The 125,000-nt window shown below is 38.0% G+C and overlaps 14 protein-coding genes across 20 annotated transcripts in view; 6 read left to right on the top strand and 8 right to left on the bottom strand.

Annotated features, from left to right (window-relative positions):
- The first annotated feature begins 15,966 nt into the window (after positions 1-15,966).
- Positions 15,967-17,844, top strand: LOC135671503 (BAHD acyltransferase DCR-like). Its single transcript, XM_065179676.1, has one exon. It carries the CDS (start codon positions 16,219-16,221, stop codon positions 17,686-17,688), a length of 1,470 nt encoding a protein of 489 aa, XP_065035748.1. The 5' UTR covers positions 15,967-16,218; the 3' UTR covers positions 17,689-17,844.
- A 5,852-nt stretch (positions 17,845-23,696) lies between these two features.
- LOC135671504 (uncharacterized) lies at positions 23,697-25,625 on the top strand. The gene has a single exon (XM_065179677.1). The coding sequence runs from the start codon at positions 24,370-24,372 to the stop codon at positions 25,483-25,485; it is 1,116 nt and encodes a 371-aa protein (XP_065035749.1). The 5' UTR covers positions 23,697-24,369; the 3' UTR covers positions 25,486-25,625.
- A 1,436-nt stretch (positions 25,626-27,061) lies between these two features.
- Positions 27,062-32,603, top strand: LOC135671334 (ASC1-like protein 3). Its single transcript, XM_065179374.1, has 6 exons — positions 27,062-27,458; positions 28,072-28,280; positions 29,324-29,479; positions 31,325-31,510; positions 31,598-31,776; positions 32,213-32,603. Exons 1-6 carry the CDS (start codon positions 27,345-27,347, stop codon positions 32,230-32,232), a joined length of 864 nt encoding a protein of 287 aa, XP_065035446.1. The 5' UTR covers positions 27,062-27,344; the 3' UTR covers positions 32,233-32,603.
- A 216-nt stretch (positions 32,604-32,819) lies between these two features.
- Positions 32,820-37,623, top strand: LOC135671473 (non-specific phospholipase C1-like). The gene is made up of 3 exons (XM_065179622.1): positions 32,820-34,147; positions 36,361-36,537; positions 37,135-37,623. The coding sequence occupies exons 1-3, from the start codon at positions 32,992-32,994 to the stop codon at positions 37,443-37,445; spliced, it is 1,644 nt and encodes a 547-aa protein (XP_065035694.1). The 5' UTR covers positions 32,820-32,991; the 3' UTR covers positions 37,446-37,623.
- A 314-nt stretch (positions 37,624-37,937) lies between these two features.
- Positions 37,938-39,026, bottom strand: LOC135671345 (transcription factor bHLH147-like). Its single transcript, XM_065179393.1, has one exon. The coding sequence runs from the start codon at positions 38,701-38,703 to the stop codon at positions 38,167-38,169; it is 537 nt and encodes a 178-aa protein (XP_065035465.1). The 5' UTR covers positions 38,704-39,026; the 3' UTR covers positions 37,938-38,166.
- A 1,884-nt stretch (positions 39,027-40,910) lies between these two features.
- Positions 40,911-62,004, bottom strand: LOC135583305 (uncharacterized). 5 transcript variants are annotated; one of them, XM_065179683.1, is made up of 12 exons: positions 61,890-62,004; positions 61,092-61,414; positions 60,919-61,010; positions 60,659-60,825; positions 58,968-59,287; positions 56,711-56,861; positions 56,141-56,387; positions 46,357-46,428; positions 45,827-45,905; positions 44,820-44,937; positions 41,396-41,465; positions 40,911-41,251 (listed from the first exon to the last, which is right to left on the bottom strand). In XM_065179683.1, the coding sequence occupies exons 2-11, from the start codon at positions 61,360-61,362 to the stop codon at positions 41,438-41,440; spliced, it is 1,545 nt and encodes a 514-aa protein (XP_065035755.1). In that variant the 5' UTR covers positions 61,363-61,414; positions 61,890-62,004; the 3' UTR covers positions 40,911-41,251; positions 41,396-41,437. The 5 variants fall into 5 exon arrangements, with proteins under 5 accessions (XP_065035755.1, XP_065035754.1, XP_065035756.1 ...); XM_065179682.1 differs by having other exon boundaries at positions 61,092-61,486; positions 61,890-62,003; XM_065179684.1 differs by having other exon boundaries at positions 61,092-61,408; positions 61,890-61,992.
- An 883-nt stretch (positions 62,005-62,887) lies between these two features.
- Positions 62,888-77,154, bottom strand: LOC135671491 (homogentisate 1,2-dioxygenase-like). Its single transcript, XM_065179653.1, has 9 exons — positions 76,752-77,154; positions 76,076-76,306; positions 67,423-67,502; positions 64,823-64,990; positions 64,561-64,736; positions 63,884-63,953; positions 63,615-63,769; positions 63,452-63,535; positions 62,888-63,360 (listed from the first exon to the last, which is right to left on the bottom strand). Exons 1-9 carry the CDS (start codon positions 76,931-76,933, stop codon positions 63,112-63,114), a joined length of 1,395 nt encoding a protein of 464 aa, XP_065035725.1. The 5' UTR covers positions 76,934-77,154; the 3' UTR covers positions 62,888-63,111.
- A 698-nt stretch (positions 77,155-77,852) lies between these two features.
- On the bottom strand, positions 77,853-86,100 carry LOC135671492 (uncharacterized). Its single transcript, XM_065179654.1, has 4 exons — positions 85,721-86,100; positions 85,490-85,569; positions 85,349-85,407; positions 77,853-78,471 (listed from the first exon to the last, which is right to left on the bottom strand). The coding sequence occupies exons 1-4, from the start codon at positions 86,009-86,011 to the stop codon at positions 78,167-78,169; spliced, it is 735 nt and encodes a 244-aa protein (XP_065035726.1). The 5' UTR covers positions 86,012-86,100; the 3' UTR covers positions 77,853-78,166.
- Positions 86,101-89,882: 3,782 nt separating this feature from the next.
- On the top strand, positions 89,883-91,823 carry LOC135671421 (ras-related protein RABA1f-like). Its single transcript, XM_065179528.1, has 2 exons — positions 89,883-90,307; positions 91,158-91,823. The coding sequence occupies exons 1-2, from the start codon at positions 90,087-90,089 to the stop codon at positions 91,582-91,584; spliced, it is 648 nt and encodes a 215-aa protein (XP_065035600.1). The 5' UTR covers positions 89,883-90,086; the 3' UTR covers positions 91,585-91,823.
- A 4,674-nt stretch (positions 91,824-96,497) lies between these two features.
- LOC135671379 (D-amino-acid transaminase, chloroplastic-like) lies at positions 96,498-98,721 on the bottom strand. The gene is made up of 4 exons (XM_065179457.1): positions 98,507-98,721; positions 98,191-98,366; positions 96,807-97,480; positions 96,498-96,722 (listed from the first exon to the last, which is right to left on the bottom strand). The coding sequence occupies exons 1-4, from the start codon at positions 98,561-98,563 to the stop codon at positions 96,631-96,633; spliced, it is 999 nt and encodes a 332-aa protein (XP_065035529.1). The 5' UTR covers positions 98,564-98,721; the 3' UTR covers positions 96,498-96,630.
- Positions 98,722-99,243: 522 nt separating this feature from the next.
- LOC135671380 (signal recognition particle 19 kDa protein-like) lies at positions 99,244-102,129 on the top strand. The gene is made up of 4 exons (XM_065179458.1): positions 99,244-99,399; positions 99,649-99,847; positions 99,929-100,028; positions 101,732-102,129. The coding sequence occupies exons 2-4, from the start codon at positions 99,671-99,673 to the stop codon at positions 101,866-101,868; spliced, it is 414 nt and encodes a 137-aa protein (XP_065035530.1). The 5' UTR covers positions 99,244-99,399; positions 99,649-99,670; the 3' UTR covers positions 101,869-102,129.
- A 994-nt stretch (positions 102,130-103,123) lies between these two features.
- On the bottom strand, positions 103,124-106,347 carry LOC135671443 (uncharacterized). 2 transcript variants are annotated; one of them, XM_065179572.1, is made up of 4 exons: positions 106,204-106,347; positions 105,969-106,075; positions 104,816-104,850; positions 103,124-103,399 (listed from the first exon to the last, which is right to left on the bottom strand). In XM_065179572.1, the coding sequence occupies exons 1-4, from the start codon at positions 106,204-106,206 to the stop codon at positions 103,380-103,382; spliced, it is 165 nt and encodes a 54-aa protein (XP_065035644.1). In that variant the 5' UTR covers positions 106,207-106,347; the 3' UTR covers positions 103,124-103,379. The 2 variants fall into 2 exon arrangements, with proteins under 2 accessions (XP_065035644.1, XP_065035643.1); XM_065179571.1 differs by having other exon boundaries at positions 103,124-103,338.
- Positions 106,348-119,405: 13,058 nt separating this feature from the next.
- LOC135671422 (probable protein ABIL3) lies at positions 119,406-122,791 on the bottom strand. 2 transcript variants are annotated; one of them, XM_065179530.1, is made up of 10 exons: positions 122,408-122,791; positions 122,140-122,300; positions 121,303-121,385; positions 121,050-121,200; positions 120,863-120,962; positions 120,628-120,723; positions 120,514-120,550; positions 120,297-120,418; positions 120,094-120,188; positions 119,406-119,844 (listed from the first exon to the last, which is right to left on the bottom strand). In XM_065179530.1, exons 2-10 carry the CDS (start codon positions 122,248-122,250, stop codon positions 119,674-119,676), a joined length of 966 nt encoding a protein of 321 aa, XP_065035602.1. In that variant the 5' UTR covers positions 122,251-122,300; positions 122,408-122,791; the 3' UTR covers positions 119,406-119,673. The 2 variants fall into 2 exon arrangements, with proteins under 2 accessions (XP_065035602.1, XP_065035603.1); XM_065179531.1 differs by having other exon boundaries at positions 120,514-120,541.
- Positions 122,792-124,351: 1,560 nt separating this feature from the next.
- Positions 124,352-125,000, bottom strand: part of LOC135581836 (protein ELC-like) — a 1,347-nt gene continuing 698 nt past the window's right edge. Inside the window, exon 1 of the mRNA XM_065179529.1 lies at positions 124,352-125,000. This exon is cut by the window's right edge and continues 698 nt beyond it. Coding sequence (XP_065035601.1) covers positions 124,522-125,000 — 479 coding nt within the window. The 3' untranslated portion in view covers positions 124,352-124,521.

Here is a 125,000-nt window from a genome sequence, read left to right as displayed (position 1 = left end):
ATACACCGGAAGTACGCCGGAAGAGCTTGCCATAGAGTGTAAATTAGTACGCCGGAAGTACACCGGAAGTACGTCGGAAGAACCTAACTACATTTACACTCTAAGCTCATCGGAAGAGCTTGCCATATAAGCTCGTCGGAACTTGCCAAGAAGATCGTCGCAAAGTCTAGGAGCTTGCCGGGAGTCCGCCAGAGCATTACCTAGAGTTCATCGGATGTTCACCGGAAGTACGCCGGAAGCTCATCGGAAGAGCAATTGACGCACCAGAATAAAAAGTGCAGTAAACATGTCTTAATTATCGTAGTTAGAGTGTAAATTAGTTAGGTTCAAACCCATATATTTGGAGGTAATCCCACTAACTTAATTAGGGGCCAACTAGGCCCTAAGATGGGCTAGTTTGAGCCAGATTCAAGGCCTAATTAGGACCCTAAATTTCTGGCCGTTGGTGGCATCGCTAGGGCCGGTGGTGGCACTACCTGGGAGACTCAGTCTCCTAGGAATTCTGGGCGGTGGTACCGCCCCTGTTAGGCGGTAGTACTGCTCAGACTAAGCAATAGTACCACCTAGTGTTAGGTGTCAAGTGGTAGTACCGCCCAATAATGGCTGTAGTACTGCCAGGACCCCGAAAATTCAGAAATAGATATTTTTTTGCTCCATTTTTTAAGCCATTGGGGCCTATAAAAATCCCACCCTTTCTGCATGAAAGGAAATGAAACCTATTAGCAAATCTTGAGTTCTTGAGCCTTAAAGTGTTGTAAAAGTTAGAGTTCTCCTCCTTCATCTCTTAGCCTTGTAATTATCTAAGAAAGAGGAGTGAAACTTGTAAGGGTTGTCTCCTAAACCCGGCAAAAGGAGAAAAGCTATAAAAGGTGATTGGCCTTCACCTATTGAAGGAATGCATCTAGTGGATGCCAGTGACCTCGTCGGAGGAGGAAGCCGAAAGTGGATGTAGGTCACGTTGACCGAACCACTCTAAAACTCGGTTTGCATTTACTTTAAGCAACTTTCTTTTATAGCAAACTACCTCTCCTTGTTACTTTGCTTTAACTACATCTATATATGCTTTCACATAAATATCTTTCGAGATTGGCTTTAATCGTACGAAGACTTTACAAATCCGACGCTTTTCATTTGTGTAATTTATATTGCTACAAATCATCTTAGTCTTCTCTTATACTTTCATGAAAGATTTCAAGTTTAAATTCCTTCCGAAACGGATTGAATTGAAACCATTCTCGTTGGAATCGGTTTCAAGTTGTTTGGTTTAAAACCCAAGAGAGATGGCGTTTATCGGCAACCAAGGGGGTCATTCAATTATATATCCGCCCATTTTTAATGGAATATATTACACATATTGGAAGACTAGAATAAGGATCTTCCTAATTTCAATGAATTTTGAGCTTTGGAACATTGTCGAAAACGGTTTTCAAAAGTCTTCTCTTCCAATGAACGATTGGAATGAGTTAGAGAAGAAGACTTTCACTTTAAATGTCAAAGCTATGAATGCCTTGTTTTGTGCATTAGATAAAAACGAGTTTAATCGAGTGTCGATTTGTGAAACGACTTTTGATATTTGGCATACACTCGAAGTGACTCATAAAGGCACTAGTAGAGTAAATGAGTCAAAAATTAATCTTTTAGTTTATTCTTATGAGTTATTTCGAATAAAACCGAGTGAGACCATTGGAGACATGTACACCCGATTTAAGGATATCGTCAATGGTCTAAAAGGACTTGGTAAAGGTTTCTCAGATTTTAAACTCGTTAATAAAGTTTTAAGATCCCTTCCAAAGAGTTGGGACCCTAAAGTCACGGTCATTCAAGATGCCAAAGATTTAAATAATTTTCCTCTTGAAAAACTAATTGGGTCACTAATTATCTATGAAATGACATGCAAAGCTCATAAAGAGCTTGAGGACACCCTTGCAAAGAACAGGAAGGATATAGCACTGAGAACACAAGAAGACCACTTGAAAGAAAACTCAAGTGATAAGGACCTTGATGATGACTTGGCACTTTTAATAAGAAAATTTTAAAAATTTATTAAAAGGAATAAATTTAAAAATGATACTAAAAATAAGTTTGAACCTAAGAAAGATCAAGTAATATGCTACGAATGCAAAAAGCCGGGATATTACAAGAGTGAATGTCCCTAAGCCAAGAAGATGACACCAAAGAAGAAGGCTCTCAAAGCAATATGGGACGACTCAAGTACATCCAAAGAAGAGGAGCCAACCAACATCGAGCAAGTTGCTCACTATGTACTAATGGCCATTGGAGATGAGGTAGCAAGTTCATTAGACATAAATTTATCATTTCATGAACTATTAAATGCTTTTCATGATTAATTTGATAAATGTAAAATAATTAGTAAAAAATATAAATTATTAAAAAAGAAGCATGATTCTCTTATTAGTTATTTCGATAAATTAAAAATTGAGCATAATGATAGTTTAGCTCCATGTACGAAATGCCATGATTTAGAAATACTTCAAAAGGAAAACTTGCTACTTAAAGATATCTTGAAGAAATTTGAGGTTGATAGCAAATCCTTGAATATGATCCTTGCCAACAAGGGTCACATTCATAGAAAAGACGGAATCGGATTTGTGAGTAGCTCTCACCATAATCCAACCACCTTTGTTAAAGGCCCTACCTTGCATGTTTCACCCCAAAAGAAATGTAACTTTTGTTACAAACTTGGACATATAGCTTATCATTGTCCATTTAAAAAGTGTAGTCTACACAAATTGATCTAGGTTTTTGAAGGAACCGTAGAGAACTCAATGTAAAATGATAAATCAAGTCGATCGGTTTTTTAGGCACCCAAGGTCAAATGGGTACCTAAAAATCATCCTCTTTTATAGAAACGTATACCATCACAAGCTAGGAGCAAGAGATAGTATCTTGATAGTGGATGCTCAAGGTATATGACCAGAGATTCATCTCAATTCTCTAAGCTCACTAGCCTAGATGAAGGATATGTCACCTTCGGAGACAATAATAAGGGTAAAATCATTGGCAAAGGAACTATAGGTAACACATCCAACTTTTTTAGTAAAGATATATTGTTAGTTGATGATTTAAAGCGTAACCTTTTGAGTATTAGTCAATTATGTGATAAAGGATATATTGTTAGATTTGAATCTAATACTTGTATTATTGAAAAACCATACAAAAACACATCTATGATTGCACTAAAACAAAATAATGTATACACTATTGACATCAATGATCTTTGCAATGAAATATGTTTTTCGGTTTTAAATAACGATGCTGGCCTTAGCATAGGAGATTAGGTCATGCTAGCATGAAACTAATCTCTCAAATTTCATCTAAAGAACTTATAAGAGGAATTCCTCATATCGAGTTCGTCAAAGATAATATGTGTGATGCATGTCAACTAGGAAAATAAATAAAAGGTAGCTTCAAATCTAAGAACCAAATAAGCACCTCTAGGCCTTTGTAATTAATCCATATGGACTTGTTCGGACCAATTTCTACATCAAACCTAGGAGGTAGCAAATACGCATTTGTCATCGTAGATGATTATAGTAAATACACATGGACTTATTTTTTAACACACAAAAGTGAATGCTTTAGATATTTCTCCAAGTTTTGTAAACTTATTTAAAATGAAAAGGGTTTTATAATTTCGTCAATTCAAAGTGATCATGGTGGTGAATTTCAAAATCGTGATTTTCAAAAATTTTATGAATCTAATGGATACAACCATAACTTCTCTGCTCCAAGAAATCCTCAACAAAATGTAGTAGAAAGAAAGAATAGAAATTTACAAGAAATGACAAGAATCATGTTGAATGAACATAGCCTACCCAAATATTTTTGGGCCGAAGCCGTAAACATGGCATGCTATGTCATGAATAGAATTCTAGTAAGACCCTTACTCACCAAAACTCCTTATGAGTTATGGAATAACAAAAAATCTAATATTTTATATTTTAAAATTTTTGGGTGTAAATGTTTTATCTTGAATGAAAAAGATGTCTTAGGAAAATTTGGCTCTAAATCCGATGAAGGAATTTTTCTTGGCTATTCTTCTATTTCTAAAGCATTTCGTATCTTTAATAAAAGAACTTTGATTATAGAAGAATCCATTCATATTATTTTTAATGAGATTTCTAAAATTAAGAAAAATGATTTTGATGATGATGTTAATTTTGATGATTTGAATTTAAATTAAACCCTTTCTCCATCTAGCAACTTGGATACATCTACTTCCGAAACATCCTTACCCAAGGATTGGAAGTATATAGATGCTCATTCTAAGGAGCTAATCATAGGAGACACATCTAAAGGGGTTCAAACACATTATTCTCTTAAAAATTTTTTTGCCAACGCCGCTTTTCTCTCCCAAATTGAAACTAAATGTATTGAAGAATCCATGAAAGATGATTCATGGATTATCATAATGCAAGATGAGTTAAATCAATTTGAGAGAAATGAGGTGTGTCTGATATCATGGTTAGAAACAAGGCTAGATTAATAGCCAAAGGTTTCAACCAAGAAGAATGTATCGATTACGAAGAAACATTTGCTTCTGTGGCTCGATTAGAAGTCACAAGGATGCTCCTTGCCTATGCTAGTAGTAATAATTTTAAGTTGTTTCAAATGGATGTTAAAAGTACTTTTCTTAATGGTTTTATTTTCAAAAAAGTTTATGTTGAACAACCTCCCAGATTTGAGAATGATAGTCTCCCTAATCATATGTTTAAATTAACTAAAGCTCTCTATGATTTAAAACAAGCCTTAAGGGCTTGGTATGAGAGACTTAGTTCATTTCTTATTGAAAATAATTTCTCTAAAGGCAAGGTTGATACCACATTGTTTATTAAAAATTTTGAAAATAATTTTTTTATTGTTCAAATTTATGTTGATAATATCATTTTCGGTTCTACGAATGAATCTCTTTATGAATCATTTGCTAAAAGTATGAGTCTCGAATTTGAAATGAGTTTGATGGGGGAATTAACTTTCTTTTTGGGCTTACAAATCAAACAACTAAGTAATGGTATATTTCTTAGTCAAACAAAATATGCCTTAGATTTGCTAAAAAGGTTTAATATGGATAGCTCAAAGGCTATCAACACTCCTATGAGCACCTCCACCAAGCTAGAAATTGATGAAAGTGGAGAAAGCTTTGATCAAAAAGCTTATTGGGGTATGATAGGAAGTTTACTTTACCTCACCGCAACTAGACCGAATATCATGTTTAGTGTAGGACTTTGTGCTAGGTTTCAATCTAATCTTAAGATATCTCATCTTAAAGCAGTTAAAAGAATACTTAAATATCTTAAAGGAACCATAAATCTAGGATTATGGTATCCAAAATTTGAAAACTTTGAGCTAATTGCTTATGTTGTTACGGATTTTACTGGATGTAGATTAGATAGAAAAAACACTTCAGGAACATGTCAATTTTTAGGACACGCACTAGTTTCTTAGACTTCTAAGAAATAAAATTCGGTTGCACTATCTACAACCGAAGCCGAGTACATTGCACTTAGTGCATGCTATGCACAAGTTGTGTAGATGAAAAACACTTTAGAGGATTATAAGATTCATCTTAAAAATATCTCCATAAAATGTGATAACATAAGTGCAATATGTTTAACAAAGAATCTCATTCAACACTATAGAACAAAACATATTGACATTAAGCATCACTTTATATAAGATCATATCACTAATCATAATGTAATCCTATAGTTTATTGATACAAAACATCAATTAGTCGATATTTTTACAAAGCCTTTAAACGAAGAATAATTTGATTTTATTAGAAGAGAGTTAGAAATGTTAATATGTCCGAATACGTAAATTTGTTAAATTTCGAACTTTCTTAATTCTTTGATCACTCACTTAAATTATGTGCTGATAATTGTATGATGTGAATCTTACATAATGATAAGGTTGTGTGCTTCAATAACATGTTTACTTTGATGTTGGAAATTTTGTGCCTTGGCACTAAAAAGTTTTTGTGATGATGAGCATGTTATCATGATGCAAGTAGTGATGAAAAGCTATGACAAAATATTTTATAAATGCATGAAGTATTTATATGTTTGATTCATGGAAGTCATTGACAAATGCATATCTCGGATTTATCTCTTGTGAGTTTTTATTGAGAAATGATTTTGATGTGATGCTCCTCTCATTATGAAGATTAATTCTTGGAATTTTTTTTATCCTTCATATGATGATTCTTTTTTAATGAAGGAAGAATTTTTATGATTCTTTTTATGAGATGAACACTTGCAAGAATGAGGATTTGATTTCACGTGAATATTTTGATCATTGTGAAAATTGAAGCATGATTTAATGAAACTCTTTTATCATTTTTAACTTCATTCACAAATTTGGTTCTTAATGGACTTCCCCTCTACATGCAAAGTTTTTATGACAAAGAGGGAGAAATAATTTTTGATGGAATCTATCACTTTAAATGTTTATAACTCTAGATTGAGAACTTTTGAATGATACCATGTCATAAATGCTTGAAATATGATTGATATGAATTTTTTTGTGACATAAATTTTTACCACACTTGCATTGTTGAATTGTTCTCTTTTTTGTTGATGACAAAGGGGGAGAAATAATACCAAAATATGGTAAATTGATGACAAATGTATGCAATGTATTTCATCATATATACTTGAAATGTTTGCTTGATAAACTTTTCTTCATTATGATAAGATATCTAAAGCTTAACTTGTAATTTTACAAATTGATATCTTGCCATAGAATGATGAATTGCTATGTTTGTCATCCTTCATATTTGAAATATCATACTTAAAAATGGATGTCGTGCCTTGACATCATTTTGAGAATGTTAGATCATGATAGGAATCATGATGTGTGTTTTGATAAATTTAAATGAACTTAACCTATTAATTTATTTCTTGAATTCAAAGGCCTTGAATTCAAGAATATCTTTTCTCAAGTATGGCATATAGATAGGGAGAGCTAAGGTTAACTCTATCATAAATTGATTGTCATCATCAAAAAGGGGGAGATTGTTGAATCTCGAATTTTGATGATGAAGTCAATTGTAATTTGTTTGATCTAATCTATATATTGAGAAAAGTGTACAGGATTAACTACGATTGTAGTAAGACATAAAGTAGGTGTTGTGCCAGAGTCAAGATCGAGATCACATTGGGAGTTCGAGAGTTCGTTGAAAGTCCGGACATTCATCGAAAGGTCTGCGAGAACCAATCGAGAAGTCCAGGAGCTTGCCATAGAAGCTCATTGGAACTCGCCAAGAAGATCATCGCAAAGTCCAGGAGCTTGCTAGGAGTCCATCGGAGCATTATCGAGAGTTCGTCGGATGTTCGCCGGAAGTACACCGGAAGCTCGCTAGAAGAGCAATTGACGCACCGGAATAAGAAGTGCAGTAAACATGTCTTAATTGTCATAGTTAGAGTGTAAATTAAGTTAGGATTAGGAGGTAATCCCACTAACTTAATTATGGGCCAATTGGGCCCTAAGATAGGCTGGTTTGGGCCGGATTCAAGGCCCAACCAGGACCCTGAATTCCTAGCCGACGGTGGCACTGCTATGGTCGGCGGTGGCACCGCTTGGGAGACTCGATCTTCCAGGAATTCTGGGTGGTGGTACCACCAAAGCTCGGTCTCCGAGCTCTGTCAAGCGGTGGTACCGCCTAGACTGAGCGGTAGTACCGTCCAATGTCAAGTGTCATGCGGTAGTGCTGCCCAATAATGGTGGTGGTACCGCCAAGACCCCGAAAATCCGAGATTAGACACTTTTTGGCTTTATTTTTAAAGCCATTGGGGCCTATAAAAACCCCACCCTTTCCTGTAGGAAAGGGAATGAAACCTATTGGCAAATCTTGAGTTCGAGCCTTAAAGTATTGTAAAAGTTAGAGTTCTCCTCCTTCATCTCTTAGTCTTATAACCATACAAGAAAGAGGAGTGAAACTTGTAAGGGTTATCTCCTAAACCCGACAAAAGGAGAAAAGCTATAAAAGGTGGTTGACCTTCACCTATTAAAGGAAGGCCTCTAGTAGATGTTAGTGACCTCGTCGGAGGAGGAAGCTGAAAGTGGATGTAGGTCACGTTGGCCGAACCACTCTAAAACTCAGTTTGCATTTACTTTGAGCAACTTTCTTTTATGGCAAACTGCCTCTCCTCCTTACTTTGCTTTAACTATGTCTACATACACTTTCACATAAACATCTTTCGAGATCGGCTTTAATCGTACGAAGACTTTACGAAACTGACGCTTTTCATTTGTGTAATTTATATTGCTGCAAATCACCTTAGTCTTCTTCTCATTGGAATCAGTTTCAATCGAAATAAGTTTTTTGAAATAGAGAAAGTTTGCACTAATTCACCCCCCCCCCCCCCCCCCCTAGTGTCGCTCTTGATCCTAACAATATACACATCATCATATAGGGCTACTAGATAATAATAATAATAATAATAATAATAATAATAATAAAAAATTACTTTACAGAATTTTTGGGGTACCCACCCTAGGGTTCCCCATGCAACCAGAAACCTTGGCCTCTAGGGTTACCCCTACGGTCAGGAATCCCTGACCGCTTACTTGCCTCATGAGGCCAGGAATCCCTAGCCGTAGGGTCTCCTAAGTGATTAGGAAACCCTAGTCGCCAAGCTGCATGGGAATCCTCTGTCATGGCTGCTCTCGGCTTGCTGTAGGTGGCCAGGCCGAGAGTCTCTTCTAGGCCTCTCGACCAAGGTTGCAAGCAGCCTTTGGCCGATCAATAAGGCAACAATAGTTGCTGCCCTTTCTCCCCTTTTGGCATCAACATTTTTTACATAAAAAGGCCTTTCTAAAACACCTCTCAACAATGAGAAAGGGTACTATTTAGATATGAAAACTATGATAAAAATCACAGCAATCGCGTATAAAATAATTTTATGTAATTCATCAACACACATAGTTTAAAAATCAATCGTCACACAAAACAACTTGACTCTAATACCACTATTTGGAAATCTAATCAGAGCAGCACATGCATAGTAGAAGAATAGAAAAACAAAAATATAGATTTTATAGAAAAAGTATCTCGTCGTCATGTGAAGATTAGTGCTCAAAAATCACAAAACCAAAAAAACCATATGTATCAATTGAGATTTGTAACTTAGGAAGATCGCATATTCCTAAAAAATCCTAGATCTATAGGAGTGGATGAAGTAGGTCAACTATCCTTCTCTCTAGTAGTGATCCACAAAGTAGATGTGATGAAGACGCTCCTCAAATCACTGTACGATCTTCTTCTCCACGCGCACCACATGATCAAGAAGGGGCTAGCCCTTCTTCCTATCCACATGCTCCAAATTGGGAATGTCTGCTGAAGGGGAGAGGAGAGGGAGGAATATAGGAGGGGCAACCAAGAGGTGACTAGCCTATGCCACCTTTTGGCCCCTTCTATTTATAAACATTCCTACCACTTAACCCTAATAGATCCTACCCTATTGGATATTGGATCTCTATCTAATTACCCAAGCCTCTTAGATTAATGGATCTGTATATAATAATCTATATTTAGTCTTATTGGGTCTCACCCAAAATATCCAATAATTCATGGACTTACTGGATATCCAATAAGATAGGGGCTCCATCGAATATTTTATATCTGAACCTTTACTCGTCGTAACACCTACCATATGTGTGTGATGACCCTCTAGGCTCAATATTGAGTTAGTTGTGAGTCATATCTATCATAGCTCTTTTTGACTCGGTGAATTATTATCTCCATAATAATTCACTCGACTCATCGACTACGGACGTACTATGCTACTATGCCATAATCCCTAAACGATATAAGGGGATCTAATATATTAGACATGTTTGTCCTCAATTACCATATATTTATAGTTTTTTATCTATCTAATATCCTAAAGACTATATATCGGTCATAATGCTATCAGGCATATACGGTTTTTACTCAAGTCTTGCTCTAATCGGATTCTTCCTAAGAGAACTCTTTCTCTCTCAATCCAAATGACTCTAGCTAGGGATTTGTCTAAGCAAGAATACATAGGATATTCCTCTCATGATATCGAGAGTAGATGACCCTCTATCGATACTTAATTACTATCGTAAGGCTGGCTATCACTCTTGATGACTAGTTGTGCTAGATCTGAAACTTCTAGACCTATAAGTCTGGTATTAAATAGTGGAGTACTTATATAGGACATCCTTGATATCTCAAGTCTAAGGACTAGACACACAATCGAGACTACATAATCATTGTTTGACAATGAGGTATCATCAACTATTCAGCTTTCTATTAGCAGATCAATCAGTGAACTCATTTTCTAATGAGTACCTATATTGTATCCCTAGTGTCCCCACATGAGCAACTATGAGACCAGCCACCTCCGTCATATAAATGGATATACAATATATTAGTCTACTCGGTTATCTCGACGTCCCTCTCGAGTAACCTATAATTGAGATTATTTAGGGTCTGTGTTTAAAGGTGAATTGATCTTATTATCATGATCTCATCACGATCCAATTCTCATTGCATAGATCCATAGACATCACACTATATGCAATATGCAATATAAAATAAGAAAATACTAATAATAATAATAAGTAAAAAAACTATGCAATATATCACACGTGTCATCACTCACGTGATTAGCTTGCAGGGCACCTATGACTAGCAACAACTATACCTTTGCCTTCTCGTACAGAGCCTAGTATATTTAGCTTGACTCATTTTTAGCATCAACTGGCTTCATCAACTCCAAATCTGACACCTCATTATTTTTACAACAACAAAAAGGAAGTACTACATATCTACTAGCGTATGCGGATAATATTATTATTATAGGCAATAATCCTATGGAGATCAGGAATTTCTAAAGCTACTTTTTTAGAGTGGAAGTACGTCGCGTTGGTAGACTAATTCACCATCAAGGATCTAGAAATCTTAAGCTACTTTTTTAGAGTGGAAGTAACATTCACATCTTTTTGGAATTTTCCTATCTCAAATGAAGTACGTTCAAGATCTATTATCAAAGACGAATACGTAGAATGCAAAAGAAGTTGTCACTCCACTCTCTACTACTAAATCACTCAAATTATATGATGATAGCCCTACTACAGATCCCACACAGTACCGATAAGTACTTGGCTCCTTACAGTACTTATCTCTCACATATTTAGACATCTCATTTGCAATCAACAAATTATTACAATTCATACATCAGCCCTCCACTATGCATTGGTCTACAATAAAACAAGTCCCGCGATATCTAAAAGGGACTCTTAATCATGAATTTTTTCTTCGTGAACATTCATCACTTCATCTCCATACTTTCGTTGATGCTTATTGGGTAAGCAACTTTGATGATAGAACATTTACGTCTGCCAATATTGTCTTCCTTAGCGTAAATCCAATTAGTTAGAGTTTTAAAAAATAGAAAACAATAGCAAGGTCTACCACTGAAGTTGAATACCGAGTCATCGCCACCACTACTGCAGAACTTAACCGGGTCACCAATCTACTATAAGAACTTGACATCAACTCTAAATTCACTCCTATAATATACTGTGATAATGTCGCTGCTACTTAACTGTGTGCCAATCTAGTGTTCCACTCACGCATGAAACATATTGTCATCGACTTCTACTTCATTCGAGATCAAGTTGTCAGACATCAACTATATGTTTCTCATGTACATACTGTTGATTAACTAGCAAACTCCCTCGTAAAGCCTCTCATTCATAAAATATTTCAATTGTATCGGTCCAAGATTGGATAGAAACTCAATATTACGGAGGCATGATAGAAGATATAGAAAATCATGATAGAAGATCATGATAGACGCAATCTTAGATTTGAATAACTAATTTGATTACTCATGATAGTGAAAATCTCTTCCTCGAAACATGTATAAATACTTATCTCTTTAATTGATTTCAATGAATAAGATTCATCTCTTTCATAACATATTACTCGTTTTAACACAAATCATATCATTTTATTGTAATGGATTAGAGATAATGGCAAGGTTGATAAAGATAATATAGTTCTCTAAATCTAGGTTGGTAAAGCTAGGAAAGTGCTAGCTATTGAATTTCATATTTTGATGATGAATTTAATTGATAAAGTTATGATCTAATATGCGTTTAAGTGATGTAAGACTAACCACCATCATGGAAAGGTAAATCGATTGAAGTAGGAATAATTAGACGATGGGCCGGAGTGGATCATGTCAAAAGATTGGATGTTGGGCCGAAGGACTAGTCGACATGCCAAAAGGACTTCTTACCATGAGTTCGGGCATCGAGCCGAAGGATCAGATATTACGCCAAGGAGATCGAATGTTATGAAAGGTCAACATGCCAATTGGGCAAGAGAGGATGATACACTGAAGGATTGGACGAAGCGCTAAATGAACTAATGTCATACCGGACAACATAGTATTCTTGTGTTTGTAATTAATCATGTCTTGATTGAAGTAGGTTAGGTCGTAATTAAGTTATTTTTTAGTGAAACCATACCAACTTGATTAGGGGTCAATTATGCCTAAATCAGGGTTGAATTTGGCCTATTGAAAGCTCAATTCAAATTTCTAAAGCTGGCCCAAGTGATGGTACTGCCAGGTCAAGCAGTGAAACCGCTTGTTGTTGGGAAATTTATGGGCGACATCACATGCGTAACAGAAGAACAGAAAACAAAAATCTCCAAATTTCCCAATGATATGCTCGTTGTCGTTCAAAGATTAGTGTGCAAAATCTACAAAACCAAAAACTACGTATATGAAAAATTATATTTTACCTAAGGAGATCGTATATCCCTAAATCCTTGCAGATCTATATTAGAGAATGAAGGAGGTCAAGCACTCTGATCCACACAACAGAGCTGCAATGACGCTCCTCCAATCGCTGTCCAAAACTCCACACCTACTATTTGAGAAGGAGAATGGGAGAGGAGAATAAGAGGTGGCAACCAAAAATCTCTAGCCTATGGGTGTTTGGTTCCCTCCTATTTACAGTGGTCCCCTGTTAACTTAACCCTAATGGATCCTGATCCTACCATATTAGGTATTGGATCTCCATCCAACTACTCAAGCTACTTAGATTAGTGGATTTCTATCCAATAATCTCTCATTCGCTCTTATTAGATCTCATCCATAGGATCTAATAATTTATGGGCTTATTGAATATCCAATAAGATAGGGGCTCTGACGGATATCTCACATCTGAACCTTTGCTTGTTGCAATGCCTACCATATGTGTATGACCCTGTAGGCCCAATATCAAGCTGGCCGTGAGTCATACCTGTCAGAACTCCTTCTAACTCAATAAATTATTATCTTCATAATAATTCACTAACTCATCGATTACGGACATACTAGGCCACTATGTCGTAGTCCTCAGATAATACAGGAGAATATAATTCTTTGGACCTATCTATCCTCAATTACCATGTTTCTATAGTCCCTCATCCATCTAATATCCCAGAGACTATATACCGGGCATGGTACTGTCAGACGCATACGATTTCTACTCGAGTCTCGTTCTAATCGGATTCTCCTAGAGAACTCTTTCTCTCTCAATCCTAATGACCCTAGCCAGGAATTTGTCTAAGCAAGAACACATGGAATATTTCTACCATAACACCAAGAATGGATGATCCTCTATCGACACTCAATAGTCCTCGTAAGGTTGGCTGCCACTCCCGATGACCAGTTGTGCTAGATCTAGAACTTCTAGGCTTATAAGTCTTGTATCAAAAAGTGTAGTACTCATACAGGACATCCTTGGTGTCTCAAGTCTAAGGACCAAGTATACCATTAGGACAACGGAATCGTTGTCTGATAATGAGGTATCATTAACCATCTAGCATTCCGTGAGCGGATTAATCAATGAACTCATTCTCCAATTAGCACTTGTACTATAGCCCTAATGTCCCTACACGAGTAGCTATGAGACCAGCTACCTCTATTATATAGATGGGAATACAGCATACCAATCTGTCCGAATATCTCGATGTCCCTCTCGGGTAATCTATAACCAGGATTATTTAGAGTCTATGTTTAAAGTTGAATCGGTCTCATTATCATGATCACATCAGGATCCGATTCTCATTACATAGATCCATGGATATTATAATATATATGCATATATGCAACAAACAATATAAATTGATAAAATTTTAAAATATAATAAGCAAAAAGAATGTGTATCATGTCACACGTATTATCACTCACGTGATTGGCTTGTAGGGCACCTATGACCAGGACCTATGAGATAGTGTACGTCTTTGGGAAACTTGGGGGGTGGTATCACTAGTGTCAAGCGATAGTACCGCCCAAACATAGTCTCCCAAACTATGTGAGGCGATACCTGATAGTGGTACCACCCAGTATCAGTTTGACAAGTGATAGTACCACCAGTTGTCAATCTAGCGAATGGTGGTATCGCCCAATAATGGTGGTGGTATTGCTATGACTCAGGAAACCTAAGAAAAGACCTTTTTTGACTTTATTTTTTAAATTATTTGGGGCCTATAAATACCTCATACTTTCCTACTTGAAAAAACAAGAAAAAAGAACAAAAACTTATATTTTAGAGCATAAAAGCTCTATTAGAAAGCTGAGTCCTTCCTCCTTTAGCTTAGAGGTTATTCTAAGAGAGGTTGAGAGGTTTTTCTCTCCTAAGCTTATCAAAAGGAGAAAAAGTTATAAGAGAGTAGTTGGTCTTCGCCTATTGAAAGAATATCGTTAATGAACGTCGGTAGCTTCGACGGATGAGGAATCAGAAGTAGACGTAAGTCGCATCGACTTAACTACTATAAATTCGATTTGCATTTTTGTTTACGCTTTTCATTCATATTGCTTACTGATTTACCTGCTCACTACTTTTATGCACGTAGCAAGTTAAATATCTTTCAGGTTTAATCGAACGATATTTTTGAATCGACATAATTTTTACAAAAGTACTAATTCACCCCTCTTCTTAGTGTCATAATACTAACTAACTTAATTGGTACTTAACAGTATATTATAAGATCTTGAGCTTTTTAGATGAATCTTTAAGATATTCATATGGTAAAAATCTTTAGCTCATAAATAGTTTCAACTTTATAATATGAATCCTTAAGATATTCAATCAAAAAATATAATTTTTAACCATCTAATTTTTATTTTTTTATATTTATTTTATTTTTCTCTTTATTGAATAAATGTTGAAGTGTAATAATTTAGTACATATGTAAAATATCTATAAACTAATTAAATTTATTTTATTGATAAATTAACTAAATTGGTCCTCTAATATATATTTTCATTACGTAAGAACTTGCCCGTGTTCATATAATTAAAATAAGAATTAGCCTTGATGATAGAATGTGTTTACTAGATCAATCCCTCTATACCAAATGTGATATAGGATTTGAAGATTTTTTTTTTCTTGGGTAGTAGAGGAATATAAAGAGGGGATAGAAAGATTCAAAAAATAAAGAATAGCTACTATACTCGCTTTTGACCGGACAAAATTACTCTTACGATGAGAGTCGTACCACATGGATAATAAAATCATATTATCCAAAAGTATATATATATATATATCATATATTTGATTTGATAGAATTATAATTTTTTTATTCTATAATTTCCTTTTTATTCTTGTACTTGAACATAAACATTGTACCTCTTTTTTAAAATAAAAAATAAATATATACATAATTGATATATTAATAAATATGGTCTCCCACCACTTATCCATAACATATGAAAACCTTAATTTTCTGATTCATTTATAATTGATATATTATAATATTCAAACACCTTTTTATAAGCTCAAGTATAAGAATAAAAATAATAAAAAAATATAATCCTATCAAAGATATCATCTTTTAAGAAGTAAACTTTCTCTCTTAATCAATCTTTATTAGACTGTAACCTAACAAACTATTTATTATACTGTGCTGTGCCCTAAGAAACCAATTATTATACTGTGCTACACCCACTTCTCTTGATCTTTCCCTATGATGAGTCCCAAATCTTTTAAGTGTTTTTTCATTCAAACCAAGAGCTGTAGTGTCAGACCAGTCTAGCTGAGTCCAAATGCATGCACCAAACCTCCATCCCCGCTTTATAAGCCCTCCCCAGCTCCCGGCTTCTCTTCCATCCCAAGTGCTAGAAATCAGCTGCTGCGTTGAGCAAACCAGGAACGCATATCACCATGTCTCCAATCCTTTCCACCTTCCACCATCCTTCTCTTGCTGCTGCTTCTCTCATCAGTGGTGGTCTCAGTTCCATCTTCTCCTCCCCTGCTGCTGCTGTCTCCGTGGTGTCGAGATGCACAGTCTACCCTGACCGCAGGTCCGACCTCGGCGACCTCCCGCTCTCGGTGTCCGACCTCCCCATGCTGTCGTGCCACTACATCCAAAAGGGCCTCTTCTTCTCCTCTCCGCCAATACCCGTTGCCTCACTCCTCTCCCTCCTCACCTCCTCCCTCTCCCGCGCCCTTTCCATCTTCCCCGCCCTCGCTGGCCGCCTCTGCACCCTCCCTGACGGTCGCATCCTCGTCTCCTGCAACGACGCCGGCGCCGAGTTCTCCCATGCCACCGCCGCTTCCCTCTCCCTCCCTGACCTCCTCCCTCCCTCCGCAGATGTGCCGCCGGCAGTCAAGTCCCTCTTCCCTCTCGACGGATCCATCAGCTTCCACGGTCACACCCGCCCGCTGGCGGCTTTCCAGCTCACCGAGCTTGCCGATGGAGCTGTCTTCCTTGGCGCGGCCGTCAACCACGCCGTCGTCGATGGGACCTCCTTCTGGAACTTCCTCAACGCATGGGCGGAGCTCTGCCGCGGCGGTGACCCCGCAAAGCCCGACTTCCACCGCAACTACTTCGGCGGGTCCAAGGCGGTGCTGTGCTTCCCGGATGGCCGTGGCCCGGAGGTGACCTTTCCAGTGAATGCACCGCTTCGAGAACGGATCTTCCACTTCAGCCGGGAGGCCGTTCTCGAGCTAAAATCGAGGGCCAACCGCCGCACCAAAAACGTCGTCGCTGGAGACTCCAAGGACGCCGAGGTTTACGGCAAGCAAACCCACGACCCGAAGACGGTGGAAGTGAACGACGACGAGGAGATTTCGTCCTTCCAGTCACTGTGCGCCCACGTCTGGCGGTCGGTGACGCGGGCGCGAACGCGGCTGCCGGCTGAGGCCATAACCACGTTCCGTATTGCGGTGAATTGCCGGCACCGGGTGGTTCCCCCAGTGGCGGCGAACTACTTCGGGAACGCGATCCAGAGCATCCCGACGAAGGCGGTGGTGGGGGAGGTGGCGGGGCGGGACCTCCGCTGGGTGGCGGCGCTGCTGCACCGCAGCGTGGCGGGGCACGGGGACGAGGCGGTTCGGCGCGGGGTGGCGGAGTGGGAGGCAGCGCCACGGTGCTTCCCGCTGGGGAACCCGGACGGCGCGGGGTTGACCATGGGGAGCTCCCCCCGGTTCCCCATGTATGAAGGAAATGACTTCGGGTGGGGTCGGCCGGCGGCGGTGCGTAGTGGCCGGGCCAACAAGTTCGACGGGAAGATGTCGGCGTTCCCGGGGCATGAGGGTGGCGGGAGCGTGGAGCTGGAGGTGTGCCTGACGCCGGAGACCATGGCGGCTCTCCTCCGCGACGAGGAGTTCATGAGCTACGTATCCATGTAGAGAAGTGATGGCGGCTACCAAGCCTTACACCAACTGCCTTGTGAACTCGTTCCAGTCGTGGGATATGTTGCTCTACAGTGCACTGTGTTCGTTTCCTCGTCTCCAATGCCCAGTTGTATGTTTCAAGTTTAATGTAGATGTTTCTTTCTTTGTTCCCCTTTGTTGGTTGTTGAGATTCGAATCCTTTGGTGACTATTAAATTGGCTCCTTCTCGCAGCCCAAGAAAGATGCTGAATCGAACCTGCACAGATCCCAGCGCGAATCTTGGGCCATGACTTTAAAGTGCAAGATAGTAATCAAATTATTTTTAATTTTGATGTGTGAAATTAATCTACACCAATAAATACTGAACTGCCAACTAAAATCGACTCTCATCAAAATTCATCCTTAAATCTCCGGGAGAATATTAATTACAGTAAGACCTTCCTTTGTGTTACCCAATGTTTCAAGTTCAAACAACGCCCAGTACCTAAGTCGGAATAGCATGATTAATAAGCATGACTACCGAATGAATTCCTACATCAAAATAAACGAACACGTAGGATCTGATCAAAATTGTGCTTGTGCTTATTCGAAAAGTTGGAATCAGACGAAAGTTTTCCAGGGTCTTAATGACTTTAATTTCCCGTTCCACTGTACTCAAAAACTATGACGCGGGTGGGTTCTTTTGATTTCAGGTCGTTGGACCCTCCCCATCCACGTCAAGGTCGACGGTTCAGATAGAGGCATAGTTTACGCGAGCGCGTGCGATTGTAATCTTTGTAACCCTCGCATCAATTAATGTGTCGCCGATCAGTAACCATCGTAAATCCTGACTCGAGTTCACTCTTCTCGTTTGACATCATGAAGCTTGTAATTAGAGTACTCGATCTGTTAGACTCTCAATTCTTGGATCTTGGCAAGCGATCGCTTGCAACGCAATAATTCCATATGAATATGAAATCTCATGACAAAAATCAAGAAACCGCAGAAAGAGATTAGAAAGAAATGATTAGAACCCAAGCATGAAACCAACAAAGAACGAGAAAGACGGTGACGCGACCTCAAGAACGAGAGAAATCAGCCTTGCAGTAGTAGATCATGGATCACGGATCTTGTAACAAAAGAGTTCTTGATCTGTTACACTCTCGGTTCATGGATCTGGCAAGCGATCGCTTGCAACGCAAAATTTCCATATGAATACCAAGTCTCACGAAAAAATAATTAAGAAAAGCAAAAAGAGACCGGAAAGAAAGGATCAGAACCCAAGCGATCGGACAACAGCAACGAGAAACCCTAACAACAATAAAGGAGAAGAAAGACAAGACGAAATCCGAAAGAAAGGATCAGAGTACGCGGTGACGAACCCTCGAGAACGAGAGAAATCAGCTAAATATCAAAGAGGGTCGAAAATTTACCCACCCGTGAAGGAGGAGAAAGAAGACGGTTGGCCGATCCTCCTCCGCCCTACTTCTTGCGCCGGGAGGATTCGTTCAAAGATGAGAACGGAAACCGATCGATCATTCGGCGAAGAGGAATATATACCACCCAAAGTTGTCACGTGTACGTCACGTGGGCGCTTGGCCATCAAGAATACGAATGATCGTATCGAGCTTTAAGTGGCGAGAGTCGTGGCTCAAATCATTCCCCAAGTTGCGTCCCGAAGCATATATTTCCTTCTTCTGACAAAGGCTCCACCATCAGACTGTCATGTACACGCTAAACCCGGCCGGTTTTCTTCCTCCACTTTGGAGACTTCATGCCCAACCCCAACAACGTTAGGCCTGAAAGCATGCATGTCGTACGAAACATGAAGACCACGCGAGAGACCCAATCGAGTAAAAAGACCGGAGCAAGCCGGTCGTCCACGGACCGACGTCCCATGGGAAGACCACGCGAGCTTTGAAGTCGGTGCAGCCGAAGCCTACCTCAAAAGAAATGACGCGAGAGAGCTCCCGGTGGTGAAATGTTCCAACTGTGAGGTAGTATTACGTCCCTTTCTTTCACTTGCTTCCGAGATGATAAAGATTCTTCCACCATCGACCAAAGCGTGACGCCAAGCACATACCGGCCCAGTTAGTGTTCCACGACGACTTCCACTTTTACTCCATTGCTCTGCTGAGGCGCCGGGCTGCGATAAATGTCTGCGCCGTGCCGTGGCAACACCATGTCGAAGAAGTGCAACAGGAGCGCCGGCTGCGGTTTCGACGACATGAATGAGATGCCTACCATCTGTTCCACGTCCAGCGTCAGTTCTAGAGACTGCGAGGAGATCAAACATGAAGGCGGCGGCTTCTCTGCTGAACTGGCCAAGAATGTGCGATCCACAGCGCTCAAGTTCGTCCGCCTTCTCCGGAACAGAGCTTCCAAGGCCCTGCACTCCGTCTCCGGGAGAAGAAGACTGCCGCCGACCACGGTGCCTTCGAGCGTGAGTCTGCCGGGAGCCGCTGCACCCCCGGACTCTCACCTGTCCGAGGCCGTCGAAGACTGCATCAAATTCCTCCACTCCTCGTCAAGGAGATCGTGTTAGAGACTCTGCATGCAAGCATTGCACCATAGAACATTAATCCCATCTCTCTCCTCGACAAACAGTACTGCAACAATAGATTTCTAGGTTTTTTTCATGTTTCACCGATCTAGTCTTCCATTGTCTTCCGAGTTATGATCTCCCATTAACAATGCAGAAAGGAACTCTTTACTCCCTCTTGATATTTCCCTGTGGAAATGGAAGCATTTCAACTGTTAGAGATGAACCAAAACGATAATCTTAAGATCAAAAAGATCGAAGCATTTCGACACTAAATGGTTCAGCTGTGGCCAAGAACATTTGGCAATGTTGTCATGCTCTCTCTTGCAACCATTGAATTTACTTTTAACCACTCACGAAATTTGAAAGTTCATGCACCAGAATTGAAGGTGTAAGTGTGCCTCCAACTTACCATAGCAAAGCAGCTAGAGAATAACTAGCATGGCATAACATGATGATACGAAAAACAAATATCGAAATAAGTCCATAGATTGTACTAGTAAACGTTTTGTCTTAAAGAAATCTTTAGAATCCAACCTGAATTCCATTCGTATAAAAGTGGATAACTTAAGTTGCATAACAAAGTTATGGAAGGAGAAGAACGAAGTTGTCTAACTATTAAGAAGAACAAGATATCATAGCAAGATGGTTTTTACCACTTCTGCGGTTCGAACATTAGTGATGTCACCCTGCACTTGATTAACACCATCTATCAGATCCATGGAATGTAAACCAATTGCAACAGTAAGTGGAAGATCACCACACCTAGGAGAAAAAAGTCAATGCTTTAAGATGTCAGCTAAGCCAACAATACCAAAATAAATAAATAAAAATCGTAATAACACAGCCATATACAACTTGTAGATTCTATTTCCTTTTTAAATTGGTCTTATAGAAAATAGTGGGTTTTTTCGTTAGAATCCCTTCAATCAAAAATTACCCTGCATGACTTCCGTCTCAACTCAAATTATTCTATTAGTAAGTAGATGCAGAATTATAAGCTTCAACAACATAATCATGAACTAGAAAATAAAATGTATGCAGTAAATTCATCTCATAAAGGAATTACATATCATACATGTGACTGCAAAAGAAATCTACTTTAAAAAGATATTTAGCTTCAAACCCATATATTTTAGCAACATACACTTGAATATGAAAAGATATTTAATGCGTAAGGAGACCTCTCACCTAAAATCCAATGACAACTAGGCTGGCTGGGAGACACAGATTTTGACTCGAGATCTGCAGACATAAATCTATGATATTGACAATGATCAATGATTCTATGAGACTGTCCGCTCAACAAGCAAATCAAATCAGCTAATGATTTTCCCAATAGCAAATTGGTTTTAACGCTTTGAAGTAACTTTTATTCTTAACATTACTTAATATCCATCACACATCTACAAGACAGAAAAATATTATCTACATGACACTAGAAGTGGAACAGTAAGACATCAACAAACAATAGAGAGAGCTTAAACAGTGATCATAATTTTCGAAGAGCATTTTTGGGACCATATGGTTCACAGATCAAAAAGAACAAACTGGTTGACACTGGTGAACTTGGCAAAAGGTCTCTGCAGCACATGTATGCCAAATGGTAAGAGAATGATTTTTTTAAAATCACCGCAATAGAGGATGCCTTGCTATTAAAGCCCGAAATAATTATATCCATAATCCACAGATTTCCTAACTGTGGAATAAATAAAATTGTAAACAGAAACCCTTTAATGTAATGTTAAAGTTCTCGATGAGCTCTCATTAGCACACAATCAATATATCAAAATGAGCACAAAGGAAATTGTCCCTAAAACTTTTCAAACATTCTTTTCAGGAGAAAAATGTTTAATTGTTTACAAAACAAATTGCTACAGTTAAGAAGCACAGCAATTCATGGGAAGTTTAACATTATATCCACATAAAACATTTCTTTTCAGATTAAGTATCTGCAGTTCCAACAGAGATGCCTATCTCGTCGGTCTACATCCAGATTTATCAACTAGATGGTTTGGAGAAAAAAAACAAAGGTGACGCATCTTCGCAGACATTCCCCTGAGGCAAGTCCTTGCTTATTTGAAACATCAAGTACAAAAAGAACAAGCTAAAGTATTCAGAGAGAAGGCAATCATCAATTATCAAAATGTCAATTGACCATGGATTTCTCAACAAGTGAACATGTATTTGTGTATCTGAGGTCGGGTTCATAAGCAGAGAGGGACATAAAAATCAGGATTGAGACCAGACCTCACACATTACATGAACCTAATGCATGGTGAACCAAATGAGCAATATCAGATTCCAAAGATATGCATGTAATTCTTTTAAGGAATTTTTCTTTAAAAAAATACCATCTGTGTGATAAACCAAGAGTGTTCAAATGTTATGCAACAGGAGTCAGAACGACAAAGACACACACCAGTAAGCAGCTGAATGTTAAGAATGATAGCTCGAACAGATGTCACACCAGTCGAGAAATACTTTAATGTATATATTATAGTGCACTTTGCTGAGATTATCAGATGCAATGCGGTAAAAATCAGTCTCGATACACACCAACTCCAGCTGCCAGGAGCTGCACAGAGAACAACTACATGTTTTACTCTTGTGGATGTGTCATATAAGTCGCCCATTAGATGTAAAAGTTAACACTACAATCACAGTCTTTCAAGATACCTAAACGACTATCTGCAAGAACATAAATAAATATATATACTACTGCAGCCTAAAATGGTGCGAGGGGGAAAAAGAAAGGATGCTGAAAATTGATCATCAGCAGCCCTGTCAAACCTAAAAGAATGTTTCTTTCATCGTCATTCAGCATCGGACAGAGCTTATGCCAAGGGATCTAACTCTACCATTCGATTCCTTCAATGGGGCTACCCACAGACACCCTTCGTATCGTGAACGAAAGCGTTAAGCGAATCGAAACACGTTAGTCCAGGAAGAAATATTAGATAAGAGGATGATAGTCACCTTCCAAAATGTCGAATTCCTCGTCGATCTGAAGGAACTCGAGACCACTCCGTTCAGAAAGGAAACCCTACCGAGCAACGTGCAAAGAAACATCCAAATCCGATGGGAAGCGTTTGTACCCCATTTGTCCTTGAAAGCTTTTTTCCCGTGCCCTCTGCTCAATATCCGGTGGGTGGAATCCTCTCCTGGCTTCGATATCCGGTGGGGGAAGAGGATAAGGAGGAGCGCGACACGCCGGGGCAAGTCGGCCGATGGACGGTGACGACGTGTCCCAATCAACGAATCGAGAGGAGGATCTCTTCGGCCCAGAACGGGTCGGGTAGACCGATATAAAGTCCGACATGCGGATAGATCCTTTCACATCGCCTCTATGCTCAAATGATCTATGCATGGAGATGAACACGTCAAAAGACATCTTCTCTTCATTGTATTACTGCTAAAGTATCACTCTTATATTATTAGACAACTTGTAAGACAGCGTTAGGGGATTCATAGTTAATGAACCATCAATGCCTCGTCTTCTCTAGTAGAGTGAGTGGTCAACACGGATGCACCTCAACGATCTCCGGTGAATCCAATAATGCTCCCATCCTCTTAATGTTGGATCTCTCGATGTTTAACGTCCGATAGCTTAGCTGGAATCTCACACAAAAGTAACGCGTCGGTGCAGAGTTTAGTCTCACGTCGGACATGTCTAATCCTAATTAATTGATTCGGGCCATATGTCCGGTGGTTGGGGCTCTCGTCGCCTCTTCTTTGTTTTCCGTCGTGCACGTACCACCCCACCAAACCAGAAATCCATGGCGGCAGCAGCCTTCGGCGGATTCCACGTTGCGGCCCAGTGAAGAGTCGATCACGGAGGTCAAAAGCCGACGCCATTCCCCTTGCAGTCATCTTTGTCTGGTAAAGGAGAAGAGACCGAAGGACGTGGCCGTCGATGGAGGACTTAGTTTACTGGAATCTGGTCGTGTGACAGTGGGAGGACACTGAGGACTTCTCTTTGCAGATAACTCGGCCACTCTCTGCATGTGATCTGCACTCCGAAAGGGACACAGATTCTGATCTCTCGTGTTTTCTTTCTTTTGCAGAAAGCCATCTCGTCTCCTTCCTTTTATTAGTAGCTCGCCGGGTAAGACGGATTCTTCTTCATCACCCACCCAACCCACAGGTTTCCTCTTCTGTTGTCCCATGACGAGATGACGACCGAGGGATCCTGCTTCAGCAGCTTCCTCTCCCTCTTTGTTCTCCTCCTCCTCCACCTCGGCTGCTTCTTCTTCTCCTGCAGTAGCTCCGACGACCCACCTCCGCCGATTAAGAGGAGAAAGATCTCACCTTTCTTCCCTACCCTTCCGGGGCCCTCCGACCCCCGCACGAAGAAGCCCCTCTCCATCCGATCATATCTCAGCCGCCTCCTCTCCTTCCGCAAACCCAACAGCGAGAATCAAGAGCAACACCGGCGCTCTCCCATAGAGCTGATCTCCCTATCACCCGATGGTAGAGCTGACGGGCAAGCACGACTCTACGTGGCCGATCACCACTCGCTCTCCTACAAAGACGAAATCTACCCTTGTCCGGCGTGCGGCGAGGTCCTGAGCAAACCCCAGCTCCTCGACCTCCACCACGCCGCGAAGCACTCCTTTTCCGAGCTCCGCGACGCTGACTCCGGCTACAACATCGTCCGGATCATCTTCCGGTCGGGGTGGATCGGGGAGTCGTCGCTGGTCGTCCGCCGGATCCTCAAGATCCACAACACGACCCGGGCCCTCGCGCGGTACGAGGAGTACCGCGACGCGGTTCGGTCGAGAGCGGCGCGGTACGAGGCGAGCAACGGCGGCCGCGGCGACGGGCGCTGCATCGCGGACGGTAACGAGCGGCTGAGATTCTACTGCACCACGATCCTCTGCTCGCGGGAGGCGGAACGGAGAGGGGGCGCGGCGCCGGCGGGCGCGTGCGGGAGCCCCTACTGCTGCGCCTGCGCGATCGTGCGGCACGGCTTCACGGGGAAGCACGCGGACCTGGACGGGATCGCGACGTACGCCACCAGCTGGGGCGCGCACGCCTCGCTGCCGGAGGACCTGGAGCGCGAGTTCGCCTTCCTGGGAGCGCGCAGGGCGATGCTGGTGTGCCGCGTGGTGGCCGGGAGGGTGGCGCACGGACACGGCGAGGCAGCGGAGGAGGAGGAGAAGGGGGCAGGGTTCGACTCGGTGGTGCCCAACGGCGGCGGCGGCGGCGGCGCTGTCGGCGAGGACGAGCTGTTGGTGTACAGCCCGAGGGCTGTACTGCCGTGCTTCGTCGTCATATACACCGCGTGAGTGAGGACGTCTCGATTGTTCGATGGGCTCGTACGTTCCGTCTCCGCTACTGCTAATGCTGTCTCCTCTTTCCCTTCGTGTGTGTGAATAATGACTGCTTGCTACTGTACGCATACAATACAAAATTAACATCAGCATCACGACGCCCACCCAATGGTTGGTCGCTCATTGAGCGTTAGGCACGCAACTGATGCGTAAACAGAGACACCTATAAGTGACAGCTTCTGGTGAAGAGAAAAGCCATTAAATATGCCAGCTTCTGGTGACAGTGACTCCAAAATTAGCCGGCGCTACAACGTCTCTGTAGAACTAGATCTGGATCACAAAGTTAATTAGGTTAAGGATGCTATAAAGTTGTTTGATGTAGGTACATAATTCACACAATTAAAATATGTAGGTTGGCTTCAACCAAATTAGTACTGATAATGGATTGATCGAGGAGAATAAAACCACCCGTTCATAAGTTCGTCGGGTCTTTCCTATTTTATAGGTATCTTTTAGAGTTTACGAGCTCTGAAATGATAAAATCATACGGGTACATCTATCGTCCATGATCCCTTTATCAACCTTTATCAACATATTTGACATCTCATTTAATCATTTATCTTTTACAGGTTATATAGTATTAAAATGATTGATGTTTAATTTAATTTTTAGACAATCTTACCTCTACTACTTACCTCTATTACTTATTAAAAAGAACCAATCTAAAGAGGACAGTCAAGCCTAATATAAATCCCAAATGATGCTTATTCTTTTGGCTAACATTATTTTTCACCGATGCATTCGCCAAATCTTTGTTTCTTATGGATTAGGTTTGTGAGAGGGCTACATTAAAATGAGTGTTTTATTTTTTTCTTGAAATTTTTTGACGAGCGACTATTTTTGTTGGATAATGTTCCAAAAGTAACATAAAAATAAAAGTATAATTAATCCAAAAATCTAATAATAAAATGCTTTGATATTTATTTTTCACTAAGGATAATTTTTATTTAAAATCTCGATAATATCCTTGAATAGAATAGTTTCAACCTTACTAATCCATGAGTCAGTTCGATCTGATCGAGGTGTCTCGATCTGGGTTAGATCGATTCGAGTCAGCTCATGTTTTTGGTTGGTTCTATCAAATTAAATAACATAGGGGGAGAACCAATGAATTATATCGAAAGACTATATTTTTACTATAGGTGGTTGCGATGATTTATACTTATCGTGGCTTCATCGACGATAATTTCTCTTTAGTAAGTAATGATGTTACAATTAATAACAAGTTCTAGAAGGTAAGCAATATTATTTCCTTTTTTGATGAGTTCTCTTTAATAATCAATAAGTCCGTGTCTCCGATAACCCATGGTGAGACTATCTCCTGTCTCCAATAATCCTCCTCCAACGATGATATATTGTTGGGTATAGATCACTTATGGGCTTTTAATATACTCTTGCGGTGCTTTCTAATTACTTAAATTACTAAAATTTTAAGATTTAAAATAATCTAAATTCAAAATACTTATATGAGAGTAGGTTGTGAGATCAATCATGACAAGAGTCGTGGCCAAATTTGCAATTCGTGTGCTCTCTCTCTCTCTCTCTCTCTCTCTTCTTTCTGGTTCGGTCGCTCGACCTTTATTTTTAGACACCACCTAATAGAAATAGAACGCAGGGGGGCCAAAGCGAGCAGTAGTCTCGGCGATCCCCCTAACCTCATCGAGCCGCTCGCGCCCCATCTCCCATCTCCCGTCTCTCCGTCTCAGGCGCAGATACCGGCAGCAATTGACCAAGGCATCGTTCCGCTGCTTGGATCCATCGGTTGTGGCGGTGGTGGTTTGATCAGCGCTGGGTTTCTTTCGTCCTAAATCGACATGACCTTGGTTCGCGCCGGCGTTGGCCCGGAGCCGGCCAATTTCTTGCTTGTGCTATGTTTCGCATTCGGGTCATTCGTCGCCCGGCTCCTGCTCGACCGCTTCGTCTACAAGGTTTGGATCTTCCGTTCTCCTTTTCTTTTATCCTTCATTCCTTTTCTTTTCCTCGTTTGGAGCATTTCGTCGATGAGTTATCGTGCATCGTGTATAAAGTGGTCGCTGAGATCTCTGCTGCATCCCATCTTTTCTCTTTTGAATATAAAATAGAATGTCAAGATTCCTATGAAAGAGAATGAACGGAAAGCTAAGTGATTTTGTGGTGCTTAGAAAAGTTTGTTCTTGTTGAAGAATTAGATAATGTCGCGAGGCAGAAGAGTAACTCAAGCCCTAAAATTCAATGTGATTCAAGGTGTTGTCTATTTGAAAAATCATAGTGGCTTTCCCATTTGTGGCTAAAGGATTGACAAATCTTGCTGTTGATGGAATTTTTCTGTTACATAGACCAAGTTAAACTTTTCTAAACACATTAATGAATGTGCTGGCATACATCTTAATAGATCAACTTTTGCATTGGCAAATCTGTCATATACCCTTGATAGTTTCTTCTTTGCACTGCATATTTGGTTGTTGCTTAATCTTATATGTCGAACAAGGCTTTCTAAAATGCTACACTCATATGATTTCGATGTTCGTTGTGGAACTTATGAACTCATTTAATCCTTTTCAGCCTTTGGCTATGAAATTGTTGAGTTATAAAGCTGTTCCTATGATGAATGACGAGGCTAAATGGTCAAAAATTACAAAGTGTTCCGAGTCAATGTGGAAGCTGACATATTATGCTGCTGTTCAAATATGGGTTCTTTCAATTATTAAGCAGGAGACTTGGTCATTGGATACAAAAGAATACTTCAAAGGGTGGCCAAACCAAGAATTGAAGTGAGTCCAGAAATGATGGACATTCCTCCTTTTTATTGTAGAAAGTTTGTCTTACATGCGACATTTGGGTGCTCATGTTGATTTTAATGAGACTATACAAAACTATTGTTGCTTATGAAATGAAACAGTATTTGGTGCAAGCTGACTTAGGTTTCTTTAGTGAAAATTCTTCTATTCACATTAATGCTTAAAAGTTGGATTTTTGTTCCTTATCCAAAATAGTACTTTTAGGCATTATCACCAAGACAAACCACAGATTAATTCGACATCTTTTTTCCTAGCTAAAATATATCAACTACATAGGACACAGTTGCCTATGTATGTACAAGATTTTCTTTTAGCTGCCTTTAACCATTTGTTGGTATCATGTTATGGAAGTTTTTTTAATCAGGTACTGGCTTAACCGTCATAAGTTTTCCATGATTACTTTCTCTTGCTGTAGTTTCTTGCTGGGCCTTCCAGAAGCTGCAAATGGATTGAATGGCAGCAAGCATTGATTCTGTAGCTCGAATTCATGCAAGTGTCATCCTAAAGAAATTGAGCCATCTGACCTCTTTTCTTCCATGAATAGTACCAATCTAGTTATGGAGTGCAGAATGAAACATGATGTGATTCTGTTTTGAAAATGGCCTTCATGATTGGTATAACTATGGAATTTAGTTATGCCAATGGGTGTTCTTCATCGTGTCAACTTGAGATGTTCATATGTACCTGAGAGATATAAGTATATAAAAAAAGTTCAGTCATGATAATTTATAAACATGGCATTCTTCATCAATATAACAAAGCATAATGATACTCAACTGCTCTGCAGCTAAATCATGTGAATCCATTGAGCAAATTAAAATAATTGTTTTACCTGTTCCAGTCTTCTTTATTAAGTAACTAATAGCCATTATGATTTAATGTCTATGACTTTTAGATGTCTTAAGCATGTAGCTCACTCTGAGGTTAACATAATATCAATAGTGTAGCTCTCATATTTTCCTCATATCTTTTGTTCATACTAACTTTTTCTTTTTCCTCTTTTCCATTTTTGTTAGGTCTTCTTTGATCCTATTCTACATGTGTCAATGTGGATTTTACGTTTACAGTATTGGTGCTCTTGTTGCATGGGAAACTCGCAGAAAAGATTTTTCAATAATGATGTCTCATCACATAGTGACCTCAGTTCTGATTGGATTTTCCTACATTACCAGGTAACGTTGAAAAGTTAGACGACCTTGTTATTCCTCTGCATCTTCTAGACTCTTTTCTTGCTTTTATTTATAGTACTTCTGATGCCAAACTTAGTGGAGAAGTTATGTTTAATTTTCTTATGTAAAAGAGACTAAAGGATCTGATATTCAAAAGATCTATTACCTTGACATGTAAACTTCACCACAAGATGATTGATAATAAGGGAAGCAAGGTGAGGAAAAATCTCACTTAAAGACTCGAGGTATACCAACTGCCATTAAAAAACCCTGATCATGGACTTAAAGATGTTGCATGTCAAATCTGGCTGACCTTTTTGTTTTTCTTTTTTGTTTTTCTTTCTAATTTTTTGTAAAATTCTAGCTGAGCTGACTTGGGCTTTGGATCTTTGGTTAAATCATTAACTAGGCAATATTACTGGAATGCTGGTGTTTATTTTCCTAAATTGGCTTACATGTATATGTACATGATGTAACTGACCTCATGATTGGTGCCCTTGTTGTAGTGGCTCGTGGTTTTGCTATTTTATCTTTTAGTAGGTGTCATTTTGAGGGGTTCCTTCCACCCGCAAATATATAAGCAAACATTGGGAAGGAGCTAAGTTATAATATCTGGTAGAAGAACTCGCCCCTTGAGGACTTCAATTTTGTGGACAAGGGCTCTGTTGTTTTCTGATTGTCCTGGAACCGGCCGATATTTCACTACACCACATTACCTTTGCATTTTAGGAGATTATTGTCATATGGTGCTTGGATTGTATATGCCAAGGAATCGTATGGCGTATAACATGAAGATAGTGAATTAGCAACGAACACAGTTCTCTGTGTAGTGGTGTGTAAATGGCACTGGCATGAAATGATGCTTATGCCACATGCTGTTCCAGCAGGTCATTGACATGACTGCAATATTAAAAAAAAGAAAGTTAATTTGTCAATAGGATTATATAAGTGAAATGGTTAAGAACAGAGGCATATTCATCATATATCTCTGGAAGGGAAATCTGAGGAAATCTTACATAATGTGATAAGTCATCTTTCATGATTTATAAATAAGTATGATGTTTAAGCATGCTTGTAAGTGTACTAGAATGTTAAAATATACGAGGCCCTTTAATTTTGTTCTGACCTGTTATGTGGGGTCTAATTTGCACAAGTAGCTGAGTGATTCCTTTGAGGGGCCATCAGTAGTAAATGTCTATAAGAGAGAAAATAATAGTGTCTGGAAAGCAAGCTAATCAACCTGTTTTACATAATTTGGCATCTTTGCTTTCTTAAGTTTATGAAGTTGACATCCTCTTCTTTCTAACTATTACAGAAAGCAAGTTTCTGGTGATTAAACCCAAGACCAATGTGGCTTTTAAGGTTTTACAGGGTTGAGAATCTACTACATACAAAACTGGAAACCTTAAATCTCCATGTATTTTATAAATTTCACTTTGTCAACCATTGCAGATGATACTCGATCCTGATCTGCTTACTTTTGTAGCCCCCCTTTCGTCAGCAAACTTATGTGAAAGTAATGAAAAAGATTTATAATTTTTTTTGCCACTTTTATGTTGATTTGCTAATCCAAGACACTTTTTTCTTGATTAGCACATAATTGTAGTACTTAACTGTATCATATTGTCATGATAATCACAGTTCTTGCATCATCACCAGTTGTTTCCTGGAAAATTTACGTAGTTGAGACTGACAGTTATCTCCGTATTTAACTTTCTTTGTATATTAAACTTAAATTTTAATTTCAAATACATAAACCTGTATTAGTTATTGATGCATATGCTGGTGTTTTCCTGTGAGGTCTTTACCAAGTGTAGAAATAGGGAAATGATGAATTTTCTTATGCAGGTTTTTCCGTATTGGGACCATGATTCTTGCCCTTCATGATACAAGTGATGTATTTCTAGAATCAGCTAAATTGTTCAAATATTCAGAAAAGGAGATGGCAGCTAGCTTGTGCTTCGGACTTTTTGCTATATCATGGTTTCTACTGCGATTAGTTTACTTCCCCTTCTGGATAATTAAGGCCTCAAGGTTTTCTGCAGCCTCAAATGCTTTCTTTAAAAAAGCAAAAAACCTTCCTTTATATTTGTGCTGATTGATAAATGGTTCCATTTTCAGCTACGAGTGCGTCGAAGCCTTGTCGTGGATGGAAAATTTCCCGACCACTTTATATTATGTGTTCAACACAATGCTTCTTACACTGCTTGTCTTCCATGCCTACTGGTGGAAACTAATATTTGCAATGATAATGAAGCAAATGAGTAATAAAGGTCAAGTGGGAGAGGACATTCGATCAGGTAATTGTTTCCAAACAATCTTTACTTGTACACTTTTGCATGTTACAGAAGTTTTCTATCAAAAATCGAAATAGGCTGATCAGTTGCATATATTATTAATATGACTTGTCTGCTAGGAATACCTAGTAAGAGATTTTACTAAGAGATTTTCCAGGACCAGATTTTGCTATATTGATTTTGTCGTAGCATGTCTCAAACAATCATGGCACCTCAATATGTGGAGCATGCCAAAATATAATAGATCTATATGCAAATGTGAAGAACTTAACAGAAAATTTTCCTTGTGATTGATACTTACTATGTAGGATCTCCTCGAGTAACTTTTCTGAAAACCAGACATTTTCCTTGTGGAGGTTTCTTAACTTCTTTAATTCATGATATAAGTGCTTCAAGGTAATGTCTACTACTAGCTGATGTTCATCTAATTCAAGGACAGATTCTGAAGATGGAGAATGAACACCGCTGCTGTCCAGATATTGCAATGGGTGCAGATTTCGTTGTCCATCCTTCCATCTTTAACGTCAGGATCAAGCGCCGACAGATTCTTTCACCTGTCTACATCTTGATTTCCTGTTGTTATGACTCAAAAAAGGTCATAGCCCCAACTTTGGATGTTGAAAATAGGAGGAGGCAGAGTACAGGTTGTAATGAAGGTTTTGTTGGTTATCTTCCTAAACTTCCCCCTTTTATCTTTACCTTTTTCTTGGAACGGACATGAAATATCATCATGTAAGATTGTTTGCCATGATTGTGACAAAAGATGGATCAAGAGAATGTTATTATTATTTAAAACCCCCATTTCTTTATTGACTAATATTATCAGATCATTCATTTGGTAATTCAATTGCATATATATATATATATATATATATATATATATATATATATATATATATAAAATTAAGGAATCCTATTCGGCCAACACTGCGACGGAAGGCCTACCCGCATCGCCGTCCGATTCAAATCCAAGGGTAAAAGACAAGTAAACAAGGCCGTGACGTGTCCCTCGTTCTCTTTTAAGCTTGGTGTCTTTGGTGGTATGCCTCTTGCCCTCAGTGTCGGCCCCGCTCGTCGGTAGCCCCTTCTCCATTTGTTGCCCGAGTCGACGCACCAACCGCACTCGAGAAAACCTCCCCTTTCTTTCTCTTGTCTCTGAGCAAGGGAGGAGCTCTTTGGGACTCTTTCGTCCGGGCTCCTCCGTGGGGCGGCAGGGAGATGGATTTGGTGGCTCATGGCGGGCGGCGGGCGCGGCGGAGGCTCCTGGTGGTGGCCGTTTTCTTGCTCTACCTGGTGACCTCCGCCCACTGCCTGGACGCCGAGAGGGCGGTGTCGGGAAGGAGGAAGAAGAAGGCGAAGCACGAGATCAAGGGGCCGATCAAGACCCTGGTTGTGCTGGTGATGGAGAACCGGTCGTTCGACCACATGCTGGGTTGGCTCCGGACCAAGGGCGGCCGCCCGGACATCGACGGTCTCACCGGCCACGAGTACAACCGCCTTAACGCCTCCGACCCTTCCTCCCCGGAGGTCTTCGTCTCCGATGGCGCCGCCTACGTCGACTCTGACCCCGGCCACTCCTTCCAGGCCATCCGCGAGCAGATCTTCGGTTCCGAGGACACCGCCGCCGTGCCCGCCCCCATGAGCGGCTTCGCCCAGCAGGCTGAGAGCATGGGCGAGGGGATGGCCAGTACCGTCATGCGGGGCTTCGCCCCCGATGCCGTCCCCGTCTACTCCGCCCTCGCGGAGGAGTTCGCGGTGTTCGATCGGTGGTTCGCCTCCGTCCCGGCCTCCACCCAGCCCAACCGCTTCTACGTTCACTCCGCCACCTCCCACGGCGCCACCAGCAACGTGCGCCGGGACCTCGTTCATGGCTTTCCCCAGAAGACCATCTTCGACTCCCTCGACGAGGATGGCCTCAGCTTCGGCGTCTACTACCAGAACATCCCCGCCGTGCTCTTCTTCAAGAGCCTGCGTAAGCTCAAGCACCTCGTCAAGTTCCACAGCTACAAACTGGCCTTCAAGCTGGACGCCAAGCTGGGCCGGCTGCCCAACTACGTCGTCATCGAGCAGCACTACTTCGATGTGAAGCTCTCCCCGGCCAACGATGATCACCCCTCCCACGACATTGCCAGGGGTCAGAGGCTTGTGAAGGAGGTTTACGAGACGCTCCGGGCGAGCCCACAGTGGAACGAGACGGCCCTGCTCATCACCTATGACGAGCATGGTGGATTCTACGACCACGTGCCTACTCCTGTCACAGGGGTGCCCAACCCTGATGGCATAATCGGCCCCGACCCTTTCTACTTCAAGTTTGATAGGCTGGGGGTTCGTGTTCCCACCATCCTGATCTCCCCTTGGATCGAGAAGCGCACCGGTGAGTGTCTCTTTTGGATTTCTCCATTCTTTTTGTGACTCTTCCTAGGGTGAAACTGATACTGGCTTTTGAAATGCAGACTGCTAATTAAGATTTGTATTCTCAGTTCAATTGTTGTGATGTCTTTGCAATTTATTACCGTATAATTTATTCACCATTCTTGTCTTTGCAATTATTCTCTAGGGGAGGAGAACCTTTGGTAACCATTGCATGATTTCATTTCTTTATGGCAACTACTTGTTGTGCATGTAGACCTAGTTACAAGTATAAATTCTTGCTCATGAAACTTAGCTTTATATATGGTATGATTCGTACACAGAATCATATTATTAAGCAAGATCCATAATAGTTATAAACTTTTGTTTCCTAAAACTCTTCTAACAGCTTAACCAATTATGATATGTATAAGTTCTGAGTTTCCAATTAAAGAATCTGTGATGTGCCAAGCTTTTCTTTAGAGCCTTTTTAATGCGTACATCAACTATCTACATGTAGCTACCATGAACTACAGCTTCCTTTTCTTGCAATAAAGTCTTGATACATCTTCTTACAGTATAATTTCTCTACAGCTTCACTTTTTCTCACATAATGTTGGTCAATACAAGATGCACATTAAAAAATCTATCTGAATCCCTTGATGTCTGCCTCTGATTAGCTAGTCATTAGGCTCAAAGTGTTATTGGCTATTTTATTGAGTGTCCTTTGTGTAGTCTGATGAAGGATTGGATAGTTGATCGAATGTCTTCTTTTACTGAAATTTCCATTCTCTAATGTTCTCAAATCTCAATTTTGTTCTTATAGTTCTGTGCATAATTAATAAGTGGTTGATTCATTTTTGGATCTCATCCATACTTACTCTAGGGAGGTTCAGCCATTTAAGGGAGGTGACATAATTCTTACTGAATATATTTTGTTGGAAACAGGATGATATTGGCCAATTTTCAGACTTAACAAGAATTATGCGAAAATGTGTGGAAATGAAGCATCATAAGTGATTTAAATAATAAGTACTTATGATGTCCGCAAGAATATATGCTGTGGCCATAAAGAAATGAAATCATTAGAACTTTTCCCATGAAAATTGGTGGATTTGAGCATAACGAAGCAGAGCTTGGAAGACCAATGAATAGTTTTCTTTACAATCCCCATCAATTTGACATACCATATAGATTGCTTAATGTTTATGGAGGAAGGAGTGAGCTTTGAGATCAATATCTGTATAGTATTTGAAAGGTGGCAGAATACTGTAGTTGTGGAATTTTTATCCTAATGTTTTGGGGATAAAATTCTTTCAGGGAAGTGTTGCCTTTAGACACATGTATCTGATAAAATAGAATGTGTAGCTTTTGAGGCTGTCTTACTGCCATTCGGTTTGAGGGATAAGAGAAAGCGATGGGTCGGAGGCTACATGCAATGACGGAAGATCAATATGGTGCAGTTAGAGGTGCCATTCAATTTCTTTTCATCTCTAATATTAATAATCAAGAGATCAGTGTGAGGACATTGCCTGTGGAGCTAATTTGATATTTATTTGATGTTCACAAGCAAATGGTATTGGGATTTGAGATAGTTTACGAATGTGCTTTAAGCCTTTTCTTTTCTTAACGTCATGCATACCATGCTCAGAAATTTACCGGCAGAAAAGGAAACCCATGTAAATCTATTCTTACAAAGAGAGAAAAGAACAGACAAGATAGAGATGGAAGAGATTCGGAGTCGAAACTCGAAATGTGTATTCAATGCTTGATCAATAGTTCATAATGTATCTGGACCTACTTCTACCTTTGTGGAGGCTGTGGCAATTAGGTTGACCTTTGTTGTGCAACAAAGAATAGAAAAAAAGAAATTTCTTCAAGAGAATAAGGAAAAGTTTAATTTTCTGTTTTGCTGGTTGCACTTCTGAATAAGGCAGAAGTTACTATCGTGTCTATTTTGGTGGCTTGGCAATGCTCATATCACCATGGATGCTTGCCGATATTTTGCTGGCTTGACACACGCGTATTGGCATGGATCCAAGCTGATCGCCACATTGTTCCAGCTCATGTTCAGGGTTTTGCCAACAAATTCTGAAGGTTTTGCATTTCTGCCATGCGCAGTACATTGAAGTGATCCATGAGCTCAGCGACAAGAAATATATGGCTGTTTTTTAAATTCTTATGTTGTCATGTGGGATCTGATGTAGTTTTTTTGCATTATTTCCTTTGATCGTGCAGTGATCCATGAACCTAAAGGGCCAACTCCACATTCACAGTTTGAGCACTCTTCCATTCCAGCAACGGTAAGGAAATTATTTAACCTGAATTTGAATTTTCTCACAAAGAGAGATGCTTGGGCTGGGACGTTCGAGAGCCACTTATCCATCCGGAAGACACCACGGACTGATTGCCCAGGTATCCACTTTTATGTGTAATACATTTACAAGCACAAGCACGCATATCCATGTACGTTCCATGGAATAAGCACATGCATTAGTTCACTAGTGTTTAAGATGAGATCAATATGTTTGTTGAAAACAACCAAAAGACTAGTAATTGGAATAGTAAATGAATATCTAGGTTCTTTATTCAAGATTGGATATAACATTTAGATTGTTACACCAAACCAGGTGTCTCTGATTGCAGATTGAATAGTTTTTTCTTTCCCTCTGGAGGCTTTAATTTTGTGAATCTATACAATTCAGCAGCAATAGTAAGATGCTCAACACAAAAAGACAAACCTCATTCCTTTTGGAGACTGACTGAATCTAGTTTGTTGGACACACCGAGAAATAAGTTTTGATTTCAGATATCTGAGATATGTATAGGACTAATGTCATCATACATGAGCTTTAGACATCGTAGTCAGGCTAGGCAAGCTTGAACTGAAACCTTTTAACCTCAGCCCTGAAAATGAAAAAGTCCTTGTGTCATATCTTGATGCTTCAGTCATACACATTGGTGAACTGATTTTGTTACCGATAGCTAACCATTGACTGCTTGATCGATCAGAGAAACTCCCAAAGGTGAAGTCATTGAGGCCATTTGGACCAAGGGAAGACAAGGTGCTGTCGGAGTTTCAGGTGGAACTGATCCAACTCGCTTCTCAGCTCAATGGAGACCATGCGCTTAACACCTATCCGTACATTGGCGAGGGCATGACTGTGGGTCAAGCAAACAGGTATGCCGAGGATGCGGTCGCAAGGTTCCTGGAAGCTGGCAGGGCTGCACTGAGGGCCGGAGCAAATGAGTCCGCCATTGTCACGATGAGACCTGCTCTAACTAGCCGGATTAGTGGATGGTCTTCCGATGCCTCCGCCTAAAGCATTTAGTTCTAAACACATACCTCAATACTAGTAGGCGTTTTAGAGGTTTCAAGAGAAACAATGGAATGCTTGAACTGGTAAGGTAAAAAGGACTTCCCATGTAAATGATGTCCTCCTATAAACCATGAACGATTGGTGGATTCTTGTTATAAGAAGTGTGTTTCTTGGTTCCTTCCCTCCTATTTGCCAACATAGATTGCCTTTTTCTTATCTATGGTATCAGAATTATTTCACGCTGTTCAAACTAACGTCAATGTTCTTAGAATTTAAACTAATAAAACATATTCAAAAATTTATTATCTCAAATTTTAGACTTTTGATGACGACGATAAATAAAATTATATATATAATAATAAGATCACTGTTGTAGATGAGTGAATATGATATCTTATATATTAAACTTTAGTGGATGAAATTTCAATCCTCAAGCTTTAATTAGATAAATTTGATATCTCATCAGATAAATATTATAAATATATATATCAAATATAATAAGTATCAACGTAATTGTTATGCTATCAAATATAACCAAATCGGTTTAAGCCCGTGATTCGATCGCAGCATAGCAAATCATCAAAGCCGGTGTTGCATCAAGATTTGCGTCTACGAGCATCGAGATTCTACAAGCGTTACACCACATTCCCACCAATCGTCTTCACATCAATCCTATACGTTAATTATTGTCGTTCCATCGTATCACACAAGAAAGGAGACCCCATCAAACACCTCCTCGGCTTCCAGGCTCCGCCGCCGCTGGCGCCGGGGAGAGCGCATCCGCGAGCGCCCTCATCGCCTTCACTTGCATCTCCAGCGCCGCCACGTAGTCGGCCGCTTCCTCCAGAAGGCTCCCAGCCGACAGCGTCCGGCACCCAGGCACCAGTCGCCGAAGCACCCGCAGCCGGCCCCTCACCCTCTCCCCCGCTTCCGCGGCCCTCGCCCGCCTGCGGCCGCGGCGGATCTTGCTGCCGGTCCTGAGGAGGAGGCGCGCCCTGCGGCGGGGGCTGAGGAGGATGGCGCGGCTCCACCGGGACCGGCCGCGGGCGGTGAACGCGAGGGCGGAGTCCGCGGCCTCCTTGACGGCGCGCGGCCCGAGTTCGGCAGTGGCGCGGAGGGCCTCGAGGAGGCGTCGGCCGTATACCCGCTCCTGCGCCGCGGTCCGCCACTTGGTCCCCGGTTGGGCTTTTGGGCCACGCTTCATCATCTTCTTCCGAGAACCCGAGGAAGATGAAGCTGAGGAAGGAATCATTGTGAACATAGAGAGAGTAGCTGTGTGTCAAGGAGAGGAAGGGAAGAGAGAGAGAGTGTGTGTGAGAGGTACAGTGTAAGAGATAGAGAATCAATGTGTCAAGGAAAGGAAGAGGAGAGGTGTAGGAAGAGAGAGATGAATAGAAAGAGAGAGAAGAGGAGGCAGAGAGATCTATCTAAGAGAGAGAATGTGTCAAAGGACAGGTGAGGTGTAGGAAGAGAGAGATACATAGAAAGAGAGAGAAGAGGAGGGGGAGGAAGAGAGCTCTCTAGAGAGAGAATGCGTCAAGGACAGGAAGAGTTGTGGAAAGAGATATGTCGAGAGAGAGAGAGAGAGAGAGAGAGGGGGGGAGGGTTTAGTGGAGTTAGTTACAAATATGGTTGTGCCTTTTACTTCCAATTAAAAAAAATATTTTAAAAAGACTAAATAAAATTAAAAAATCTATGTAATTTTTTTTTTCAAAAAAAAAAGTATTACTTCATATATAAAATATATTATTTGTCTCAGCATATTATTATATACACAATAGACAATCATAGTTATCAATAATATGGATAATAATTAAAATTAAAAAGGTGATGTAGTAGTCTTGAGATGCACTCTTCAAGTAGATGCCATTTTCCATGATTAATATAATATATAAAATATAAAATATTATCCGAGGAAGAAAAAAACAAAAGGGTGATGCATTCTTCATATGCACTCTTGAATTAGATGCCCCATTTTTTTCTTTCTTCCCCACTTGTGTTTCTAAAGGCCATCTTTAATCTTCTTTTCACTATCATCATTGGAATTATCTATACAAGTCTATTAAAGTATGCAAATAAAGTAGTATTTAAATACAGAAAAAAAGAAGAAGAAGAAGAAGAAGAAGTGTATAGAACACAATGAAACATACACTTCATGCCACTCAACCAACTTGGAGTTCTTAATTAGGCTACAAGCAACAATGTGGGTTAAAATAAGGACATGCATCCGACAACGGGGATGTTAGTATATTCTCCTTTTCATAATTTCGATCGTAAAAGAGTAACCTTATCGTCGTACCAAAATTCATCTCCAACTATATATAATTTATTTTTTTAATCCTTGATAATAAATATAAAACTATTCATTTAGTTAATCTTCCTATCATTTATATTTATCTCATATATATAAATATATATTTTTATTTTTTCATAGATTAGAGATTATGATATCATATTTATTACCTTCAAAGAGAGTTTGATGCATCGAAGAAACGTACGGATGATGGGTGTTTGTCGGATGTCCCTAATATGACCGGCTTTATTAGGTGCTGATGGCCATGACATGAACTCTGCCGGCCCACTTAGATTCCTCTACCTGTCGTCGATCAAAGACAAACAAACACACAATAATTTTTGTGGTTAGTCATATATCATAATAGATGACGACGATCGACGTGGCATAATCATATTAAATAGCTTTTGTACTGTTAGTCAACAATGTAAACACGATATCCATACCATACTCAATAATAATAATGTAACTCATGCTGACGTTTTTAGTGTTTGCTTTTGTTGTAGTTTGGGCCCGTGTCTCTTCCTTCCTTCCTTCCTTCCTGGAGCGCGTGTGAGCTGCGCGTAGGATTCGTACGTGGTCATTGAAATCTTGTAATTGGCTTTGGTGACGGTTGAAAGATCACATCAGTGATTTGTCATTGATGATCTCCAATATCTCTCTCTCATCAGTGATTTGTCGATGATCTCCAATCTCTCTCTCTCTCTCTCTCTCTCACATCAGTGATTTGTCATTGATGTTCTCCAATCTCTCTCTCTCTCTCTCTCTTATGTGTGGATGACATTTCGGTACATGTTTTATTGGTGTGGGCTGCATAAGAATCAAGTTTGTTGGGGAGTATAATACCTCCACCTCATCAATTCCACAAAGAAAAATTCTTCAAAATAATAAGAAAAAATAATTTCCAGTTAAGCATTATGCTTAACTGTGTTCAAAGCGAAAGAGGAAGAGAAGAATAACTGTGCTAAAAAAGGAAGAAAAAGAAAAGATGAAGGCAGAAAAAAAAAAAAAACAAAGTGCAAGGAGGAAGACGAGAAGATGGAGACGGTCGGTCCGCGGGAAACAGAGTCCTATGACACCAAATATTAGAACTGGAACCCTAGACGTATTCATTGCGGATACATGTTAACCATTATGATATCTAATTGTAGACAGTAACAAAAATAACAGAGCAATTGCAAAGCCTCTTCCATCCTGTGGTATTTAGTGATGCAATGTAATCTTCTATTTCTTTGAAGATTGTACCTTTTAACTTACAGCAGACCCTATCATGTTCTAGTGGCATTACATTTGCAAAGATGGGAAGAAATGTTTACCCAGAGAATGTACCAGGAACATGTGTTCAGCAAAGCGAAATGATACCGTCAGTATTGATCCACACAAAAGGGGAGCCTGGTTTAAGTATAGGGCACCTGATGTTGCCATCATATTTGGGTTTAGATGATCGACGCTCAGCAGCGATGTCTATGAATTCTAAATGGTCTAAATGGCGGCTGCGGGAAGAAAAGGAAACTGGCTGCATATGACATGAGAACAAGTTAAATATATTGCATCAAGTGAGGCACAAAATTACAGCTTTATTGCAGATAGGCAGGTTAGAAATTACTCACAGAAACAATTTTCTGAATGTTAAAAGAGCTGAATTAGGTGATATAATTACCTCCATGTTATTTATACTCCAAAGAGCAGCAGGTTGAGCATGTCAATGAACATGTGCCGTAAGATCTGACCTGGAGCATATCCAAGTAATATTTGCTTAATTTCAATTTTGTTCTAGAAATTGCATGTTTAAGATATTAACAATTACTATAGCAAACACTGATGAGTGTGTGTGTGCAAGGAGTTTGAGATCACTTTTGAGTACATATAACAACAGCAGCAGCAATTGAAACACATTACCAACAACAACAACAAAAACAATAAAGCTGTAAGCTTCAATTATTTGAGATCGATTACATGAATCTTTTGCCGTCATTGAAATCTGTAAAAAGTCATATGCCTAACTATGTTTAGAATATTTAAAATTTTATTTATAATATTTATTAAAATATTTTTAGGTCTTCTTCTTCGTACCATTAACATTGATCATTTCATATTTTCTGATTACTGCATCTAGAGGTCTTAAGCATATGCCCATACCATCTTAAACAATTTTTTCTTATCTTATCCTCTAATGAAACGATACCTAATTATTCATGAATAAAAATATATTTTTTTTTATCCTTTCTAGTAATTTTACACATTCATCTCAACATTATTATGTCGATAACACAAACTTTTTTTTTATATATTATTTTTTAACTGGCCAACATTGACCTTTTTGTATATATTGAAACACATTATCAACAACGACATAAATAAAAAGTAAAAGAAAATAACAGTGACCTTGACTAACATTAATATGTTTTGACTTGTGTGGGTCTATCAAGGTCATGACCTCGATTAAACATTAATGTCCTTGTTGACTTCCAGGAAGACAACCATAGTCTATGGATTTTACTCTCTACTGCCGATTTTATTCAAATACATGTGTGAGTCCCTTAAAACTAAAAATCGATGAAAATACCCATCAATGGTAGACATAAGCAACTGACTGGTTCCCAACAACTAAAAGTGTAACTGAGAAAAGATCCCCAAGAATCAAGCAATTCCACCAAATTTTGGACATGGTGCTAGTTTTCCATATCCAAAGGTTTCATACACCAAAATTCAACTTCCAAGCAACATACAAATACTTTCAGTATAATTCGATAGAAGGGCCAAGATTTCAGTTTCCTACTGCCAAGCAAGGTATGCAGTTTTGAATAATACTATCCGTACTGGGCGATACGTACTGGTCCGTCAACTGACCAATACACGGACCGCCCGTTACCGAACGGTATATATATATATATATATATATATATATATATATATATATTTTTTTTTTTTTTTTTTTTTTTTTTTTTTTTTTTTTTTTTTTTTTTTTTGAGAGGCGACGTCACATCGCCTTGGCGACGTTGTCGAAAAAGGCGACGTCGCCCGAAGAAAGAAATATATATATACACTGAGTGGTATACCGAATGGTATACTGTACGGTACCGTACCGAGCGAATGTCGAAACGTCGGTACGGTACGATATTTCAAATCTTACTGTCAAGATTTATTGCATAAAGGCTCATGAAAAGAGATGAAAGCCATTAGAAAGTCTCAATTACTCGTTATGGATTCATAGGTTGGATCAGAGATACACGAATAACCAACAACTTCGTGTCAACTTCGTGTTTGTCTCTGTTTAACTTTTCTACTTCTCATCTTCGTCTTATGTCACTTTGTCATTTCACTTTTTGCTCTTCCACTTGTATTTGATGTCAAAAGAAGGAGAGACATTAATTAAAATTTAGATTTTCTAAAACCCCAACTAATGAAGTATTAATAACATAGACCATTTCAAAAACACCAATATGAAAAGGTGGTTTAGTCTAGTACTGAATATTTCGATGAATTATGAGAAATTTTATCAACAGATTGAAAAGGTTCAAGCAAGAACATTCTGATTCAAACAGATTCTCTTTGGCTTGAATAATAGCAACCAAAATAAAGAAATATGTGAAGAGGACTGTTGAAATAGAAACACTACAGCAACCAATCTCAAACCATCCACACGATAAGGCACCTAAAGTTGTAGACCTTCACCCCTTCCTTCTCTTTTCATCTATTTCATTTCTTCTCTTTTACCCTTTCTTTTACCAAGACCACGAGTTGAAAGACTCTATATAAAAGCCTGGGCCTGGGGCAATGCCCCCACCTTTGCACATTGGTACCTAGGGAATACATACAGGGCAGGGTTTAAGTTTTTCTAACCTAGGCAAGTCATCCTTCTTAACCCGATTAGCTGGGAAGGGGGATTTGATGAGGCAACCAGATGGTTCGTTGTGTCAGGAAAACTGTAATCCGATTTTGGTTGGCCTTTCACCCCTAGCCACAAGTCACCCCTGCCTGCCTTACCTAAACCATTGCTGATATAAGAGATCATATAAGCACCTTGGACATGGTCCTCTGCCTGTAGATGCCAACAAAATATAGGACTCTCCAGATAAAGTAGCTCCAGTATTGAAATGACCAGTTTCTATACATAAATACCTATCTTCAATTTCAATTACATAATTAGGTCTACCCTGGCTGGCAACGTTTAGCTGCTAATACCATCACAAACAAAACCTGTTTACTAGTTTCAGAATGCTAACAAAACCAAGTAGAAACCTTGATGATGGAATCAATATTTCTTAGTGACCTTACATTTTTCTGCTTCTCATTCAGTTAGTTTCAATCAAGGAAGCCCGGACCAGTATGAAACACTATGTACTGGTCTGCGTGTGACCTGGAACATGGACCGCTGCCAATTCAGATGGTCCAGTCCAGCCATATTTTAAAAAAATTGCATCTCCTCTCCTAATCATTTCTCCTCATGCTCTCACAGGACTCATCGAGAGAGGCTCCGATGCGCACCACCACACCGCTGAATGGTTATGTGCCTCTTTTCCTGCTCTTCCACCTCTTTCTCCACAGCCTCCTCTCCTTTCTCTTCCTCCTTCCTCCACTACCTCCTTTTCTTCCTTTCTCTTCCTCCATCCTCCACTGCCTACTCTGCCTCCTCTCCTTTCTCTTCCTTCTTCCTCCTCCACCACCTCCTCTTCTTCCTTCCTCCTCTACCTCCACCTTCATCTGTTCCTTCCTGTTCACCTTCTTCTTCTTCCTCTTTGAGTCACCGGCGTACCATGTATCAGTACCCCGGGACTGATCGGAACATACTAGTCCAGCAGGATGATACGATTCCGATACCCGAAATTGCATTCCTTGGTATTAACAAAAAAAAAAACAGTTTAACCACTTAATTTCTCTTACTACCAACTGAAAATTCACAATCCCACCTCTTATAAGGTTAATTGACATGTACAAAGATATCATGTGAACAGGAACAATAATGAATGATCTATATCCAATTGAAGGCAAGCAAAACTGATCATTTCAGTGTCTAATCTCAATATTATTTCTTCATTATTGAATGCAAGTTAATCTCTGTATCAACAAACATGTTTATTTACCTGCATGGGCAAAAGTTCTTGCATACTTTAGAGACAACTATACTGGTGGCAGATCGAATTTCACTCCAAGCATCATTTACAGTTGATTTCTCATCTAGTAGAATCTGTAGATTGTAGTCTAAAGAAGAAAGAAGCATAATAAGTCTTCTGAACTAGAAATATATTTAAGCATAGATTTCAAAGCCGTTTGTCATTAATCAAGAATTTGTAGTTCCCATTGGAAGTTGGTATTATACTGACATGCAATTTAGCAACATGCAATCATCAATAGCTGCATCAGTCACTGATATCAGATGAGTTTCTTTGTCAATTAGTTCGTTAGTTAATTCTCGCTTTCTTGACTCCAGAGTCCCAAATTACAACTGTTAGGTGGGGCCAAGTCCTTCCATGGATCAACATACAGTGTGTACTCTACAGAGAGAGGGACATCTCACAAGCCAGGCATCAGAGATTAACCCTTTGTATTGAACCAGAGCCAATTTTAATCCACGCCATAATGGTCAACAGAGATTAACCCTCTATATTTATGCTATAATGGTCAACAGGGCTTTGAAGTTTTTAGCTTCTCAAGGACCATTGGAAGTAAAACATGAGAACTTCCTCAAAAGCCACAACTGCACAAGATGCATACTTGAAGCCATGGGTTACCCACTCGAAGATCATTGGAAGTGCAAAAGGAGATCTCATTGTGTGTGTGTGTGTGTGTAATAAACATGCATATATATCCACACTTGTTAATTCATTTATCTGAAGCATTCATGTAATTCTATGACAATGTCTTTTTTTTCTGGACATCTAATATACATGAATTCAATTATATGAAACACTCATGTAATTCTGAGTCAAAAATACTCTATTCTGGGGAAAAAAAAGGTCCAAATTGTAGGCAGCAAAAAGTCATCCTTATCCAACCCAGAAGACCTTTTTGAAACATCAATGGATTATGTTCAACTGGACACACCTTGACAAAAAAAAAGGAATTCATAAGCTATGGTAATTGGAATTACCTTCTCCAAAAGTTGTCGCTGTTAAGAAGATATTTCCTTTGCCATTAACCACATGCATTAGAGCTCCACTTAGTTGAGACTATTAATAATAAAAAACATATTTCAGTCAAAATTAAGATGAAATCAAATCCTTATGGATAACTCATCCTAATTAACTTTGAAATAATTTGATTTACCTATGATGAACAAAAAATACTCCATGTTTGAAGAAAATTGTAACCTCATATATGTTAAACTGAATGCATGTGTCAAGTAACTATTCAGAGAGATGATGAGTCATGATACATGGAAGTGATCTCCATATGGAAATGGCATTAGTCTCAATCTTTTGTTCTAATTCAGAAATGATAGTTTGAGAATACTTGATGAAAAGATTACATGGCCACCAAGCACATAAAGGTAACGATTTTTTGCTTACACCTTGCTAAGCAAGAAGACAATGACATGAAAGTAAGCAAGTAAAATGAAAATTTGCTTAAAAGTATGCATAATGGAATGATGGTTACAGAGACTCTGCTGTAAACAATCACCTCCTTTACTCCACGTAATGGTGAACCTTTCAGACCAAATATAACAAGAGGAGTCTTGTTAAGAGAAGGTTCCTGCAGTTAAATTAAGAAAACTAATATCATGAAACAACAAATGTTCAACATCAGCGAAAAATAGGACAACAAACCGCAAATCTTTCTTTAAAGATGGAGGAAATATTAATTATTATGAAAAGAGTAGAGGGTACCCTATGTTTAAGAAAAACCAGTGGTCTCTTTTAGGCAAAGTATGTTCATTTGCTAGACTGGAGAAGCTGTAAATTTTCAAGAATGTAAACAGCTGATAGAGCCTGTTGGCTATGAATTACAATTATTTTCTACCACAATTTCTGCCATTTTTTCAGATAATTTTTGAGTACCTACATCATGACCCTCTCCAATAGACCTATTAACCAAAGATATTGGATATAATGGGTTTACAACCCTGTGATGAAGACTGCTTAAGCCCAAATCTAGTACTATATACCATCATAATCCTCTTCATATTTCCAAAATGGGATGAATTGAATGCCAATATCTTTCACCCAGCTTGATGTTCTCGTCAAGTCTGGAATGACTTGTTAGTATGTCGCATATGAGATCCATAGTGGAATGGTGGACCAACACTGTTATGCGTCTCTTGTACCACCCATTAGTAATCCTTTCTTACTTGGCTCCGTTCATTAGACATGCATAATCTAGATTTGCTTTAATACTGGCCATCATTAAAATTTCTGATAGGCCTAGCCTGGATTCATTCATTAGTAAGTGGCACATAAGATCCACAACGAAATAGTAGCCCAACAATATGATGTGCCTCTTATACCACCCATGGGTAGCCCTATTTTACTTGGTTGCACTCATCAGATATGCATAGTCCAGGTTTGCTCTAATAGGGATTATCATTAGTTGGTCTAATAGGCCTACTGTAATATCCTTCATTTTTGAATTGTTTATGATGTCCATGATTTTTTTATTATTTTAATATGAGGATTATTTAATAATTTCTTGCATTAAATGATTTTATATTGAAAGCTTATTGCTACGGAATAAATTGTGAATCCTATCCATTGAATGTGATTTACGAAAGATTCATATTAAATTAAGTCATATATGATGTTATGATATGATTGATGTCATGAAGAAATATCAATCTTGATTACCTTTCGGATTAGACATGAAGTTTATAAGACTAAACTTTTCATTTAGAGGGAAGGATGTAATGTTTTTATCCTTCTGAGGACCTATTTATAAATATAAATATAACGAGGACTAAATTACAAAAGATACAAAAAAAAGGTTTTCTTCCTACCGCCTCCCACATACCCTTATCCCTCTGCCTTATGCCCAAGGAAAATAGAGAATTGCTACATCGGTGGAAGAGAAGGGAGAAGAAGGAAAGGGGAGAAGAAAAGAGAGGGAGGAAAGGATGGGAAGGCTATGGCTGTGACATAGGAATAAGGGAAGAATAGAGAAGAAAAAGAGGAAGGGAAGGAGGAGGAATTGTAAGAAAAAGAAGAAGTTTTGCTTGGCTTGAGATTTTTGGATCAATTCCTCACCCTTGGGATCAAATTCTCCCATAACAAGTTTCTAACCCATCCTACAACAATCTTATCCTTGATTTTATCTTGATTATGAGTACTTTATAGAGTTTTGCCCATGTTATTGGTATCAACCTCACTTGAGCTATAAAGTTGTGAATTTAGAATTTTTTGATATTTCTGACTTAACTATCTTGTTTTAACTATAACATTTCGTATAGAATTCTGATTTGAGCAAAATTTAATTCTTTGAAAACTAAACTTGTATATCTTTCTTTTAGTATCTTGAAAAAATTGCAATGCAAATGTCTGCCTAAATATCTGTTTCAATTGGCCCTTCAAGAACAATAATGTCTTACCTTTTTATACCAAATTACTCATAACTTGCTGTTGGAAAACTCTAATTTTTACGAAACTTAATTCTTTAGAAACTAGACTCCTATATCCTTCTTTCAATATCCTACTTCAAAAACTTAGAATAAATATACCAGCCCAAACATTTATTTCAATTGATCCTTTGGATTATGCAAAGCAAGGATAATATTTTCTAACCTTTCTATACTAAATTGCTTGTAACTCCCTGTTCGAAACTCTAATTTGTATAAAACTCGATTCATCTAAAAGTAGGCTGATATATCTTTCAAATGATATCCTTCTTGAGTAAATTAAAGCATGATTGATTGTTCAAATGATTCGTGCAATATACCTCACAAATTCTGAAAGAACAAAATTATTGTTAATTTTACCTATTTTTGTTTCTATCAATTTGAATTTGAATTCAGCCAGAATTTTTCCCTCAATTGATATAGTTGCTTTGAACTCTAGTATATCTTGTCATTTATTTGTCATTTATTCTTATCATATCTGAATGCATTATGCAAAAGTTTATGTTACCTAATATTATTTCATATATGCACATGTATGTTTTTGTTGTTTCACATGTGCTTCCTACATGTTAAATTTCTTACACATAATATTTTTTTGTACCCATAATTCGTTTTTTAGTTGGCCTTGAGTTTCATGAATTATCGAGTGATATAATGTATGATTATAAATTGTACAAGTTTTATGGATGTGAATGATGTTTGAAGGTTTTCCAGTGTCCTTAAATATTATTTTGGATCTTAAGTTTGGGTTATGAACGAACTATAATATTCTTGATTTAAGATAGGTTCACATCTCTTGAATGCGTTAATTTAAGAGGTGTGACAGAGGTGACATCAAAGCATGATTTGAGAATCATTGAGATATTTGATATGTTAAATATGCAAATGTATATTAAGGTTTAGCAAATTATAGAGTGATTGATTAAATTTCTCTTTTGATATCTTTAGGAAACTAGGATAAGGAGGTCAAAGAGCAGAAAAAATACTTCCTAGATTGTATCAAAGAGCAAAAAAATTAGAGTTCTTAAATCTTATCTAAGAAAATTTGACAGTAGAAAAATATAAAGCTAAATTCGCTGAGCTTTCTAGATTTGCTACTCATATAATTGATGATGAATCTAGAAAAACAAAGAGATTTGAAAGGGGACTTAGGCCAATAATAAGAAGTCGGATATCAGCATTCATACGCTGATGTGGCAGACAGAGCTATGATAATCGAAAGAGACATGAAGAAGATTCAAGTGATCAGGGGCAAGAATAACAATGACAAGTTCACCAACAAGAATAATAGAGAAAATAAATTAGAAATTGATAATAAGAGAGTTAAGGCACTTAGATTTAGGAAACGGAAACCACCACAAAAGACTCAATCATGTGCAAAATGTGAGTTAAATCATGAACCAAGTCAATGTTTTCGAGTGACTGAAGCCTGTTTTTCCTGTGGGAAGTCGGATCATAAAGTAAAATATTATATTTAAACAAGAAAAAAGAGTCACTGCCTCCTTAATCATCAGCCAAAATGTATGTTATCACTGAACATGATTCCAAAACTTCTAAGTTAGTGGTCAAACGTATTATTCATGTTTATAATATTAATATAAAAGTTTTATTTGACTCTGATTTCAATCTATCTTTTGTTTCATAATATTTTGCGTATCACTTAGGTGTTTAATCTGGGCCACTGGATTATATGCTATATGTTACTACTGTTATTGGGGATTCTTTGATAATAAACTTGATCTATCCATCTTGTTTGATTTCTATTGAAGAACATGAACTCCTTGTTGATTTGATTCTCCTAAAGATTCGAGGTTTGGATATTATACTTAGTATGGATTAGTTATTTTCATATCATACTAGTATAAATTATTATACAAAAGTGATAACTTTTAGCATACCAAATCAGCCCATATTTCATTTTGAGGGTATTAGGCATGATTCATCTCCTTGTCTTATATTGGCACTTCAAGCTTATCGTCTTATACTGAAGGATTGTTTTTGCTATCTTTTATATGTAAAGGAGTGTTCATATCAAGAAACTAATCTAAACAGAATTCCTATGGTAAGAGAATTCCCTAAATATATTTCCATATGACTTTCCTGGATTTACTCCAGACAGAGAAGATGAATTTGCTATTGAGTTGGTCCTTGGGAGTGGAATTGAAGAAACAACAACAAAAACTATTTAATAAGAGTTTCATTCGATCTAGTGTCTCACTAATGAGATACTCCGATGCTATTTGTTAAGAAGAAGGATGGAACATTGAAGCTTTGTATTGATTATAGATAATTAAATTAGGTGACTATCAAAAACAAGTATCCTCTACCTAAAATTGATGATTTTTTTAATCAATTAATTGGCCATTAAACTTTTCCATGATTGATATGAGGTCTAATTACTACTAATTGAAGATTAAGGAGGATATCATAAAGACAGCTTTTAGAACTCGATATGGTCACACTATAAATTCTTTTGATAGGCTTGCAGATTTATATATCAATGAAATAGTAAGACTTCATGGTATTTCAAAGGAGATCTGTGACAGAGACTCCATATTTCTATCTAGATTATGAAGATTATAGGAATCTATAGGCAAAAAACCGATAGTCAATCAAATAGAACCATTCAAACTCTTGAAGATTTGTTTAGAACCTATATCATGGTGTGGAAAAGTGATTGGGATAAAGATATATCTCTTATTGAGTTCACTTAAAATAATAGTTACCATTCGAGCATTTATATGACTCCTTATGAAGTTTTGTATGGGCGAAAGTGTAGAATACCTATATGTTGGGAGGTAATTGGCGATAGGAAGTTGTTAGCACCAGACATAGTACAAGAGACTACTGAAAAGATTCAAGTTATAAGAAAAAGGTTAAAAATTACTCAGAGTCGCCAAAAGAGCTATACTGACAATAGAAGACGAGATATTGAGTTCCAAGTAGGGATTTAATATTCTTGAAGGTCTCCCCTTCCAAAGGCGTCGTAAGATTTGGGAATAAAGGAAAGTTAAACCCAAGATTTATTGGACCTTTTGAGGTCATTGAGAGGATTAGTTTTGCCGCTTACAAGATTGCCTTGCCACCATCGTTATGTCATATCCATGATATATTTCATATTTCAATGCTCAAAAAGTATACACTTGATCCCTCTCATATCATTAAATATAAGCCAATTATGATCGATAAAGACTTGTCTTATGTGGAAGAGCTCACTCAGATTATTGATAAGAAGAAAAAAATCACAAGGAATCGGGTCATCCCTCTAGTTAAAGTGATCTGGAGGCATCATTCTAGGGAGGAAACAATCTGGGAGCTAGAGGAGGAAATGAAGAAAGCTTATCCTCATCTTTTCATCGATAGAGGTATGATAAATTTAAAGGACAAATTTTCTTAACATCCCTCGTTTCTAAATTTTTGTATAAGGATCTAATTGTAATGTAAGTACCCATTTTGAATTCTATAGAAGAGCCTAAATATAAATCTGAGAACCTATTTATAAAATCTAAGGATCTATTTGTAAAAATCTGAAGACCTATTTATAAATTTTGAGGACCTAATCGTAAATATAAATAATACAAGGACTAAAGTGAAAAATATATAAAATAACAAATTCCACCGCCTAAACCTCTCTGCCTTCGTTCCTAAGGAACCTGAGAAGAGAGAAAGAAGAAAACAAAAAAGAAGAAGAAGAGAAGTTTGGGGCTTAGGGTTTTTTTGCTCAAATCATCTCATTTGGGATAAAAATTTATCAAAGGCAAGTGTTTTAACCCTATCCTACAGTAATTTTGATCTCCAATTTCATATCAATTTTGTAAAATTCAAAACATGTTGGCTTTATACTTGATATCTCTCTTGTTTAGGAATAAAACTATGAATCTGGAATTTTTTGAAATTCTAGCCTTATTGCTTTATTGTAGCCATAACTTTCTGCACCGAACTCTGATTTAAGCAAAACCAAATTCATCCGAAAATAGACTGATAGATCTTTCTTTTGATACCAAGATTGACAAATTTGAAGTATATATATACCTACCTAAACTTTTATTTCAATTGACACTATGAAATCTGTAAAACAAAGATTGTAAGTTTCGACCCTTTGGTACTTTTTTACTTATAACTCTCTGTTAAAGAATCAAATTATGGTAAACCCTGCTTGATGAGAAACTAGACTCATAGATCTTTTTTTTCATACCTAATATGAAAGATTGAAAATACAAAAGCCTATTGAAACATCTGTTCTAATTAACTCTATGAATTATGCAAAACAAAGATGACATTCTCTGACCTTTAGTTACTAAACTGTTTATAACTCCTTGCTAGAAATTTTAATTCGTACAAAACTTAATTTACCTGAAACTAGATTGATATATCTTTCAAATAATACATACTTTGAGCAAATTGGAGCATAATTAGTTATTCAAAGTATTCACGAAATGTGCCTCTCAAATTCTGCCAGAATTAAGTTTTTATCGATTTTACCTATTCTTGTTTCATTCCCTTTGAAAATTGATTTCAGCTAAAATTCTTCCTTCAATTAAGCTTTATATTAATACTTTGAATTCTTGTATGCTTTTGTTCTTAAATTATTTGTATACTTGAATATATTATGTAAAGTTTATGTTGTTTCGCATTGTTTCGTATAGGCACATGTATGTTCCGATGTTTTGCATGTGCTTCTGATATGTGTTAATCTTATTGTTCACAATGTCCTTTTGTGCTTTGGTGTTTGTGGGATAATTTGAACCTTTGCCAGAAATAGTAAAAGGAGTAATGCTTAGAGCTCGCGATGCTCTGTCGTCCTTCTATGACTACACTTAGACGTGGGTGGATGAATCTCCCAAACGTGGGAGACTTATGTTTGGTGGTCATCCAGAAATTGATAGACCATATTATGTGTGATCTCACTTTACCCTCTATGTTTTTGATATGATATACAAAGCATTGCTTATGTGTTTTGTAAAAGTTTAAAGGACCTCTCATGTTTAAGATTCTGGAATGTTAAGTTTAATTTGTATAATGATATGCAATATGATAATTTAAGAGTTATGACCCTATCTTAATTCAATAATATTAAAATTCATTAACAATCAAATCAGTGTCTGCCGTACCGAGCCGTACTGCCCGGTACGGGCGGTACGTATCGGTCCGACAGGTTGTCGGTACGCGGACCGCCCGGTACCGGTCCGCACTGTAGCAGTGCTACAGTGCTCAGTACACCTGGGTGTACCGCTCGGTACACCGTACCGTACCGGTACCGAGCCCAGGTCGAAATACCGGTACGGTACGGTATTGCGAACCTTGAATCAAATCTAGGATCCGAACTAACATTTGAGAATACTAAAAACATTCAAACATCAATCACATCCATAAAACTTATGCAGTTTATAATCATACACCACATCACTCGATGATTCATAAAATCCGAAGCTAACTCAACAAAACAATAACCACATCATAGATCTACAAGTGTGAGGATTTACACAGTCACAAAACCAACATTTACCATAAGTTCATATCATTATACAAATTAAACTTAACATTCCTGAATCCTAAACATGAGTAGTCCTTTAAACTTTTACAAAATATATAAGCAATGCTTTGGATATCATATAAAAAACATAGAAGGTGAAGTGGGATTATATATAATATGGTCCATCCATTTCTGGATGACCACCAAACATAAGTCTCCCACGTTTGGAAGCTCTATCCACCTATGTTTGAATGAAGTCATAAGGGGCCGGTAGAGCATCGTGAGCTCTAAGCATGACTCCCTTTACCATTTCTGGTAAAGATTCACATTATCCCATAAACACCAGAGTACAAAAGGACATTGTGAACAATAAGATTAGCATAAATCGGAAGCACCTGCGAAATAACGGAACATACATGTGCCTATACGAAATAATACGAACCAACAAAAACTTTACATAATTGATTCAAGTATGCAAATAGTTTAAGGACAAGAGCATACAAGAATTCAAAGCATTAATATAAAGATCAATTGAAGAAAGAATTTTAGCTGAAATCAATTTCCAAAGGGAATGAAACAAAAATAGACAAAATCGACAAAAACTCAATTCTGGAAGAATTTGAGAGGCACATTTCATGAATGATTTGAATAACTAATTATGCTCTAATTTGCTCAAAGTAAGTGTCATTTGAAAGATATATCAATCTAGTTTCAGATAAATTAAGTTTTGTATGAATTAAAATTTTCAATAATGAGTTATAAATAGTTTAGTAACCAAAGGTCAAAAAACGTCATCTCTGTTTTGTAGAATTTATAAAGTTGATTACAACAAATATTTCAATAAGCATTTGTACTTCAAATCTTTCATATTAAGTATAAAAAAAAATCTATGAGTCTAATTTCTCATAAAACATATTTTACTATAATTGGATTCTTTAACAGAGAGTTATAAGTAAAAGAGTACCAAAAGGTCGGAACTTACAGTCTTTGTTTTATAGATTCTATAGGGTCAATTAAAATAAAATTTTGGGTAATTATTTAGACTCCAAATTTGTCAATCTTGGTATCAAAAGAAAAATTCATGAGTCTATTTTCGGATGAATTTGGTTTTGCCTAAATCAGAGTTCGGTGCAAAAAATTATAGCTAGAATAAAATAGTAAGGTTAGAATCTCGAAAAATTTCAGATTCATAATTTTATTCCTAAATAAGAGAGATATCATATATAAAGCCAACATCTTTCAAATTTCACAGAATTGAGATGAAATCAGAGATCGAGATTACTATAAAATAGGGTTAGAACATTTGCCTTTGAGAATTTTTTATCCCAAATGAAAGGATTTGAGCAAAAAAAACCCCAACCCCAAATTTTCTTCTCTTCTTCTTCTTTTTATTCTTCTTTCTCTCTTCCTCTCTTCTCCAACATAAGTTGTCTTCTCAGGTTCGTTAGGAACAAAGGTAAAGAGGTTTAAGCAGTGAAATTTGTTATTTTGTGTATTTTACAGTTTAATCCTTGTATTATTTATATTTACAATTAGGTCATTAGATTTTTACAAATATGCCCTTAGATTTTATAAATAAGTTCTCAGATTTATATTTAGGCTCTTCTATAGAATTAAAAATGGGTACTTACATTACAATTAGATCCTTATACGAAAATTTAGAAACGAGGGATGTTACACCTACGCCTTAATATTAAGTTCGTATGAATTACCATCTCTTGCCATGGACATATTAGTCACTTACTGAGCTTTGTAGCTCACCCTGTTGTTATATAAAATTTTCATGTTAGCTTGTCACTCACTAAAATGTTAGGATTAGGCTTAGGCAATGGAAAGCTAGAAGATCTTAAGCAAGTCTTTGTTAGTTGATATGTTGTTGTTGCATAAATACACTTTGCTTGAAATAAAAAGTTATCAACAAATATGAATTAATGTATCTTGTAAAGATTAAAAAACCTCTCACGTTTGAAATTTTAGAATATTAAATTGTAGTTTTATGACAATATGAACTTGTAATAAATAGTTGGTTTTGTGATTGTATAAATTATAATATTCTTGATTTAAGATAGATTCACACCTCTTGAATGTATTAATTTATGGGGTATGACACTAACTAACAAAATAACTTATATATAATGGGTATGGAATCCATATTACTAAAATGCTTAATCCCAAGTTATTAATAGTGGCACATTTAACATTGTATAACACTATAACACCCTCCCACTTATGATGTGAGACTAATGAGAGTGTCACAAGCTAATTCTAAACAACACCACAACATCGGTTAGCATTTCCAACTATGCATAACAAGATGAACATGTCAAAGAATAAGGAACATAAGCAGTTTCAAGAGAAACCAGTTGTGGTAAAAAAAAAATTAATACCTTAAATCTATCATCACTTGCAACCATCGAAGCAAAGCTCTTGGCATGTTCTCTAAGGTTACCATATTCTGATGAGACCTTATTGTGAGGATCAGCAGATGCTGAAAGCTGTGAAATGATTGTTTGCAGTTCGGACTTATCAGTGCCTATAAGCACAATACATGATTTTGGAGAGCTTTCCCAAGGTTGTCCACTAATTGCTTCTACTCTTTTAAGACCACTCCATTGAAAAACAAAGCGGCTTTCTCTGCAAAAAAACCAGTACACCACTCATGAGACAAAAGCAACAACAACAACAATCAGTAATGTCCCTATTATCTGGGACTGGCTACATGGATCTTCTTTAGCCATTGAGTTCACTCATTAGACAAAAAATTGTGAAAATATATAAAAACAAAAAAGTGTAATACATTGCATTACTAAAAAAAGAAATAATGGGAACAAAAGAATGGAACTAAACTAATTGTTGCTGGGAATAAGAAGCTGGTAAACCAACACAGCCAATTTAGTACAAAAGATAATGGTGGTTGAAGCATGAACATTACAATAGTTACTGATGGGTTGCTTTACCTATCCTCAGCAAACCATATGATGCCTTTAGCTCTAATAAGGCTGCTTGCACACCTCATGCTTTTTAGAACTTTTGACTGAAACACCACCAAAGATAATGGAACTTCAGCTTCAAATGTAGCAGATGAAAATGATTCTCCATGAGGAAAGCCTGATAAAAAATAAATATATAAACAAAAAAGTGAAGACTGGCCCCAGAAAAGCAAAATCCCAAAGTTGTAGCAAAAGTATTCATGCCAATAATGTATAATTTAATAGCTACAGGACAACTAAACATCAGCCTGGTACTGATCAATTGACAAAATTTGCTTTACTATGGATTGCAGCATATATATTGTGCATGAAGTTGCACAAGCATTACATGACGAAGCAAGCCCACACTCGATTTTTATTATGTTTCAGAAAATTCTATATGAATAAGATGGTATGCAATTAAACCAACATTTTCCAGTGTTCAACAATTTAGTGTTATATATATATATATATATATATAGGCCATATCCAATGTTGAGCTGTTTGGGGTATCACAACATCCACACCAGAACACTCGCCATTCACAGCACACCCATCTATCTGCAAAAGATCTTCACTATGGGAGTTGGGATGCATGTCACTATTTTGGCAACCCCTAACATGCTCATACATTGTCCCATAATAGTCTTCTCCTACTTGGACAAAGAATTCACACATCTCTGTTCTTTAGTCTGTCCTAACACAATAACCATCATGACTCTATTGTAAAGGCACAGGCTATACTCCAAGATAGAGTACTTAAAAAGCGCTCTTTTTTGCTTGGGTAATGACTTGCCTATCACCACCACATGTCAAAGCCCACCTTTGGTGTCACTCTCTATGAACTAAAATGATGACATTGCGAGACTTTAGCTTTCAACAAAAAATTATAAATTTGGTCAGTGACACATCACCATCATCCTCCTAAATTAAGAACGTCAATCCATTGTTAACTTTTAACATCGAGATCAAGGTATGATACTTTGCCGTTGCTTATCCTATCAACTTCCGTCAACCATAACTACCCTCCCCTTAATTTAAAGGGAAAAAGAGAGAAGAGACAGAGAAAGAGAATAAAAAGGGACAAGATATTATGAAAGCTCAAATGTAGTGGATGAAGGCACTAAGAAAAAAAAAGGGGTAAGATTGAGTAAATTGAATATTTTCCATATTAGTCTTATGAAAAGCCACTGTTGATCTTACACTTTCTTTCCTTTTTGGAAAATTGGTCAATAAATAAATACGAAAATATCCATTGGAAAGGAGACAATATTCTTTTCACTAGAGGGTGTCATAGTGCATGAGGCATTAGCTAATGTACGGTCTGAGAATTACTAATATGTGAAACCTTATTCTCACAAACAAAGAGACTATGTTTGTGATCATACCTAAGAAGCAACCTTAGAGGCTGCTAAGATACACCACTTGCAAAAAAGGACATTCTTGAAAGAATGTTTTGAGGAACACATCCTTAGAAGAAATTATATATAATATTCATAGACTTAATTGCATTGTCTAAGATGAGTTACTTTGTCATCTTAACAAGGATGATATCTATTAGAAGAATGTGATCCTCCAATAACCATATTTAGAAGGTTGTTTACATTATATATGATATTAATAGAAATTTATGGATAATTAACCCCCAATGTGTTTTCCTAGGCGAATTATCTTTTTAATGGATAATTAATATATTATTAAGTTTGGTGCACATGAAAAGGACAGATAAAAATATTTTTCTATTGAAAAAAGTGAATATGAGGCATCACTCATTCTATTGAAAAAAAATGAAGCTAGATTTTATCCATGTTTTTAACTGATATACAGAAGATGGATCTGATAAAGGACCATACTTCCCACATATATGCCTAGTTATTAGAATTTTTTGTCGACAATATTAAAGCATATGTTATTTCATTCTTTTTCCCTTCCAGTCTTGGCTCTTCCTCCTAAAGCTCACCAAAAGTTGTCTGACACAGATACGTAAGATGGTACACAATCTCAAAGCAAAAGTGATTGACACAGGTACTTCATCATTAATTATCAGACTACTTACAAGAAGGTAACAGAGAAAAAATGAAAGGATTTGCAATCTAAGAGAAACTTTAAACTTTTCTCTTTGGTCATCTTTTAAGTTTCATGAGACATGCAGATTTGCAAATTTATAAAAATAACTTCTGCAAATACATCAAAGATGGATAGTCCAAAAAATCAACCAATAAAAACAGCATGACAAGTAACCTACCGGGATGTAAATCATCAGTTGATGATCTATCACCACCAACTGAAGGCTGGTTGCTGGTGTGACCAGAAGAAGAAAATTGCAATGGACTATTATCATATATATACCGTTGGAATGCCATCTTAGGCAATGATTCATGAGAAAGAACTCCTGGCATGCTTTCATCATTCTTTTCAATGTTTAGTGCTTGAAGTTTACTACAGTCAATAATGAGATCCACAGGAACCTTACAAAACTGGGACCGGACAACCTTTGCACCAGCTGTCAATTCTTCTAAAATATCTTCTGCATTGGATATCTGACTTAGTGTAGCCAAATCACATCTGCAAGAGATAACTGCACATGAACTTAATTGCATCGTCACATTCAGCAGAAGTTAATACAGATTGTTAAGAACTCATTTAATTAGGGCCAAAATAAAACCAATGGGAACATGTATTCCGACACATACACTTAAAGCTTACATAAAAACTAATTCCATTATCTAACTTCAATTAATCTGTATGCTGCAAGTATTGCAAATCATTAAAAAGGTTTATTACTAATGGTGAATGCTAGAATTTAAAATCTCATTTTAAGAAGAAGAATGACAGAAAGTCAATATAATATATAATATTCAATTCAGATTGAGCTGAGCCTTTTTTTAGAACTCCAAACAGAACCAAACTGCAAACTGTTTAATTTTTTTTAATTTCTATGATGCAGCAATGAGTCTTTTTCCACCATTGAGCTAACATCCATAGTTAAATTACCAGTATTCCAATCTCTTTCTACTGTTCTCTGGATCAAACCGAAACGATGAATCTAATAAACTGAACCAAAATATATATTTTAGTTAGGTTTGTTTTCAATTAGACCTATTTTTTTGCACACCTCTACCCACCACTCAGTTGTACCAGTTAATCTTGACCTGCAGAAATTGTGATATTTATTGTAGTCAGACCCCAGTACCAGTATTAGCCCAGCTGCAACCAACCGTCTATTCATGGATTTGTGAGCTATCAAGCTATTATAAGTGTATTTAAATTTACAATTCAAGACCAAAGGATCAGTTAAAACACAACACTCAACTGGGAGCAGTTAGACCATTCACATATCACCTCTTACGACCTACAACTACATGATATTTAGCTCCGTGTGATCACAGGAACCAAGTCATAGCAAGATATCATTCATGAAGCATATCAAAATACTTCACCCAAACATTCACTTATACCAAGCTCATGTCATTCTTCAAACAATCTTTTGAGCTTAAAATGATTAAGTTTATCACCATCGTTCCAAACATCAAAATGTACATGAGGACCTGAAACCAATATTCCAATAGTACATTGCCATTTAGTGACCAACATTTTTTGTTGCAAACAATACTAGGTACATGTAATTTAGACAGAACAGGACAATCATCTAAATGGAAAAATGGTCTTGATGGAGTTGAAGTTGTGTAACATGAAGCCAATCCCAATGGTGGGGGACTCGAGATTCAATTTTTATTGCTGTTGCCAAAACTTCAATATTTGTTGAAATAATAGTTACATCTCAATCAAATTTAAATGCACAAACATAACAACATGATAGGACTGAGCTCCTCCACACTCAATAATAGCATATGAAACACAAAGAAAAGCATATCCAGATTTTTTCTACTTGCGCTTAATTCCAGATGATGAAAAAGTAAAAGCCGGTGAGCATACTTGTTTAAAAGAACGATATCGACATGTTCCAACTGCTTCCTCACGATGTCAATTTTAATTATCTTATCAAGCGATTCTGCATCAACCACAGCGACAACAAGATCCAAATGAATGCCAACTTCCTTTAGTTCGGCCACAAATTTATCAGGTCTTGCCAACCCAGACGTCTACAGAATCAATTCAAACCGCATACCTCACCATTTTAACCTAATAAAACGACAAGCACATGGAAGAATGAAAAAAAGATGGAAGCACAAGACCTCAATGAGAAGACAATCAAAGTTGTGCTTGCTATCCACAATCCGTTGAAGAGATTCCCTGAAGGGCCCACTGACTTCACAGCAAGCACAGCCTGAAACCATTACAATATCAGAATAGCCGCAGCAGAGGAAGAAGTCGATCAGTCGAGGGAGGTCGGGAGAGAAAAGCGAACCATGCGTGAGGGAGACGGTGGATAGGTTGAATGCCCGGTTGAGGCGGGCAGAGTCAAGGAGGAGGGAGTCAACATCGGAGTCAGCGAACTCATTGACAAGAACAGCAAGGCGGAGATCGCCACGGTGGTCAAGGAGGTGCTTCAGGAGGGTAGTTTTACCACCGCCAAGGAAGCCAGTGATAAGGGTGCAACCCATGCGACCACCACCGAGGCCGGACCGCCGGTTGAATACCCGGTTCTCAAAAGCGACGGACATCTCGTTCCCTTCCATCCGATTCCTACCGCCTCACAACAAAGTTTGCTTGCAAGCCCCTTCCCTTTGCCTTGTTCAAAACACAATACCAATCGGAGATGCAAAGCTTGAGAATTTCAAGATCAAGTGATACAATACCAATCTGTTCCAAAAAGATTGTGATAAAGTACTTTATAACATATCGCGTGATTCGCTAAACAGAGGATCCAAAAGGGCAATACTGAGAAGAAGGAAACATAGGGGGAACGCAAAAACAACAAGTGCAAAGAGTTGGAGAGGGCTCAAGAAATGGTAGGTGAAGGCGGGGCATCATCCAATTGCGTTAGGGTTTCATCGGCGATCAACTACGAACCCTAAAAATGCATTCTCCGCGCTCTCGAAGTCGATCAGACCAGCGGAGGTACCAAAGAGACCTACAGAGATGGCACCGGAAGAATCGGTTGGGAAGGGCAGGTCCGTTTTACGGCGAAGGACGAGCTCGGCTGCGGCAAGGCGAAGGCGGAGGCAGCGTCAGAGAGTGAGGGAAGAGGGAGGAGCATTCGTACCTCGAGTTCGTGCGTGGGGAGGTCGGCCGTCGCCGAAGTCGGGAACGGAGGAAGAAGCCAAACCCAAATCCCCCATCCTTATGACTGGCACGTGTCATGTGTGCGTGCACTCTCCGCGTGATCACGATTGGATTCGAATAGTGAATCCAACTGAGCAGTATGCCGTTCGAATCGGATTCGTAAAATTGTTGTTTCTGGAACCGTATCTATCTTACTCAACCAGATCAGATCCATCTAATGTTGTATCGATTTAGATTTGACATGGACAAGCTAATTAAACTTTAATTTGGTTTGATTTAGTTAAGGAAAGAGATTATGGAGGTCGCCAGCTTCATATATGACGAGAGCCACTTCATTTGCTACGGTGCGATGGCAGTCAGCAGAGCAATTTGGGAATGCAAGTTTTGGTACGTAAGGGATTGGATAGCGACACCAAGTTGATGCACTGTGTTTTTTAAGGTTCGATGTGCTTTGGGATTAGTGTGTTGCTGATATCAAACAAATTTCAAGTAATACGTCTGTGTTAATGATATTAAATAGACTTTTAATCTTCAAGCTATGAATAGATAGATACCTTTGTAAGTACGAAAAATAATTCTTGAATTCTTTAAAAGTCTTAATGGGCCTCTTTAAATCTTTTAACTCCTTTGTTGTTGGATACGTACTAACTTAAGTATTAGAAAAGTCAGGAACATAAGTCAACTCGTAGTCGAAAATTTCTATAAGGATCTACGAAAATTTCTATAAGGATCTTCCATGAAGAACCCGACTTAAGATTTGACTAAACAGATCTTGAACAAGGTTTGGATGAATGGATTAGATTAAATTGAGTCAACTTCATAATGGATTGATGATCAAATTTGCCACGAAATATAATAATGTTTTATCCCATTAGGGAATATTAACTTGCATATGAACATTGCATCGGATTGATATAATAGAGCAAATAAAGATTAAATGGGACACAAAGAGATCAAAGAAAAGTAAACAAGACTTGGTTAAAAACAAGAATGGAACCCTGTGATCTTGATGTTGAATCAAATTTATGATCACATTTTAATTTTCATCATTTGTTTTGCTAGTAAAAGTATACAAACAACATATCTATCATCTTATTGTACCATTGCCTTCTATGCATATCCTTATTCCTCCTGTCATTACATAGCTGGGACATGCACAAGGCAATAACTCAACAGAAGCAGATCAACCAAAGCTTACACTCTCACGCATCCCCTTTATCTTCTGAAAGAACTTGGGTAGTGCCAGGAACATCAGGACTTCCATTTTCACTTCTGTTATTGGATGAGAAGTGTGACCTCAATCCGATCCAACATTGGTAGTAGTTGGCATCCAGATACGGGCAGTCGAGAGCCCACGGGCAGACACGAGGTATAAGGTACGACTCAAACATGAAAGCCATGGTGCCCTTCAGTCGAACTGGCTCACTGTTCTCACCAACAGCAATTGTTGCCTAGAATAATAAGATGAAAACATAATATACCGTCATCGCAACAACTTTGAGCAACTTGAGGACTGATAGTTACTTGCATGAAAGAAAGTACCTCGTACGTCTTGGTATCGGGTCCATGTGGTGTCATGCAGCTGTGGAGGCTGGCACCCCCAGGAAGAAATCCATCAGCTTTAGCCTGTAATGATTATGATCAGTTATCTTCTTGTGATTCCATTATAGAAATGGTAATCATTAGAAATATCATAACTCGATACCTCGTATATGCCGTAAATTAAACCCATGAATTCACTCATACAATTCCGGTGATAGTATGGGGGACGAAAAGTATGCTCAGCAACCAACCACCGTGGTGGGAATATTACAAAATCAAGTAATGCAACACCAGGCTTATCGGATGGGGCTGTTAATACTGCAATACACAGGAAAAGGAAGAGGTCACCTAAACAAATGTACACTGACTGTAAACTTTGATAATATACAGGAAATAGAATATAGCATAAGAAAATAGACTTGAGACAAATACCTGTATTTATTGAAGGGTCACCATGATCAATCAAAACAGTATTGAATGGGCAGAACTTACTCAAATCATACTGAAAAAAAATAAAAAATAAAAAGCCGTATGTTACTGAAATTTTATCAGAAAAAACCTTTACTGCAGGTGTGTGGCATTGAGAACTGGAACTCAAGAAATCATTCTGTGCAAGAAATATCAAAAGAAGTGTTTAACTTTCTATTTGCAAGTGATGCCAGGTTTTCATGGGTTATGCAGGTTGCTTTATAAATTATTTTGGTCAATTTTGTCAAATGACCTCCACCATGTTTTCCTCACCCTTTTCTGCTTTTCCCTAGGCTAGCAAGCTAGGTCCTTTCATGCCAAAGCAAGTTCCTTGATAAAGAACTCAAGTTGCAGATAAAATCCTCCCCACATTTGTCCTCCATCACTTTGCTCTATTGTGCAATCTTAGTGTTTCTATGATCCATTGATGGTAATTACTGGGTCCAAGTTTTAAATCTTGATTATGATACTTTGGCTTATCAAGGAACATTATCACCAGAGCCAAAACACAATAACCTTATCATTTCTGTTGTCAGTTATTGTTCAATACTTTGAAGTATTTCTCCTTTCATCATCGACACAAAGCAACCAACTGCCTTAACTTGAAATTGCCAGCCATATATTAAACTACTAATAAGTACCTTAAATGGTACGTAATTTCCGTGCCAAGCGACCACATTAAATGGAGAAAAATCTTGTTTTGCAGTGAACAGCTCTCCACCAAACTTTTGCACTATGGTATATCCCGGGTGGGGAGCTTGTTCAAACCAAGCAGTTGGAACAAGGAAATCCCTTGCTGCAGCTAGACCATTTGCACCTATGCAACATCCATTTATCAATTGTTGAGTAAAGGTAGAATTTGACTGGAATGTCCCATGTATGCCAAAATACTGAAGCCAATACCGATTGGGCCGAGATCAGGAAGTTGAAAATGTTCACCAAAAATTTCAGCAACATAGCCTCGTGATGGACCATCAGGCAAGTCTATGGAAAAGCGAAACCCTTGAGGTAGGATGACAATTTCACCTGGAGAAACTACCAATTTTCCACATTCGGTTGTGATTGACAACCCTGGATTTGACAAGACATGCAAGGCTTTTAAGACGAATGAAACAAACAACAAATATACAAGCACTTATTGAACTAACAAAATAAGTAATTGTACATAACTTTGTTAGGCAACTGAAATAATAAATAGAAAACAGGTACAGCTGCAAGTGGATTCATATTCATAGTGAAAGGTGAAGAAAGAAAAATAAAGTTCAAAATAAACATACGAAGGAAAAATGCATAAAATATATCAGCTTCATTGACAGTGGAGCCATGGTTTGAAGAATCAGTGATATTATCTGGCATACTCTTGATGTGCCACAGTTGATCATAAGAGATGCACAGGCATTTCTGAACTAGTACTGATCAGTGCCATGCAAAACCACATATTATGATACCAAATCAACACTTAAATCCCTAAATACTCCTGCAGGTGTAATTTATTGGCAAGAGTCTTTGTCTATGATAATTTCTCATCATTTCCAGTAAATGGAGTTAAATTTGGTATGCACATTATGAAGAATGCTAATAAGAAATAACTATGTCTAACAAAGAGGATATTTTTGCATTCTGGATATAGATATAGTTCGATGATAGCTAACATAAATTTGAATTATTGGTCTCAAGCATTAGAAAATAAATTGAAATACTAACTCCAATGTTTCAATGTTTGATAGAAACATCAACAAATAATATTTATCCCTAATAAGGTCTTGAGTCTACAGAAAGAGGAGATGATTTGGTAAATTAGTTTGCTTTATAAAATTTTGAGAACTACACAAAGGTCCAACGGATAGAAGAGAAATCTTCTGATACCAATAAACAAGATTAAGAAAAATATTCAATGTTGCCCAAGTTATAAAGAAACTAAAATAATGATACACCCTTATGAAACTTTTCAAGATGATGATTGAACAAAGATTAAGACATCAAACATCTATTATAGAAAATTATTTTGGTTTTCTTCCTACAATATCAACCATAGTAGTTATCTAATTTATTAAACAAAAAATAATTGAAAGCAGATGAAAAGCACAATCATTGTTTTCTTAGATCTCAAGGAGCCTATGATAAAGTTTCTAGAGATTTATTTCATTGCATTTTAAAAATAAAATGGCATCTATTTATATCATGTGATAGAAAATAAGTATACCAGAATCTCACTAGGGTTAGGACTATAAAAGTGTCTATCCAATTTCCTATAAAGATCAATTTAAATCCTTATCTTTTACTTTCGTATTGATGAACAACTAGCCATATTTAGGATACACTTCCATGATAAGTATTAATTATTGATGGCATTATTTGAAAAAAGTTCCTAAAAGTAATATATATGTGTGTGTATGTATGTATACATACATACATATATATATATATATATATATATATATATATATGTATATATATATATATATGTATATATGTATATGTATATGTATGTATTTGTATATGTATATGTATATATATATATATATATGTATATATGTATATGTATATATGTACATATATATATATATATATACATATACATATATATATATATATATATATATATATGGTTTTCCGTGATCATCAAGTCCATTAAATTAAAAAAAAGGATAGTTATTAGGCTAGTCATATTTTATGGGTTGAAATGTTGAGCATTAGAGTGATTATTAAAAAAAATATAGAATTAGAAATGTTCCTATTCATGAACTTAGATGTAGGTCTGACATAAGATGAAGGAAATTAATTACATAGACCTGTTCACACATGGCCTATAGATGGCACAATTAAGTGAGGTGATTTGGTGAAGAAAGATAGAAGATGACTTTGCCAGGAATAATAGGAAGGGATTTAATTGCTCTTGGTTTTACAAGTGATATCATCCCGAGTGGGACATCATGAGTTGCCATTGTTATCACTGCTAGCATTCAACATGAGAAGTAGGTAAAGATTGTTGACTTTAATAAGTTACCTGGAAAAATGATTTTCCACCACTCTAAGAAACAAAGTTTCTTGTAATGCTTATTCTAAGAAAAGTTGGAAAGTAATTATATAATGATTAAATGCCAACATAATAGAATTATAGTTCAGACAAGATAGTATAAAATACTTTGCAACTGTCATTACAGGAAGAAGGATCACATGGTAGAAAATAATACATTATAGGAAGTTATGCATCTGAACAGAAAAAAGAGAACTTAACATGACTGTTAACTGTTTCTATTATGTAACAGTAAGTTTTTTTTTCAACTAGTAGATTATATCAAATGAGATAGCACAACATTTGATACAAATGAGTCAACATGACTGTTAACTGTTTCTATTATGTCACAGTAAGTTCTTTCAACATAACTGCCTTATACTTGGTAATGATAGAGATATGTAACAGAAATTTCTATATTTTCTCAAACAGAATGATGCAACCATGTAAAAGTAATCTAGTTGTTCAGTGAATAGAGAATACTTACTTCCCTTCTGGGGAACTACCAAAAAATCACCGTCAGCATTGCAGAAGGCACAACCACTCATGGATTTGTTAGCAGCATACCTACATGCACATAATAGTGACATAAATATCAAAAAGAATAAACTACATGGCAAAAATAATATATACATGTTTCCTTTGGCCTTTAAAATACTGGTAACTATGCAATTACTGCTAGGACAGTTATAAACCAATATTAAGTGGAACAGAAGCTTTTTGAAGAAAAAGTAAGTACAACCTAACTATTATCTGGTATAACGAGAACATATTTCTTATTTTGCATGACATTTTAATTTTTCAACTACATTTCTAATGAAATGGTGAGATTTCCCTATATTATGACAAAAAATGCTAATCCCACAGTATTCAAAGACCATCCAGTGCTTGAGCAAATTAAATCTGACCAAAAGGCTCAGCCCAAGAACAAAAGGCAGCTCCTTGACTCCCTTCTCTCCTTTCAATGGAACCAATTTAAGAAAGGTGCTCAGTTCCATTGACACGGGAGTGTCTAATTTGCTACAATCTGTTCATATGGACCATGCTGATAATATGATATTTTTTTCAGCCAATAATATTGCCACATAATCTTCAACTCAGCCTACTCAGATAAGACAGCTCATCAGCATATTCCCTGCACAAAGAAATACATTAATGAAGTTGGTTGGCAGCTGTAAAACTGTATCATGGTGCTTTTCTTCATGGCTAAGGAATACATTAATAGAGTTGGTTGACAGTTGTAAAGCACTTAATTTCGAAATTCCCTATGCATGAAGGGTTGTTTCATGCACTAGTATTTATTTTGGGGTTTAGGGCTTAGAAAAGGACTTTAGAAACTAATGATATATGGGCAGAAGCTCTCTTAGAGAAGCCCCTTAAACTCTGTATCTCTTGGATGCGTCCTTGAGTGGTGAGTCTTTTATTTTCTAGTTTTGTATCCTCGTTTAATTTCCGTTGGGTGGTGAACTTTCTGTATCCTATTGTGATTTTAAACTTGGTGGTGAGCTACTTTTCGTTTTTATCAAAGTTGCTTCGTTAGTGCTTCCGGTATCAGTTCGTTCCTTGTCTTCTGTGACATTTTCTATCTGAACAACTGTTCTATCGGTGTTCTTTCGAAATCTATTCTGCATTTTTACTCTCCCCGATATCAGTTTGGTATCAGAGCTAAAGACTAGAGATCATGGCAAGGCGAAATGGAAAAGATATAGTTGGTGAAGGTAGCGACCATGAAGTTGTCGCTAAGTCGTTGAGGCTGCAGCTACGAAAATTGCTACGTAGCCTACAAGAAAAAAATGAAATAATCGACGAACTTCAAAGTAGACAAAACCAGCATGAAAATGACATTCGAGAGTTTACTTCTGATGATGATACACCTCCTCTTCCAAGGGAGTCGAGAAGATGTCGGAGAAGAAATGGAGTCCAAGACGAGTGGTAGAATAAATATAACCCCAGATTAGATATTCCAGAATTTGAAGGTAAAATAAATGTTGATGACTTTATCAATTGGCTTAATACAGTAGAAAGAATTTTCGATTTTCATGAACCACCAGAACAAAAGAAGGTCAAACTTGTGGCACTCAAACTCAGGCGGAATACATCTTTTTGGTGGGAAAATATGAAGAAACAAAGAGAACGTGAGGGGAAGAGTAAGATCGTTACATGGGAGAAAATGAAAAGGGAGCTGAAGAGAAAATATTTACCTCATAATTATAGGCAAGAGATCTTTCTCAAAATACATGATTTCAAGCAAAAAGATCTTAGTGTGGAGGAGTACATTGCAGAATTCGATAATTTGATGTTAAAAGGAGAGCTTGTGGAACCGGAAGAGCAAACAATTGCAAGATACTTAGGAGGTATGTAGTATGAGATTGCTAAAGTTGTTCAGCTACAGCCATATTGGTCTTTAAATGATGTGAGCAAGCTGGCATTAAAAGTTGAAAAGCAACAGAAGTTTGAAAAGAGTTTTCGGTACAGCTCAAAAGAAGGATATACAAAAGGAGGAAGTTCCAAGCCTACTGTCCAAAGCAAGGTGATATCGAAGGTGCAAGAAAAGGGTGAAGAATATGCTGGCAGCAAAAAAACACCTAATTCTTCTACCCCAAGTGGCCGAAAATGCTTCAAATGTCATGGTTTTGGGCATAGTGCTTCAGATTGTCCAAATAGGAGGATTGTAACTTTGGTTGAAGATCATAGTGATGGAGTAGAAGATGAAGCTAGGGATGAACCAAAATACGATGATGATGAGGAAGAGATTACTTATGCTGGTCATAGTTTGTCTATTGTATTGCAACGTAGTTTACAAGTGTCATATGTGGCCGACGATGAAAGTTGGGTGAGAAAAAATGTGTTTCACACTAAATACACTTCTCTTGGCAAAGTGTGCTTGGTGATCATCGACAGTGGCAGCTTTGAGAATGTGGTATCTTTGGAGATGGTGCAGAAGCTAAAGTTGTATACCATCCCTCATCCACATCCATACCAGTTATGTTGGCTGCAAAAAGGAAATGACATCAATGTAACTAAAAGATGTTTAGTTTTATTTTCTATTGGCAAGTATTATAAAGATAAAGTATGGTGTGATGTTGCTCCTATGGATGCTTATCATTTGCTGTTGGGAAGACCTTGGCATTATGATAGAAGGGTGTTGTATGACAGCTACAAACATACTTATTCTTTTAAGGTGAATGGAAAGAAGATTATTTTAGCTCCATTACAACCATCCGAAATCAGTGCACCAAAGAAGAAAGTTAGCGCTTTTATGTCCTATGGTGAATGCAAAGATGAATTAGACAAGGGAGGTAATGTTATGGCTCTAGTAGTAGTAGAGGAAAATGAACAACACAAGGAGATACCAGCAATCATGAAACAAATCCTGGAAGAGTTTGAAGATGTTATACCAGAAGAGATTCCACATGGCCTACCACCCTTGAGAGATATCCAGCATCACATTGATCTTATTCCGGGGGCTGTTCTACCTAATAAGGCAGCATATAGAATGAGTCCCAAGGAGCATGAAGAACTTCAAAGGCAAGTTGATGAATTGGTGAAAAAAGGGTTAATTCGGGAGAGCATGAGTCCTTGTGCGGTTCCAGCCTTATTGGTGCCAAAGAAGGATGGCTCTTGGAGAATGTTCGTGGACAGTCGCACCATCAACAAAATCACAGTGGACTATCGCTTTTCTATTCCAAGGTTAGATGATTTACTTGATCAATTGTGTGGTGCCTATATTTTCTCAAAAATTGATTTGAGGAGTAACTATCTCCAAATAAGAATGAGGCCCAGAGATGAGTGGAAAACAACATTTAAAACTAGAGAAGACTTATATGAATGGTTGGTTATGGCATTTGGGCTATCTAATGCTCCTAGCACCTTCATGAGATTTATGAATCACATACTTACGCCATGCATTGGAATATTTGTTGCAGTTTATTTTGACGATATATTGGTGTACAACAAGAGCGAAGAGGAGCATATGAATCATCTGAAAGAGATCTTTCTTATTTTGAGACATCAAAAACTTTATGCTAATCTAAAGAAGTGTGATTTCTTTACTTCTAGTGTGGTGTTTCTGGAGTATGTTGTTTCAAAAAATGGAATCATGATGGATCAAAATAAGGTAGAGGCTATTCTCAGTTGGCCAACACCTGCTTCATTGCATGATATGAGGAGTTTCCATGACTTCACTTCGTTTTACAGAAGATTTATCAAGGGTTTCAGCTCTATTGTTGCTCTAATCACCGAATGTCTGAAATGTGATAAATTCAAATGGACAAGTGAAGCTAATGATGCTTTTAAGCTTTTGAAAAGAAAGGTGACCGAAGCTCCTATCTTAGTTCTACCAAATTTTGATAATGTGTTTGAAGTTGAATGTGATGCATCTAATGTGGGAATTGGTGCTGTTTTGAGCCAAGACGGAAAGCTCATTGCATTTTTTAGTGAAAAGCTGAATGATACGAGAAAGAAATACTCTACTTATGATAAGGAGTTTTATGTGATTTATCGAGCTTTGTCTCATTGGAGTCAATATCTTCTTGCCAAGCCATTTGTTCTATATTCTGATCATGAGGTATTAAAGTTCATTAATCACCGGCACAAGCTAAACAAGAGGCATACAGCTTGGGTGGAGTTTTTACAATCTTACTTTACAATCAAGCACAAATCTGGTGTTCAAAATGTAGTTGCTGACTCATTAAGCAGAAAGCATTCTTTATTATCAGCAATGGAAGTCAAAGTGGTTGGATTTGAAACATTCAAAGATCTATATGAGAATGATGTGGATTTCGGCTCGATATGGCAGAATTGTAAATCAGGTTCCTTTCAATAATTTTTTATCTTTGATGATTTTCTTTTTCGAGCTAATGCTTTGTGTGTTCCATCTTGTTCTTTGAGACAAGTAATTCTAGCTGAAGTTCATAGTGGTGTTTTAGGAGGACATTTCGGTAGGGACAAGACTCTAGCTCTTGTTCAATCAAATTTCTACTGGCTTAAAATGTTCAGAGATGTGGATAGACATGTGAAGCAATGCCGATTGTGTCATTTGGCAAAAACAAGAAGTCAAAATTCTGGTTTGTACACTCCATTATCAGTGCCAAATGCTCCATGAGAGGATGTGAGTCGTGATTTCGTTTTGGGACTGCCAAGAACTCAAAGGAACAAGGATTCTATCATGGTTGTTGTTGATAGATTTTCAAAAATGTCTCACTTTGTTCCATGCAATAAATCGAATGATGCATCTCATATTGCTGATTTATATTTTAAGGAGATTGTTAAATTGCATGGTATTCCAAGAACTATGGTGTCTGATCGAGATTCAAAGTTTGTTAGTCATTTTTGGAGAACTCTTTGGAGGAAGCTGGGTACTTCTTTGAATTTCAGTAGCTCGCATCATCCACAAACCGATGGGCAAACTGAGGTAACAAACAGAAGCTTGGAAAATTTGCTTATAAGCTATGTTTGCAATAATATTAAGTAGTGGGATGTCATTCTTCCACAAATTGAGTTTGCCTACAATCGTTCTATGCATCATAGTATTGGTAAGAGTCCTTTTGAGGTAGTTTATGGTGCTAATCCTGCTGGTCCTTTGGACTTAATCCCTCATTCTACAACAAAGCAATTTAGTGGAGATGCTGATGAAAGAGCTAAGCGGATAAAGAAGTTGCATAAGGGTGTGAAAGCAACCATTGAGAAACAAAATGAGAGGTACATGCAAGCTGCTAACAAACACAGAAAACATGTGGAGTTTAATACAGGTGATTTGGTCTGGATTCATCTAAGGAAGGAGAGGTTTCCGTCGGGCAAATTTGGAAAACTGAAACCAAAGGCTGATGGTCCATTCAAGGTGCTTAAGAGAATTGGCAAAAATGCTTATGAGATTGAGCTACCTAAGGATTACGGAGTATCCCCAACATTTAATGTGACTGATTTAAGTCCTTTTTATAATCATGATGACGAAACAAACAAGGACTTGAGGACAAGTCTTTTTCAACCAGGGGAGATTGACACGGGAGTGTCTAATTTGCTACAATCTGTTCATATAGACCATGCTGATAATATGATATTTTTTTCAGCCAATAATATTGTCACATAATCTTCAACTCAACCTACTCAGATAAGACAGCTCATCAGCATATTCCCTGCACAACGAAATACATTAATGGAGTTGGTTGGCAGTTGTAAAGTTGTATTATGGTGCTTTTCTTCATAGCTAAGGAATACATTAATGGAGTTGGTTGGCAGTTGTAAAGTACTTAATTTCAAAATTCCCTATGCATGAAGGGTTGTTTCATGCACTAGTATTTATTTTGGGGTTTAGGACTTAGAAAGGACTTTAGAAACTAATGATATCTGGGCAGAAGCTCTCTTAGAGAACCCCCTTAAACTCTGTATCTCTTGGATGCATCCTTGAGTGGTGAGTCTTTTATTTTCTAGTTCTGTATCCTCGTTTAATTTCCGTTGGGTGGTGAACTTTCTGTATCCTATTGTGATTTTAAACTTGGTGGTGAGCTACTTTTCGTTTTTATCAAAGTTGCTTCGTTAGTGCTTCCGGTATCAGTTCGTTCCTTGTCTTCTGTGACATTTTCTATCTGAACAACTGTTCTATCGGTGTTCTTTCGAAATCCATTCTGCATTTTTACTCTCCCCGATATCATCCATTCTCTTGACAAACCTACTTTGACTAGGATTCTTCTCTGAAAATGATCCTTGTATATTTTAAATCAAGTTTTGATTTTCATGAGCTAAAGTTCCTTCATTTACTGTTCTTGGTTGGATGGGCAACCGAAGACAATTAGTTTGACTTTGACAACCAACAGAAATGTAATTAAGTACTGATCATAGTTATCTATGTTTAGAAGTGCAGATTGAGCCACAGTATAAGCTTGAAGTCTCCATAATCATATATTTGCTTGACCATGTATATGTGCTTAAAGGCTTCTGAGAACCCTTAATTAAACATTCTGCTCTTGATTTTTCCCACAAAACTGCATATTAAAATTTCAAATTTGCTATTCAGATAATGAATTTCCTCCACTCAATATGGTTGGTTGGGTTGGGCTTCCCAAGACATCTTCAATATGGTACATGCAACATAACAAAGTCATCCATCACATAACTGTTAACAAATTAAATATGTGAACCAAAATTAGACACATATACCCATAATAACAAAGCCAAAATTTTACTTCCATTATATCCAAGTTTCCCAGCACGTTCAAATGCAGGGGAAATAATCCAAATTGTTACTGCTCATACTGTTAACTTGGACTAGGCTTTTCAACATGACTTGTTAATCTTTTTTCCAATTTTCCAACTATGCATGTACAATGCATCCAGTTTTCCCAAATATGGAAACCTACATTTAGAAATAGGCCATGTTTGGTTGAATAGGCTACTGTCATCAGAATACCACTTGTGCAACTCAACAACATAGCTCAAATGCCAATGCACATATGCCATAACTAGTTAAATAAAAGTGGCCCACCCTGACTAATTGATAAGTTCAGTAAAAGTGCATTCTTAAATTGTTGAACAAGAAAAATAAATTACAGATATTATGATATAACAAAAGTTTGTCAATGCTAATTTTTCACATTCAACATAAACTGAAAATTGTTGAGATGGATGCGTGAAGTTACTAGGAAAGATAGGAAAAAAATACTATTCTTTGTGAACAACTAGATATCGCTTCGATAGAGGATAAAATGAGAGAAAATCGTCCGAGATGATATAGACATATGCTTAGAAGACCTCTGGATACGGTAGTCAAAAGAAGTGAAATTACTATTATTAATGATACAAGAAGAGGTAGAGAAAGACCTAAAAAGATTTTAATAGAAATTATAAATAAAGATTTAAGTACTCTAAGGTTAACTAAATATTTGACTTTTTATAAATGTCAAGAGTGACAAAAGATCCATGTAGTTAATCCCAAGTAGTCGTGACTCACAGCTTTGTTGTTGTTATTGTTGTTATTGTAACCAAAACTGAAAATCGTCTTTCATGACAGCAGAGAAATTATGGCTTATTGCTGTTGTTACTTTGACTTAGATTCATTAAGCATCTGAAATCAATTGACACTCATTCTGTGAACCACAAACATAGATATACAATGCAGACTTGACAGGAAATGGATATGCACCCCATAAAAAAATTCTAGCAAAAGTGGGACTCATCACAGCATGGACATGACAATATATATATATATATATATATTCTATGGGCATCATATAAGAAACTCTTAAGAAGCAGAACAGTCATCCATACAAGTAGTAAACACTCACTAAAGTACTGCAAAGACAAAAAAAATTATATTTAACAATATTAGGCAAGTCAGAAGTCCAAACTACATACAATTTTCCAATAGCAGACATGCCATAACTGATCCAAGTGTCATGATACATTTACATAATATTTCAAACCATGTGCAATATGTTGGGAAGTCTACAGTAAGTGTTGATGTCTGACATAGACACAGCAGGCGTTGAAAGTCAGTTTTGATACCATTCACTGTAGTTACAACTTGCAACAAACAATCAAAACCTCTTTAAGCATAAATATTCAAGTTCCTTTGTGATGGTTCAATTAGTCCAACATCATGAGTGGATGGTCTGGTGGGTTGGTATATAGCATGGTATGCAATACCGAATGGTACCGTTCGGTATGGGCGGTACATACTGGTCCGACGGCATACCGGTACGTGGATCGCCGCTCGGTACAGTGCTACAGTGCTATACTGCTACAGTGCTACAGTTCTATATAGTGCTACAGTACGCTCAAGTTTACCGTTCGGTATGTCCTGGTGTACCACTCGGTACGCCGGTACCATACCGTACCGAGCCAACCTCAAAATACCAGTATGGTACGGTATTACATACCTTGGTATATAGGACTATACGATTCCTCTACTATTAAATTAGCTCTGAACATTTTGGACTACATTTGTATAGGGCCCAATAAATTGAAGTTATTAGGTCAACAGAGATATTAGGTTGGGTAGTAACAACTATTACCAATGTGATCCTAGCGTCACAAGATGAATGGATCTAGAACGAAATAAGTCCTCACAAGATTCAACTAGTCACAATAGTGGTATCAAGACATCAAATCAATTCAAAAAGAAGATCAAGGATAGGTATAATTACATGTGAATTGCATATCCATGCCGAATGAAAGAACTTCCCGCCCCACATATGGTATAGAGCCCATCGATGAAGTCTGTTGGAGATTCAGGGATGTCTACAGGCTTCCAGCGCAGCTGAGTTGGTGTCGCAGAGCTGGTTGACTCATTAAACTCACTGACAAGCCGTTCATGGCGAGGAACACGAGGGTGGAATGGCTTATGAGTGACGGAAGGCTTTATGCGATACAACCAGCTGAGGATCAACAAATTTAAGGAAAGCAATTAGCTCAAGTTCGGTAGCACCTTACTAAGAATCACATTAGAAAAGGACTAATTCAATGATAACAAGAAAAGACCAAGAGAATTCATTCTATATCGACACATCATACTAGAATAGAGAAAAAGAAGCACCACCACGTCACTCAGAAAGAGTTCTTTAACACTACTTTGAGAAACGAGCACTTTCACCGATTCCAAATTCACCGGCTGTCCCCGGTAAAAGTTAAAGAACAAATTCGAACGCTAGAAAATAAAAAAAAACTCTTGCATGCGAGTTATTTGCCGATTTGCTTGAAAGAGAATCGCCGAACCAAAGAAACCAAAGGCCGAATCTTACGACGAACTCAAGATTAGATAAGCATTCCTAATGATGGTGATGATGAACATGGTGTAAGAAAGAGGAGGAGGAGGAGGAGGACCTGCGCTGGTTGAGCTTGCGGGGAGTTGTGAAGGAGGTGCCGGATATCTGCTCGGCGTAGAGGCCGCAGGGGCAGCCGAGGGGGCTGTTCTGATCGCGCGGCAGCGCCCCCTTGACTGCCTCAGACGAGAAGTGGTTGCCGAACCCCGACAGGTACTCCGGCTCCCCCGCTGGCTTCTGCATCCCAGTCTTTTCGATCGAAGGAAGAGAGAGAGGCGGTGGAATGCTTCGACTCGTTCGGTGGGTTGGCGACGACTCAGCGAGGTAGGAGGTTGCGGTAAAGGGTGGAATGTACCTGTTCGGTCACAAACAGGAACATCCTCGTTGCATCTATCAGAATCCTGATAATGATGTCAGAAACAATATCCTGACATCATCGTGCGGTGTATAGGCCCACACCAGGTGTGGGGCCCTAAATTGTTTGCAATTTAGCCCTTGAACTCTTGCTTATCTGCATATAAATTTCTCAATTGTTATTTTTTTAAATATTACTTTTTAAAATTGATTTTTTAAGTACATATATAAATTTGTACAATGATAATATTCTTTAAACAGCACAAATTATTGAAATTGAAGCTCCCATAAACCTTATTCTTCCAAGATTTGATTATTAGGCATCTCACCAAGTCTACCACGATATGGATTCATTCAGGAGATAATTTATAATAAAGGGGAGAAATAAGGATTAGGGAAGAGAGCAGAGTGATATGCAATAATATAAAACTCAAGGGAACATCTTAGAAGAATTGCAGAAGAATTATCCATAAATAAGAAGGATAAGGACTAAAACGAAAGAATTCTTACCTTACTGTGGAAAGAGTCGTTTGCGAGCTGCTAACGACGCGGACACGCAATCGAGACGTGCGCAGGATAAGCATGAGGTTGAAATTATAGCCATTAAAATAATTGCATATGTTTTCTAAAGATAATCTCACCTTCAATACTTAGCATTAGCACAGGATCAAGTAGATTTCGCCAAGATATCCTCTGCACCTTGTAATAATGTTCCTGTGATTAATTTATAATCCAACAACGATTAGATTCTAAAAATGATATACTCACAATCTTCAACTTTTTTATCAGTGAACATAGATTTCATCCATTTGACAAAATTCCACATGATATCTTCAATCATAACCATCTCCAGTTTATCTGGTCAACAGATAAAGAGAGTTTGCATCCACAATGCTCCTACATGAGATGACAAATGGATAGAAAGAAGAATGATGTGCACTTAAACAACTGATATAGGAAGAGAGGAACTTATCACACCTCTTTGAATCAGCTACAGACAACAGGGAAAAGTTGAAATCTTATGAGAACACCCCATTATTTCTCATTTCTTCTATTTAACTCCACTCTTTTGCTTATCGAAAAGGGGGTGGATGTTGGACATGCCATTGGTCCAAGCATGAATCAAAGGGCTGGCATTTCTAGTGCCCGGAGAACATCTTTGAACTCGAATTCATGAGTCTCTTTGTTGAAGCGTTCGACAAGTTTGTACCGCACATCATTCAGATAGAATGACTGAGCAGTCTCCATAAGCCATTTTGCTTCTGAGTCACTGAGCTTGCTGGTGAACACGACGTCTCCACGAATGAGCACAACATCCTTGCTGTCTGCATATTCAGTGTAATGGGTGACTGTGAAGTAGGGGCTTGCTTGGGTTCCTCTGGCCTTGTAATCCTCAAGGCCTGTGAAGAGCATGTGTGGCATCTGCACTGTGACATCAAAACAAAGGCACATTGGAGCAGATAATCCAGGGCTTCATCAAAATGAAAAAAATACATATCTTCTGAGGTATCAGACTTACTGAAGTATTTCCAACAAACCTTCCTGAATGTCAAAACTTATAAAAAAAACACACCAAAACCTTTAATAGAAAATTTGGAAAAATTAATACTATAGCGACAAGGAGAAAAGAAAAGGGCAGATACTCCAAGCATCACATTTGAAATGTATCTAATAGAAACCGTTTCAGGGTGCCACTACATTATGCATCTAATAACCACCCATTTGCAGAACAAGTTCATTTCAATAGATATATACCTGGCTTCTTTTCCTTGCTTAGGATGAAACCAATTGACTTCTATGGAAGATATTGTTCTCTTAGTATCTTGGACACTGGGAAGCAAGAATTACAATAAGCAAGACACGTATATCCATGATAAGGATGAGTCAATCCCAGAAATCTGATACTTTGGTCATAATAAATATCCTAGTAGATCAGATAACCCTAAGATTCTGAGGCAACACAATGTATTATCTGGGAAAACCAGATTGATTGAGATCAGTAAACCTGAGTGCTCTAATCATAGGCCCTTTGTCTATCAAAGTCCATGCTTCAAAGCCCCCATGCCTCCTCCCTTACCTACCAGATTTGATTTGACACTAGAAATGACATTAAGAGAAGAAACGGAGAGGAACAAGATAACAAGATGCAGATAAATACATACATATATTTGTTCCAATTTCTATTCCATTGATTTTTTTTTCTCTTTTGTGTGTGTAAATACATACATATATTACATATAGTATTTTAAGAGTTAATTAAACTTAATTCCTATGATGCAAAGATGGTTGTGCTCTTTGGTAGATTATTTTGAATTATAAAAGAGCTGACAACTAACAAGTAGACATTAAAGACCAGTGGTTCTTGCACCCTTCTTTTTTTTATTTTGGGACAAATAAACTCAAGGTGGGTAACCAAGAAATCTGACAGCAGCTTATAATTAAGTATAAGCTAAAAACAGTGTCACTGTCACATGTGCATCAGACTGTGTGACCTTGTAGTGCAAACTGGACCATATGAGTTCATGCTAAAACTATGCAATATGTAAAATACATACCTGTGGACATCATAGGTAGGAAAAGTGACAAAATCCATGTATCAAATATCAATGTTAATCAAGGAAATATTTGACTTACTGATGCATACCATGTCATACTATGTCATCACCGTTAGTGAAACTAAAAGTAGGACAGAGATCATTGGTGAAATAAATCCATGTATCCAACCCAGTTTGCTGTTGTTTTATTTCATCATGTAAATCATGCCATAAACTTTCACAGTTATGTAGGCTAATGGTATCGATAGTCAACTACTGCTTAAGACGGTCATTAGAACTCTTGCTCCTGACAGATAATTGTGAAATAATTATACTGATAAGCTCTCCTGCCTGTATTCTATCTTGCATACTGGGAGGTAAATCCTAGGACTAACTATTCTAAATTTTTTCCCCCCAAACGAGCACTGGTTCTGAAACAAGAACAACAAGTTGACAAAATACCGAATGCATCAAAACAAACTGAAATAAGTATAATCATGACACGGACTTAGCTGGTTTTGCCTAAGCCGTGCGGCACCCTTGCGTGTCCGTCCGCAAAGGTCAGCCTCCCCGAAGACTCCCATTGTCCCTTAGGACCAACAAGAGAGAGAACGGGCAAGAGAGAACGCCTCAATCGGGATCCACAAGCAAACATCTCCGAAAAACACTTCATAGACAATGCAAATTACAAACAGACTTTACAAGCTCTGAACAGTGGCACAACAAAGGGTAAAATGGTCCATTACAGACCGAAAAGCTCTCGCACGTGTCCACATGACACAACCTTTATTTACAAGCCTAAAGAGGCCACCAACCCAACTAAAGTGGGACTATTAAGCCTTCGGCCGCCCCTTTACATGTTGTACAAGGCATGAACATGTCAACCGACACGGACAGATATAAGCATTACATCAAACATCCTGTTTCAAAGTTTGTCCGTGACATTCTCCCCCACTTATCCCTTCGACGTCCTCGTCGAAGCCTTTGTGAACACTGTAACTCTTCGCCTTTGCTGAGTCTTCAATCTTCCGCTCCAGCTGCAATGCGCCTCCTGGCTCCCAGCTGCTCTCCGCTGCTGTTTTTGAGTAGTCGAACCTTTGATCCGCCATGCTGCTTCAACTCGCCAATGACTCTGACTCTGGTGTGGGGTTGGCTGAGTTGTGTTGATCCTCGTTAATTCCTGCGGATCCACCAAATGAAGGAAAAGACCATCCTTACTGCGCCAGTCTCTCAAAATCTCCACATGCTGCTTGAACTGGGTGGATGCTTGTTGGAGCTTTAACGAGCATCGCCTCGCAAACTTCTAAAGTTTTGGGTCCTTCCTCCACAAAATCTGCTCATTGACTCTTCTTTCAGTTAGTTGTCACATCCAAGTAGGTTCGCATCACTTCCGCTTTCGATTGGCATTTCGTTGGGAAATGAAGCGGACAATCTACTCTCAGTAGCACTGATCACCGTTGGTGAGGATTCGACAACTATTGTCTTCCATTATCTTCGAAGGGTCTTTGAACTTGTGCAGAGCTCCTCTGCTGGATAGATAAGAGAACTGGGGTACTCGGTTTCGCCCATTCTCTTAAGAGTTGAGAAGGCAAAGGTTACTTAACTTCACCCGCCTCCTCGAGGTTGTACTTCATGCATCGAGCTGGTTACTAGCCTTCGCCTGCTCTTTGCTCACACTTCTGAAGCACTTGAAGTGTTTGCACTCCTTGCGTTGAGTTAGCTACTGTGATTCACCTTCTCAATGCCATTGAACTTCTGGAATGCAGGAAGTTTTCACCCCAACTTGGAGTAATTCTCTGATATATGAGGTCGCCTCTGGGATTGTACCGTCTTCTCCATTAACCCTGCCGCCTACTCCACTGAGTAGCAAAGGTACAGCACCGCGTACTGCTTGCTTCGTTCCTTGGTCGTGCACTCTTGCATGACCCGAAGTCCTTCACTTACGGCTATCTTGATGAGAAACATGTTGACACCGGTCTTATGAAGTTTCTTGGCCTCTGCCCTTCAGCCTTGTCTCGGTACTTGGAGATTGCCTCTGCATACTCCACCTCCTCGACCCCTTTCACGACCAAGCGCTCTCCCTCCGTGAGAGCAAGGGATCAATGACTTTGACGGAAGTCCCGCCTCTGCGGTACCATGGCGCTGCCATGCCCATGGCACTACTATCCGTCGCCTCGCATCTGCATCCCTTTTCTTCACGATCAGTAGATATGTCTCCGTGGCACTCCTCTGAGTCCACCTCCATTCTAACTGATGCTTGATTTTGGGTAGCAAAGTCCCTCTGGACTCGTCGTCGCTTCCTCGCCCCTTTCGACTCCCTGCTTCAACACCTCTATGTTCTCCAAGCAGTTTGTTTGGTCGATGGAAAGACAGACTGCAACTCCCATGCATGGCCTCTGCCATCACGTTGTAGGGTTTGCACCGATTCTGCTCTCCTTAGCTTCCTTGGTAGCAACGTTCGCTTACTCGACCTTGTCCTCTGACTTGTCGGGCTCCCTTAAGCGAATATGAGCTCTGGAGCAGTCCAACTCTCCAGCTGCTTCGATCATACCTCTGTATGATCAAGTCCCTCCCATGGAACTCACTGGTACTTGCATTCGAACTTTTCCCTTGGTGGAACCCAGCCCCCATATGCTGATGACCAAGGTTTTCATCTGATGCAAAATTCGGTGCACGCTCGGAAGACCCGCCTCTGTGGTACCATGGCCTTCACTCCTTGAATCCATAGCCCTTCTTGCCGTCGTGTTGTTCACCAAAGCGGCGCTCCCAGTAGCTCCCGATCATACCTCCATATGATCTCATCCCTCACGGGACACAGTCGTGTGTATCGCATTGCCACGAACTGTTCCACCACAATCCGCTGCACCATGTCGCCTCCTGGTGACATCTCCATTGCATTCTGATCCTTGTGGAATAAACTCGAATTGTGAACCCTCCATGTGTGTGGCCTCTGCCAATACATCGCAGGGTCTCCTTCACCTTCGATTTTGTTCGCTCCTTTGGCAATCGACCTTCATCCACCCACTCTTGGGTCACACCTAGATGAAGCACCGCTCTAGGACAGTCCGTCGCCTAGTAGCTCCCGAAGTCCATCGACTTCACTGTAATTTGTGCACCATTGTCTGGATTCTGGGCCTCTGCCCCTACCAGCACAATCTCCGCTGCGCACCGCTTCCTTCATAGCAACTCGAATGGCAACACTGTGGCATATTCTTCAAGAGTACCCGCCTCTACGTCCTCTTGCCCCGTGCTAAGGCCTTCTGAACCCAACTTCGCCTCCGCAAATTGAGTCGCCTTAGTTCCTCCATCAAATGCTTCTCCGAGATAAGGTGCATGTGCCCCGAAGCTCCCTTCGTCTTTGGCACCATGCAAGATGAGTCTGCTCCATCAGAATGAAGGACCCATGGAACAACATGATCCTACTCTTGCCTCTGCAAGAGTTTATGTCCTTGACCTCTGTCTAGGGAAAGCACTGTGCCTCTGCTCCACGTTCCAACTTCTATGCTGGCTCCCTTCATGCGGCTTGGGTACTTTGCCAAGTTACACCCAAGTTGCTCCGCTCCTCGTTTTTACATTGAGTCGATGGTGGTCCTCGTGCCCACCATTCCACGGGTCAGCCCTCCCTTGAGTCCGATCTCCACGTCGACTCCAAGTGTGCCTTCATTTAAGTTGCTTTAGGTCGCTCCCCCACTTGATCTCGCAATGCATCCACCAATGCATTCTCTCGAGCGAGATCATGCGACAACTCCTCGCCGCTTGCTCAGTCCATCAAGCTTCATGGAGTTGTTGTTTGTTGAGGTACTCCTCCTCAACATGTGAGGTCCGTCTCACATGATTCTCCCTCTGGAGAGCCGGGACTTATCCCTCCTGGATAACTATCCCGTTGGAGCAACATCTCTCTTCGTTTCGGAGACCACCATCCCCTTGGACTACTCCGATCTGCTGAACAAACTGTGCATTGTTATGCCTCTTGCAAACGCACTTGCTAGATTGCGCCTCCACGTCAATACAGCCACCGCTGCACCCCTCAAGGCCCAGCAACATGCTGAACTCGTTGCACACTTCAGCCTCCTCCGGACGTATCCTTCGCATGCCGAAGAGAAAGTTTCAATGCTCCATGACGCCGAGTCTCGACCGCCTTGGGATGGCCACGAACATTCCATCGTCCGCATATAAGCCCATGCATGAGTACCAAATTCTTCGAGTTAGCAATTCCCCTCACCTCTGTGAGCTTTGCATAACTCTTTTGGTCGTTGAGCAACTCATTCCACCTTGGATGGTCTCATTCTTGCCAAGCGCCTTGCTTGCCTAGAGCACCATCAAGTATAGTTGTCAACGTTGAGCCGTAGCTCAAACTCAGCCATCCCAACCTTTGTGCGCTCCAAATTCTTCCAAGCTTGCCTGTTCTCGTGGTGCCTCTTGCGCGAAGGGTTGGCCATTCCTCTGAATGCCAATCTCAGATGCCCGCTCCTCTGAGCGACTCTTTTCCCTACATCTCCATGCCCGTTTTCCCTCAAACGGTCGCGCGTGTGCTGACTGCCCTCAACGCAGCCCCGCTAGGTCCCCCACGTTTGCATGTCAAGTGTTTCTATGAGTGCTTGTCCCGCTCTGATACCATATGACACGGACTTAGCTGGTTTTGCCTAAGCCGTGCGGCACCCTTGCGTGTCCGTCCGCAAAGGTCAGCCTCCCCGAAGACTCCCATTGTCCCTTAGGACCAACAAGAGAGAGAACGGGCAAGAGAGAACGCCTCAATCGGGATCCACAAGCAAACATCTCCGAAAAACACTTCATAGACAATGCAAATTACAAACAGACTTTACAAGCTCTGAACAGTGGCACAACAAAGGGTAAAATGGTCCATTACAGACCGAAAAGCTCTCGCACGTGTCCACATGACACAACCTTTATTTACAAGCCTAAAGAGGCCACCAACCCAACTAAAGTGGGACTATTAAGCCTTCGGCCGCCCCTTTACATGCTGTACAAGGCATGAACATGTCAACCGACACGGACAGATATAAGCATTACATCAAACATCCTGTTTCAAAGTTTGTCCGTGACAGTTAGTGAAACTAAAAGTAGGACAGAGATCATTGGTGAAATAAATCCATGTATCCAACCCAGTTTGCTGTTGTTTTATTTCATCATGTAAATCATGCCATAAACTTTCACAGTTATGTAGGCTAATGGTATCGATAGTCAACTACTGCTTAAGACGGTCATTAGAACTCTTGCTCCTGACAGATAATTGTGAAATAATTATACTGATAAGCTCTCCTGCCTGTATTCTATCTTGCATACTGGGAGGTAAATCCTAGGACTAACTATTCTAAATTTTTTCCCCCCAAACGAGCACTGGTTCTGAAACAAGAACAACAAGTTGACAAAATACCGAATGCATCAAAACAAACTGAAATAAGTATAATCATGAAAATTTTCTTTATTGATGGATTGGAAGACTCCTTACTTTATGATTTAAGATCCTGGTGGTTTTTTTTATAGGTTTTCCTGATAATTCTATTTGGAAGTTAGCACAACAAGTCATTATACTATCAGATCAAGCATATCTAGGTTTATTTAAGGTACCCTTAATAAATGTCAAGGCTAAAAAATAAAGAACTTGCATAAGTAGGAGACAGAGAGGATCTTGAGTCCATTCTAACCATATAAATTTCTTTCATATAAATAGTAAAATTAATAATAAATGTGGCCTTGAATGAATATATCAAAAGGAAACTGCATAAATAGGAAAAGGAGAAGATGTGACCTTGGATGAACATGCTGGTATAGCCACTCCCCCTCCACAATGGAATGACGAAATGCCGGCTATCCGAAGAACAGATAAGAAAGGAAGAGTGAGGGCGAAATATTTTTGTCAGTACACAAACAAAAAAGAGAAGACACATACCAGGTGATCGATCGTTGATCCAATAGATGATATAACTTTGCTTTCATGGACGTGCCTATATGACCTCTTCCAATATGATACTGGAGAAAAGGAATGATTTGGGAAAGGAAATTAATAGCTGATGAGTTAGAAGATGGATCGACCAAGATTCAAGCCTAAAACCCTAAACTGGTGAACATGACTTGGAAGCATTCTAACAAACGACTGGTGGGTGTGAGAACGAAACTTAACATCATCCCAGACGGAGACGAGCTCCTCCGGCGAGCAGTTCTTGGCCCTCTCCAGGTCGATGATGGATCCAAGTTGTTTTGGCTCTAGGGGGGTGAAGCCAGTGGCGAACTTGGAGCCCCTTCGGCATCCTACCGACATCCATTTGAGGTGGTCGCCGGGAAATGATTCCCGGATCGGTTGCTCGAGGGAGAAGAGACGATGAGGTGGAGGAGGATGGCAAAGAGGAGATCGAAGAATGGACGAAGGCGACGATCTCGAGAGACGTGAGAATCTTGAGAGCAAACTCCGCATCGTGCGAGGTTTCGATCATAAAAGCTACGAGGAAGAAGGCAGTCGATTCGTGCAGAGGTCTTCGAGGATGCAAGGTTGGTTGGGGCCTCACACGCTCTTTATACTCGTTGTCGCAAGGCAGGCCGCAGGGGTGGGCTTACGGCCCGCTTGTTTCACCAAAACCCTGTAGCTCACAGCACGCAGCGTTCGGCAGCGCTACGCTTCGAGGAGAAGAGGGCGGGCGACGGCAGCCGATGCCGAGAGATGAGCGCCGTCGTGCAGCGCGTCCCATCCGCCGGCCTCGAGGTACGTGTACCCAGTGCATTCACCAACATGGAAATGAACCCGAGGGCTTCGGAGCGCTCTCACTCCGTCTCTTCTCTGCGCAGGTGGCGGGCCGCGTGGTGTCCGAGATCGGCCCGGGCCTCCTCGTCCTCATCGGCATCAATGAATCGAACACCGACGCAGATGCCGATTACATGTATGCAGAATGCCCGTTTCCTCTCATCTTTAGTCTTAAGGTGATTAATCTGCATTAGTCGAAGAATTTCCATATAGCTCGAACTGGTTGCTGTGGTTATCTAATTTATTGAGATAGAATTAAGATAGCCTATTAGCGAAGCCTAACTCCTAACTCCTAATGGGAGATATGAACCTTTGCAACAATATTTCGGTTATGCTTCATATTTAATTCCATTCATAAATTCATTTTACATGAATTATGTTTATTCATGTATCAAGTATTTCAATTTGGGGGCGTAACTAACTGCATAACTATTAGAGAAGGTTTTCTTTAGGGAGTAAGCAGAAGGAACTTTGTATAACAACTTCATTCGGTTAATGTGTAAATCATTAGTCAAAATATTTAGATTTAAATTAATAATTGTATACTCATGGTGAGTCTTTACTTACTTGAGTTAGTTTAAGTTTAATTGAGTTAGTTTCGAGTATAATCAGACTAACTCAATTAGGGACCCATTGAGCCGGAGTTGAGGCTTTTTTTGGACCAAAAGAAAGGTTCATTCAATGACCTTTAGTTGGCCCAAGCGGTGGCACCGCCTAAGACTCGGCCTCCCAAGTTGTTTGGGCGGTGGTACTGTCGAGATTGATGATGGTACTGTCCAGATATAATATTCCAGACTATGTCAGATGGTGGTATCACCAGACTTGACGATGGTACTACCTAGTGTCAATGTCAGACTGGGCGATGGTACCACTTAGTGTCAGACTGACAAGTGATGGTATGACCAATTGTCAATTTGGCAAATGGTGGTACTGCCCAATACCGATGGTAGTACCACTAGTACCCCAAAAACCTAAGGATTTAAATTTTGATTTTAATTTTTGAAGCGATTTAGAGTCTATAAATATCCTACAAATTTCTACTTGAAAAACACATGAAAATAGAAGAAAAACTCTATGATTCTAGGGTTGTAATATCTTAAAGTGTAGAGTCTCTCATCCTAGTGATAGTCCTAAGGGAGGTGTGTGAGGAAAGACTTGTAAAAGAGGGGTGTAAAGGTTCTCTCTTGAGCTTGTGAAAATGAGAAATAGTTGTAAGGGTAGTTGATCTTCACCCGTTAGAAAGAAGATCGGTAGTGGAAGCCGGTGGCCTCGAGTGAAGAAGAATCAAGAGTGGATGTTGGTCACAATGATCAAACCACTATAAATCTGGTGTGTTTTTTTTCCTTTGCTGCTTACTTAGCTGCTCACTTGACTTTACATTTACTCTAAGTCAAACTCAAACACTTTCCGATACAAGCTTTATTGAAATGATTTTTCTACATTGAACAAGTTTTTAAATCGTCGTAATTTTTATATAAGACTAATTCACCCCACACCCCCCTTAGTGTTGATTTCAGTCCTAACAAATCTTACGAAAGTAATTGAGTGTCAATAAAGGATCATCCACTCTTTGTATCGTAAGAGGAATATCTCGTATGTGCTCGCTCAGATAAAATCCCTAGCCAGGGTCATTCAGATTGAGAGAGAAGGAGTTCTCTAGGAGAATTTGATTACAATGAGACTCGGATAGAATTCCGTATGGGCTTGACATTACCATACCCAATATATGGTCTTTAGAATATTAGATGGATAACAGATTATAGATACATGATACCTGAGGACAAACAAGTCTGATGTATTAGATCCCTTGTACTATTTGGGGACTATGACATAGTGGCCAGTATATTCATAGTCAATAAGTCGAGTGAATTATTATAAAGATAATAATTTACTATATTAGAAGGAGTTCTGATAAGATCGACTCACATCCAACTCAGTATCGATCATAGAGAGTCACACACATATGGTGAATGTTGCGATGAGTAGAGGTATGTATATAAGATATCCATGGAGCTCCTAATTTAAATCCTATGGATAAGATCCAATAAGATTAGGTAATTGGATAGAGATCCAATATCTAATAAGGATATGATCCATTAAGGGTTAAGTTACATACACCTCCTATTTCCATTAAGGGTTAAGCTGCATGTACCTCTATAAATAGGAGAAATCTCACGGTTTATAGGCTAAAACTTTTGGTGGTTGCCCCTCCTATTTTCTTCAGCCTCCTCTCCTCCTCCTTGGCTCTGGTAGCCTTGTAGTGCACGTGGAGAAGGAGATCACGTAGCGATCTAAGAAGCATCGTCATTGCATCAGCCATATCGATCACCATTAGAGAGGAGTATGCATCTTCTTCATCCTCTCCATTGGATTTAGAAATTTGAGCGATATATAATCTTCCTAGGTACACTTCTCACATAATATGTGCGGTTTTTGATTTTACGATTTTCTCACACACCAATCGTCGCACAACGATCAAGTATTTGACTTTAAAAAATTTAATTTAATTTTTATTTTCTATTATGCATGAGGTGTCAATCCGCGATTTCTCAACACGAAATGTCATGCCAAATTTGTTGGGGCAGTCAAGGTGTCCGTGGAGCGGATGCCATAATATACTATATCAAATCCCTTACTTGGTTTAAAGATATTTGTCATGTGTACAAATTACTTAGAGTTTGACCTTCTACAATTAAAATATTTGACGAGGCAAAGTCCATGTTATCAAAGTCAGAACATTCAACCCTCCATTTTGTCAAAATTATCGAATGAGGTGATCTGTTTTATAATTTTTTATTTTTAAAAATTATATCGAAATATCTAATATTTTACCAAAAAAACCTCGACGATTGATTTTTCACGGATGGCACCTCCACATATTATCATTCTTTTATTATTTGAATAAAAATATCCTTAGTCTTTTACTAAGATAACTTGGTCACATATGCTATTCGAAAAAATTGATAATTAATTATAAATATTTAAAAAAATAAAAATAATAATACTAATAACTTAGAATCATTAGGATATAATTATAAGATGATTAATATTTTTTATACTTTTTAAAATATCATGATAATTAATTATCAAAATTAGGAAATTTTTTAAATAACATCTATGAACAAGTTATTCAAGTAAAATTATGAGGGCATTTTAGTTAAGTGAAAAAAAAACACCACAGGTGAAAATGAATATAGGGGGAGGGGGTCATCCGATAAAAAGCTTAATAGTGATTTTTTTTCCCTTGGTACGATGCCCTTATGTTTTTTATGATCATATGATTGTTATTTAAGTTATGCGTGGTGATACAGATCATGTGCATACGGACATTAAAATTAAGAGCAGCTTAACGTTGACCAGGAAATCGGACCCACCAACATCAAGTTGTGACTCACCAAAATTCTATACACTTTTCCTACCCATAGGTCGATGCCTATCTCATCAACCTGCGTTGCCATTTGGCAAGTCTAATCCTAAAGGCAGGTAGGTGAGTGGGTTAACCTCACGTCGAGTAGGTAAAAGGCCGGTAACGCCCGGGTCCCACCTTCGCGTTCAGTTACAGGTCGGGTAGGTGAGCAGTTAAGCCACGTGAGAAGGCGGTTCGGAGAGCTGCCCATTGGGGAAGAGACATCACATCGTCTTTAAAACTCGTGCCGTTTAGCTCGACGACGTCGTCCGTCTTGGAGGAACAGAAAGCGCAGGTCATAGTGAGGAGAGGAGAGGAGAGCGGAGGTGGCGGCGGGGGACGGTGATGGCGGCGTACAGGGCGGACGAGGAGTACGACTACCGGTTCAAGGTGGTGTTGATCGGGGACTCCGGGGTGGGGAAGACGAACCTGCTCTCCCGCTTCGCCCGCGACGAGTTCAGCTTCGTGACCAAGTCCACCATCGGCGTCGAGTTCGCCACCCGCACCGTCCACGTTGACGGCAAGCTCATCAAGGCCCAGATATGGGACACCGCCGGCCAAGATAGGTACCCACGACGAACGCTCCTCCTCCCCCTATGTCGACTCCTGTTCCCCTTCGTTGACTTTTCACCCCCTTTGACCCCTTTGATAGATTTCCAGCTCATTCATCCGTGATCGCTTTTTTGATCTATGTCTTCGTATCGAAATTGTTCTTCTGCCTGTTTCTCCTGTTTTGTTTGTGATTCATGGTGTTCCAATCATATATATTTTTTAGACTGTATAACTTAAAAGAAATCATAGAGATCAACGATGAAAAATACACCAGAAAAAAAAATATCTCGTATATTTTTTACTAAAGAATTTATATATTTTTCATCACAAAACCTTAGAGGATAATTTTTTATAGAAACCAGAGAGAAAGATCCTCTCTCCAAGTCCTAAGTATAAACTAATAAGCAACCAAATATTCATTAGACCTTCTTAGTATCCTCTCAACAAAATATAGAAATATAAGATATTTTCGTTATAATTAAACTTGTTCAAGTGTCATTCATTTTCTCAAAAGAAAGATTCGGGTTTCTTGAAAAAGAATGATTCATCTTCAATACAATTAATATAATGTATCTTTAAGGACTATATAAACCCTATATGTTGGGTCTTGAAATACATAGAGTTTCTAAAATTATAAAGAGTTTTCTTGAGAGAAATATAGAAGATTGAAACTTATCCTACGCTTCCTCTGTTTGATAACTCTATCCCTTCTTCCTATCAAGATCAATAATTTTTAGAAAAATCATATCATAATTTTTATATTTTGTTTTGTGTCACGAGGACTCCACCTAACTTGGAGATTAGGAAGCTCTCATACATCAAGATTTAATGTGTTGTATCTTCTTGGTCTTTTTGTTTACACAGATACCGAGCAATCACAAGCGCATACTATAGAGGATCTGTCGGAGCCCTCATCGTCTACGACTTGAGTCGCCATATCACCTTCGAGAACACAGCCAGGTGGCTGCAGGAACTGCGAAGCCACACAGACCCAAAAATCGTCGTCATGCTCGTGGGCAACAAGGCTGACCTGCGTCACATAAGGGTTGTGTCGGTAGAGGAGGCAAAGGCCTTTGCTAGTAAGGAGAAGGCTTTCTTCATGGAGACCTCCACCCTCGAGTCCATCAACGTGGAGAACACCTTCAACGAAGTGCTGACACAGATCTACCATGTGGTTGGCAGGAAGGTGCTTGCCATTGGTGACGATCCCTCGGCTTTGCCTAAAGGACAGACCATTAACATAGACATGGAGGATGATTGCCAAGCTACTAACAAAGCTGGGTGCTGCTGACTGTTTCATCTTAGTGATCTTAAGGTGCGCAGAGTGTGATGTGCTATAGAAGAAATGCATGCTTAGTGGATCCTCCCTTAGCTATATGTATATATATAGTTAGGTTGAGTTCTCATGGATCATTGGTCTACATGTATGTGTAGTGTGTCAGGACTTTAGCTAGGAGAATTCTAATTAAATTTTATTGAAAGGGGTATTTATGTAAAACCCCTTTGCTAGCAAGGAGAAGGCTTTCTTCATGGAGACCTCCGCCCTGAGTCCATCAACGTGGAGAACACCTTCACTGAAGTGCTAACGCAGATCTACCATGTGGTCAGTAGGAAGGTGCTTGCCATTGGTGACGATCCCTTGGCTTTGCCTAAAGGACAGACCATTAACATAGACATGGAGGATGATCGCCAAGCTGCTAACAAAGCTGGGTGCTGCTGACTATTTCATCTTAGTGATCTTAAGGTGCGTAGAGTGTGATGTGCTACAGAAGAAATGAATGCTTAGTGGATCCTCCCTTAGCTATATGTATGTATATAGTTAGGTTGAGTTCTCATGGATCATTGGTCTACATGTATGTGTAGTGTGTCAGGACTTTAGCTAGAGGAATTCTAATTAAATTTTATTGAAAGGGGTATTCATGTAAAACCTACCTAGTCGACCCCTATTAAAGAGGTGAAGAGGCCGGCTAGGATTAGGGTTAGTTGGGAGGTTGCTTCTTAGAGTAGGAGTCTTATTAGAAGTTAGTTAAAAATAGGAGTCTTGAGTAGGAATCCTATTAGGAGTTAGGGTTTAGAAGCCCTATAAATAGTCATGTATTCATCCTCTTTTGATAAGCAATAGATGAATCTTCTTAGCAGCTTTTAAGCAGCAACTTAGAGGAAGGAAACCCTATAGAGTTCCAAGGAGGTTGATCCCTTAAAGAGATCAACCCCAAGCTTAGAATCCATTAGGGTTCTAACACTTGGTATCAGAGCTGCGTTTTTGGTATCTCGTTGTCCTTCCACAACCATCCATTAGCCCTCCACAGCTGCCCAAAGCAATTCTCACAATTGCTTAAAAGATCATCGTCGAATTCCGTTGTCATCTCCACCACCGTTGATCATCCTTTGATCTCTCCGTGAATTACAACAGGTTCTAGTTTCCTACCTTACTGCTATTGCAATTTAGTTATCATTATTAAAAACTCTAGCAATCCATTAGCCCTCCACAGCAGCCCAAAGTAATTCCCACAATTGCTTAAAAGATCATCATTGAATTCCGCCTCTATCTCCACCATCTCATATCATTTTTTGATCTCCCCGTGAATTGCAATAGGTTCTAGTTTCCTACCTTACTGATACTGCAATTTAGTTATCTTTATTTAAAAATCTAAAAAAATCGTTCTTATATTGCTGCACAAACTTTTCGTCATAAAGTTTTTATCTCTACAATAAAATATGCACTGTAGAATTCCAACCGCATAGCACAGTTTGTTTGATTTTGCTACTATATTTTTTCTATTCAAATCTTTACGAAATTTTTATGATAGCTTTGATACTTCCTAACAGTGGATTTTCCTTTAGTTTCATCAAAAAAATCCTAATATAAACTACTGAGCTTTTACATCCAAACTACTAGATGCACTACAGAATTTCAACTGTATAGCACAGATTATTTGATCTTGCTATTGTGTTTTTTTTGTCCAAATCTCTATGAAATTTTTATAATAGCTTTGACACTTTCTAACAGCGGATTTTCCTTTAGTTTTGTTAAAAAATTCTTAATATAAACCACTGATCTTTTACGTCCAAACTGCTATACTTTAGACATAAAAATCTGCTGTAGTACCTTTTCGTGATCCTCAATTTTTTCAAACCTTTCACCACCCCATGCTATTAACCCATCAACAAAAAAAAAGACAAGGATATATCTGATCTACAGACATATACTATGGCTTCTCAAGATCCAGTTGATGCCAAATTTGAAGTATAAGAATCTCGGATTGAATCGCGGCTTGAATCGCGCTTGGAGGACAAATTGCGCGCTTTGTTTGCAGAATTCAGAATTGGACAACCGCCAAGTCCAACCAAATTTCAGCGAAGAGAGAGTTCAGAGAGGCCTCCTGAGAAGGAGGGACAGCCCTCAAACATACTTCAGTCACGCATAAGGGTGGACTTCCCGCGATGGAAAGATGGAGACCAGGCGAGGTGTATTTCACGCGCCGAATGTTACTTTCACTACTACTGAACATTGGATGATGCTATGGTGGAAATTATTACCATCCACCTTGAAGGAGATGCTATTAAATGGTATAATTTACTGGAATATAATCTTGGGGCTCTAACGTGGAATCAATTTAAGAACGCACTACTAAATCATTTCGGACCTACGGAGTATGAAAATATCAATGTCCAACTCGCAAAGATTCGACAAACCTCTATGAATCAAGAGTACAAAATCAGGTTTGAGAAGTTATCCTACCTTGCTCATGATTGAACTGATCGTCAATTGTTAGGACCATTCATCGAAGGACTCAAGCCAAAGATAAAAGGGGAGGTTAAGGTGCGGTAGCCCCGTACCGTGACAACCGTGATTTCTTTCGCCCGAATACAAGAAGAACGTCTCAACCAAGATGCTCGGAGGATAAGAACCTCTCCTAGGCCCGTAGCATATAGACCTCCTTCTGCTCCCAGCCATCCTTCGCTGCCAAAAAAATTGATAAGAGAAGAACTACGTAACCGATCAGCAAAGGGTCTTTGTTGGCATTGCGACGAGCCTCTTGAAGACATGGAGGAGGTCCAGGAGCATAAGGAAGAGGTTACAGATGAAGAACAGTTGCCGATCAATATTACAATGCATGCCCTTGCTGGTTACGTGAACCCGCAAACAATGAAAGTGGGAGGACTTCTGAAGCAACAACCTATCACCATTCTTATTGACATCGGGAGCACTAATAATTATCTTCTGACCATATTTTCTGAATGATATTTTCTGAAATTATATTCGTAAGTTTGTACTAGTTTTCTTTGACGATATTCTTATTTACAGTCATTCTCTTGAAAGTCATTTTCAGCACTTACGACTTATTTTGACGATTTTACGAGAACATATTTTTTTGGTCAAAAAATCAAAGTGCATCTTTCTTCAACAGAAGGTGGAATATCTTGAGCATATTATATCAGAGGAAGGTGTGGCGGTGGACCTCTCCAAAATTAAAGTAATGCATATCTGACCGATCCCGAGGAATATAAAATCGCTATGCGACTTTCTAGGTTTAACAAGCTAGTACCACAAGTTCGTGAAAATCTATAGAAAGATCAGTGCACCCCTTATTTCCTTGTTGAAAAAAGATGCTTTCTAATAGTTGCAATGATGACAACACCCGTACTAACGTTACCTGAATTCGGCAAGACCTTTGTTATTGAAGCCTATGCCTCCGAAGTCAGAATTAGTGCTGTACTAATGCAAGATGGCTGCCCTCTTGCTTATACTAGCAAGGCATTATCTCCTTCTCATCTCAAGATGACTATTTATGACAAGGAGATGCTCGCGATTGTGCATGCAGTGGCCAAATGGAGAATGTACTTGATCGGGCGACGCTTTCAAATCAAGACCAACCATAAAAGCCTAAAATATTTCTTGGAGTAGAAGATATCTTCCCCCGAGTAACAAAAACGGGTAATAATGCTTCTTGCATATGATTATGAAATAACTTACAAAAAGGAGAAAGAGAATATTGTAAAATTGCATGGGATGCCGAGATCTATTGTAAGTGATTGTGATAGGGTCTTCATAAGCATATTTTAGATAGAATTATTCTAGATACAGAATACTAAATTGAAAATGAGTACGACATATTACCCACAAATCAACGGTTAGACTAAAGTGGTGAATAGGTGCTTGGAGACATACCTCAGATGCTTCACTAATGACTGGCCAAAAGAGTGGACAAAGTGGCTTCCCTGGGCCGAGTGGTGGTATAATACAACTTATCATTCATCCACAAAATGAACTCCCTATGAGGCTATGTATGGTCGACCTCCCTTGTGATCCTAAAATATGTATTGGGCACCTCTAAAGTAGAACAAGTAGACAAGGAACTAGAGACAAAATGCTGAAGTTACTAAAAGATAATATTACTACAACCTAAGCAAGGATGAAACAGTAATATGATCAACACAAAAGAGAAGGAGGATTTTCAGTAGGAGATTGGGTCTTCCTACGACTCTAGCCATACATGCTAGGAGAGTTTTAATTGAATTTTATTGAAAGGAGCATTCATGTAAAACCTATCTAGTCGACTTCTATTAAAAAGGTGAAGAGACCGACTAGGGTTAGGGTTAGTTGAGAGGTTGCTTCTTAGAGTAGGAGTCTTATTAGGAGTTGGTTAAAAGTATGAGTCATATTAGGAGTTAGGGTTTAGAAGCCCTGTAAATAATCATGTATTTATTTATTTTTGATAAGCAATAAATGAATCTTCTTAGTACTCTTTGAACAACAATTTAGAGAAAGAAACCCTAAGTTCTAAAGAGACCGGTCCCCGATAAGTCCTCTTCAATACTGGAGATATTTGGCAAATCTGCTCCATTAGCTCCTTTTGTTTTTTCTTTTTTTTTTTGTGATGGGGTTAGTCACAAGACAAGGCAAGTCAAAGCTCAACTTTCTATATGTGTTGAAGTCAACAACTCCATCATAAAAGAATACATTAGTAACAAGAAATCACAAAACAGTCGGAGCAAATAGTCTGCTGCTGCTATATACATGCATTTATGTTGTCTTTGTCCATATCTCTTGCTGGATAACAATGTCTAAGTTGGACAACAAATTTAAGCTCTTCGAATGCCATAACAACATGCAACAGCTGCACAAGAAGGAATGGTTGAGAGAATGGAGGAAAAATATATTATGATCTTGAATTGGACTCATTTAAAAGAAAAACAAGCTGAACAAAGACAATTCAGGAGTAGCTTCACTATTGCCAGCACGAAATTGTTCAGCATACATTCTAGAAATGATAAAAGCTACAAATTGTAGATTCATGAAGAGTAAATCAGTCCAATCAGATACGCAAACAGTTTAATTATAGGGAACTTGAATCCTTTCTGGACCCGCAATCATATCCTCCCAGAGCAGATCAGAGAGAGCGAGCGTCACTTCCCCAACTTTTCCTGACATAAACATGAAAACATAACTACATAAGAGAGTCGCAACCAAGAATTTAGTATTATCTGCAACGAAAGAATAATTACTACCATCTCCAATTAGTTGATCATCCCACTGCACTATAGGCATTACGGGCAGCCCACTCCCAACAAACATCATTTCATCTGAATCTTTAGCTTGATCTATTGTCATATGAGCAGTCCTGATGGCTTTCAGGAGACCTTTCTCGATTAACTTGGGTGCTAGCGCCACAAGCCTCTTAACGGTGCAGCCACTAAGTATCTTATCGAATGGTGGAAGCAGCAATTCCTTGCCCTTGCTTATAAATGCAACATTAACATTAGGGCCCTCTGCAATATAACCCTGGTCGTCAACCCAGATCGAGGCAAAGGCACCCTTCTCTTCTGCTTCCATTACCGAAAGAACGTTTTGGATATAGTTCACATTCTTCATAGTAGCAAATAGAGGAGGCTTCATTGGTATGGTGGATGTAATAACTTTGACACCTTCCTTGCATTGAGAATAGTCAACATCAATAACTACCGCATAGAAGGCGGCCTCTGGACAGCCTGCTGGTGATAACAAGAAATTCCCGGGACCTGCACTCAGCCAGTATCTAATTGAGCCCCTTTTGCACTTGGATGCTGCAGTCATTTGGATAAGTATGCTACGCAAAATTTCGCGAGGGAAGGGGGAAGTGATCTTTGCTTTCGACGCAGACCTCAAGAATCGGTCCAAGTGGGCATCCAGTTCATACAGATACCTGTATATGTACACTCAGAGTCACATAAGCAATTACATTTTGGACGAGGAAAAAATCATGTTCAAACCAGCCAACCCTATTTTACATCCTTTTTTGTGCTGTGCATTTTATTCAAATGAGAAGTAAACTAAACAATGTTTCGGTCAACCATATTTTGCAATTTGCAGACCCTAAACTCTGAATTCGATTTACCACTACCTCTGTTTTCTTTATAAAAGCAAATGCTTCTCATTTCCTTATACCTGATTAGATATCTTCTTTGCAACAATAATGGTTTAAGACCCACCTATGTCAGATAGCTGTAAGTCATTTACCTCCGCAAGTCAAATCCTTCTATTGCAACTCCATGAAAAAGGTAAATTCACATGCATATCCAGAATAATCAGAGCTAACAATGAGTGGTTAACTCAAATAATTATAACAGAAAGGAAAAATGATGGGTAGTAAACAATGTAGAAATTTGGTTCTTGGATAGCATGTGTGAGATCCGGATGCTATGTAGAAACAAATAGTGAATCAAACTTATATAACAGTGACTAACAAGTATCCTAGGAAATCCAAAACCATGGTCTTTCAATCAGATTTCAACAAGGAAACTAACCACCGAATGCAAAATATAAACCAGCTGAAACAACTCATTCTAGACTACAAGCTGAACTTTGTATGAAACCATTTGCAAAGAGAGCAACATAAGTAAAATTTGTGCCCACCCATCCATAAGCATGGCGGTATCGAACACGCCATGCCCTCTATGAACCATGTGATCGTCGATGGGGATCACCATCACGGTCGGATCAAGAATTATCCCCCCGAAGACGCTGGAATACATCGCCGGGTACGGTTGCTTCTTCACGCTGCTCCATTTCTCCTTCAGCTTCTCCACAACCTAACAATCAGTTCGATCAACAACTCACTCGAATAAAAGAGGGAACTTTCTGCGATTAGGTTTCCGTAGGCTTTCAATTCAGACAGAAACGATGCCGATAGAAGCTGAAACTCGAAGGAAAGAGGTTTCAGTTCGTCTACCTCGGTGGCCGACGAGTAAACTGGAACGCGGTGATGGCCTGAAACGTCGTCCTCCATGGCGAGGGAATCGAAGGGCGGAGCGCAGGTGGGCGGGCGTTCGCCGAGGCGAGGAGGGGTTAAGTAGAGACGCGAAGAGATGCTTTCGCTTGTCGAGTAGCGACGGAGGAGGCCAAATGATGGAGATTAAACGTTACTTTGTTGCCGGCCGCTCTCTAAGGACAGCTATTGCTATTATAATCTCCGCAGGTTAATACTCGTATCTTCCATCATAATTACGGGCGTTAGATGTGGCGTTATCTTCGATCGAGATGGTCAGTAAATTGTGTTGGTCAACGTGATTAATAGATCACAATTGGATTGGGCCAGAGCTCGCTGGGCCGGCTTGCGCCGCTGGGCTAGCCGGATCAGCTCAGAGCCGAGTCTGATGATCCGCGCCGGCTCTAGTCGTTTATTTTTTTTACTGATATTATCCCTTTTAATAAGAAATATTAGTGGGGTTCATCTCACCTTTCAACCATGCCTCCTCCCTCTATTATCGGGTTTAGTTCGGATCGGATCGGATCATCCTATAATATAAATTCAAATAATATTATTGGAATCAGATATAAGATCTAAATAAAAAGGAGATTACCATAGCTTTATTTTTCCGTTATTTTCTTTGTATTATTCAGATATCTCATTTATTTGCTGATAGTGCTCGGAGGCGGATTCTCTACCCGAGGGAAGCGAGTGGCGTGAAGCGACCAAGCGGGTCAGGTTCGGATCTAACGAATCCGGATCCGAAATCGCAACACGATATCAGTTTAATCGGAGAGGGAACGACGGGTTCCCCCCTCTTCATCGCGTACGAACTCCGTCGCCGCCCGCAGCGATTCCTCCTCCTCCCTCTGTTGGTAAGATCTCGGTGAACTTCTTCTTCCTTGATCCTCTCTTTAAGCCCTAACATCGATGTTTCTACCCCCAAAGGATCACCACCCCCCTTTCATCATCGATCGATCTGCTCATCTGGGACTCGATGATGATCGCTGTTTGGATCCTTAGCTAATTTGATTTGATTCCGTATAAAGACTGGATTTCGAACTGATCCAAAGTTGAATTTGTTGTCCGATTAGGATTGATTTCTGTTCCATGTGACCTCTCAGATCGTTGCTGGTGGAATCGAGGATGCAGATCGAAGTACCCAATATAAAGAAATGGAATGTGATATACCCGGTGTACATCAACTCAAAGAAGACGGTCACCGAGGGCCGCAGGGTCGGTGCGACGAAGGCATGCGAGAATCCCACTTGCATTGAGATCGGTGACTGCTGCAGTTATCTCAAGATTCCATTTGCCATCGAGGTGCGTCAACCCACGGCACTTTTCTCCTTCCTCGGTTCATAATTTGTTGACTCGTAGATGTATGCCTTTAAACCTCTGCAGTTAGACAAGGCATATTCTCGGGACTTCATGCAGAGAGGGAGGGTCAGAGTCCTGCTGAAAAGAGAAGATGGGTCTCTCTGTAACACCGACATTGGTTCAAGTAAGGGATCTCGATATCTGGATTTTTCTCCATGTTGTATAACTATGTTTTCTATTACTAGGTAAACAGGAACATTTGTATATAAAGTTATTTCAGAGCCAAAAGTGCCAACCATGTGGTACAGTTGATGGCCAATGTTAAGCTGATGTACCAAAGAACATTATGATGCTTTAGACTTCAGATACTTGTCAGATTTCTTCTTTATGACTTTGGAAATAATAATAAGGTATTTCTAAGGACCTATTCTTGTTGGTACAACAAAAGAAGGAAAGTTTTGTAGAATACATTGTGAATGTAGGTTTTGCTGAATATTTTTGCTGGTAATTTGCCAGTGAACAAATTCATCATTCATTTTGTAAGTAAGAAGGAAAACTAAGATTATTTTTTGTGTGCCAAAGTGCTAGAGTTTCACGCTAAGGTTTTAAGTAGATGAGGACTTGATTATTTAAGTGGTATTCTTCTTCTTTCAGTTTCTTTCTAGAGCAAGCCAGGAAAACTAAGTATTGTTATCATTATTACTAGTGAATTCGAACCTCATTGATTCTCATGTAATATTGTAAATTCAGAAGTTTATGCAGCATGGCTGCATAATTGATTTCTTCCGGTATGTGATGTATTCGTGCCACAACCATTATGAGCCACAAAACTAATTCTCATGTGCTGTGGTCTTTTAATTTATAGTATTAGGTTCAAGGATCTTATGTGATTCAGTTCACTCTTCTAGTTGAATTTTGCTCCATTCTAAAAACTGGAGAGGATGGTTGTGTTGGAGTTCACTCGTATCTTCTTGCACTTTTTTCCTAGTAAAAAGTGGCAATGATGGTCTTCATAGTGGCCAGACAATGCAGTGTTCTGCGCCTACAATTACAACAGTGCACCATGTATAGAGTGTTTTTTATGCTTAAATTTGTGGTGTCCAACATGGTAGCCTTTAACAAGATTAAAATTCAATAAAAGTTCTGAATATATTTCAGCTTTCCTAGTTCTCCCTGAAACCTCTGTTTGCTCCAAATGGATCTGTAGTATATTTTAGTCTGATGTTCTCAACTCATTTGATCTTTTTTTTAACATGTTTATTTCATCATTTTGTTTTCTACTGGGACTATACCTGGTTGCTTACAAATAAAAACATCTTTTTCATACTTTCTCACAAGCATTACATGATATTTTCATCTTGGTCACACTAACATTTTTTTTACATGATTTTTCATGAGTGTTTGACACTCTGGTCTATGAGGCATGAATTATATTAATTTGAGGGCCATGCCACAATCAAACAGAAATTTTGATGTTCTCTTCGTTTTAACTGCTCCAATGTGGATAATGTCTTCATCATTCCTTTCTTCATTATTAATCTTTACTGCTACTTATTGATCTTAAATTTATCTCACTACTACTCATAATTTATTCTGCAACCATTCAAATTTAACTTAGAAATTCTGAGATTACCTGCCAGCCATCAAAAAGAAGAGTTGCGCTCCTGTGGCCAGTTAATGAACACTTTTTATTTTTCAGGGTCCTCTAGAATGAGATTATTCAATTTTCAGTCTATCCAACAAATATTATTTTACATATGAGAACTTTGCATTCTGTTCCCTCGCCACCGCTTAGTGGATTTTCATTAAGGACCATCCAACCTATCTTTTTTCCTATTTTCTTCTTGTTTCTTGTCAATGCACTTACCAGTTGTTGATGAACTACAGAAAAGCAACTGATGCTGAGGGTAGCGGAGTTAATTCCGAAGCACCATGGAAGGACTAAAAAGCAGGAGCCTGCGAACACTTCTACTGCAACAGTAGGACCTTCAAAATCCGGAAAGGGAGGAAAGAAGAAAAGATGATCGAATGCCAATTACAGACGCATCGCCTCTAGAAAGTTTGTCGGAAGAATATAAAATTACCTTTGAAGCTAACTTTCGAGTGTCAGAAATCTTCGGTAACATGACTTTGTCCACATATTCATACCGTTGCACTTTTTGACTTTCATCTTTTATCTTTTTCCTGTCATATTAGATTTTACTCAGAATATTTAGTGTAGTTGTTGTCGGCCCTTTTGATTGCTTAACTCGTACCAATTTATGAACAATATCTCATCACGTGTAGTCGAGTCTTTTTCATTGCTTGTGAATCTTTTTGAATTAGATAGATCGTAAACCGCATCAGATATGAATCTTTTTGAAGTTTCAGGATGAATCGGATACATATCGTAAGCTAGGTAATGAATCTTTTTGAAGATTTATTTTATTGCAATTCCAAGATAGATTTAAAATGCTAGTAGAATTTTGGCTAGTCAAGATGTATAGTGGTAGTTAGGGATCTAAAAAGTTGACATTCATGAAACAATGTCCCATATCCATATTTGGATTATCAAATTTTGAGACACTCTTGAGATATCATATATATAAATCGAGGATTAATTATAGATTACATCATATAGTTAGATCTCTTTAGCATTTCGATCTCTAGATAAAAAAATTTATATTAAAATCTTAATAGTTATGAAAGTGAATGAAAAAATTTATATTAAAATCTTAATAGTTATGAAAGTGAATGACGCCGAAGAGGAGGATTAAACAATATATTTAGGATAAAACATTTAGGATTAAATAATATCTTTTTAGTGTTTCGATCTGATCTCTAGATAAAAAAATTAGGATTAAACAATATATGCATGAATGTCGTCAAACGAGGAAGAGGAGACAAAGCGGTATGACATTGACACAAATCTCACTATCAATATTCGAATCGACATCGATAAGGTATACCATTGTGTCGTTATCACCAACCACTACCACAATAATCACCTACGATACCATTGTCCGCCACTATCATTAAAATTATTTTTTAACTATCGTTTTCGTGTCATTCATGCATATATTATCATATGTTATATCCTTCGTCAATAAGACTGATGATATTAGGGTAAATGTGATTAAATATTTTACTTTCATAATTATATAAATTTTAATATAAATTTTTTAAACATAAGAACCGGAATACTAAAGATGTACGGCGACAAAGGATAATATATAATTAGCCCATAAACTAAAGGTTAAAATAAGATGAACTAAGATTCTTTTAACATATGAGACAATATAAAAAAAGGAAAGTCATGGCACTCTCCATGGACAAAAAATATATCATCCAACACTGCAAGCGAATGGTATATTACACATGTAAAAGAAACTGATGCCAGCTTAAGGTTTCACAAGATACTGAAATATCAAATCCACCTCCAATTCTTCAGAAAATAATTATAGAAATACCCATTGCAAAGCATCCAAAGGCTACCCAGGGGCTTAGGCGTTCACCTGATTAAAATTGAGATGGTTGTCAGATGAATACACAAACTTCAGCAAGTTCCTACAGTGTCTGGAAAAAAACAAAGAGAAAAAGATGATTGACAAAGGAAAAGTTGCCTACACAACCAGTAATAATGATGCATAGGCATGGTAGCTAATTGTGGGAAGACGGATAAAGGGAGGCATAAACAAGACTTTACTAAGACAGAAGGAAAGATTTGAATGCTATTTAAGTTAATGAGAGACTTCAACTGGTAAATAGAACCATGTAGTCAATTCCAATTAGTTGGGTCATTATGGCTTATTGTTGCATGGATATAGTAGCTTGGAGAGGCTAAAATGGGTTTTTGGAAGATGCATCTGGTTCAATAACTCAAGACACCAAGAAAGAATTCTAGGCATCTAAAAGGTCTACGAAATTGCCTATGCATCCAGTAATTCATATGGCAGCTAGTAGATAGTAGGTAGACTTTGCTAGATAGAAAAAAAGATTTAAATGCTCTTTTATCTAACCAGAGATTTTGCCTCGTCAAATGTTCCATATCCATGTAGCTGACCCCAAATAGTTGGGTCTTTATGATTTATTGTTGCATATATAAAATAGCTTGAAGATGCTCAAGTTTTTATAGCATGGTTATGCTTCAAAAGCTCAAGAGACTAAGAAAGAATTCTAGGCAACCAAAATATCTAAAAGCAAATGAGAACCATTTAATCATTTACTCCAAGTATGACAAAATTCATGATGTTCATAAATCAGTGATGACCTTGATTAAGAAAAAACTTCATATATCAGCTAATTTAGAAAATCACAATGCTGTGTTTTCTAACTAAGATTGCTTGTCTACTCTTTTTATATTAAGTTCTTTGCTAGTTCAAATAATTTCCTATACTTTCACATGTGAAACATTCTTCAATGTTGTTGGTTACAGTGAAGGGCATGCATTTGTTTGCAATGACCTCAGTCCTATGAGAAAATTTAGTTCTATCCTTTTAGATTAATCTCAACTATACTGAAAATACCAAAATATCTTAAATATCTCAAGTTGTCAGCAAACAGCATATGTAGGACTGTCATTCTAGTTAAGACAGCTGAAGCTTAGGTTTAAATTCTGCTTCGAGTAAATACTTTAACCTCTTAATGACTCTTTTCAAATCCCAGTAGAAATTATAAACCAAACATTCAGAATTCATTCTAAGTTACTATCATGTGGAATATGCAAAATGCAGCATTATGACAATCAACTCCATCACAAACAATCACATTCCATAGTAAAGTTTGTTATTTTTATTTAAAAATCTTTATTTCATGAATTTTGGGTTTGAGTCTCTAAATATAGTATAGTTTACTGCTGATATATGCAGTATTCATATTCTACAACCTATATTATCAGTAAGAAATTTACAATACAATAAAAGAAGTATAAAAAACTAATGGCCAAGTTTCCAATGATCCACTCCTAGCGAGTTAAACATATAAATAATGTACCTATTCTAGCTGCCTTCCAGAAGAAGCCACGAAACCTGCCAAAATTGAAGTTCTAATATGAAACAGTACTCAATTATATAATGAGATAGATAATTTTTCATATCATCACCAAATAATTTATAAGAGTTACAAATTTGTATCTTGAACATTACCTATGTGTGTTTCAAATTCTTCATCCATTAAAACAATACAAGAGTATGTTTGGAAGAAGAGCTACATTGTTTAATAGCAGACAATGAAACCGATGTAAACATAAGCAGTTATGGGAAACAGCACTCTTAACAGTTACGCAAACCGATAGGTGATTTACTATCCATACAAAGCACCTATATTGCTGTACGAAACTTGAAAATGCTCTCAAACAACACCTAAAATTAAATTGTTAGCTGGTCATCGTCCACAAAATCAACAGAAAGCAGGCTGTCGACTTTCTGCCAGTCAAGTTTCTAAATTTGTCTTAATCCGACTTTTGTCAAGATTATTTTGTTCTTCAACAGAAATTTCATAACCATCACCATGGTTACCATTTGACAAAAACAATTTGCTCTTCAAATTTTTCATGAAGATCCTTTCTTTGAAAAGCAAAGAAGGCCAGAAGCCATATAACTCAATGTCATGCAGCTTGCTCATTTGCCATTAAGATAGCTGGGAGGCACATAATTAAAGTTCTCAGATACTTAGAAGCCTATTATTCAAGTTCTTTCTTATGCTTTTTGTTCCTTGTATGCGTAAGTGTGTCTTAAAAATAATACAGTTTTATTAATGTATTTAAGAGTCCTCACGTTCCTCCATTTTGTTCTATTTTATCAGACAACATTCTAATATGTCCAGAAACCAGTCAGTAACAATCACTCCATCCATGCTACAGGAGGAAGAAAAGAGGCCTTTTTCCACCGTCCTTTTGCATTGTCCCAATAAATCCCCTTTGCGTTTCCCTTCTCCTCACCACTAACCTGCTTAGATTTTCCATTCCCACAACCTCTCCATCATTCTACCTGATTAAAGCTGCTTAATTGCTTCTAGTGCTAACAAAAAGACCCTCTTTCGCATTTTCCATCGCTTGTTACCCGCAAATCATTAAGTTGTTACAACGCACAGGTTCCCATGAGAAACCCTAGAATCGAGAAAGAAGAATAAGTAGATCCATATTTACCCGGTCTTCCTCTCGAGGATGGCAGGGAACTGCATCTTGATGTAGGTGCAGGTGCAGATCACCAGCAGCACCACCGTCAGGAACGAGTGGAAATTGAACAGCGCCGACTGCGGGAGAGGGTAAGCACGGCATCGGCGTCAAAGATCCGCCACAAAACCCCCAAATTTAACCAAGATTGAGCGAAGAAAAGAGAAGAAAGATGAATCCAAAGGACGATGCGGGTGCCGATCATTACCATGGGAGGCGATTCAGGGCCTGATCGAGGTTTTCATCACCATGGGCGGCGGCCGAGCTCGTCATATTCTTTCTTAATGAGCACGAAGCAGAGGAGGAATACACGATGCAATTTTTATTTTAGCCCCTCACACAGTCATATTCTTTATTAATTACCCCAAGACTATATATATATATATATATATATATATATATATATATATAGCTTACTTTGGATAAACTTAGGTAAACTATTACTAATCAAAATTGTCAATAAATTATTTTTTTTTTAAAATAAAATATATAGTGATTTCACTTATCATTTTTATTGATAGTTTAACTCCAATTTTGTAATTAAATTTAGAAAATATTAAAATTACAAATATATGAGGATATACCTATAATATTTTGAAGGGTATAAATGGTAAACTAAAATTTTAGATTTTATTTAAAATTTACTACATATCTTTTTTACTATTTATAATATAACACCTTACTCTTAGCTTCATACATTCATGATTAAAGTAGGATATCATTTTTCAATTTAATTACTGTTATTAGTATGAGTATAGTACAAATTAGGTAATCTTAAAAGTAAAATATATTAATTTATTAAATAAAATGATATGATTTTACATAGTAATTGAATATATGAGGAGGAGGTGGAGGTAGGGGAGGGCGGAGGGTGGGGTTGAGGGGAGAAGACGAGTAAGTGGTGGAGAAGATAAAAGGGTGTAATATCCTACTCCTAGTTCCACGTATATTCTATATGCATGATTAAAATATGATATCATATTTCAATTTAATTACCACTATCAATAGGTATTAAAAAAAATAAATAATCTTAAAAGTAAAATATGCTAACTTACTAAACAAAATGATAGTGATTGTGACACATATCTATAATTAATATATTTAAGCAAAAAAAATTTTATACATATAAAAATGTCCATAGGTCATCGACCATATCTAAGCTGACATAGGTTCGCACATGCTTGCTTTTCCTACTTAATCAGTATTAGGATCTTAATGATATTAAGATGGGGTGAATTAGTGCTATAGTAATTTTTTATCCGATTTTAAAGTTTGATCGATAAATTCATATCAAAAATATAATTAACAAAAAATATAAGTAAGGGTTATGAGTAAAGTAAATGAGTAAGCAAAATCAAATCAAAAGCAAGAAAAGGAATGCAAATCGATTTATAATGGTTCGGTCTCCCCGACTTATGTCTACTCTCGATTTCTCTTCCCTCGAAACCATTGGCTTTCACTACCGATCTTCTTTCTAACAAGGGAAGATCAACTACCATTATTATAACTTTTCTACTTTTAACAGGCTTAGGAGAGAATCTCCACACTTACTTTTTTATAATATATCTTACCTCCTATAACTTAGAATCACCTCTAAACTCAAGAAGGAGGAAAAAACTCAAATAATGTTAAAAAAGAGAGCTACAACCCATCACAAACTCAAAATTTAATTCTCCATCAACCAAATCTCAATAGGGTATTTATAAGCCCCAAAAGGCTTCAAAATAGAGCCAAAAATTCTATATCCTCAAAAATTTCAAGGTACGGGTGGTACTACCATTGACAACTAGCGGTACTACCGTTGTAACTTATGATGCCACAATTTTCAGACTTTTAGGTGATATCATCATTGAAGTTTTTTGAATTCTGGGTAGTACCACCACCACCCTATGTGGTACCACAGGCAATAGTGTTGACAAGCATTATTTATGCTTGTCAGCTAACTTAAGCGGTACCACCGCTTAGGCCTGCTGCCTAGGCTTGCTCAAGGCTATTGTTTTGACCTTCTAACAGGCCCAATTTAGCCTGGGTCCAAGCCTACTGACTTTCTCGATAGGTTGGCATGGTTTTGACCTAATATCAACTCAATTTAACTCAGGAAGACCTCAATCAAAACTTTAACAATCCAACCACATATTCGGTAAAATTATGAAGCTTTTCAATATGTTGTATGCCATTCTGACGTGTCGTCAAATCTTTTAACACTTCGTTCGAACCTCCGACACATCGTCCTTTCCTTCGGCATATCGCTCGATCCATCAGCATCTCAACTTTCCCGTGATATCCGATCTTTTGGCGCAATACCCGATCCTTCCGGCACGATGCCCAAACTTATAGTACAAAGTTCAGTCTTCGATATGTCAACCAATCCTCTAGCTCGACATCTAATTTCTGACATGATACTTTTTCCGACACAATGTCTAATTCTCCTACTTAGATAATTTATCTTTTGATGGTTCAAGTCCTTGATCGATGCATTTCCTGTATCATTTATCTTAAAAACATATTAGTCCATAAACTTATTAATTGATTTCATTATTAAAATATGAGATTCAATAATATCCCTCTTTTTTATAATGACAACTAATTGATGACAGAGTTTTAACCAAGCTCTCTCTACCTATATGTTATTTTGAAATATAATGAACTTGAATTCAAAAAATAATAACCTTTCAGTGTTAGTCTTTGAATTCAATTTGAAATAATTTTAATCACAAATATTAGTGACTTTTAATATTAATCATTACAAAAATCATATGCATACCATTAGTTAAAACATCAAAATTTTTATTTAATATCAATAATAATGATTGCACAAAACATATGCATAATTTTAGTTAAAATATGAAAGAACAACATCGTCATCATAGTTACAACGTCATCAAAAAGTAATTTTACTTATAATATCGAAGAACAATATCATCATCATAGTTATCACATCATCAAAAAGTAAAGATAATTTTTGGAGAAATATACAAGCAAAATATCTAAATAAAGTATAAAAACGTCAATCTATTACATCTCAATCAAAATTTAATCTTGACAAAGCTCAATATGATCTAGTCAAATTACTATAGAATTAAAAGATAAAAAGAGTGTTGGATTTGTTAAGACCGAAATTTGTTAGGAATGAGTTGGCACTAAAAGGGGGGGGCGGGGCGGGAGGTGAATTAGTGTAGCGAAAAAATTATGTCGGTTTGAAATCTTTTCGTTCGATAAAAATCTGATTTCGACGAAAACTATTTTATAAAGATATTAAATTGAAAGAGTATGGAAGCATAGTGAAAGCAATAAAAAGATAAATCAGTTTGCAGTAAAGGTAAATTGCTCAAAATGAAATGCAAACCAATTTATAGTGGTTCGGTCGTCATAACCTACATCTACTCCATCGATTCCTCAAATGGATTCAAACTTGGAGCCTAAAAAGGTCTCCCCGGTTTTCGAGGCCTTAGCGGTACCATCGCTTAGAAAATTATGTCTTGGTGGTACCACCGCCTGACACTACCACTGGGCAGTACCACCACCCAATCTAGTAATACCACTGCCTAACATAGTCTCAGAGATTGTGCCACCGATGGTGCCACCTATTGGGTCATTGTTTAGGCCTTTCACTTGGCCCAACATAGCCCAAACTTGGCCCATTGGCCCTAATTAAGTTGGCTCAATTCTAACCCAATTATGTGCTAACTATGAATTTTATGACATTTACTAAGCTAAATAAGTCCGTAAGTCTAAGTTTCTTTCGACGATTTTCTGGCGAACTTTCGACGATCTCTTGGTAATGTTCAAGCGGACTCCCGGCAAGCTCCTGGATTTCATGACGATCTTTTTGGCGAGTTTCGATGAGTTTCTTTGGTAAGCTTCTGGACTTTTTGGTCAATTCTGGTAGAACTTTCGATGAACGTTCGGACTTTCGATGAACTCTCGAACTTCCAACGAAATCTTATTCTTAACTTTGGGACTTCATTTTGCTTTATATCTTGATTGCTATCGTAGTTAATCCTACACACTTAAAGCTTACTTCGATCTAAACAATTATTACTAAGCTAATCAAATGTTATCCGACATGTCATTGGTTTATCAACGCCTCATCCGATTCTTCGGCATATCGTCCTCTCTTGTGACCTTTTACCCAATCGGCCAGTTAACCTCTATAACTCCAATTTCCTTGGCACAATTTCTACTCTTTTTGGCCCAATGCCCGATCTCATGGTTCGAGGCCTTCTATCGATACGTCGACTGATCTTTCGGCTCGACGTCCAATCTTCTGATATATTTCTCTCCGACCCAATAGGATTCTTCCTGCTTTAATTGTCTCTCCCTGATCGAAGCTTCTTGTGTCACTCAAAACATAGATTAAATCATAAATACTATCAATTGGTTTTATCATCAAAATCTAAGATTGAACAATCTCTTCCTTTTTGATGATGATAACTAATTGATGACGGAGTTAACCTTAACTCCCCCTATCAATATGTCATATTGATTGAACTCTTGAATTCAAATTGAATTCAAGTCAAAGCAAATTTAATCATTAATATTTGTAATACGTTATCATAAAATCATACATAATCAAATCATTCAATACATCATTCCATGCATAATTGTCATCATAACTTCTCCCCCTTTGTCATCAACAAAAAGGATAAGTGCAACTAGCAAGTGTTTAGACATAATTTCAAATCATTGCATAATAAACATACTCAAGTTTTATCATTATGCAAGTTAGCAAGTTTTAGATATATGTAGAGTTTAGCATGTTTGCTTTTCTTTGCAATGTTTAAACTAGTAAGTTTTCAAAAAAGAACGTAAGATAGCATTTTTGACTCTTATTGAAGTGTCCATGCTAGCAATTCTTGCTTTCTTTTGCAACGTGCAAAGTGCAAATTTTGCTTCTTAAGATAGGCAAGATAGCACTTTTGCTTCTCTTGAGATTGCAAAATAGCAATTCTTGGTGATGTTCAAGATGGCAAGTTCTACATCATGCAAGCTAGTGAATTTTACAACATTTTAGAACGTGCAAGGTAGCAATTTTGAGATGTTCAAGAAAGCAACTTTTGCTTCTTGAAATATGCAAGTTAGCAATCTTTGCTTTTCTTTTGAGATGAATAAGTTAGCATGTTTTTACATTTTCTTGACTTGTGTAAGCTAACAAATTTAGTAAGTTTTACATAATTTTGGAACATACAAGCTAGCAAATTTTATAAAGTTGGCAAAGTTTTGCATCTTCTTATATTAGAAAGCTTTTTGCTTCTCTTTATGATGTGCAAACTAGCAACTTTTCTATCCCTTTGTCATTGTCAAAAGAAGGAAAGAATATAATTTTATAATTCTTTTCTTTTTATATCAATTTCTAAATCATGACAAAGATAAAATATCATTCTTAATTGTAATATGATATCATTTCAGAAAATGATAATTGTTGACTTTCACATCATTTCATTAAAAAAAAATCATAGTATTGCATGCATCATTCTAAATCATAAGTATTTCAAATCACGATGGTATCAAAATATCAAATTATATTACATCCTACCATACATGATCATAACTTCTCATTTGTTTATATCAACATAATATCATGAGTATTTCATGTATAAGTTCATATCATCACATGAAGAATATCAAGAAAAATTAGTTGGGTGATGAGATAAACACTTCATGAATACAATGAATTATATTAAAAATCATATCACGAAAGATAAAATATCAAAGATCACGAAGGATTAAGACATGAATACTAAATGACATGATTTATCTTGACAAATCTCCCTTTTAGTAAATAAAAAAAAAGAAACATAGGAGTTCAAAAACAAGATCTTGATTTAAAGAAAATTTTCAAGTATCAATATCGAGAATTCAAGATCATGATATTGATAAAGACATTCCTATAGAAAAAGGTGTCACGAGAGAATACATAAAGGATCTCGATTTATATATAATATCTCTCAATTCAGTATGAATCATAAAAATTGTAATTCCAAAAAGTCATGATTCATTTGGATGGTAGATAGCAAAAAGAAACATCGAGGATAAAATATCTCAATTCATATAGGGTAAATCTCAAGTTATAAATGTCAAGAAATCAAGATAAACATCATGAAACTCATTCAAATTCAAATCAACAAATCATCAAAATCACTTTCAAGATATTCAAAATGGCATAAATACTTTATCAATCTCTTAGTGAAAAATCGATAAGATAAAGAAAAAGAAATATTCAAGAAAAATACTTTTCTCTTTTAATTTATATGATTTATTTCATAGAAGCATTCTTTTTTCATTTGTGCCAATTAAATACATACATCAACGTTTAAAACCGAAAAAGAACTTCATTTACGGCAAAGATCGATAATCCATAAATCATAAAAATCATCATACATAATTTCGAAATATAAACTTGTTAAGCATGATATCAAACCTCTTAGCATTTTCATTAAAACATCAAGAATGATTTCATTCAACATAAGGCATCTTCAATCAAAATCGAAAGGCAATACGAAAATCAACATGATATACATTATTGCTTCTTAAACATATTCATAAGATTAATCTTACTAGGTATACAAGCATCATATTATTGTATTTTCATAAAACATGTAATTATCATGATCTTTTTTAAAAATAGCTAGGAAAAGAAGCATGATATAATTTTTTATAATTTTTTTTATTTTTTAACTAATTTAAAAACAACTCATGAAATACATCATGTAACTTTGAAATAAATTAAATAAATTTTGGTTACCTTATCATCAAAAGCCGTTAAAGCATAGTTTGCCATCTCGCCTTTATTGATTTGTTCTTTATCTTCGGATGAACTCGATTCGTTCCCGGCTATCTTAAGTGCTCTCTTCTTCTTTTTAAGTTTATTTTTATTTTTAAATTCTTGTTTAATGAACCTTTTAAATTTTATATGAGAAGTTCGAGTTCATCATCACTTGAGCTTTCATTCGAGTGAACTTCATTTGTTCTAAGTGCCAAATCCTTCATGTTCTTTGGAATGTTGTTCTCAAGCTATTCATGAGCATTGTAAGTCATCTCATAGGTTATTAATGATCCGATAAGTTCTTCAAGTTGACACAAGATTACAACAGCGTTTTCTTTTCTTTTTGCTCTTAGTTGTGTGTGTTAACTAGGGATGAGAGGGGTATTTATATGCCTCAAGTGGATTCAAACTTGGAGCCTAAAAATGTCTCATCCCCGATTTTTGGGGTCCTAGCGGTACCACTGTCTGTGTTGGGCGGTACCATCGCTTGGAAGATTGTGTCTGGGCAGTACCACCACCTGACACTACCATTGGGTGGTACCACCGCCTGACATAGTCTCGGAGACTGTGCCACCAATAGTGCCACTTGTTGGGTTATTGTTAGGGCCTTTCACTTAGCCCAACATAGCTCAAATTTGGCCCAATTGGCTCCTAATTGAGTTGACCAAATTCCAACCCAATTATGTGCTAACTACGAATTTTAAGACATTTACTAAACTAAATAAGTCTGTAAGTCTATGTTTCTTCCGACGAGCTTCCAATGATCTTACAGCGAACTTTCGACGATCTCTCGATAATGTTCCAACGGACTTTCGGCAAGCTCCTAGACTTCACGATGATCTTCTTGGTGAGTTTCGATGAGTTTCTTTGGCAAGCTCCTAGACTTCTAAGTCAATTCTGGTAGAACTTCCGACGAACGTCCGAACTTTCGATGAACTCTCAAACTCCCAACGAAATCTTGTTCTTAACTCCAAGACTTCATTTTACTTTATGCCTTGATCACTATCGTAGTTAATCCTGCACACTTAAAGCCTACTTCGATCTAGACAATTATTACCAAGCTAATCAAATATTGTCCGACGTGTCATTGGTTTATCGATGCCTCGTCCGATTCTTCGGCGCATCATCCTCTCTTGCGGCCTATTGCCCAATCGGCCATTTGACCTCTGCAACTCTGATTTCCTTAGCGTAATTTCCGCTCTTCTTGGCCTGATGCCTGATCCCATGGCCCGATGCCTTCTATCAATACATCGACCGATCCTTCGGCTCGATGCTCAATCTTCTGACATGTTTCTCTCTAGCCCAACATGATTCTTCCTACTTTAATTATCTCTCCTTGGTTGAAGCTTCTTACGTTACTTAAAATACAGATTAAATCATAAACACTATCGATTGGTTTCATCATCAAAATCTGAGATTCAATAAAATTAGCACTAAGAGGGGGGGGGGGTGAATTAGTGCTTTCGATAAAAACGTTGGTTTTGGAAAATCTTTGTTCGACGAAAATGAAAGCGTGCTTGACTTAGAGAAAGTGAACTAAGCAATTAACTCATAATATAATAGCAATGAAATACAAAAAGAAAGTGCAAACTAGATTCATAGTGGTACGGTCGTCATGACCTATATCTACTTCTAATTCCTCTTCCATCGAGGCCACCAGCGTTCGCTAATGATCTTCTTTCAACGGACGAAGATCAACTACACTCTTACAACTCTTTCTCCTTTTCATAGATTTAGGAGATAACTTTTACAAGCCTCACACTTCTCTTAGACTAAGCCTGAAACTTAAAGAGGAGGACACTTTGTTAGGATCGTGAATCGACACTAAGGGAGGGAGGGGGGGGCGGTGGGTGAATTAGTGCTTTCATAAAATCATGCTGGTTTGAAAACTTCGTTTGATAAAATCATATCAGAAAGATGTTTAAACTTAAAATATTTGCAAGAGTAGTAATGAGTAGGTAAAGCAGTTGCAAAATAAGTAAACAAGCAAAGAAAGGGAGGCACACTAATTTTATAGTGGTTCAGTCGTTGTGACCGACATTCACTTTCGATTCCTCTTCACTCAAGGCCATCGGCTTCTACTACCGATCTTCTTTCAATGAGCGAAGATCAACTACCCTTTTACATCTTCTTTTCTCCTTTTCATAGGTTTAGGAGATAACCTTTACAACCACTCACCCCTCTCTTAAACTTCACCCAACACTTAGAGCTTGAGAGTTCTTTGTGCTAACTGAGCAAGGATGAGTGGGGTTTTTATAGGCCCCAAATAGCTTCAAAATTAGAGCAAAAAAATTGAATCTCTAGGATTTCGGGGTGCTGGTGGTACCATAGCTAGTACATTCTAACACTAGGCGGTACTATTGCCCAGTCTTGTTGTACTACCACTTGATACTAGGCGGTACCACTGTCCAAACTAGTGGAACCATCACCTGACATAGTCTGGGAGACTATGTTTGGGCAGTACCACCACCCAGTCTAGTAGTACCACCGCCTAGTCTAGGCGTTACCACCATTAGACACTACTACAGGATACTGAATGGGTCAAACAATAGACCCAATTTAGCCATAATTCAGGCCTAATTGGCCCCTAATTGAGTTAGCATTGTTTCACCCTAATGTTGACTCAATTAGACCTAAACTAACTTGATCTAGACAAATTATTATAAAGCACGAATCATATGTTGTCCGATACTTTATCTGATTCTTCAACGCATCGTCCTCTTCGGCGTATTGCCTAATCGATATGTTGACTCCCGCAACTTTCAATCTCCTTGGCATAACATTCGATCCTTCAGCCCGATGCTCGAACTCACAGCATGAAGTCCTTCTGCCGACACATCGACCGATCCTCTAGCCCGACATTCAATCTCCTGACATGTTCAACTTCGGTCTAATGTCTGATTCCTCCTACTTCAATCAATTTACCTTTCTTTGTTCGAAACTAATCCTGCATCACTCAGAACATAGATTAGATCACAAACTCATCAATTGATTTCATCATCAAAATCCGAGATTCAATGATCTCCTCCTTTTTTATGATGACAATCAATTGATGATAGAGTTTAAACTAAACTCCCCCTATCAATATGCCATATTGATAGAACCTCAACATATCATATCAAAATAATCATATGCAGTAAGTCATTACATTCATCATTGCATACATCATTCAAAATTTCAAATCATAATTTCAAAACATCATTATCATCATATCTTCTCCTCCTTTGTCATCGATAAAAAGGAGAGTGCAACTAGAAATTTAACAAATTTTTCATCATTTTGCAAGATAGTGAATTATCAAGTTTTACTTCTCTTTCAATTCTCTTTGAAGTACCAAGGCTAACAAGTTTTGCTTCTTGAGACGAGCAACATAGTAATTTTTGCTTCATTTTGTAATTTGCAAACTAGCAAATTTAGAGATGTGCAAATTTAGTAATTCTTTGCTTTTGAGCTAGTAATTCTTTCTCCCCCTTTGTCATTGTTAAAAAGAAGAAAAGAATACAATGTTGTAATTCTTTTCCTTTTACTTTAATTTTTAAATCATCACAAAAGGTACATAACCATAGATATAAAAGAGTTGTACAAAAAAATTATAATCATCAAGAAGTCAAGTAACATATCATGGTGTATTTAGATATGTCAAATAGCGAAAGAAGAATCATAGTAAATGATCTTGATTCATAAAAAAAAAATTCTCAAGTTTAGATTCTAAGAGATCAAGAAGAACCATAATTCATATGGATAATTCTCCTCTTTAGTAAATGACAAAAAGAAATATAGGAAAATAAATATAACATCTTAATTCATAAAAAAAAATTAAGTATCAAATATCGAGAAATCAAGATCATGATTAGGATAAAAACTTCTCTATGACAAAAAGAAACATAGAAGAACTTGATTCATGCATAAAAAATCTCTAAGTCATCAAGATTATGATATAGATAAAACTCATTCAAATTAAAATCATCCAATCATTAAAATCATTTTCAAAAGAATCAAAATGACATAAATAGATTTATCAATTTCTTATTAAAATATTGATGAGATAGAGATAGAGAAAATTGTAAAATATATTCCCTTTTTAGTTCTTTCAATTCATGTGATTTATTTCATATAAGCATGTCTTTGTTTTTTATACCAAATAAAAATATGCATCATCGTTTAGAACCGAAAAAGTAAATTTCATCATAGAAATCATTAAGATTAATAAACCATAAATCATAAAAATCATCATTACTTCAAATAATTATACATAATTAAATCATTAAATCATAAGCATGATTTAAATATAAAATATTTTTAAAATCATTTTGTTTCGAATAATGAGTTTTGTGAAGTGTGTTGGATCTCCAGTCATAAGCCTTGAGCAGTCACAATCAAAAAATTATCTTTTGCTCCTATGTTTCAATTTTAGAGATGTCTACAAGAAATGTGGGTTTGTTCTAGGTATCCATTTAGCTTTAGGTCCCTTATGATTAGATCTATCCATCTTTATTTTTGACATAAGGTCATTTATGGTCTCAAACTAATTTATACAAGCCATACTTCTTCGATAGACATTTATATACAAAGTGTCCACACCTACCACAAAAATTATATTTATTTTGATCAGAAACATGTAATGTGGATCCTTTAACAAATATCCTTTAATATCTCAAACATCGTATACCAGACATGGTACTATCAGACTCATACGGTTTCTCCTCTAGTCTCGCTTTAATCAGATTCTCCCGAAGAACTTTTGCTCTCTCAATCCGAACGACCCTAGCTAAGGATTTGTCTGAGCAAAAATACATTGAATATTCCTCTTATGACTCCAAGATTGATGATCCTCTATCGATACTCAATGGCCATCGTAAAGTTGGTTACCACTCTCGATGACTGGTTGTGCTAAATCTGAAACTTTCAAACCTATAAGTCTGGTATCAAAGAATAGAATACTCATACAGGACATCTTTGGTTTCTTAAGTCTAAGGACAAAGTACACCACTAGGATTTCAGAATCGCTATCTAACAATAATGTATCATTAACCATCCAGAATTTCGTAAGTGAATCAATCAGTGAACTCATTCTCCAACGAGCACTTGCACTATATTCTTAGTGTCTCCACACGAGCAACTATAAGACCAACTGCATCCATCATATGGATGGGTATATAGCATACCAGTCTATACAGTTATCTCGATGTCCCTTTTAAGTAATCTATGACTAGAATTATTTAGGATTTGTGTTTAAAGGCGAATCGGTCTTATTATCGTGATCTCATCATGATCATATTCTCATTGCACAAATCCATGGATATCACAATATATTTATGCAACAGGCAATATAAAGTAATAAAATATCAAATAATAATAACAAGCAAAAAGACTGCGTGTCAAGTCACACGTGTCATCACTTACGTGATTAGCTTGCAGGGCACCTATGACTAGCAAAAACTTGCTAATTCTAAGGTCGTACACTTTGTATCTTAATCATCCAAGAAACAAAACTCTATCGCACTTTCTATAACTAGAGCTGAATATGTTGTGGTTAGTGTATATTATGGGTATGTAATTTGGATGAATAATACTTTATAAGATTATAAACTTTGCCTAAAAAATATCATTATAAAATATGATAATACTAGTATAATTTGTTTAATAAAGAATCCTATTCAACACTCTTTGACCAAGCACATTAATATTAGATATCATTTTATTAAAGATCATATTAGCATTAATGATATATCTTTAGATTTCATTAACATGAAATATTAGTTAGTATATATTTTTACTAAACGAAGAATAATTTGATTTTATTATAAAAGAATTAGGCATATTGAATCTTTGAAATGGATAATTAAAGATCTTTTGTTATTTGTTCTCGTATAATTCTTTTGTTTTACTAAATAGGATATTTATCTAAAATCTTTTACTTGACTTCTTGGTATTTATGATTTGAGATTTATTTGTATAAATCAAAACTTTTTACAATTGGTTCTCCCATGGTTCTTTCTTAGATTTATCCAAAACGAATCATAATCTTTCACAAATAAATGAATCAAGATATTTTACTATTAGTTCTCTTATGATTTGTTTTTCTAATGATTAAAGAGAATATATATCTAAATGAATCATGATTTTTCAGTATTCCTGAATTACGATTTATTTTGATTATTTTGTATTGTGTACTCCATTCTTCCTTATCTTTATATAAATATTTTTTTTACCTCATATATTTTACGTTACTAAGATTTTTTTATAGATTAGATTGAAATATATAAACCAAAATTAACACTAATCATTATTAATCAATCATAAAAAGTGCTTATAAAATTGCCTTAGTTTAAGCATATTTTTTGAAAATAATAAAATTAATATAAGATTTTAAGCAACTACTAAAATCGTTTCATCAAACAAGCAAAATTGGATTTTGTAGCTAATCATGCCCGAAAAATAAATTTTAAGCAATTATGAGATGCGAGAAAGAAAATTTTCATCAGTAATACTTCAATTCTTAATATCTATTATTACTCGATGTGTGCATCCCCACAAACATATCATCTGTCCCAATAACAATTTTCTTGGAATCATGAATAGTATATCAAAGAAATTATAATCCATGAATGCACTTGCCACAAAGGATTTCCCACATCCAACAATTAGGCAGCAAGCAAATTGGCACTTCGCTCTTCCATGTATCAACAGCGCCCATTTAGACTGCTGAATCTGAATGAAAGCAGGCAGCTGAGATATTGGATTACAATTGGGACCAGATTTTAGCAACACATCATTTGCCTTGCACAAAGATGCATCCGTCCATAACAGAGCAATACATATATAACAAAGCTTTTTGAATTAGCAAAATTGAAGGAATTGCTTGCTGATGGCTTATTGTCATCATCTATTTTTGTACTTCAATGAGCTTCCTTAATATTCATCCAAGTAGCTGTACAGTGATTCATCAGTCCATGACCTATTCCGCATGAGCAGTGACTTGAGGAACCCTTTCTTCTTGGTTGGATTTCGCTCGGTGTCTTTGCCATTGTACCGTTCATCATGCAAGCAATTTGGTAGTGAATTTTGGGACTCCAGAGGATACTGCAACGAAAAACAAAAGAGTAATTATAAATGATCAGAAGAAAGACCACCACATATTCATGCTAGTAAGATAGACTGTGGCATCTCTGGAAACATAATATGCACAATCTAGGTTTCTGTACCATTTTAAATTTTGCGGTAGTTGTGCAATGAATGTAGAAAAAGCTCATCGTTTGTGAAATTACTTTCATCTCACATAGAATCATCTACAACAAAGAAAATACAGAAAAAGGAATCAACTCAATCAACCTGCTTTGATGAGTTAGGAATAGGCGGTCTATTTGCTGCTGATCTTGCTCGTGTAAGTGGATTAGAAGCTCGAAGTGGTGAATTATCTCTTCTTCCTGTATTGAAAAGAGCAAAATACGAATCATATGAATCTCAACTTAATCTCATGTAATTGTACAAATCATAATCAAGAGAAGGTGTTAGCCAATTCAACTTCACAGCACCTTTTGAAGAGATCTTCTCTAGTTGTGGTAAAGGTGAAGCCGGCTGTGAGTTGTGAGAAGGTGATGAAGAGTGTTCTCTTACTAAAGGAGGACAGGGGGAAGGGGATGATGAACGAGCATTCCTGCATGCAGTACCAACTCATTGTCTTTAATCTTGGCCAATCTGGATTTAGATTCAAGATTTCAGCACCATTAAACGGACTGGAGAACGACATACCTGTTTGGAGATGGCCTACAGCTTGTTGCTGAACAAGCTTGCAGAAATATGAATATGTCACTATATTTTTCTCAGCCACATTTTATATGATACAAGGTATAAAGATGATGTTACCGCTCTGATGCTGCTGTAGTTTGCCGTTCTCCGTAGGTGGATGAAGTTCTTCGTACTTTAGCTTGGCTTGTCTGTCACAATCGACCATGGATTCATCTAATGACAAGAGAGAACAAGGTGCAGTATTATCAGTTATCTAATTGAAGCTCCAGAAACCTGGCCATGAGGAATGTTTCACGATCAAACAGAGTAAACAACACATATATAGATAGATGGAAATGAAAACATTATTTGCCTTGTAGAATGTAGTGCTTGTGATACTTTGGAGGTCTGATCAAAAGGGACTGTTGAGAAAGACCTTCCTGGTCAATACATGCTTGGCATGTACGAAGTCTCTGAAGGTGAGAAGATAGAAGGCTGGTAAGATGATGCACTACTACATTAACAAAAAAGGTAAAAGAAAACAATCGACCGAATGATACCTGCTCAATGCAAGATACTTCAGACTCTGCTACAGAGACCTCATCAACCTCTTCATTGAGAAGATTGTTTACCTTATGTGACACTGAACCTAAATGATCCACAGCATTAACAACTGCCTCAACAGCATAATCTTTCAGAGTCCTCATCACTCTGCATTAGACCAATCACGGTAGCTTCAGATCAGGAAAAGTTCTAACATTTCAAATCCCAATTATCAAAGAAAATTAGGATATGACGTAGAACCAAACATACGTTTCTTTCCGATCGTCGTTGATGTAAGATAGCTCAAAATATTCTGCTGCCGAGTATAACTGCGACCGCATATTCCTCAAAGCCTAAAATCAAGAGGCAAGTTAAATATCAAGGTCATCGGGAGCATGTTAATCTCTTCAAGACTAGAATGGTTCTGAAATCAGTTACTGTAGTTGTCTGTGGGAGTCGAACATGTTTCAAAGAATTAAGTCAAACTAAAACTAACGATAATAGCTGTTAAACTTTGGCTGACTCCAATAATCTACATAACATTTTTCATTATATAATTCAAAATTATCAACTCCGGTAGAATGAAACAATGCTCTAAGACTTCCTCATTTGGTTAGCATGGCAAGCGAGGTTTAGCATGAAAGTGAGATATTAGGTATAGATGGTGCTAGCACACTTGTCCATATACTAATTCTGATAATGAAGTTGAGAAAATGATTATTAATAGACAGAAAACAAGGTAAAATTGGAAAAAAAAAAAAAAGTCCTTATTTTTATAAAAATGACACTCATATATGAAGCCACGTTGTTGGGTTGGAGGAGTGAAAAGAAAAGGAAAACAGACCCCATAATATAACCAAAATCTGCAGAACAAAGATTCTAGTTTTGCAAGACCAATATTTGCAATACAGTAGCAAGATTGAACCAACAATCAAGCTACAGAATCCCCAAAAACCTAACTAACTGTCCACAACAATACATGTTCCAAAGATCCACTACTACCCCCATCGTATCTACACTGTTCCCTAAATCAAAAAGCGAGAGCTTTAGAACTGAGCTCCCTCTGGGGCACATAAGAGAAGGAAGCAATGGGGTGTATAGTAGTACCTCGAGACCGTCTGACAAGAGCAGGCTCTGTTGAACGGGGAGGTCATCCGAACTTGATAGCTCCAGATGGCTGGCAGACCCAGAAGATGCACATGGAGATGCGGTCTCCATGGATGCAAGCACGGAAACGCCCAAGATTTCGATTTGCCCTCTTCCTCCCACTGCAAACGAACATACGAGCGAGGAGGAAGGAAACACGGGTCAGCTACCCCCTCCACATACATGGATAATTCGCATGCCATCGAGAAAAGAGATGGAAAAGGCATACCTTGTTATGTTGCCCTTGGCCGAAAACTCAAGGCAAGACAGGATCTTTGGGAGCAGGGGCGAGGCAAGAAGGTGCGAGGCGTGGAGGATGTGATCCTTCCCCCTGCCACACTACACTAGTGGTGAGGGGAAGAGACTGGATCCCATGATGAGCTCGGTTTGGCTTTTGTGGGCAGCTGTGGGGGTGGGGGGGCGGTAAGCAGTGAGTCCAGAGCAAGAGGAGGAAAGAACAAGGAGGAAGAGACAAAGCGAGGAGGGGCTGCTACATTATTATTGCCCTGTTTAACTTTGCCTCTCCCACCCTCGAAACCGGGGTTTAAGCTTCAAAAAGCAGCGGTCATGGGCTGCTTGTTGTGAGCTTGAAGAAAGCCTTAAAAAAGCCCCCTCTTTCAGGCTTCATCAGCCTCTTTTGTGGTGGGAGAGCACTGCATCAGCTTTCACATAAAAGGAGCAGATTCAGGGATCCTTTTTCTTGCTTTTTTGGCTCCCCTTTTTTTGTTCTTTTTTTCGCTTCCATCTTAAAAGTAGATAGACTTTGATTTGGAACTCATTAAATTAATTAATATGACCTTTTTTTATTTGGAATTCATTAGTATTTTGGGGATAAAAGATAACATATATAATGTCTTTGTCAGTGCCATGCACCATAGCAACAATCCTTAATGAGAATATTGTGAATTTGGATGCAATGAAAGGAAAATCTAATTCTAATCATCAAAGAAAATAATCCTTTTATTCGATTATGAAAATAAATAGTATAAAAGGAAAAAAAAAATGGATTGATTTTATCTCATCATGGTTTGATTAATATTTTTGGCTAATTAGAACTCTGAGGTGCTGCTGACTCATATACCACCTCAGTACTAATAGTACTCAAAAACCAACTTTTTATGTATGCTTTCATTTCTGAATTTACTAAGTTTATCTAACCATTTGAATTTCTTATGCAACTTTTTTACCTACAATAAATTAAAATTTATAAGATAGGAGATTGAGATAAGAAATACGAATAATTTTTTAATTCTTGAACTGAAATAAAATATCAAATACGAGTATTTTCTATTGATTAGTCGAATTTTTTTTCTTTTTACATCGGTCAAGTTAAATTTCATGATTTGGCAATCAAAACTAATTATTGAATGTGATTGTCACATTATATAAAGTCATGTTGATAGATGGTAAGTAACACAAACTCAGTTGCATTTATCTCAAACCTTCATGAAACAGGTAGTATAATTCTAATGAATCCTTGTGTTGGATCTGTGTGTGTGCAGCTCTACTCTCAGCGGTACTCCATTGAGCTGGCAAAAAAATGTTTTCATCAGGTACACCTGATGGTCCTCCATCGGAGACTACCAAGTGCCTGTCACTCCCATGTACACACTCCATGGACGCATCCGCATAGATGCAGTGCAACAAAACAAGGCTGACACCGACTTGTTTCTGCCGATTGAAGCTGACGATGAGGACACACCAACTCACATGCCAATTCAGCCTTCTGCTCTTCATACACCAAGCTGTGGTAGAGATCTAATTTTGTTGGTCAATCATTGGTTCTGTATTCCAATTGGTAAGAACAGATCTTGACTGTTTACTATGTTACTGGGGTTCTCATTATTGTATGACAATCCAAGGAATTGTGGGTGTATGTTTTTGGTTATTTTTCCTAATATTTAGAAACAACTTCTATCATGCATGTTTACACTCTTAAAAATAGGACTAAAGTAACTTCTAACAATATAAATCATATATCATCTATTCGCATAAGCTTCTGGATAAATTGACACTGATTAAAAACATAAAAGAATAGGTAATTGAATTAAAACTTAAATAAATTGCCATGAAAAGAGAAAACTATAATAACCTGAAACATGCAAATGATCACAACATATCTATCAAAAGAGACACAAGCAACCAAATGGAACACCTCATTCAAGTCTGTATATGGTATCGGAAAGCATCTGCATATCCATTATCAACATCAATGTTCATATATATATATATAATCCTTCATATCTACATGTATATATGAGTGGAATCAAAGCCCTTATTAATGAGAACAAAAAAGAAGGGAAGAATTCATGTGATCATACGTACATCACACAATTGACTCCATTAATTCTCGAGCTCAAACTGAGGTGGAGCAAGCTTCGCGGAGATGGCTCGGTGGAAGAACTGCTCCCTCGACGTGGTTCTCACACTCTTCAAGTAAACATCAAGAGGAACACATCCCTCCCTCAACGCCTCATCCAACGCATACATCACGTCCTCCGCCGCCATGTCCGCGGCCACGCACTCCATCGCCGGCCTCGAGTGAGCGTTCGACGGCTCGAACACGCCGTCCAAGCTCGCTGTCGGCCTCCTGTGGTTCTTCGCCACCCAACTCTCCATCACGTCGCAGTTCATGATCAGCATCTGGAGCTGCTGTTCCAGCAGCTCCTTCTCCTCCTCCAATCTTGTCAACCCGCGGGCGATCTCCGCTTTCCTCCGTTTGAGCTGCGTCTGCGTGTCGAGTAGAGCCTCCATCTCCGCCGTGTGGCTCTTCCCTGCCGCCGCCAGGTGCCGTTGCACTGCTTCCACGACCTTGGCGGTCT

The sequence above is a fragment of the Musa acuminata genome, unplaced genomic scaffold (assembly GCF_036884655.1).
Source record: "Musa acuminata AAA Group cultivar baxijiao unplaced genomic scaffold, Cavendish_Baxijiao_AAA HiC_scaffold_1139, whole genome shotgun sequence".
Classification (NCBI taxonomy): domain Eukaryota; kingdom Viridiplantae; phylum Streptophyta; class Magnoliopsida; order Zingiberales; family Musaceae; genus Musa; species Musa acuminata.
Note: the sequence above shows the minus strand (reverse complement) of the source record. Positions and strands in the feature narration are given on the sequence as shown.

Coding starts and splice junctions, on each gene's coding strand:
- LOC135671503 (XM_065179676.1), top strand. CDS start 16,219: ATGTCTCCAATCCTTTCCACCTTCCACCATCCTTCTCTTGCTGCTGCT.
- LOC135671422 (XM_065179530.1), bottom strand. CDS start 122,250: ATGGAGACCGCATCTCCATGTGCATCTTCTGGGTCTGCCAGCCATCTG. Junction 120,963..121,049: donor AAGTATCTTGCATTGAGCAG/GTATCATTCGGT, acceptor TCTCACCTTCAG/AGACTTCGTACATGCCAAGC. Junction 119,845..120,093: donor TTCCTAACTCATCAAAGCAG/GTTGATTGAGTT, acceptor TTTTCGTTGCAG/TATCCTCTGGAGTCCCAAAA.
- LOC135671443 (XM_065179571.1), bottom strand. Junction 104,851..105,968: donor ATCCTCGAGAGGAAGACCGG/GTAAATATGGAT, acceptor CAATTTTGGCAG/GTTTCGTGGCTTCTTCTGGA. Junction 103,339..104,815: donor CTGGAAGGCAGCTAGAATAG/GTACATTATTTA, acceptor AATTTTAATCAG/GTGAACGCCTAAGCCCCTGG.
- LOC135671473 (XM_065179622.1), top strand. CDS start 32,992: ATGGATTTGGTGGCTCATGGCGGGCGGCGGGCGCGGCGGAGGCTCCTG. Junction 34,148..36,360: donor TTGGATCGAGAAGCGCACCG/GTGAGTGTCTCT, acceptor TTGATCGTGCAG/TGATCCATGAACCTAAAGGG. Junction 36,538..37,134: donor ACCACGGACTGATTGCCCAG/GTATCCACTTTT, acceptor TTGATCGATCAG/AGAAACTCCCAAAGGTGAAG.
- LOC135671334 (XM_065179374.1), top strand. CDS start 27,345: ATGACCTTGGTTCGCGCCGGCGTTGGCCCGGAGCCGGCCAATTTCTTG. Junction 27,459..28,071: donor TCGACCGCTTCGTCTACAAG/GTTTGGATCTTC, acceptor AATCCTTTTCAG/CCTTTGGCTATGAAATTGTT. Junction 28,281..29,323: donor TGGCCAAACCAAGAATTGAA/GTGAGTCCAGAA, acceptor CATTTTTGTTAG/GTCTTCTTTGATCCTATTCT.
- LOC135671491 (XM_065179653.1), bottom strand. CDS start 76,933: ATGCAGAAGCCAGCGGGGGAGCCGGAGTACCTGTCGGGGTTCGGCAAC. Junction 67,503..76,075: donor CATGGATATGCAATTCACAT/GTAATTATACCT, acceptor ATGTGCATGTAG/GTATGCTGCTAACAAATCCA. Junction 63,770..63,883: donor TGACCCTTCAATAAATACAG/GTATTTGTCTCA, acceptor TGTGTATTGCAG/TATTAACAGCCCCATCCGAT.
- LOC135671380 (XM_065179458.1), top strand. CDS start 99,671: ATGCAGATCGAAGTACCCAATATAAAGAAATGGAATGTGATATACCCG. Junction 99,848..99,928: donor AGATTCCATTTGCCATCGAG/GTGCGTCAACCC, acceptor AAACCTCTGCAG/TTAGACAAGGCATATTCTCG. Junction 100,029..101,731: donor TAACACCGACATTGGTTCAA/GTAAGGGATCTC, acceptor GATGAACTACAG/AAAAGCAACTGATGCTGAGG.
- LOC135671504 (XM_065179677.1), top strand. CDS start 24,370: ATGACGACCGAGGGATCCTGCTTCAGCAGCTTCCTCTCCCTCTTTGTT.
- LOC135583305 (XM_065179683.1), bottom strand. CDS start 61,362: ATGGAAGGGAACGAGATGTCCGTCGCTTTTGAGAACCGGGTATTCAAC. Junction 61,011..61,091: donor CACCGTCTCCCTCACGCATG/GTTCGCTTTTCT, acceptor TAATGGTTTCAG/GCTGTGCTTGCTGTGAAGTC. Junction 56,388..56,710: donor ATATGGTTTGCTGAGGATAG/GTAAAGCAACCC, acceptor GTTTTTTTGCAG/AGAAAGCCGCTTTGTTTTTC.
- LOC135671345 (XM_065179393.1), bottom strand. CDS start 38,703: ATGTTCACAATGATTCCTTCCTCAGCTTCATCTTCCTCGGGTTCTCGG.
- LOC135671379 (XM_065179457.1), bottom strand. CDS start 98,563: ATGGAGGACGACGTTTCAGGCCATCACCGCGTTCCAGTTTACTCGTCG. Junction 98,367..98,506: donor TTTACTCGTCGGCCACCGAG/GTAGACGAACTG, acceptor ACTGATTGTTAG/GTTGTGGAGAAGCTGAAGGA. Junction 96,723..96,806: donor TGATCAACTAATTGGAGATG/GTAGTAATTATT, acceptor TGTTTATGTCAG/GAAAAGTTGGGGAAGTGACG.
- LOC135671421 (XM_065179528.1), top strand. CDS start 90,087: ATGGCGGCGTACAGGGCGGACGAGGAGTACGACTACCGGTTCAAGGTG. Junction 90,308..91,157: donor GACACCGCCGGCCAAGATAG/GTACCCACGACG, acceptor TTGTTTACACAG/ATACCGAGCAATCACAAGCG.
- LOC135671492 (XM_065179654.1), bottom strand. CDS start 86,011: ATGCGGAGTTTGCTCTCAAGATTCTCACGTCTCTCGAGATCGTCGCCT. Junction 85,408..85,489: donor GATCAACGATCGATCACCTG/GTATGTGTCTTC, acceptor TTCTTCGGATAG/CCGGCATTTCGTCATTCCAT. Junction 78,472..85,348: donor TACCAGCATGTTCATCCAAG/GTCACATCTTCT, acceptor TTGATGTCACAG/TGCAGATGCCACACATGCTC.